The sequence below is a fragment of the Alosa sapidissima genome, chromosome 4, assembly GCF_018492685.1.
Source record: "Alosa sapidissima isolate fAloSap1 chromosome 4, fAloSap1.pri, whole genome shotgun sequence".
NCBI lineage: Eukaryota > Metazoa > Chordata > Actinopteri > Clupeiformes > Clupeidae > Alosa > Alosa sapidissima.
Window position 1 is genome coordinate 22335738 of NC_055960.1, and position 130000 is coordinate 22465737.

The window sequence follows — 130000 nt, forward strand, 5'->3', positions numbered from 1 at the left end:
TCTTGTAATTTTCAGAGAACTAAGTTTGAGTGAAAGATTCACTAGTGTTATGGCCAAGATGGCCTACACGCATCATTAGCCTACTTTGGTATTTCAGGATTCCAAATTCTTCCTATTGTTCTTGTAAATCAACACAACAGTGACAAAGCAAATTATCATATAGAGGAGTTAAGTATAAATATATTTAACAGTTAACACTTCGTGTAGGCCTACCTTGTTTAGGCCTACAGCTACTGACGAGTCTCTAAGTAGCCTAGACCAACATTCACGAAGGTGTTTAGGCCTACTACTGTATACTGATCGTAGATGTGATCTCCTAAAAAAAAAAAAAGTGTTTTCTGCTGTTTCCTACGCCTGCAGTTGGAACACCGTCTCCGCCCTGTTAATTGAGACAAGGTGGATCTCATGTTCCCAAACTTCAATGAAGTGATTGGCGTCAGGTTTGTAGTACAGTAGGCTAGTGCCACCTGGTGGACGGTGAGTGTGATCTAAAGGCCTTGTCAGACTTTACGGATAGGCTAATGAAAAATCACTTAGAGTAGCCTATGGGCCGATGTGCAGTTCATACCAGGATGAATTCTAACATGGTTTACCGAAAGATCAATAGGGCATAATCTCACTTGGGTTGCCAGCTGTCCCGAATTGTTCGGAACATCCCGCCTATTTTGTGTGATTTTCAGCTCCAGTCCCGCATGTCAATCACAGCCTCATCGGCCTTGTCAAGTTGTCAGTGGTCAATAGTCTACTCTACTGTATACTGTAAATCTACTACATAAATAATCCTGTTGCAAAATGTTTACTTGAGTAGACACATTTGGGATACACTTCTCCTCACAAAATTAAGCTGCGGATAGGCTACAGAAACCACCTGAACAGGCAAGAGCCACTCGATGTGACCTTTTGAATCAGATTAAACATACCCCTATGTGATTGTGTTTCGTAACAAATAAAAACTTAAACATACGCACACGTTTTAGCCATTCGTTTTCTCTCCTATTAAAAAGTGTCTGGTGCGCTGTAAAAACGTTACTCTCCTAGTAGGTAGATGGCGATACTATGCTATTTTGTTGAGAAGCCCCTGCAAGCTGCAGAGAGGCGAACGTTTCTACGTCATCAACATTGGACCGTCTATCCATGCTTATGAATGTCACATTGGTCTACTGGGGAATTGTAAATGTTTACTAATTGTATCTGGATTTATCGAGTCTGATTACGAGCAACTAACACAGCTTTGAGTCGCTTTAACACGGGTATTCAAACACATTATTTAATTATCTAGGAAGCTGAATTAATTGAAATTTCATGTAACGTAAGCGCAAACTAAGATGCTAACTTAGATGTTTTGAAATTATGTAACTCTGACTATCACAGGGTTAATTAACTATAATGTAGTACCGTTATATATATCCTATATGAGAGGGCTATCTTCATGTATATGTTCTAGTTATAGTTGTTATGTGTTCATTTGTGGACATTGAGATGGCTAATGTCTACGCAGGTAATTATTGACAGCCCTTGGGAAGTGAAACTTATTTGCTTATGGTTTTTGCTATTGTCTTCTCTAGATCTCTACCTCGCTTCTTGCATGAAGACGTGAGAAGTGATCATGGTTCATCTCAGTAAGTTTTCGTTCGTATGCATGAACATATTAGTTGCTTCTTTAGAAGTTGTACAAAACATGCACGTATCTCTTAATCTGCTTACAAGCCTCAATGACGGTATGAAGTTCCTCACTGAGAGATATCTGAAAATAAACCAGACTATCCAAACCAGACTACTATATTACTAAATACACTTTATGTGATGTTATTTTTCATGTCTAATGATCAAGAGCAACATTAAGATGGGCCCAGTAGCAAAACATTAGAAACACATGGTATCCAACATTAACCATAATGCTCGAGTGTCATATCTAATAGTAAAATAAGAATAATCATCATAGTTTATTTAACCCCTCACCTGCCAAGCATACCACTCCAAAAGTTTAAGGCACTAGTGGAAACATGCCATTTCAAACCCTTTAATCTCAAATGTGCACTTAGGTTCTATGTTTCTGTTGGTGTCATGTGATAAATCACAAGGGCACTCTACAACGTGCGTCAATTATTGATGTGAAACCTTGATGTGGACCTGCAGTAGCACTCCTGAGGCTGGACAGCCTATTCAACCAGAGTATATGGGCCTAAACCTCAAATGTGAAAAAAAATATTTCCTGTACTAATTAGTCTTTGGTATACATACTAAATGTACACATAGTGGATGCAAACATTGATGAACAGTATAGATCTAAATTAATTATGGGGGGGAATTATTCTGGCAAAAATTCTGGTATCTTAGCTTTGGGGCCCTGCCCAAAAAAAATGCATCCAGGACTATCTAAGAGTGTGGAAAGATGTATCATCATCAAATCTACAAACATGACATTAGATGAATAATATGAAGCCTTTTTTATGTGTTTACTACAGTGTAAACAAAGTGCTGCACAGAAAGTAATTGTAGAAATAAGTAATAGTTGAGTAAGACAGAATGGAACAATGACAATTTGAAAAATAAATGATTTTAAGTTAATTCATTTAAAAGTTATAAGCCATATTTACTAATCATCTTATTTTTTTTATCTCTCTGATGACTTGATGTGATGCTCTGCATGTTATGAGAGAATAATCTAAAGCCATATTTGCTTGTGTCACCTCACAGCATCCTTACTGTTGAAGAAGTACCATGGAGGACATGTGGTCATCAGAATGTCTCTGGGTGGTGCAACCAACCGACCGTTTTACCGCATTGTGGCCGCATACAACAAGAGAGCTCGAGACAGTAAATACATAGAGCAGCTTGGATCATACGATCCTCTGCCCAACATTCACAATGAGAAGTTGGTCAGTTTCAATTATGACCGGATTAAGTACTGGATTGGGTGTGGGGCTCATCCAACCAAGCCTGTTGCCAAACTTTTAGGTGAGTACATGATGAATCATAGTGCACATAAGTACTGTATTATGGGCTCATAAAGAGTTATAAGTTATTTTTGTTTGTTTTGGTTTCATGGCATAATTATCATTGAGGTTTTATTGTAGCTTTTTATTTTCCCCTTCTTAAGTGTATTTATGCTATCAAACTCCATCGTTTGTACAGTATTGCCTCACATATTGTCGGGTCATTCCACGTCAGTTCAACCAGGGCCCACGCACTTAGGTCTCAAAAAATTCTGAAAAAATGACCAGGTGTACCTATGTTACCCAGGAGACACACTGTAAAATTACTCTTATGTAAGATCAATACTTTCCATGATACAGCCAGTTTTACAGGGGGAGGGGGTGTCGATTTTGTCCAGCCTCTTTTTTTTGTCAAAGTTCACAAGCCCACAGCGCAAGAACTAAACCATGTAGGAGGCTCACATTTTGCATGGTGGTACATAAATATGTAGCAAAATCGTCACGTTTGGTCTGGATAATCCTGCATGGTCATAGCTGTCCTTCAAAGTTGATACAAATTTTATTGGAGTTTTTGGCTGGGCTCTGTTTAAGCCTTCAGAAGACATATTTGTACTCAACATAGGCTCTTGATTTATTTTCCTTACTGAGATAAGTAGAAACACTCTCACAAAACGCAATGAACAGAAAATAAATCCCTTCAGGGTCTGAACAGCAGACCTCACAAGTCTGAAAAATCATTTTGGTTATCATTTTCAGAGCACCCAAACACCTTGTGGGAATATACAAAGATTTTTTAAATATGTTTTTCCTTATTCTCAATGATCCCTTCTTTTTGAAAACACCAATTTGACTTGTCTTATTCAAATCTTTCTTTTTTATTTTCCACCCTGAACATGGGCAAAATGCCCCAACAGAGCCCAGCCAAAAACTCCAATAAAATTTGTATCAACTTTGAGGGACAGCTATGACCATGCAGGATTATCCAGACCAAACGTGACGATTTTGCTACATACTATTCCTATTTATGTACCAGTATGCAAAATTTGTGAACTTTGACAAAAAAAAGAGCCAAACAAAATCGACACCCCCCTCCCCCTGTAAAACTGGCTGTATCTTGGAAAGTATTGATCTTCCATAAGAGTAATTTTACAGTGTGTCTCCTGGGTAACATAGGTACACCTGGTAATTTTTTCAGAATTTTTTTGAGACCTAAGTGCGTGGGCCCTGGTTGAATTGACGTGGAATGACCCTGTCTGTTTATCTTGTGACACACCCTGACTCCACCACCACAAAGACAAAAGATGTTATATCATGTGTGACTTCACTGTATTTAATGGATAACATATTAATGTTATGTATTCAAAACTGTGGAATTTCTTGTGTCTCAAAAGTTCAATTTACACTGTTGAAGTGCTTCAATGTGAGTACAATTTAGTGTGTTCTACTATGAATTATGGTTATTCACCTATTTTGTCATTCCATAGAATATACCATATCACAACACTACTTTTCTCTGGAAACTTGGCAATGTTTTTGCTAACAAAGATAAGCAATGAATGAAGGATAAATTGTAAGCTCTTAGTTCTTGGAAACATTTCACATGGGCAAACAATGAGAAACAGATCTAGTGTTGACTGTGGAGAGTCACTTTTGTATTGTAATACACCTCTGTCATTCTGCTGTTTGTCCATTCGGTCATTGGGTCGGCCATTTGACCTCCTGTTCCCGCCTAGTTTTCTGTGCTCCCTTATTTCACCCTAGCACAGACCATGCTGGGGGTCACAGCTTCATTTTAGGGGTGAAAATGATATGATTGTAAGTGTTGAGCACATTGCGATTGCTCAAAAATCTAGTGTTTCATTATTCAATATCTTTGAAATCGGACTTGCTGCATTGCTACTATACATTTTGAATGCACACATAATTTTTAAAAACTGTGTCCATGGGTGTGATGCAACTTGCAACTTGTCTCAAGAACATCTTTAGCCAGAATTTTTAAAAATAGTATGTTTATACTTGGCTGCATTCTTTGGATTCACACCCAATTTTGTTGTCCTGATTTTGTCCAAAATTTGTTGAACTGTTGTCCTTACAGGGCTCTGCAACTGACTCATTTCAATAGCTCAAGAACTGCTTAAGCCAAAATTCTGGTGGGATAGCCAACTAAAATTCAGCTGTCTTTGTGAATGGCCAGTTTCAAAGAACGGGTTACCAAAATCAAAGGTTTTGTTTGGAAATACCTTGTATCAGTTAGAAACCTTTTCCTGAAAACATGTGAAACTGTGTGGTACTGAATTGTGGAGTTAGACCATCAAGCTGTACTTTCTCGTGCTCTGTTTCTTGGGCAGTCCAAAAAGGAGTTGATTGAGCAGAGGACAAACCCATCATGAGTGTGGTGGGTGGTAGGGATGTAACGATTTCCGGTGTAATAACAGTAAACCACGATACAAATGTTGGTGATAAAAATTACCGTTTTCATTAAAAAAATATAATAATTATCACGGTTGATTACCACAGTATGGAAACCGTGTGTTTAATCCTTCCCAGCTTCATTCGAGCCTGCTTTTGACATAGGCCTGGTACAATGAAACAAAGACATTTTTATGAAAAAACATTTCAATAGCCTACCTTAGAACACCAGAGGATTACAATATAATTATCTGTATATTATTATTATTATTATTATTATTATTATTATTATTATTAATATCCTGAAATAAAAAGAGAGAATGCTGAATGTCTGATTTTTATGACGGCACACTTTATGCAGATTAGCCTATAGCCTAGGCCTACTATTTCTATTACAACTCTACCTCTTTAATTCCGCTGTCTGGTTGAATTATTATTATTACTATTAAATAATGTTGGCACACTGCTTTCGTCTTATCTACTTGTTGTAGGTTCACAGGGAAACAAAAGTGTTCCCAAACTGGAGACCTAAGGATAAGGATAATTGATCATGATTAGACATAGCTGTCAGTGCAGAGGAAGTGCATAGGAGGGAAGTGCAAGGGAATATACTTTCCCCCACTTACCGGTAATATGTTTGTGTAGGAAGTCATATGTGAAGTATGTTCCTCACACAAAAAAGCCTGCTGTTAATTACTGTTAAAGATTACATTCAGCACATATCTGCACCGTACCTCCTGTACTGAAACTGTCCTGTATTAATATGGGTCCTGTTACACCCGTTAAATGTATATGTGAATAGTTTCACACACAAATTTCCATTTGTCTTATAATTTAAGAATGTCTTTGTTCTGGCTTTGATTGAAAGAAAATTGGCAAAATTGTATTGTATTTTCAATATCTCTCTCCAAAACTAGGTGATGTTTTAATACACAACTGCTGACCATGCTAGGTTGTCAGTTGTATCAGTTATACTATAACAGTATCTGAAATGTAGATAGATAGATAGATAGATAGATAGATAGATACTTTATTGATCCCCAGGGGAAATTCAAGAAATAACTGTTATATGTATGTTATGTTACATATGTTATATGATGTAATAACTCTTCAGCCAATGCTTTGATTTGGCTTGTGTGTGATAGCTCTCAGTGAGCTTCACTTATAGAGTAGTCTTTTTTCATCCAAGTCATAAACCCATCAGTCAGTCTTAGAAAGGTGTCAAGCCTGTAATAATTTCATGAAGAATCTTAAATCACCTCATGGGTCTCTGCTCTTCACGCTGTTGTACAGGAAGAATCTTAAATCACCTCATGGGTCTCTGCTCTTCACTCTGTTGCACAGGAAGAATCTTAAATCACCTCATGGGTCTCTGCTCTTCACTCTGTTGCACAGGAAGAATCTTAAATCACCTCATGGGTCTCTGCTCTTCCCTCTGTTGTACAGGGCTGGCAGGATTTTTCCCTCTCCATCCCATGACGGTGACTGAGGCGGAACGACGGAGGAAAAGAGCCGAGCTGGAGGCGGCCATCGCCGCGGCCACAGCCGTGGAGAACGCTGAGGAGGCCAAGGAGCATGAGCTGGACCAGTAGGCCACCAGCGGCGCTCCACAATGGCTAGGGGTCAGCAGAGAGACTGTGAGTTTCCTAGTGGGACACTCCTTTGAGACGGTGGTTTCTCCTCTTCCCAGTAATTTGTCATCCGGCCACCATGGACCTTTTTTTCATCTTCAGTCCCAATTGAGCCCTTTTGAAGAGATGCTCCAAAAATACTATTAGGAAATAATTAAGAATTGTTAAGAAATGCAAACACTTCTACTAAGAAGTGTTATGCAAAGTCACAGGCTTCTCTAAAAACCCACATTTGACCGATTAGAGTATTTAAGTGCAGCTTTTGAAAGGAGATGAATTGTAACAATCTGTTGATCTCAAAGTTATCTTTGTGTATATATATCACTGTTTAAATATTTTGCTTGAGGTCAGATACGGTTTCCAGGACAAAAGAGGGGTTACCCATCGTACGCTTGCCATGATAAAAGCTCACTAATCAGATCAGAAAATATGTAATGTCGTCAGAAATGGGTGTATGAGGAAATTGAGTTGCTTTGAAGGCAATGGGTGTATGAGGAAATTGAGTTACTTTCCCTTGTTCATTGTCAGTGATTAAAAAGTAAAACACCTTCAGACTGGGTATTTTCTTTATTCTTTTTATATTTAAACATGACGACTTCTATAAAAGTTACAACTGATACTGGATGCATCTGGGCAAAACAGATTAAATAAAATGTTTTCATCCATTTTTGTGATAAGTACTGTGATTTCATTGTCATTTGTCTTTTTAATTTGTTTATATATTTCCATAATTGTCTCTACAAATAGATTCACTGACAAATTCCTGTGCTGGCAAATGAGGAGCTGTCCTAAACCCAAGATCTGAACCTCCTAGGGCAGGAATCAGGATATAACTGAAGTACTTAAACGCCTGTGACTCTAATTCTGTACACTTTTTTGTCAAATTCAGCTGATCATTCCTCGAATGTGGATTCCAACCAATGAACAGCTTGCTTCAGGCACATGGAAAAGAAAGGTGAAAAATGTACTTTAGATACATAATGGGAATAGTTATGACTGCGGCTGCACTGCACAATATTGCACTGCACCAGGCGCGCCTGCAGGTGTACGTCCGTATGCACTGTGCGTACCATCAGGCTACTCAACAACGAGAGAAAATTTCTTGTGTGTGTAATGTGTATTCACACCAAATTGGCCTATGCACAGTATCCCATTAGCTGCATGCCATCAGGCTATTTCCAGTTTTCTATTACGTAACTTAGTGAACACGTTATCAAAATTAACGTGCACACATTTTGTTTGAGCAGGAAACAGAATATGCACGCAGGCACGCAACTAGGCTACTTGTTTTTTTTTACTCGGCTATCTATATATGGTTATTAGCACACAATGTTGCACTAATTCACTAACTCAGTACTCATCATGGATATCACAAGTTTAAACAACGAAAACAGAAAGTATGGAGGTAGCAAAGCTAGAGGAGTTATTCCAGATGGGCAAGAACAAGGTAGGCAATCGGTGTGCTTGTCAGAACGTTAGACTGCATTATAGTGGAGCGGTTAAGCCAAAGTCCTTTTAGGCAAGTCCCTCCACTCGGCGGCCATATACCAACGTTTTATGGGCACTCATCGGGCACAGTCTTTGGGTCGAACTGCGCGTGCGCAAGGCTTCACGACACCAATTTTGCTCCAGCGGCGAGATCACAACACATGATTGGCACGATGTCTTCACAACACACCATATGATTGGCTCAATGTATTCACATGTCGACGTTTTGCCGAGGAAGGGGTGGGATATGTGTAGACAACGGCCATATTGGCGTGACAAACTAGCCCCATGCATTTCTATAGAGTATTTTTTGAGTGCTGTGTCTCCACATTAGAAAGTCTCTGGTTAAGCTCATATAATGAGAAGTATTGTGCATTTTTTGACTAAAGCATGAAATTTTGTTCAGTGTCTCTACACACCTTGAAGTTTATTTTCAGACGTGGAGCCACTTCAGATCTGACCTCTGGGGCTAGATATTTGCTGTATAATGTACACATCTTTTAGGAGTATTTGTACAAGTCATTCCAGAATTCTACTGTGTAGATCTAGAACTTACATTAACTGCCATTCAAACTGGTTGCTTGAGTTCATTATGACAGTTTCAAATGGAACCTTTAACTGGCAACATTCTAATCACATACAAATGTGATTTCTTTTTTCACCTTTAGACTTATAGTTTGGCAAATTAAATGAAGTGATTTTTCTGATCATTAACTATATTAAAAAAAACTATTTGGAAGTTAGAATGGCAAATAATAATAAATATAAAAAAACGCAAGGTTGCCTATAGTAAGACGTAGTAGTAATAGCACATGACGCAGTACTATTGCACATTTTATTAAGCAATGTTCCTTCATTAATATTGGAAATTTGCCTAATTTATAAAGTTATAACAGATATATAGATCTAGGCAAGATGTACAGTATAACCAGACTTAAGGGCTCATGCACAGGTGAGAGAAACACTTCTAACATTCAAGAGGATATCAGAGATGCTCTCATGAAGGCCTGTGACCACGATCATGATTGATGCTATGCATTTGGTGAGAGATTTTTGATTCTATGTTTCACTTTGATGGCTCATTCCATCCCAGAATGTAATCCCAAAATGGTCACCACAACCTGAAAACCATCACCAGCATTGAGCAGCACAGGAAGCATGTTAGGTCCCTCATAACAGTGATTGAGGAGATGGGTAACCCATTTCTTGAAGAGAGCCAAGATCTGCTGGTCCTTGATACCAATGACATCAAACTGCATGGGAGACATGGAAATCTTCCACAGAAGTTACTGAAGCTTTCAATGAGCTCATGCAATTGAAGAATGATCAGAGTGAACTGCTGGAGCGCTTTATAGTGCTAATGTATAGGACAAGTGACATCATGGAGGTGAATGAGGCCAGAAAACCTGTTTGCAAAGAAATGTAGAGCTTTAGAGAACATCCCACCCACAAAGGCTGCACTTGAGCAACATATTAAGCGGACCAAACCATAATGCATAAGAAAGACTTAATAAACTAATGTTAAACAGATATGCCTTTAGACCCCTCTTGAAAGACCCAAAACTATCTCAGGAACAGAGAGCACTGGGCAACTCATTCCACTAACAAGGAACCACTGAGGAAAAGAGTCCTGAATTTGACCTAGCATTTATGTCTGGTCGACACAACATCATCAGAAGTCAGGAACAGATGTATATAAACTTAGTTGTGCAGTGTTGACATCATGAATATAAACTTTCTTTTTACTATCAATCCAGTTGCTACAGCTTTCATATCCATTATATGCATAGTAAACATATAAAGTCCAAGAACCACAACCATATAAGGTGAAGATAAAATCAATCCCAGGAGGAAGTACACAGACACATAATGCAAGTAAGCATTGAGTGCCCAACTTTGTGACACCTCCAAGTGGGCAGGTCAAAACGAATTGAGAAAGTAATCAATTTTGCATTGAACCCGGAAAGGAGATATGTCTACTCTCTAAAATATTCTATATATTTTAATAATGGTCTTCTCCTTAATGGTAATCCTTAGACTGGAAAATCCAGACCCTGATAATCTAGAAACTCCCATGGCTTTTATGAACCGATCCATTGTGGCTGCAAAAAAGGGTGTACTATGCGTTGCAGGTGCAAGAAGGCTGCCTTCAAGTGCACTGATCTTTGCTCTTGCTCAGGAGACTGTAGACAATAGAGACATGACATTAAAAAAGGAAAACATTGTTGAGACAAATACTTGTGTGTTTTTTTGAAAGGGGTCCTTATTAAATTGCTCTTTAAATTGATCATATTATTTACTATCTACCATTCCACTATGTATCTATCTATCTATAGGCATAGCCAGGGGCGGACTGGGACCAAAAATCGGCCCTGGCATATTTGGCCCAAGCGGCCCTCAAATCGGTCAGGCACACCTAATAAAATACAAAATCTTTGCATTATCCTTAAATAAGCATGTATTTTCAACTGTCATGGAGCACTGAAAGTGATAGGCCTCAGTGGCTATCACTCTGTCTGATCAGAGGTAGCCATGGAGTATTTTCTGCTTGAATTCAAAGTATCATTTCAAATTATTCAATAGGCTACATTTAAACTATACAATGCTCAACTGACAGCAGCACCAAACAGTTAGGAATTTGCCTAGATGTGTAAATAGCTAAATTACCTAGATTGTAGTAGACGTTAATCACTGTAGGACAACTGAAACAACAAAAAATAAATAGGGCTGTTGCTGGAAATATTTTATTCCTGTAGGCTATACTACATTGCTGGTACATTTTGGAACATTATAGCTACATTAACTAATTATCTTTAATGTCTTCCAGTAGCCTATCGTATAGGTTACCGTATATTAGTTGGCTTGTGCATGAATATAATTTGTGTTTTGTAGCCTACATTTCCGTCAGTCTACAGTATTTTAGCCCATCTTTACCATGATAATTAACCCTTCCAAGATAGAACCCTTTCGACGCTCTACTTTGAGAGACCAACCACTCATGCCATCGATGTTGAATTTTGGGCGTCTGACGGAAACTGATCAATCTGACCAACAAGTAATATCGATTTGACACTCTTTTGCTGTCCGGGGTTAACCTGGCAATAGCCAGATGAATTTCGCTCCGCCTAGCTCCACTCATCTGCCCACTGTCCCTCTGTATTCTTGCTTATAATCTTGTTCAAACTCAACGAACTTCAACATGTTGCTGACATATAGCCTATCTGCAATATTGTATTTTTGAAGCTTCTACATTGGTGTTACTTTTGCACTACTATTATCGGCATCCGCCGCAATTTCGTGTAGGCAACTTTGATTAACTGATGGCATCCTGGCTCTGGGCCAAAATGCGAGTGGTGGGCCTGACGTGAGCTGTTATTGGATCAGTCGACATATGAAAATGTAACCAGTGGGCCGCTGATTGTCCTTTCTTTGGGCCGATAGTTGGCCAAAATGATTAAATTATATGTATAGCCTATTCTATCGGCCCAAAAGGTGCGTCGGCCCATCGGAAAAATGCCCGGTATGCCAGATGGCCAGTCCGCCCGTGGGCATAGCAGTATAGGTCTAAAGGTGAAAAAAGAAATCACATTTGTATATGATTAGAATGTTGCCAGTTAAAGGTTCCATTTGAAACTGTCATAATGAACTCAAGCAACCAGTTTGAATGGCAGTTAATGTAAGTTCTAGATCTTCACAGTAGAATTCTGGAATGATTTGTAAAAATATTTTAGGCTACTCCTCAAAGATGTGTATATTATACAGCAAATATCTAGCCCCAGAGGTCAGATCTGAAGTGGCTCCACGTCTGAAATTAAACCTTAGGGGGTGAAGATTATATGGTGAAACGTTCATGCTTTAATCATAAAATGCACAATTGTTTTGCTTATCAGCCTAACTATTACAGCTGTTTAAAGCCAGATGTCACGTTACACTAGAACAAAATAAGGTAACCTTAGTTTAGCCTGTATTGGGCTGTATCAAGTTGTCCAAATGAATAGGTCATTGTAGACGTTGTTGTATTATTGCATGTGGATGTTGTTATGCTATGTAGCCTACTTTTTTGCTGACCAAAGCACGGGGCTAAAACCGGGAAACGGACAAATATTGTCCACGCGTTTTTTTTTGTTTTTTTTGCGGCGGGGGCGGGGGGGTTGGGTGTGCGTGCGTACCATAGCATTAATTCCTTGCTGCACTGCACAACACTATGGTTGTGGTCATTGTTACGGCCCTCTCTGTTTCTGCCTGCCAGTCTATGTTTGTCTGTTTCTTGGTCTTGCAGGGCAGAGCTACTGAACAGGAGGTTGTAGTTGCCTGATTGCGGCCTGGAGCTATAAAACAGGCTATCTGGCTGGCTGGCACTCATTGTTCCCTCTTTCCGACACGCATCACATTTGGTTTTCTTTGCATTATGTCACATATCTCAGATTGAGCCTAGCATCAGAAAGTGTTTGTTATTAAGTATTTAAACCTTTTCTAACGTTACGGGTGGGTGCCACCCGAGGCCATTGCATTTGGGTCTGTGTGTGTGTGTGTTGGTGTGTGTCTGTGGAAAAAAACAGCCAAGGTCAATCAGATTACCCCAGACACTCACGACACAACTCTGTCATGCAATATTAGCCAAAGTGAAACAAAATGCATATGAACCTCCTGTCTAGTATATAAATCTAAAGCAAATCAGACAAATATTATAGACATCTGGGAAACTGCAAATAGATTAAACAGAAAAGGACTAAGGCATCATATGTTAAGTGTTCTATGGACAAACACTTGGCATTATTGCTTATTACTAATGTAGATTTTATCTTGTAACTACAATGTATGAAAGTGACTCAGCTAAGAGGTGATAAGCTACCATAAAACTAAGTCTGATGTAAGTCTGATAACTTTTTAAGCCAGCATCAGAGGTATCCCTGACCCAAAGTAACATTTACATGACATTAATCTATAACTATGATCTATGATGTTCATAAGGGCTAAGTGAGGGAAATTACTGGCCTTAAATGTCGGCACCATTGTCTTCTGACTATCTTGTGATGGTGTTTAGTTAAATAGAAACCATGTAATCTCTGTCCATTGGGACAAACATAGTCAGGCTCATTTGTCTCTACAGACCTATCCACACCCATTCTATACAGCATATTTTGATTACAGTCAATTATCTCTCCTTGCCTGTTGTGAGTAACGGTGGGCTTGGATCACTCACTCTTAGTTTTATGATTTATTTGTTTGCTGTGCCTTGTGCCATTGTCATGGTATTCTTTGGTAGTTTGACATGTGACTCTAAAGCAGAAGGCTCAACACACCACATTTTCCAGCCACGCCCATTCTGATCAACACTGAGATTGACTACTGATTCATTGTAAAGGGTGTCAGTGGTAAGTTTCTTTTTTGCTTAGTATAGCCTGTTCTGAAATGTAAAACTATGCTGTTAAAACAAAGGTGTGGAGTCATATGTAAAAGTCCACCACTATGAGCCATAGTTCAAGTGATCATTTGTCAATGCTTTTACAGAAAGAAAGGGTATTTCTAGCAGTACTTTCTGTAAAAGTTTGACGCTGATCTTGCACAACATCAGCAGAGACTGTCCAACTGCTGTATGATTAACAGAACTGCCATCACAAACCACTTGACCAGGGGTGCAGCCAGAGGTTGAGGGCTTCCAAAGACTAGATCATCCCACTCCTTCCCCACTAAAGCCTTCCTTTTTCATATATTATAGCATTCAGAAAATACATCAAAAGGCTCAATTATTATCATTAGTATTGACTTAGTGCATTTAATCCTAGTCATGACTAAACACTTCCATACCCCTGCCACCCTATGTTGGCAGCAGTAGCTAAAGAAAACTCCCATTCGGTAGGAGGTGGCAGTGAAAGAAAATCCAGCTCCATGGAAATCCAGAAAATCCAGCTGTATGTTGTGGGTCATTGTGTGGTTTAATGGTCCAATGCCGCCGATTGGGGCAGGTCTCTCGGCAGACTGCCTGATCTGTTCCTCCAGAATCTTACTGTAGCCCCTTGTTTTAGTGTTACCGTTTACTTTGAGAAAGTCATCTATGCATATCTGAAGCTTGACTAGTGTCCCTGTTCCACACCTCTGATCAATGAGCAAACAGTCTGGCATGGACATAATATAAAGTTTGACCCATTTATTATGTTGGTGAAATATGTTTCAATATGTCACCAATTACTAGAAAGTAAACAGTGAAGGCCTGTTAACAGAACGGAACAATGTCTGAACTATTGTCAATATTCACACAACCCACATGATGTTAACAGCAAAGTAAATGCAAATTAAACCACATAATAGGATCAAAGGGCAACATGTTACAGGAGAGAAACATCATGACGGGCAACATGTTACAGGAGAGAAACATCACGACCCTCACCAAATAATGGGGTGCCCCTCCCCTCTTCCCTAGAAGAAATGGCCAAAGCATTCCTGCCTTCAACACTCACAAACACACACACACACACACACCAGTTTTGAGACCTTCTTGCGGTGGTCTACAAACAATGCCATGATAGGATCCTCATCAGCTAGGGACCACTTGTGTGGCTTGCTATTGCTAACCCTAGAATGTTTCCCTCTAAAGCCACTACATTCTTAAGGTTATTCTTAAATGCCTGTCCAGTGTCCAACAAATTAGTGTTGGCAATGGTGGAAAGCAACAACATTAACTCAAGTACTTAAGTACATTTTTGAGTGCACTATACTGGTGTTTCCACTGATGCTTGCCACATGCACACTAAGTTTTCTTTTTATTATCTTCTCTACTATTTTTTGCCATGTTTACCTGTTCCTAAATATTTTGAAATATCAACACTGTTTTAAATCTGACATGTCTGTTTCAAGGGCCAGTCTCCCCAGAGCAACTCAGGGTGGTCCGTGTAACGCATTGCAGTTCTGTGTTCTATTTGCAGAATTCGAATGAAAAAATATAAAAATAGGCTTTTCTGGCCCGGCTAGATGGTGTTCTTCCCCTGGTGCTCGTTCAGTCCAACCACAAGCGCAAAAAAGGAAAATGAGAAAATTGACGCATCATTTCAATTTTCAAACTTCTGAACAGAAAACCGTAATTGTGCTCAATTGAAAATCAAAATAAGCATCAATAACCCATTTACTGTGCCGTCCTAAAGAATGGATAGTGGCCTATTTTTATATTTTTTCATGTGAATTCTGCAAATAGAACACAGCACTGCAAAGCGTACACTACTAATCCACAGTGGCGCAAAAAGTGAGTAGGCTATGCGCTATATGCGGCGCATAGGGGCGCAGCAAAAGCCATGGTAAAAAAGTACCAAAGGTACAAAAGCGATGGTAAAAAAAGAAAATTATATATATATATATATATATATATATATATATATATATATATATATATTTGGTATTTTCTATATGTAGCTAATGATGTGCGTTTCTACATTTTCTCAATGTTATATAACATTTTAGAGGACTAACAGGCTAGAGTAGGCGCCCTATCTCATAAGATTCCATCATAGAATTTTGACATAGAAGTCGAAGTGGGGGCGCCGTGAGCGCTGAGTGACTTCTCCTAAAAGTCCACTGTCATCTCCACAGTCTTGGGGTTTAACTCCAGGTGGTTCTGACTGCACCATTGGACCAGCTGTTCCACCTCCTGTCTGGAAGCAGACTCGTCATCATCCTGGATCAAACCAATGACGGTGTTGTCATCTGCAAACTTTGAACTTTAACACTTTAACTGTAGGCTGCTACCTCCACCCTCTATCAGGAACGTGCACAGGGCAGGTCTAAAGTTGCTTGGGCAACTGCCCGCCAGATGCCCCTTCCAAAGAAATGAAACTTAGGCCTATCCGTTGCTTAGACAAATATCCGTCAACTTATTTCCGTAGTGGACATGTTATCATTATATATTCCTAAGGGGAAAACACGTTTTGTTGTACAAAAAATGAACTATCACTTTTATTTTGAAACCTGTCTTCGCGGTTTTATTGCCTCATTCTTAGACAGCGAAAGTAGCTTCTGCTATGCCAGAGCGATAGCCGCGGCCGAAATGTCAGCTGGAATAGTGGTGTGAGTCGACGAGCTCAGAGATGTCTAGAGATGTGACAGGTGGGCTAGATGAAACTTTGAAAATTAAAAATTCTGTCAGAGAAAAAAACGCTGACAAGCCTCTATTATTTCAGCTATGTAACCTAGTAGAAGCGTCTTCCAATGTTGTTAACGTGAGCGATATTAGACTAAACAACTTATGTTGCATTTTTACATGTGATTTGCATCAGGAGTATCCCTACAGGGCACAGTTTAAATGTTCCCACAACATTAGCCTGTTGGTTTAGACAAACTAAACAGCAGAATCTGCATAGCCTGTACAGATTAAAACATTTAAAATCAATCTTTGCACATGCAAACCTAGTCTATATTGAATTTAATAATGTTGTCGGAAATATTGTTTGTCTCAAACAAGTTTATTTATGGGTTTGTTCAACAAAGACAATCTTAATATGGGATTTAAAAGGCTCCTGGGCTGGTCTGTGCTAAACGTGTAAATTACTATAGTGCATATGAATAGGCCTATGTAAACCATTATCTGAGTAGGCTATTATGATAGAAGATAGTCTACATTTTTTTGTCAGCTTTTAAGAGTAAGCTATCAATGCACACAAAATTAGTAATGTAACAGGGCTCAGACATGGGTCGGACTGTTTAAGTTCTGAAAATGGGCAGGATTTAAGCCAGCCCAGCCATCATCAAAAATGTCTGATAACCTTATGGTAGGCATAGGCTACAGATCTTATCTTTGTTTTAAGCTCTGAAAAATGTCCAAACCAAAATGTCAAAAAGAAACTTAATAAATAGATAGCAAACACCCAAATTATCTTACTATAATTAAAATAGCCATATGTAATTAGAATACCCCCCCCCCCCCCTACAAACAAACACAAAGGAAATAGCCCCTCAAAATGTCTGTGCACGTCCCTCCCTCTATAGGCTATGTGTCCAATAAAAACATTTAGGATTAGGTGTGTCTGTGTGTGTGAGTAGGTGGGAGGGTTGGAGTGGGGGTGATACCTGTCTGCTAGACATGTGAGTAGGTGTGGCCTGCTTGTGCTTTCACCTCACGCAGCCCTTGTGAAGATGGGCAGGTACATTTGTTCATGTTTATTGCCATCAATGCTATCGTCATTAAGCAGAACATTATGAGTCAATGCTGAAGGGATAGCAAATAGCAAGTCAATGAACTGAGACTTCAGAAGACTGCTCTGTCCCCAGTGCGCTTATTTCGATAGCAACGTTTGCTCAGGGTGTGAGCTACAGTACATCAACTCTCTTATCCTCATGGGACATGCCTAATTTGACTGCACATCACTGTGGATTAAGAGTGTGAAGATGGAGGATATATCAGCATTGAAACAAAACATTTTCAAAACATTTTCAAGTTGATTTCATGACACATTTAGACTTTAAAGTATTGGTGTGTTCAAGCATCTGAAATCATCACTCAATAGTCAAATCCACATTGTTGTGTCTTGGAGTCTTTCAGAGGAAGATAAGATGAAGAATGTCACAGAATTCAGGACTCATTTGATATTATTTATTGTGATGATCATGGTTTCTGCAGCAGATACAGGTAAGAGTGGCATTGTTCAGATATTTCTATGACTCAGAGCCAAGGAAGCGCAGCAATTTTCCATGTTGCGGGCAGATATATATTTCTTGAGGGTTACAGCAACACAAATGTTGGACTGAGATATTAGACCAGTTTGTGGGTGTGAAGGTGCCTGCGGGTTAGTGTAGTGTAATATTTGTTTTTGATCATTTACTGTATATTTTAGTCATTCAGTCTTATTTAATCAAAGCAAATTTCTGTTGTTCATTATTTTTTATTATAATACTATGATTAAACCTGGGTTTGTCGAAGTGGTAGCATGACAGTCCAAGGGTGCTGTGGACTATCTTTGATGAGAGAAATTTACCCGAATCACTTTTGTTATTTCATATCAGTTTCAGTCAATACAAATATGAAACATAAGCATACAATCATTTTCAAACAATTCTAACCAGAGCCATATAAAGATACGGCTCTGGTTAACCAAAGATTCTAGAGCGGAGCTTCAAGAACTCTTTGGCTCTAATGGAAACAGCTTTAGTCTAAAGTTTTCCTTCCAACATGTCTCAGTCAAAGTTGATAGGCCCTACTGTATTTCGACTAAGGATAAACGGCTAACGGCACATGCACTCCTCTGATCTGTTTCAATGAAATAAAAAAATATGAATAATTTGAATGCTATGGTCACCATCATCATATTTTAATACAACATCCACAATAATAATATTGATAAAATAGGGGCCTATCTTACTGTGGTTACTTATTAATTTGGCTGAAGTGACTTACATCAATGATTACAAGGTGGCCAGTCTCCCTGGAGTAAGTCGGGTGCCTTGCTCAAGGGTACAACGGTGGCAGCCAGGAATTGAATCCACAACTTTTCTGGCTGCTGCATTACTAGCGCAACTCCTTATCCACTAGTGCAGTGGTTCTCAAAGTGTGGGGCGGGCGCGTGGAACAGGGGGACGTTTGTTCTTTTGTGCCTATGTTGTATACACGTTTCTGTTTTGTAAAAGTGCCTTCGAATGGGTGCTTAAGACATGTCTTATATTATTTAATTAGTAAGACAAAACTATGCATGCTGTGCCAACAGATCTTAAGGAAATGTATCAGGGTTTTTACTTCTTGAATATAGTGAAATATTGTGCATTTATCAGTTTAGTTTTTCACATTCAAAAAATGAATGCCTCATAAAGTAAGATTCAGATCCACCTAGTGGTCAAAGAGTTGCATTACAGAAGCTGAAGAAGTTTAGGTTGTGCATACCTCTTAGTAATAATGGACACCAGAATATGAGCATAAGTTAATAGATTCCTTTAGAAAAGATCACAAAGAGTCACTACAGTAACACTCCTTACAAGTCTAGAAAGTAAACACTGTTTTTAACCTTTAATAATTGGAATCCATTTTTATAAAAACACAATTGTTGTCGTAGGCCTGCACTGAGACTCATGATACATGCAAACAAAATCCCTATACAAAACACTTACATTGTATATATTATTTCTGGTTTGTTTATGGTTGTTTGTTTTATATATTATTTCTGGTTTGTTTATGGTTGTCTATATATATATATATATATATATATATATATATATATATATATATATATATATATATATATGTATATATATATATATATATATATATATATACACAATATACAATATTCTGTTCAGTATTGCGCTGCCTCACAAAATCCAAATTGATGTTAGTTAACAAATTGGTCATTACCATTATCCACCAAGGCTACTCCACCCGGCAAAAGCTAAAAAAAAATAAAAAAATAAACTGTTATAGCACAAAAAAGCAATTATGTCAACACATCTATGTCTATATTGGTAAATAACAAAACAGTTTGCAGGCATGACATGGATATATTGATTTTTTAGAATTAGAAAACCAATGAATTGAAAGGTTAACTGTGATTTGCTATTCTTCTCAACAGGAGCAGAAAGTACGGAGCGAAATGTTTCAGTATCAAAGACTATTAGACGTAACACTTATACTGATAGTGGAAACCATGTCTACTCATCACTAGAAACATGGACAACCACTGACAAGACAACTGTCACAGAATATTTGACTTCAACTATAACAACTGAACTCTTACCATTTCAATCCACAATGAATTCCACTGAGTTCAAAACAAGCGGACTAGAATTTACATCAACTGAACCAAGCCCGACTTCAGCTGTCACCACGGGGACCACTGGTGTTTCATCTACGCCAGCCACAACCTCAGCCCAAGTCACAGAGACGTCCAAATCAACAACAGTCCAACCGAGCACTTCAGCAAGTTCTGAGGAGCCCAGCTCAACACCGGTTAGCACTCAGACATCTGGCTCGCCCTCCACCCTGGTGACGACAACCACGCAAGAGACCGTTTCTTCGACGCAGATGACAGGCAAGACAATTGCAAGTACAACTTTTGCCTCGACGGGGCCAAATCCACAGGCCAGCATTACTTCGGCTATTACCACGGGGACCAATGGTGTTTCATCTGCGGCAGCCATGACTGCAGCCCAAGTCACAGAGATGTCCAAGCAATCCACAGTCCAACCAAGCACTTCATCAAGCTCTGAGAAGCCCAGCTCAGCACCGATAAGCACTCAGACATCTGGCTCACCCTCCACCCCAGTGACGACGGCCATGCAAGGCACCGACTCTTCCACGCACATGACAGGCAAGACAACTGCAACTACAACTTTCTCCTCCACGGGCTCAAGTACACAGGCCAGCACTGCTTCAGCTGCCACCACAGGGACCACTGGCATTTCATCTGCGGAAGCCACAACCTCGTCCCAAGTCACAGAGACATCCAAGCCATCCACAGTCCAACCGAGCACTTCAGCAAGCTCTGAGAAGCCCAGTTCTGTAACAGTAAGCACTGGCTCTCAAACAACTGGCAAGGAAACAGCAAGTACAGCTTTCGACTCCACGGGGTCAACTGCACAGTCCAGCACTGCTTCAGCTGCCACCACGGGGACCACTGGCGTTTCATCTGCGGCATCCACAACCTCCGCCCAAGTCACAGAGACGACCAAGTCAACAACAGTCCAACCAAGCACTTCAGCAAGTTCAGCTTTTATCTCGACGGGGTCAACTGCACAGTCCAGCACTACTTCAGCTGCCACCACAGGGACCACTGGCGTTTCATCTGCGGCATCCACAACCTCCGCCCAAGTCACAGAGACGTCCAAGCCATACACAGTCCAACCAAGCACTTCAGCAAGCTCTGAGAAACCCAGTTCTGCACCAGTAAGCACTGGCTCTCAAACAACTGGCAGGGAAACAGCAAGTACTGCTTTCGCCTCCACGGGGTCAACTGCACAGTCCAGCACTGCTTTAGCTGCAACCACGGGGACCACTGGATTTTCATCTGCGGCAGCCACAACCTCCGACCAAATCACAGAGACGTCCAAGCCATCCACAGTCCAACCAAGCACTTCAGCAAGCTCTGAGAAGCCCAGTTCTGCACCAGTAAGCACTGGCTCTCAAACAACTGGCAAGGAAACAGCAAGTACTGCTTTCGCCTCCACGGGGTCAACTGCACAGTCCAGCACTGCTTTAGCTGCCACCACGGGGACCACTGGATTTTCATCTGCGGCATCCACAACCTCCGCCCAAGTCACAGAGACGTCCAAGTCAACAACAGTCCAACCAAGCACTTCAGCAAGCTCTGAGAAGCCCAGCTCAGCGCCGATAAGCACTCAGACATCTGGCTCGCCCTCCACCCTGGTGACGATGACCACGCAAGAGGTCGCTTCTTCCACGCAAACGACAGGCAAGACAGCTGCAACTACAGCTTTTGCCTCCACGGGGTCAACTGCACAGTCCAGCACTGCTTCAGCTGCCACCACAGGGACCACTGGCGTTTCATCAAGCTCTGAGAATCCCAGCTCAACACCGATAAGCACTCAGACATCTGGCTCGCCCTCCACCCCAGTGACGACAGCCATGCAAGGCACAGACTCTTCCACTCAGACAACTGGCAAGGAAACTGCAAGTACAGCTTTCGCCTCCACAAGCTCAACTGCACAGGCCAGCACTAGTTCAGTTGCCACCACAGGGACCACTGATATTTCATCTGCAGCAGCCACAACCTCCGCCCAACTCACAGAGACGTCCAAGCCATCCACAGTCCAACCAAGCACTTCAGCAAGCTCTGAGAAGCCCAGTTCTGCACCAGTAAGCACTGGCTCTCAAACAACTGGCAAGGAAACAGCAAGTACTGCTTTCGCCTCCACGGGGTCAACTGCACAGTCCAGCACTGCTTTAGCTGCCACCACGGGGACCACTGGATTTTCATCTGCGGCATCCACAACCTCCGCCCAAGTCACAGAGACGTCCAAGTCAACAACAGTCCAACCAAGCACTTCAGCAAGTTCTGAGGAGCCCAGCTCGGCACCAGTAAGCACTGGCACTCAAACAACTGGCAAGGAAACAGCAAGTACAGCTTTCGTCTCCACGGGCTCAAGTGCACAGTCCAGCACTGCTTCAGCTGCCACCACGGGGACAACTGGCATTTCATCTGCGCCAGCCACAACCTCCGCCCAAGTCACAGAGACGTCCAAGCCATCCACAGTGCAACCAAGCACTACAGCAAGCTCTGAGAAGCCCAGCTCAGCGCCGATAAGCACTCAGACATCTGGCTCGCCCTCCACCCTGGTGACGATGACCACGCAAGAGGTCGCTTCTTCCACGCAAACGACAGGCAAGACAGCTGCAACTACAGCTTTTGCCTCCACGGGGTCAACTGCACAGTCCAGCACTGCTTCAGCTGCCACCACAGGGACCACTGGCGTTTCATCAAGCTCTGAGAATCCCAGCTCAACACCGATAAGCACTCAGACATCTGGCTCGCCCTCCACCCCAGTGACGACAGCCATGCAAGGCACAGACTCTTCCACTCAGACAACTGGCAAGGAAACTGCAAGTACAGCTTTCGCCTCCACAAGCTCAACTGCACAGGCCAGCACTAGTTCAGTTGCCACCACAGGGACCACTGATATTTCATCTGCAGCAGCCACAACCTCCGCCCAACTCACAGAGACGTCCAAGCCATCCACAGTCCAACCAAGCACTTCAGCAAGCTCTGAGAAGCCCAGTTCTGCACCAGTAAGCACTGGCTCTCAAACAACTGGCAAGGAAACAGCAAGTACTGCTTTCGCCTCCACGGGGTCAACTGCACAGTCCAGCACTGCTTTAGCTGCCACCACGGGGACCACTGGATTTTCATCTGCGGCATCCACAACCTCCGCCCAAGTCACAGAGACGTCCAAGTCAACAACAGTCCAACCAAGCACTTCAGCAAGTTCTGAGGAGCCCAGCTCGGCACCAGTAAGCACTGGCACTCAAACAACTGGCAAGGAAACAGCAAGTACAGCTTTCGTCTCCACGGGCTCAAGTGCACAGTCCAGCACTGCTTCAGCTGCCACCATGGGGACAACTGGCATTTCATCTGCGCCAGCCACAACCTCCGCCCAAGTCACAGAGACGTCCAAGCCATCCACAGTGCAACCAAGCACTTCAGCAAGCTCTGAGAAGCCCAGCTCAGCGCCGATAAGCACTCAGACATCTGGCTCGCCCTCCACCCTGGTGACGATGACCACGCAAGAGGTCGCTTCTTCCACGCAAACGACAGGCAAGACAGCTGCAACTACAGCTTTTGCCTCCACGGGGTCAACTGCACAGTCCAGCACTGCTTCAGCTGCCACCACAGGGACCACTGGCGTTTCATCAAGCTCTGAGAATCCCAGCTCAACACCGATAAGCACTCAGACATCTGGCTCGCCCTCCACCCCAGTGACGACAGCCATGCAAGGCACAGACTCTTCCACTCAGACAACTGGCAAGGAAACTGCAAGTACAGCTTTCGCCTCCACAAGCTCAACTGCACAGGCCAGCACTAGTTCAGTTGCCACCACAGGGACCACTGATATTTCATCTGCAGCAGCCACAACCTCCGCCCAACTCACAGAGACGTCCAAGCCATCCACAGTCCAACCAAGCACTTCAGCAAGCTCTGAGAAGCCCAGTTCTGCACCAGTAAGCACTGGCTCTCAAACAACTGGCAAGGAAACAACAAGTACTGCTTTCGCCTCCACGGGATCAACTGCACAGTCCAGCACTGCTTTAGCTGCCACCACGGGGACCACTGGCGTTTCATCTGCGGCATCCACAACCTCCGCCCAAGTCACAGAGACGTCCAAGTCAACAACAGTCCAACCAAGCACTTCAGCAAGTTCTGAGGAGCCCAGCTCGGCGCCAGTAAGCACTGGCACTCAAACAACTGGCAAGGAAACAGCAAGTACAGCTTTCGTCTCCACGGGCTCAAGTGCACAGTCCAGCACTGCTTCAGCTGCCACCACGGGGACAACTGGCATTTCATCTGCGCCAGCCACAACCTCCGCCCAAGTCACAGAGACGTCCAAGCCATCCACAGTGCAACCAAGCACTTCAGCAAGCTCTGAGAAGCCCAGCTCAGCGCCGATAAGCACTCAGACATCTGGCTCGCCCTCCACCCTGGTGACGATGACCACGCAAGAGGTCGCTTCTTCCACGCAAACGACAGGCAAGACAGCTGCAACTACAGCTTTTGCCTCCACGGGGTCAACTGCACAGTCCAGCACTGCTTCAGCTGCCACCACAGGGACCACTGGCGTTTCATCAAGCTCTGAGAATCCCAGCTCAACACCGATAAGCACTCAGACATCTGGCTCGCCCTCCACCCCAGTGACGACAGCCATGCAAGGCACAGACTCTTCCACTCAGACAACTGGCAAGGAAACTGCAAGTACAGCTTTCGCCTCCACAAGCTCAACTGCACAGGCCAGCACTAGTTCAGTTGCCACCATAGGGACCACTGATATTTCATCTGCAGCAGCCACAACCTCCGCCCAACTCACAGAGACGTCCAAGCCATCCACAGTCCAACCAAGCACTTCAGCAAGCTCTGAGAAGCCCAGTTCTGCACCAGTAAGCACTGGCTCTCAAACAACTGGCAAGGAAACAGCAAGTACTGCTTTCGCCTCCACGGGGTCAACTGCACAGTCCAGCACTGCTTTAGCTGCCACCACGGGGACCACTGGATTTTCATCTGCGGCATCCACAACCTCCGCCCAAGTCACAGAGACGTCCAAGTCAACAACAGTCCAACCAAGCACTTCAGCAAGTTCTGAGGAGCCCAGCTCGGCACCAGTAAGCACTGGCACTCAAACAACTGGCAAGGAAACAGCAAGTACAGCTTTCGTCTCCACGGGCTCAAGTGCACAGTCCAGCACTGCTTCAGCTGCCACCACGGGGATAACTGGCATTTCATCTGCGCCAGCCACAACCTCCGCCCAAGTCACAGAGACGTCCAAGCGATCCACAGTGCAACCAAGCACTTCAGCAAGCTCTGAGAAGCCCAGCTCAGCGCCGATAAGCACTCAGACATCTGGCTCGCCCTCCACCCTGGTGACGATGACCACGCAAGAGGTCGCTTCTTCCACGCAAACGACAGGCAAGACAGCTGCAACTACAGCTTTTGCCTCCACGGGGTCAACTGCACAGTCCAGCACTGCTTCAGCTGCCACCACAGGGACCACTGGCGTTTCATCAAGCTCTGAGAATCCCAGCTCAACACCGATAAGCACTCAGACATCTGGCTCGCCCTCCACCCCAGTGACGACAGCCATGCAAGGCACAGACTCTTCCACTCAGACAACTGGCAAGGAAACTGCAAGTACAGCTTTCGCCTCCACAAGCTCAACTGCACAGGCCAGCACTAGTTCAGTTGCCACCACAGGGACCACTGATATTTCATCTGCAGCAGCCACAACCTCCGCCCAACTCACAGAGACGTCCAAGCCATCCACAGTCCAACCAAGCACTTCAGCAAGCTCTGAGAAGCCCAGTTCTGCACCAGTAAGCACTGGCTCTCAAACAACTGGCAAGGAAACAACAAGTACTGCTTTCGCCTCCACGGGATCAACTGCACAGTCCAGCACTGCTTTAGCTGCCACCACGGGGACCACTGGCGTTTCATCTGCGGCATCCACAACCTCCGCCCAAGTCACAGAGACGTCCAAGTCAACAACAGTCCAACCAAGCACTTCAGCAAGTTCTGAGGAGCCCAGCTCGGCGCCAGTAAGCACTGGCACTCAAACAACTGGCAAGGAAACAGCAAGTACAGCTTTCGTCTCCACGGGCTCAAGTGCACAGTCCAGCACTGCTTCAGCTGCCACCACGGGGACAACTGGCATTTCATCTGCGCCAGCCACAACCTCCGCCCAAGTCACAGAGACGTCCAAGCCATCCACAGTGCAACCAAGCACTTCAGCAAGCTCTGAGAAGCCCAGCTCAGCGCCGATAAGCACTCAGACATCTGGCTCGCCCTCCACCCTGGTGACGATGACCACGCAAGAGGTCGCTTCTTCCACGCAAACGACAGGCAAGACAGCTGCAACTACAGCTTTTGCCTCCACGGGGTCAACTGCACAGTCCAGCACTGCTTCAGCTGCCACCACAGGGACCACTGGCGTTTCATCAAGCTCTGAGAATCCCAGCTCAACACCGATAAGCACTCAGACATCTGGCTCGCCCTCCACCCCAGTGACGACAGCCATGCAAGGCACAGACTCTTCCACTCAGACAACTGGCAAGGAAACTGCAAGTACAGCTTTCGCCTCCACAAGCTCAACTGCACAGGCCAGCACTAGTTCAGTTGCCACCACAGGGACCACTGATATTTCATCTGCAGCAGCCACAACCTCCGCCCAACTCACAGAGACGTCCAAGCCATCCACAGTCCAACCAAGCACTTCAGCAAGCTCTGAGAAGCCCAGTTCTGCACCAGTAAGCACTGGCTCTCAAACAACTGGCAAGGAAACAGCAAGTACTGCTTTCGCCTCCACGGGGTCAACTGCACAGTCCAGCACTGCTTTAGCTGCCACCACGGGGACCACTGGATTTTCATCTGCGGCATCCACAACCTCCGCCCAAGTCACAGAGACGTCCAAGTCAACAACAGTCCAACCAAGCACTTCAGCAAGTTCTGAGGAGCCCAGCTCGGCACCAGTAAGCACTGGCACTCAAACAACTGGCAAGGAAACAGCAAGTACAGCTTTCGTCTCCACGGGCTCAAGTGCACAGTCCAGCACTGCTTCAGCTGCCACCACGGGGACAACTGGCATTTCATCTGCGCCAGCCACAACCTCCGCCCAAGTCACAGAGACGTCCAAGCGATCCACAGTGCAACCAAGCACTACAGCAAGCTCTGAGAAGCCCAGCTCAGCGCCGATAAGCACTCAGACATCTGGCTCGCCCTCCACCCTGGTGACGATGACCACGCAAGAGGTCGCTTCTTCCACGCAAACGACAGGCAAGACAGCTGCAACTACAGCTTTTGCCTCCACGGGGTCAACTGCACAGTCCAGCACTGCTTCAGCTGCCACCACAGGGACCACTGGCGTTTCATCAAGCTCTGAGAATCCCAGCTCAACACCGATAAGCACTCAGACATCTGGCTCGCCCTCCACCCCAGTGACGACAGCCATGCAAGGCACAGACTCTTCCACTCAGACAACTGGCAAGGAAACTGCAAGTACAGCTTTCGCCTCCACAAGCTCAACTGCACAGGCCAGCACTAGTTCAGTTGCCACCACAGGGACCACTGATATTTCATCTGCAGCAGCCACAACCTCCGCCCAACTCACAGAGACGTCCAAGCCATCCACAGTCCAACCAAGCACTTCAGCAAGCTCTGAGAAGCCCAGTTCTGCACCAGTAAGCACTGGCTCTCAAACAACTGGCAAGGAAACAACAAGTACTGCTTTCGCCTCCACGGGATCAACTGCACAGTCCAGCACTGCTTTAGCTGCCACCACGGGGACCACTGGCGTTTCATCTGCGGCATCCACAACCTCCGCCCAAGTCACAGAGACGTCCAAGTCAACAACAGTCCAACCAAGCACTTCAGCAAGTTCTGAGGAGCCCAGCTCGGCGCCAGTAAGCACTGGCACTCAAACAACTGGCAAGGAAACAGCAAGTACAGCTTTCGTCTCCACGGGCTCAAGTGCACAGTCCAGCACTGCTTCAGCTGCCACCACGGGGACAACTGGCATTTCATCTGCGCCAGCCACAACCTCCGCCCAAGTCACAGAGACGTCCAAGCCATCCACAGTGCAACCAAGCACTTCAGCAAGCTCTGAGAAGCCCAGCTCAGCGCCGATAAGCACTCAGACATCTGGCTCGCCCTCCACCCTGGTGACGATGACCACGCAAGAGGTCGCTTCTTCCACGCAAACGACAGGCAAGACAGCTGCAACTACAGCTTTTGCCTCCACGGGGTCAACTGCACAGTCCAGCACTGCTTCAGCTGCCACCACAGGGACCACTGGCGTTTCATCAAGCTCTGAGAATCCCAGCTCAACACCGATAAGCACTCAGACATCTGGCTCGCCCTCCACCCCAGTGACGACAGCCATGCAAGGCACAGACTCTTCCACTCAGACAACTGGCAAGGAAACTGCAAGTACAGCTTTCGCCTCCACAAGCTCAACTGCACAGGCCAGCACTAGTTCAGTTGCCACCACAGGGACCACTGATATTTCATCTGCAGCAGCCACAACCTCCGTCCAACTCACAGAGACGTCCAAGCCATCCACAGTCCAACCAAGCACTTCAGCAAGCTCTGAGAAGCCCAGTTCTGCACCAGTAAGCACTGGCTCTCAAACAACTGGAAAGGAAACAGCAAGTACTGCTTTCGCCTCCACGGGGTCAACTGCACAGTCCAGCACTGCTTTAGCTGCCACCACGGGGACCACTGGATTTTCATCTGCGGCATCCACAACCTCCGCCCAAGTCACAGAGACGTCCAAGTCAACAACAGTCCAACCAAGCACTTCAGCAAGTTCTGAGGAGCCCAGCTCGGCACCAGTAAGCACTGGCACTCAAACAACTGGCAAGGAAACAGCAAGTACAGCTTTCGTCTCCACGGGCTCAAGTGCACAGTCCAGCACTGCTTCAGCTGCCACCATGGGGACAACTGGCATTTCATCTGCGCCAGCCACAACCTCCGCCCAAGTCACAGAGACGTACAAGCCATCCACAGTGCAACCAAGCACTTCAGCAAGCTCTGAGAAGCCCAGCTCAGCGCCGATAAGCACTCAGACATCTGGCTCGCCCTCCACCCTGGTGACGATGACCACGCAAGAGGTCGCTTCTTCCACGCAAACGACAGGCAAGACAGCTGCAACTACAGCTTTTGCCTCCACGGGATCAACTGCACAGTCCAGCACTGATTCAGCTGCCACCACAGGGACCACTGGCGTTTCATCAAGCTCTGAGAATCCCAGCTCAACACCGATAAGCACTCAGACATCTGGCTCGCCCTCCACCCCAGTGACAACAGCCATGCAAGGCACAGACTCTTCCACTCAGACAACTGGCAAGGAAACTGCAAGTACAGCTTTCGCCTCCACAAGCTCAACTGCACAGGCCAGCACTAGTTCAGTTGCCACCACAGGGACCACTGATATTTCATCTGCAGCAGCCACAACCTCCGCCCAACTCACAGAGACGTCCAAGCCATCCACAGTCCAACCAAGCACTTCAGCAAGCTCTGAGAAGCCCAGTTCTGCACCAGTAAGCACTGGCTCTCAAACAACTGGCAAGGAAACAGCAAGTACTGCTTTCGCCTCCACGGGGTCAACTGCACAGTCCAGCACTGCTTTAGCTGCCACCACGGGGACCACTGGATTTTCATCTGCGGCATCCACAACCTCCGCCCAAGTCACAGAGACGTCCAAGTCAACAACAGTCCAACCAAGCACTTCAGCAAGTTCTGAGGAGCCCAGCTCGGCACCAGTAAGCACTGGCACTCAAACAACTGGCAAGGAAACAGCAAGTACAGCTTTCGTCTCCACGGGCTCAAGTGCACAGTCCAGCACTGCTTCAGCTGCCACCACGGGGACAACTGGCATTTCATCTGCGCCAGCCACAACCTCCGCCCAAGTCACAGAGACGTCCAAGCCATCCACAGTGCAACCAAGCACTTCAGCAAGCTCTGAGAAGCCCAGCTCAGCGCCGATAAGCACTCAGACATCTGGCTCGCCCTCCACCCTGGTGACGATGACCACGCAAGAGGTCGCTTCTTCCACGCAAACGACAGGCAAGACAGCTGCAACTACAGCTTTTGCCTCCACGGGGTCAACTGCACAGTCCAGCACTGCTTCAGCTGCCACCACAGGGACCACTGGCGTTTCATCAAGCTCTGAGAATCCCAGCTCAACACCGATAAGCACTCAGACATCTGGCTCGCCCTCCACCCCAGTGACGACAGCCATGCAAGGCACAGACTCTTCCACTCAGACAACTGGCAAGGAAACTGCAAGTACAGCTTTCGCCTCCACAAGCTCAACTGCACAGGCCAGCACTAGTTCAGTTGCCACCACAGGGACCACTGATATTTCATCTGCAGCAGCCACAACCTCCGCCCAACTCACAGAGACGTCCAAGCCATCCACAGTCCAACCAAGCACTTCAGCAAGCTCTGAGAAGCCCAGTTCTGCACCAGTAAGCACTGGCTCTCAAACAACTGGCAAGGAAACAGCAAGTACTGCTTTCGCCTCCACGGGGTCAACTGCACAGTCCAGCACTGCTTTAGCTGCCACCACGGGGACCACTGGATTTTCATCTGCGGCATCCACAACCTCCGCCCAAGTCACAGAGACGTCCAAGTCAACAACAGTCCAACCAAGCACTTCAGCAAGTTCTGAGGAGCCCAGCTCGGCACCAGTAAGCACTGGCACTCAAACAACTGGCAAGGAAACAGCAAGTACAGCTTTCGTCTCCACGGGCTCAAGTGCACAGTCCAGCACTGCTTCAGCTGCCACCACGGGGACAACTGGCATTTCATCTGCGCCAGCCACAACCTCCGCCCAAGTCACAGAGACGTCCAAGCCATCCACAGTGCAACCAAGCACTTCAGCAAGCTCTGAGAAGCCCAGCTCAGCGCCGATAAGCACTCAGACATCTGGCTCGCCCTCCACCCTGGTGACGATGACCACGCAAGAGGTCGCTTCTTCCACGCAAACGACAGGCAAGACAGCTGCAACTACAGCTTTTGCCTCCACGGGGTCAACTGCACAGTCCAGCACTGCTTCAGCTGCCACCACAGGGACCACTGGCGTTTCATCAAGCTCTGAGAATCCCAGCTCAACACCGATAAGCACTCAGACATCTGGCTCGCCCTCCACCCCAGTGACGACAGCCATGCAAGGCACAGACTCTTCCACTCAGACAACTGGCAAGGAAACTGCAAGTACAGCTTTCGCCTCCACAAGCTCAACTGCACAGGCCAGCACTAGTTCAGTTGCCACCACAGGGACCACTGATATTTCATCTGCAGCAGCCACAACCTCCGCCCAACTCACAGAGACGTCCAAGCCATCCACAGTCCAACCAAGCACTTCAGCAAGCTCTGAGAAGCCCAGTTCTGCACCAGTAAGCACTGGCTCTCAAACAACTGGCAAGGAAACAGCAAGTACTGCTTTCGCCTCCACGGGGTCAACTGCACAGTCCAGCACTGCTTTAGCTGCCACCACGGGGACCACTGGATTTTCATCTGCGGCATCCACAACCTCCGCCCAAGTCACAGAGACGTCCAAGTCAACAACAGTCCAACCAAGCACTTCAGCAAGTTCTGAGGAGCCCAGCTCGGCACCAGTAAGCACTGGCACTCAAACAACTGGCAAGGAAACAGCAAGTACAGCTTTCGTCTCCACGGGCTCAAGTGCACAGTCCAGCACTGCTTCAGCTGCCACCACGGGGACAACTGGCATTTCATCTGCGCCAGCCACAACCTCCGCCCAAGTCACAGAGACGTCCAAGCCATCCACAGTGCAACCAAGCACTTCAGCAAGCTCTGAGAAGCCCAGCTCAGCGCCGATAAGCACTCAGACATCTGGCTCGCCCTCCACCCTGGTGACGATGACCACGCAAGAGGTCGCTTCTTCCACGCAAACGACAGGCAAGACAGCTGCAACTACAGCTTTTACCTCCACGGGGTCAACTGCACAGTCCAGCACTGCTTCAGCTGCCACCACAGGGACCACTGGCGTTTCATCAAGCTCTGAGAATCCCAGCTCAACACCGATAAGCACTCAGACATCTGGCTCGCCCTCCACCCCAGTGACGACAGCCATGCAAGGCACAGACTCTTCCACTCAGACAACTGGCAAGGAAACTGCAAGTACAGCTTTCGCCTCCACAAGCTCAACTGCACAGGCCAGCACTAGTTCAGTTGCCACCACAGGGACCACTGATATTTCATCTGCAGCAGCCACAACCTCCGCCCAACTCACAGAGACGTCCAAGCCATCCACAGTCCAACCAAGCACTTCAGCAAGCTCTGAGAAGCCCAGTTCTGCACCAGTAAGCACTGGCTCTCAAACAACTGGCAAGGAAACAGCAAGTACTGCTTTCGCCTCCACGGGGTCAACTGCACAGTCCAGCACTGCTTTAGCTGCCACCACGGGGACCACTGGATTTTCATCTGCGGCATCCACAACCTCCGCCCAAGTCACAGAGACGTCCAAGTCAACAACAGTCCAACCAAGCACTTCAGCAAGTTCTGAGGAGCCCAGCTCGGCACCAATAAGCACTGGCACTCAAACAACTGGCAAGGAAACAGCAAGTACAGCTTTCGTCTCCACGGGCTCAAGTGCACAGTCCAGCACTGCTTCAGCTGCCACCACGGGGACAACTGGCATTTCATCTGCGCCAGCCACAACCTCCGCCCAAGTCACAGAGACGTCCAAGCCATCCACAGTGCAACCAAGCACTTCAGCAAGTTCTGAGGAGCCCAGCTCGGCGCCAGTAAGCACTGGCACTCAAACAACTGGCAAGGAAACAGCAAGTACAGCTTTCGTCTCCACGGGCTCAAGTGCACAGTCCAGCACTGCTTCAGCTGCCACCACGGGGACAACTGGATTTTCATCTGCGGCATCCACAACCTCCGCCCAAGTCACAGAGACGTCCAAGTCAACAACAGTCCAACCAAGCACTTCAGCAAGTTCTGAGGAGCCCAGCTCGGCACCAGTAAGCACTGGCACTCAAACAACTGGCAAGGAAACAGCAAGTACAGCTTTCGTCTCCACGGGCTCAAGTGCACAGTCCAGCACTGCTTTAGCTGCCACCACGGGGACAACTGGCATTTCATCTGCGCCAGCCACAACCTCCGCCCAAGTCACAGAGACGTCCAAGCCATCCACAGTGCAACCAAGCACTTCAGCAAGCTCTGAGAAGCCCAGCTCAGCGCCGATAAGCACTCAGACATCTGGCTCGCCCTCCACCCTGGTGACGATGACCACGCAAGAGGTCGCTTCTTCCACGCAAACGACAGGCAAGACAGCTGCAACTACAGCTTTTGCCTCCACGGGGTCAACTGCACAGTCCAGCACTGCTTCAGCTGCCACCACAGGGACCACTGGCGTTTCATCAAGCTCTGAGAATCCCAGCTCAACACCGATAAGCACTCAGACATCTGGCTCGCCCTCCACCCCAGTGACGACAGCCATGCAAGGCACAGACTCTTCCACTCAGACAACTGGCAAGGAAACTGCAAGTACAGCTTTCGCCTCCACAAGCTCAACTGCACAGGCCAGCACTAGTTCAGTTGCCACCACAGGGACCACTGATATTTCATCTGCAGCAGCCACAACCTCCGCCCAACTCACAGAGACGTCCAAGCCATCCACAGTCCAACCAAGCACTTCAGCAAGCTCTGAGAAGCCCAGTTCTGCACCAGTAAGCACTGGCTCTCAAACAACTGGCAAGGAAACAGCAAGTACTGCTTTCGCCTCCACGGGGTCAACTGCACAGTCCAGCACTGCTTTAGCTGCCACCACGGGGACCACTGGATTTTCATCTGCGGCATCCACAACCTCCGCCCAAGTCACAGAGACGTCCAAGTCAACAACAGTCCAACCAAGCACTTCAGCAAGTTCTGAGGAGCCCAGCTCGGCACCAGTAAGCACTGGCACTCAAACAACTGGCAAGGAAACAGCAAGTACAGCTTTCGTCTCCACGGGCTCAAGTGCACAGTCCAGCACTGCTTCAGCTGCCACCATGGGGACAACTGGCATTTCATCTGCGCCAGCCACAACCTCCGCCCAAGTCACAGAGACGTCCAAGCCATCCACAGTGCAACCAAGCACTTCAGCAAGCTCTGAGAAGCCCAGCTCAGCGCCGATAAGCACTCAGACATCTGGCTCGCCCTCCACCCTGGTGACGATGACCACGCAAGAGGTCGCTTCTTCCACGCAAACGACAGGCAAGACAGCTGCAACTACAGCTTTTGCCTCCACGGGGTCAACTGCACAGTCCAGCACTGCTTCAGCTGCCACCACAGGGACCACTGGCGTTTCATCAAGCTCTGAGAATCCCAGCTCAACACCGATAAGCACTCAGACATCTGGCTCGCCCTCCACCCCAGTGACGACAGCCATGCAAGGCACAGACTCTTCCACTCAGACAACTGGCAAGGAAACTGCAAGTACAGCTTTCGCCTCCACAAGCTCAACTGCACAGGCCAGCACTAGTTCAGTTGCCACCACAGGGACCACTGATATTTCATCTGCAGCAGCCACAACCTCCGCCCAACTCACAGAGACGTCCAAGCCATCCACAGTCCAACCAAGCACTTCAGCAAGCTCTGAGAAGCCCAGTTCTGCACCAGTAAGCACTGGCTCTCAAACAACTGGCAAGGAAACAGCAAGTACTGCTTTCGCCTCCACGGGGTCAACTGCACAGTCCAGCACTGCTTTAGCTGCCACCACGGGGACCACTGGATTTTCATCTGCGGCATCCACAACCTCCGCCCAAGTCACAGAGACGTCCAAGTCAACAACAGTCCAACCAAGCACTTCAGCAAGTTCTGAGGAGCCCAGCTCGGCACCAGTAAGCACTGGCACTCAAACAACTGGCAAGGAAACAGCAAGTACAGCTTTCGTCTCCACGGGCTCAAGTGCACAGTCCAGCACTGCTTCAGCTGCCACCACGGGGACAACTGGCATTTCATCTGCGCCAGCCACAACCTCCGCCCAAGTCACAGAGACGTCCAAGCCATCCACAGTGCAACCAAGCACTTCAGCAAGCTCTGAGAAGCCCAGCTCAGCGCCGATAAGCACTCAGACATCTGGCTCGCCCTCCACCCTGGTGACGATGACCACGCAAGAGGTCGCTTCTTCCACGCAAACGACAGGCAAGACAGCTGCAACTACAGCTTTTGCCTCCACGGGGTCAACTGCACAGTCCAGCACTGCTTCAGCTGCCACCACAGGGACCACTGGCGTTTCATCAAGCTCTGAGAATCCCAGCTCAACACCGATAAGCACTCAGACATCTGGCTCGCCCTCCACCCCAGTGACGACAGCCATGCAAGGCACAGACTCTTCCACTCAGACAACTGGCAAGGAAACTGCAAGTACAGCTTTCGCCTCCACAAGCTCAACTGCACAGGCCAGCACTAGTTCAGTTGCCACCACAGGGACCACTGATATTTCATCTGCAGCAGCCACAACCTCCGCCCAACTCACAGAGACGTCCAAGCCATCCACAGTCCAACCAAGCACTTCAGCAAGCTCTGAGAAGCCCAGTTCTGCACCAGTAAGCACTGGCTCTCAAACAACTGGCAAGGAAACAGCAAGTACTGCTTTCGCCTCCACGGGGTCAACTGCACATTCCAGCACTGCTTTAGCTGCCACCACGGGGACCACTGGCGTTTCATCTGCGGCATCCACAACCTCCGCCCAAGTCACAGAGACGTCCAAGTCAACAACAGTCCAACCAAGCACTTCAGCAAGTTCTGAGGAGCCCAGCTCGGCGCCAGTAAGCACTGGCACTCAAACAACTGGCAAGGAAACAGCAAGTACAGCTTTCGTCTCCACGGGCTCAAGTGCACAGTCCAGCACTGCTTCAGCTGCCACCACGGGGACAACTGGCATTTCATCTGCGCCAGCCACAACCTCCGCCCAAGTCACAGAGACGTCCAAGCCATCCACAGTGCAACCAAGCACTTCAGCAAGCTCTGAGAAGCCCAGCTCAGCGCCGATAAGCACTCAGACATCTGGCTCGCCCTCCACCCTGGTGACGATGACCACGCAAGAGGTCGCTTCTTCCACGCAAACGACAGGCAAGACAGCTGCAACTACAGCTTTTGCCACCACGGGGTCAACTGCACAGTCCAGCACTGCTTCAGCTGCCACCACAGGGACCACTGGCGTTTCATCAAGCTCTGAGAATCCCAGCTCAACACCGATAAGCACTCAGACATCTGGCTCGCCCTCCACCCCAGTGACAACAGCCATGCAAGGCACAGACTCTTCCACTCAGACAACTGGCAAGGAAACTGCAAGTACAGCTTTCGCCTCCACAAGCTCAACTGCACAGGCCAGCACTAGTTCAGTTGCCACCACAGGGACCACTGATATTTCATCTGCAGCAGCCACAACCTCCGCCCAACTCACAGAGACGTCCAAGTCAACAACAGTCCAACCAAGCACTTCAGCAAGTTCAGCTTTTACCTCGACGGGGTCAACTGCACAGTCCAGCACTACTTCAGCTGCCACCACGGGGACCACTGGCGTTTCATCTGCGGCATCCACAACCTCCGCCCAAGTCACAGAGACGTCCAAGCCATCCACAGTCCAACCAAGCACTTCAGCAAGCTCTGAGAAGCCCAGTTCTGCACCAGTAAGCACTGGCTCTCAAACAACTGGCAAGGAAACAACAAGTACTGCTTTCGCCTCCACGGGATCAACTGCACAGTCCAGCACTGCTTTAGCTGCCACCACGGGGACCACTGGCGTTTCATCTGCGGCATCCACAACCTCCGCCCAAGTCACAGAGACGTCCAAGCCATCCACAGTCCAACCAAGCACTACAGCTTTTGCCTCCACGGGGTCAACTGCACAGTCCAGCACTGCTTCAGCTGCCACCACAGGGACCACTGGCGTTTCATCAAGCTCTGAGAATCCCAGCTCAACACCGATAAGCACTCAGACATCTGGCTCGCCCTCCACCCCAGTGACGACAGCCATGCAAGGCACAGACTCTTCCACTCAGACAACTGGCAAGGAAACTGCAAGTACAGCTTTCGCCTCCACAAGCTCAACTGCACAGGCCAGCACTAGTTCAGTTGCCACCACAGGGACCACTGATATTTCATCTGCAGCAGCCACAACCTCCGCCCAACTCACAGAGACGTCCAAGCCATCCACAGTCCAACCAAGCACTTCAGCAAGCTCTGAGAAGCCCAGTTCTGCACCAGTAAGCACTGGCTCTCAAACAACTGGCAAGGAAACAGCAAGTACTGCTTTCGCCTCCACGGGGTCAACTGCACAGTCCAGCACTGCTTTAGCTGCCACCACGGGGACCACTGGATTTTCATCTGCGGCATCCACAACCTCCGCCCAAGTCACAGAGACGTCCAAGTCAACAACAGTCCAACCAAGCACTTCAGCAAGTTCTGAGGAGCCCAGCTCGGCACCAGTAAGCACTGGCACTCAAACAACTGGCAAGGAAACAGCAAGTACAGCTTTCGTCTCCACGGGCTCAAGTGCACAGTCCAGCACTGCTTCAGCTGCCACCATGGGGACAACTGGCATTTCATCTGCGCCAGCCACAACCTCCGCCCAAGTCACAGAGACGTCCAAGCCATCCACAGTGCAACCAAGCACTTCAGCAAGCTCTGAGAAGCCCAGCTCAGCGCCGATAAGCACTCAGACATCTGGCTCGCCCTCCACCCTGGTGACGATGACCACGCAAGAGGTCGCTTCTTCCACGCAAACGACAGGCAAGACAGCTGCAACTACAGCTTTTGCCTCCACGGGGTCAACTGCACAGTCCAGCACTGCTTCAGCTGCCACCACAGGGACCACTGGCGTTTCATCAAGCTCTGAGAATCCCAGCTCAACACCGATAAGCACTCAGACATCTGGCTCGCCCTCCACCCCAGTGACGACAGCCATGCAAGGCACAGACTCTTCCACTCAGACAACTGGCAAGGAAACTGCAAGTACAGCTTTCGCCTCCACAAGCTCAACTGCACAGGCCAGCACTAGTTCAGTTGCCACCACAGGGACCACTGATATTTCATCTGCAGCAGCCACAACCTCCGCCCAACTCACAGAGACGTCCAAGCCATCCACAGTCCAACCAAGCACTTCAGCAAGCTCTGAGAAGCCCAGTTCTGCACCAGTAAGCACTGGCTCTCAAACAACTGGCAAGGAAACAGCAAGTACTGCTTTCGCCTCCACGGGGTCAACTGCACAGTCCAGCACTGCTTTAGCTGCCACCACGGGGACCACTGGATTTTCATCTGCGGCATCCACAACCTCCGCCCAAGTCACAGAGACGTCCAAGTCAACAACAGTCCAACCAAGCACTTCAGCAAGTTCTGAGGAGCCCAGCTCGGCACCAGTAAGCACTGGCACTCAAACAACTGGCAAGGAAACAGCAAGTACAGCTTTCGTCTCCACGGGCTCAAGTGCACAGTCCAGCACTGCTTCAGCTGCCACCACGGGGACAACTGGCATTTCATCTGCGCCAGCCACAACCTCCGCCCAAGTCACAGAGACGTCCAAGACATCCACAGTGCAACCAAGCACTTCAGCAAGCTCTGAGAAGCCCAGCTCAGCGCCGATAAGCACTCAGACATCTGGCTCGCCCTCCACCCTGGTGACGATGACCACGCAAGAGGTCGCTTCTTCCACGCAAACGACAGGCAAGACAGCTGCAACTACAGCTTTTGCCTCCACGGGGTCAACTGCACAGTCCAGCACTGCTTCAGCTGCCACCACAGGGACCACTGGCGTTTCATCAAGCTCTGAGAATCCCAGCTCAACACCGATAAGCACTCAGACATCTGGCTCGCCCTCCACCCCAGTGACGACAGCCATGCAAGGCACAGACTCTTCCACTCAGACAACTGGCAAGGAAACTGCAAGTACAGCTTTCGCCTCCACAAGCTCAACTGCACAGGCCAGCACTAGTTCAGTTGCCACCACAGGGACCACTGATATTTCATCTGCAGCAGCCACAACCTCCGCCCAACTCACAGAGACGTCCAAGTCAACAACAGTCCAACCAAGCACTTCAGCAAGTTCAGCTTTTACCTCGACGGGGTCAACTGCACAGTCCAGCACTACTTCAGCTGCCACCACGGGGACCACTGGCGTTTCATCTGCGGCATCCACAACCTCCGCCCAAGTCACAGAGACGTCCAAGCCATCCACAGTCCAACCAAGCACTTCAGCAAGCTCTGAGAAGCCCAGTTCTGCACCAGTAAGCACTGGCTCTCAAACAACTGGCAAGGAAACAACAAGTACTGCTTTCGCCTCCACGGGATCAACTGCACAGTCCAGCACTGCTTTAGCTGCCACCACGGGGACCACTGGCGTTTCATCTGCGGCATCCACAACCTCCGCCCAAGTCACAGAGACGTCCAAGTCAACAACAGTCCAACCAAGCACTTCAGCAAGTTCTGAGGAGCCCAGCTCGGCGCCAGTAAGCACTGGCACTCAAACAACTGGCAAGGAAACAGCAAGTACAGCTTTCGTCTCCACGGGCTCAAGTGCACAGTCCAGCACTGCTTCAGCTGCCACCACGGGGACAACTGGCATTTCATCTGCGCCAGCCACAACCTCCGCCCAAGTCACAGAGACGTCCAAGCCATCCACAGTGCAACCAAGCACTTCAGCAAGCTCTGAGAAGCCCAGCTCAGCGCCGATAAGCACTCAGACATCTGGCTCGCCCTCCACCCTGGTGACGATGACCACGCAAGAGGTCGCTTCTTCCACGCAAACGACAGGCAAGACAGCTGCAACTACAGCTTTTGCCTCCACGGGGTCAACTGCACAGTCCAGCACTGCTTCAGCTGCCACCACAGGGACCACTGGCGTTTCATCAAGCTCTGAGAATCCCAGCTCAACACCGATAAGCACTCAGACATCTGGCTCGCCCTCCACCCCAGTGACGACAGCCATGCAAGGCACAGACTCTTCCACTCAGACAACTGGCAAGGAAACTGCAAGTACAGCTTTCGCCTCCACAAGCTCAACTGCACAGGCCAGCACTAGTTCAGTTGCCACCACAGGGACCACTGATATTTCATCTGCAGCAGCCACAACCTCCGCCCAACTCACAGAGACGTCCAAGCCATCCACAGTGCAACCAAGCACTTCAGCAAGCTCTGAGAAGCCCAGCTCAGCGCCGATAAGCACTCAGACATCTGGCTCGCCCTCCACCCTGGTGACGATGACCACGCAAGAGGTCGCTTCTTCCACGCAAACGACAGGCAAGACAGCTGCAACTACAGCTTTTGCCTCCACGGGGTCAACTGCACAGTCCAGCACTGCTTCAGCTGCCACCACAGGGACCACTGGCGTTTCATCAAGCTCTGAGAATCCCAGCTCAACACCGATAAGCACTCAGACATCTGGCTCGCCCTCCACCCCAGTGACGACAGCCATGCAAGGCACAGACTCTTCCACTCAGACAACTGGCAAGGAAACTGCAAGTACAGCTTTCGCCTCCACAAGCTCAACTGCACAGGCCAGCACTAGTTCAGTTGCCACCACAGGGACCACTGATATTTCATCTGCAGCAGCCACAACCTCCGCCCAACTCACAGAGACGTCCAAGCCATCCACAGTCCAACCAAGCACTTCAGCAAGCTCTGAGAAGCCCAGTTCTGCACCAGTAAGCACTGGCTCTCAAACAACTGGCAAGGAAACAGCAAGTACTGCTTTCGCCTCCACGGGGTCAACTGCACAGTCCAGCACTGCTTTAGCTGCCACCACGGGGACCACTGGATTTTCATCTGCGGCATCCACAACCTCCGCCCAAGTCACAGAGACGTCCAAGTCAACAACAGTCCAACCAAGCACTTCAGCAAGTTCTGAGGAGCCCAGCTCGGCACCAGTAAGCACTGGCACTCAAACAACTGGCAAGGAAACAGCAAGTACAGCTTTCGTCTCCACGGGCTCAAGTGCACAGTCCAGCACTGCTTCAGCTGCCACCACGGGGACAACTGGCATTTCATCTGCGCCAGCCACAACCTCCGCCCAAGTCACAGAGACGTCCAAGCCATCCACAGTGCAACCAAGCACTTCAGCAAGCTCTGAGAAGCCCAGCTCAGCGCCGATAAGCACTCAGACATCTGGCTCGCCCTCCACCCTGGTGACGATGACCACGCAAGAGGTCGCTTCTTCCACGCAAACGACAGGCAAGACAGCTGCAACTACAGCTTTTGCCTCCACGGGGTCAACTGCACAGTCCAGCACTGCTTCAGCTGCCACCACAGGGACCACTGGCGTTTCATCAAGCTCTGAGAATCCCAGCTCAACACCGATAAGCACTCAGACATCTGGCTCGCCCTCCACCCCAGTGACGACAGCCATGCAAGGCACAGACTCTTCCACTCAGACAACTGGCAAGGAAACTGCAAGTACAGCTTTCGCCTCCACAAGCTCAACTGCACAGGCCAGCACTAGTTCAGTTGCCACCACAGGGACCACTGATATTTCATCTGCAGCAGCCACAACCTCCGCCCAACTCACAGAGACGTCCAAGTCAACAACAGTCCAACCAAGCACTTCAGCAAGTTCAGCTTTTACCTCGACGGGGTCAACTGCACAGTCCAGCACTACTTCAGCTGCCACCACGGGGACCACTGGCGTTTCATCTGCGGCATCCACAACCTCCGCCCAAGTCACAGAGACGTCCAAGCCATCCACAGTCCAACCAAGCACTTCAGCAAGCTCTGAGAAGCCCAGTTCTGCACCAGTAAGCACTGGCTCTCAAACAACTGGCAAGGAAACAACAAGTACTGCTTTCGCCTCCACGGGATCAACTGCACAGTCCAGCACTGCTTTAGCTGCCACCACGGGGACCACTGGCGTTTCATCTGCGGCATCCACAACCTCCGCCCAAGTCACAGAGACGTCCAAGTCAACAACAGTCCAACCAAGCACTTCAGCAAGTTCTGAGGAGCCCAGCTCGGCGCCAGTAAGCACTGGCACTCAAACAACTGGCAAGGAAACAGCAAGTACAGCTTTCGTCTCCACGGGCTCAAGTGCACAGTCCAGCACTGCTTCAGCTGCCACCACGGGGACAACTGGCATTTCATCTGCGCCAGCCACAACCTCCGCCCAAGTCACAGAGACGTCCAAGCCATCCACAGTGCAACCAAGCACTTCAGCAAGCTCTGAGAAGCCCAGCTCAGCGCCGATAAGCACTCAGACATCTGGCTCGCCCTCCACCCTGGTGACGATGACCACGCAAGAGGTCGCTTCTTCCACGCAAACGACAGGCAAGACAGCTGCAACTACAGCTTTTGCCTCCACGGGGTCAACTGCACAGTCCAGCACTGCTTCAGCTGCCACCACAGGGACCACTGGCGTTTCATCAAGCTCTGAGAATCCCAGCTCAACACCGATAAGCACTCAGACATCTGGCTCGCCCTCCACCCCAGTGACGACAGCCATGCAAGGCACAGACTCTTCCACTCAGACAACTGGCAAGGAAACTGCAAGTACAGCTTTCGCCTCCACAAGCTCAACTGCACAGGCCAGCACTAGTTCAGTTGCCACCACAGGGACCACTGATATTTCATCTGCAGCAGCCACAACCTCCGCCCAACTCACAGAGACGTCCAAGCCATCCACAGTCCAACCAAGCACTTCAGCAAGCTCTGAGAAGCCCAGTTCTGCACCAGTAAGCACTGGCTCTCAAACAACTGGCAAGGAAACAGCAAGTACTGCTTTCGCCTCCACGGGGTCAACTGCACAGTCCAGCACTGCTTTAGCTGCCACCACGGGGACCACTGGATTTTCATCTGCGGCATCCACAACCTCCGCCCAAGTCACAGAGACGTCCAAGTCAACAACAGTCCAACCAAGCACTTCAGCAAGTTCTGAGGAGCCCAGCTCGGCACCAGTAAGCACTGGCACTCAAACAACTGGCAAGGAAACAGCAAGTACAGCTTTCGTCTCCACGGGCTCAAGTGCACAGTCCAGCACTGCTTCAGCTGCCACCACGGGGACAACTGGCATTTCATCTGCGCCAGCCACAACCTCCGCCCAAGTCACAGAGACGTCCAAGCCATCCACAGTGCAACCAAGCACTTCAGCAAGCTCTGAGAAGCCCAGCTCAGCGCCGATAAGCACTCAGACATCTGGCTCGCCCTCCACCCTGGTGACGATGACCACGCAAGAGGTCGCTTCTTCCACGCAAACGACAGGCAAGACAGCTGCAACTACAGCTTTTGCCTCCACGGGGTCAACTGCACAGTCCAGCACTGCTTCAGCTGCCACCACAGGGACCACTGGCGTTTCATCAAGCTCTGAGAATCCCAGCTCAACACCGATAAGCACTCAGACATCTGGCTCGCCCTCCACCCCAGTGACGACAGCCATGCAAGGCACAGACTCTTCCACTCAGACAACTGGCAAGGAAACTGCAAGTACAGCTTTCGCCTCCACAAGCTCAACTGCACAGGCCAGCACTAGTTCAGTTGCCACCACAGGGACCACTGATATTTCATCTGCAGCAGCCACAACCTCCGCCCAACTCACAGAGACGTCCAAGCCATCCACAGTCCAACCAAGCACTTCAGCAAGCTCTGAGAAGCCCAGTTCTGCACCAGTAAGCACTGGCTCTCAAACAACTGGCAAGGAAACAGCAAGTACTGCTTTCGCCTCCACGGGGTCAACTGCACAGTCCAGCACTGCTTTAGCTGCCACCACGGGGACCACTGGATTTTCATCTGCGGCATCCACAACCTCCGCCCAAGTCACAGAGACGTCCAAGTCAACAACAGTCCAACCAAGCACTTCAGCAAGTTCTGAGGAGCCCAGCTCGGCACCAGTAAGCACTGGCACTCAAACAACTGGCAAGGAAACAGCAAGTACAGCTTTCGTCTCCACGGGCTCAAGTGCACAGTCCAGCACTGCTTCAGCTGCCACCACGGGGACAACTGGCATTTCATCTGCGCCAGCCACAACCTCCGCCCAAGTCACAGAGACGTCCAAGCCATCCACAGTGCAACCAAGCACTTCAGCAAGCTCTGAGAAGCCCAGCTCAGCGCCGATAAGCACTCAGACATCTGGCTCGCCCTCCACCCTGGTGACGATGACCACGCAAGAGGTCGCTTCTTCCACGCAAACGACAGGCAAGACAGCTGCAACTACAGCTTTTGCCTCCACGGGGTCAACTGCACAGTCCAGCACTGCTTCAGCTGCCACCACAGGGACCACTGGCGTTTCATCAAGCTCTGAGAATCCCAGCTCAACACCGATAAGCACTCAGACATCTGGCTCGCCCTCCACCCCAGTGACGACAGCCATGCAAGGCACAGACTCTTCCACTCAGACAACTGGCAAGGAAACTGCAAGTACAGCTTTCGCCTCCACAAGCTCAACTGCACAGGCCAGCACTAGTTCAGTTGCCACCACAGGGACCACTGATATTTCATCTGCAGCAGCCACAACCTCCGCCCAACTCACAGAGACGTCCAAGTCAACAACAGTCCAACCAAGCACTTCAGCAAGTTCAGCTTTTACCTCGACGGGGTCAACTGCACAGTCCAGCACTACTTCAGCTGCCACCACGGGGACCACTGGCGTTTCATCTGCGGCATCCACAACCTCCGCCCAAGTCACAGAGACGTCCAAGCCATCCACAGTCCAACCAAGCACTTCAGCAAGCTCTGAGAAGCCCAGTTCTGCACCAGTAAGCACTGGCTCTCAAACAACTGGCAAGGAAACAACAAGTACTGCTTTCGCCTCCACGGGATCAACTGCACATTCCAGCACTGCTTTAGCTGCCACCACGGGGACCACTGGCGTTTCATCTGCGGCATCCACAACCTCCGCCCAAGTCACAGAGACGTCCAAGTCAACAACAGTCCAACCAAGCACTTCAGCAAGTTCTGAGGAGCCCAGCTCGGCGCCAGTAAGCACTGGCACTCAAACAACTGGCAAGGAAACAGCAAGTACAGCTTTCGTCTCCACGGGCTCAAGTGCACAGTCCAGCACTGCTTCAGCTGCCACCACGGGGACAACTGGCATTTCATCTGCGCCAGCCACAACCTCCGCCCAAGTCACAGAGACGTCCAAGCCATCCACAGTGCAACCAAGCACTTCAGCAAGCTCTGAGAAGCCCAGCTCAGCGCCGATAAGCACTCAGACATCTGGCTCGCCCTCCACCCTGGTGACGATGACCACGCAAGAGGTCGCTTCTTCCACGCAAACGACAGGCAAGACAGCTGCAACTACAGCTTTTGCCTCCACGGGGTCAACTGCACAGTCCAGCACTGCTTCAGCTGCCACCACAGGGACCACTGGCGTTTCATCAAGCTCTGAGAATCCCAGCTCAACACCGATAAGCACTCAGACATCTGGCTCGCCCTCCACCCCAGTGACAACAGCCATGCAAGGCACAGACTCTTCCACTCAGACAACTGGCAAGGAAACTGCAAGTACAGCTTTCGCCTCCACAAGCTCAACTGCACAGGCCAGCACTAGTTCAGTTGCCACCACAGGGACCACTGATATTTCATCTGCAGCAGCCACAACCTCCGCCCAACTCACAGAGACGTCCAAGTCAACAACAGTCCAACCAAGCACTTCAGCAAGTTCAGCTTTTACCTCGACGGGGTCAACTGCACAGTCCAGCACTACTTCAGCTGCCACCACGGGGACCACTGGCGTTTCATCTGCGGCATCCACAACCTCCGCCCAAGTCACAGAGACGTCCAAGCCATCCACAGTCCAACCAAGCACTTCAGCAAGCTCTGAGAAGCCCAGTTCTGCACCAGTAAGCACTGGCTCTCAAACAACTGGCAAGGAAACAACAAGTACTGCTTTCGCCTCCACGGGATCAACTGCACAGTCCAGCACTGCTTTAGCTGCCACCACGGGGACCACTGGCGTTTCATCTGCGGCATCCACAACCTCCGCCCAAGTCACAGAGACGTCCAAGTCAACAACAGTCCAACCAAGCACTTCAGCAAGTTCTGAGGAGCCCAGCTCGGCGCCAGTAAGCACTGGCACTCAAACAACTGGCAAGGAAACAGCAAGTACAGCTTTCGTCTCCACGGGCTCAAGTGCACAGTCCAGCACTGCTTCAGCTGCCACCACGGGGACAACTGGCATTTCATCTGCGCCAGCCACAACCTCCGCCCAAGTCACAGAGACGTCCAAGCCATCCACAGTGCAACCAAGCACTTCAGCAAGCTCTGAGAAGCCCAGCTCAGCGCCGATAAGCACTCAGACATCTGGCTCGCCCTCCACCCTGGTGACGATGACCACGCAAGAGGTCGCTTCTTCCACGCAAACGACAGGCAAGACAGCTGCAACTACAGCTTTTGCCTCCACGGGGTCAACTGCACAGTCCAGCACTGCTTCAGCTGCCACCACAGGGACCACTGGCGTTTCATCAAGCTCTGAGAATCCCAGCTCAACACCGATAAGCACTCAGACATCTGGCTCGCCCTCCACCCCAGTGACAACAGCCATGCAAGGCACAGACTCTTCCACTCAGACAACTGGCAAGGAAACTGCAAGTACAGCTTTCGCCTCCACAAGCTCAACTGCACAGGCCAGCACTAGTTCAGTTGCCACCACAGGGACCACTGATATTTCATCTGCAGCAGCCACAACCTCCGCCCAACTCACAGAGACGTCCAAGTCAACAACAGTCCAACCAAGCACTTCAGCAAGTTCAGCTTTTACCTCGACGGGGTCAACTGCACAGTCCAGCACTACTTCAGCTGCCACCACGGGGACCACTGGCGTTTCATCTGCGGCATCCACAACCTCCGCCCAAGTCACAGAGACGTCCAAGCCATCCACAGTCCAACCAAGCACTTCAGCAAGCTCTGAGAAGCCCAGTTCTGCACCAGTAAGCACTGGCTCTCAAACAACTGGCAAGGAAACAACAAGTACTGCTTTCGCCTCCACGGGATCAACTGCACAGTCCAGCACTGCTTTAGCTGCCACCACGGGGACCACTGGCGTTTCATCTGCAGCAGCCACAACCTCCGCCGAAGTCACAGAGATGTCCAAGTCAACAACAGTCCAACTAAGCACTTCAGCAAGTTCTGAGGAGCCCAGCTCGGCGCCCGTAAGCACTCAGACCTCTGGCTCACCCTCCACCCCGTTGACGACTGTCACTCAAGAGACCACGGGAACCACCGATGTTTCATCTGTAGCAGCAACAACCTCAGCCCAAGTCACAGAGACGTCTAAGCCAACAACAGTCCAACAAAGTACTTCAGCAAGCTCTGAGGAGCCCAGTTCGGCACCGGTCAGCGCTCCACAGGCCGGCACTGCTTCGGCTGGCACCACAGGGACTACTGGTGTTTCATCTGCCGCAGCGATGACTACAGCCCAAGTCACAGAGACGTCTAAGCCAACAACAGTCCAACCAAGCACTTCAGCAAGCTCTGAGAAGCCCAGCTCAGCGCCAGTTAGCACTCAGACTTCTGTCTCACCCTCGACCCTTGTGACGACGACCACGCAAGAGACCACTTCTTCGACGCAGACGACAGGCAAGACAACTGCAAGTACAGCTTTCGCCTCGACAGGGCCAATTCCACAGGTCAGCACTACTTCAGCTGAAACCACGGGGACCACAGGCATTTCATCTGCAGCAGCCACGACCTCAGCCCAAGTCACAGAGATGTCCAAGTCAACAACAGTCCAACCAAGCACTTCAGCAGGCTCTGAGGAGCCCAGCTCGGCGCCAGTAAGCACTCAGACATCTGGCTCGCCCTCCACCGTGATGACTACTGCCACGCATGAGACCATGGGGACCACTGGCATTACATCTGCAGCAGTCACGACGTCAGCCCAAGTCTCAGAGACGTCCAAGCTAACAACAGTCCAACGAAGCACTTCAGCAAGCTCTGAGGAGCCCAGTTCGGCGCCGGTAAGCACTCAAACCTCTGGCTCGCCCTCCACCCCAGTGACAATGTCCACGCAAGGCACTGCCTCTTCCACGCAGACGACTGGCAAACTAACTGCAAGTACAGCTTTCGCCTCCACGGGGCCAACTCCACAGGCAAGCACTGCTTCAGCTGCCACCATGGTGACCACCGGCGTTTCATTAGCGCCAGCCACGACTGAAGTCACAGAGACAGGACGCACGTCACCTCACTCAGCGAGCACAACTAAGGGGCCTATTTCCACACCAATTGTTTCTCAGTCTACATCTTCAACATCTCTCACTTCTACAACCTTTCCTCTTCCTGTCAGTAGCTCGACTACTAAAACTTTGATTACATCAACCCAATACTTTACATCGCCACAATCTCATCACTCAAGTCCCTCATCTGATGTTCCCACATCCACAAGTTTCACATCACAGACACATCCAACCACACAATTCTCAGAACCCACTAGTTCAAGTCAGTCACAGACTTCATCCACCAGAGTCACAAGTGCCATACCGACCGTCTCAGAAACGTCACCTGGAATCATTAGCACTTCCAAAGTCCCTCTTCACACATCCACTTCAGTGCAGTTCTCCACATCATCTTTTCATCCAACATCTTCTGATGCTACAACTACTTTGGTAACCTCTGGACAGTCCCACACCCAGTTCCCAACAGTCACCACTCAAAGTACTCCACCACCACAAAATTCATCTGTCACCTCAACCTCACACTTAACAACAACACCTGTGTGTCCAGAGGAGGAATGTCAGTGTAATGGCGCACCGTGTTCTTTCAATGCTACGTTAGGAAAATGTCAGTGTGACTGCAATGAAGATCTCACCTTTGGGAGCTCTTGTCAGTATGGTTTCAATGAAACCAATGTGATATTAGGTGAGTACTGCTGCTAAATTCTTAAGTATCCCAAATCTGGTTGATAAAATTGCATTTGTTTTGTGAATTATTTAATATTTTTATTTTTTTTTTACAGATAATAATGGAATTCCACCAAGGAAAGCAAATTTTTCACTGAGAATTATAAGGGATTTCAATTTGACAACCTCAGATAAAGCAGCTCTTATTGAGATTCTGGAAGAAGAGGTGTGCATGCTTACACTGTTATCACATTACAGTTTGTCTCAGTCGCTTTGGTGCTTTTCTCACATCACTATTAACATTTTCACAGCAGTTAGTGCATTTCTCAAAACAATTAGTGCAAACTGCAAAACCTAGTGGATGACCTGCAAAAGCACGTCACTTGCTCAAAATGGATAGTCCATTCCTCAAAAGCACGTATTCATGTCAATGAAACGTCAGTGTCATCAAAATTAGAAGTCTTGACACCATCGTTTATGAACAAGATAGTCAAATGGCTTTGTCATGTTTTCATTATGACAGTTCTCTCAGTGTTTTCCAATGCAAAAAAAGGTCAGAACTCGGTGACACTACCTGAACATGCTCAAGACAGCACTATACAGCACTTGCACAGCCATTTAAAAACTACAGTAAAGTTACACATTGCTGTAGTTAGGTGAGTAAGTGAGTACAAGACACTGAATACGTACATTTTTACTGTATGCTCTTTGCAATTCTACAGCATTGTGACAGTTCAACAATTTTGTATGTAATGACTCAAGCAATGAAATGAAGACTATTAGTTTTATTGGGAACGACTATTCAGCATTCATAAGTATAGTTCATTTTGACTGACATGACATAAGCAAATGATAATGTTAAAAAACAGCAGAGAATTGTATAAAAGCAACTGATACATGTCCAAAAGTATTTGCAATTTGTTCAGAGGAAGGAGAAATTGCTACTATGATGTGCACAAATGACTAAATGTTGTGGAGGTTGAACTAATAGTTATGAGAATTTTCATTCTGATCTGAAAAAAGCACCAAAGCGACTGAGAAAAACTGTAAACATCGCGCCAGGTGTTTGTGACCATTATATCCCCCAGAGACAAATAAATACTATTTTGTGATTGGCTGCCAAGGAGGTAGTAACCAAGCTAACTACCCACCATTATCGCTATCAATTACCAAAGAAAGTCGTGCAACAAACTGAACAAATCAACTGAACCTTTGTGTGCTATAATCCATGACTATTGCATACATACATGAATGGCATAAAGGGGATAAGTGGGATAACAGCCTGCACATGGTACCATATGGCCATTATCCCAAATGCCATTATTCATAATAATGATGTTTCTGATGTCTTGTGATTTTATGTGATTAATATGCACCTTTTCTTGTTGAAGCTCACACCTCTTTTCCGACAAGCTGATCCTCTGAGTTTCCAGGACTTCAGAATATTCAGATTAAGGTTGAATGTTTTTCTAATGTCACATTTCAGCTTTGAGAATTCCTCATATACCGTATGAATCCATTGTAATGTTGCTTTTTGTCACTGATTTGCCCATTTAATTTTTTATCCAGGCAAGGAAGTATTATTGCAGATGGTGTTGCACGATACAGGTATCACAACAATGAATCACAAATAAACTTCCTTAATGAACAGTTGGGATCAAAATTAGAAAGTGTTGTAACTCAACAAGGTGCTTTCAAAAACCTGAGTGAAGCTCTTGGAAATGTTGCCATTGAAGATCCAACACTCACAATGGCAGATACTGATATAAAGAGTAAGTGAACCAAGTAACAATTCCACTTCATTTGTGCATTCATCCATGTATAAGCTATACTGCATATTTAACAGTTAAATGTATTTTTTGTAGACCTTATGGATCTGAGGCCATACATTTCCTGCCACATAGAATTTAGTAACTACTCAATTGAGATTTCCGAAGGAGGCTGGAAATGTGTAGGATCTTGTTTTGCAAATCCCGGCTACTGTAATCAACATGGAGAGTGCTTCAATAAAAAGAGTGGGCCAGTTTGCCAGTAAGTAAATTGGTGGTGGTGGGGGAATGAGGTTCAGGGTTGGTGGTTGGTTAGAAAGGAAAACAAAACATGCATGAGGTGCCAGATAGTATGAATATGGGTGAACTAGTATACAGTAGTAGAAATTAGTAGAAGTAGAAATCTTTTTTTTATTATGTGTATCATTACTCTGTAATCTTACTGTATCATGTGTATCTCACTAATCAATACTGTCACGATACTGTTTTTGCCCACAATAACAATCATGATTCAGGAATTATGTAATCCCTCACACATTACAAAACATTAACCTATGATATATCAATATAAATGAAGAAAAAGACAAAACAAAAATAACTATGAATGTATTCACTGCATTTCACAACAGATTAAGTACTAAGTGCAGTTTAACTTAGTACCTCTTAAAAATCTACAAATACTACAAATGCATATTTTAATGTTTTCTGGACACATTTCAGTGTTTATGCTATGATGTTTATGCATGAATTTTATTTTTAGCAAAAAATATCAGTATTTGGTGGCAGCGTTGTGATAATGTATTACAAAAAGAAGTCATATGACATATTGCTGTGTTGACATTTTGTCCCATCCCTATTTCATACCCTGAATAATTTATTTTTAAACATTTTAAATTTGGCTGAAATTTTAAGAGATCCCAGGAACCTGAAAAAGTCTCACTAGGCATTCTCTTCCTATGTGCTCTCTGCCAGGTGTTTTGAGTCCTTCCTTGAGTCATACTATGGGCCGCAGTGTGATCTATTTCGCCGGGGAGTAGGATTCTATGCCATACTCTTTGGATGTCTGTCAGCAGGCCTACTCTTGCTCATAGTCATTGTAATTGTCATTGTGGTTCTACGTAGAGGCCATGGCAGATCATGGTACGTTTTGGGTTACGATTCAATGCCCATATTCTTCTTTGTTTTCCATAATGGTCACCACCTCCAATGTCTTGAACTGTATGTCCACTAGTCACTTTACATTTGTCTTCTGCCTCACTGTTTGCGTGCTGTATTAGCACATATGCACAACCCCTCCCTCCATGCCACATACATTCTTGCACTGTTGCACTGTTTGACTTACTCATTTGCACCATCACCATGACACTCATTTACACAGAGCACCTTACCTTACCTTACCTTATGCACTGAGAACCACAGGCTCAGTCCCTGCTTCAGTCATTGCAAGCGCACCTGATTGATTATTCACCCACTATGTGGATACTGTTTTTTAGAATTGATTTTGATTAAGTTTTATTTAGTATAATTTGTATTTTGTATATTTACTATATTCTTTATCTTCAACAGTCCTTATTGCTTAGTTGTGTTTTTTTATATTATATACTTTTAATTTCCCCTAGGGATCAATAAAGTATATCTATCTATCTATCTATCTATCTATCTATAATGATAAATAGAAATATCTGTAGGACTCCTATATTACTGATATCTATCTTACTGATCTAAATATGATGTACTGTCCAACAGTAAGCCAAAAATAATAATTGTAGTATTCCTACAATGTATTATCATTCATACATGATCATTCAAATATTTTTCACATTACAATACATTATATTATATATTAATAAACATACAGAATTACAAACAGACAGCACCATAAAATGAAAAGAAATGAAACATTTGGAATACTATGTTTAACTGTAAAACTGTTTCTGCACTAAAGGTTTGCAGACAAGAGGCTCACAAGTTTTGAAACCTTTGACGATGACGTGTTCAACTATTCAAATAGAGGTCTGTAATTTTATTTCTATATTTGCATTTGGTACATCTAAAATGATTTGTTAATTATTCATGTGTGATGATAAATTATGCATGTGTGTGTGTGTTTGTTTTTACAGGACATTATAGAAATTTTCTGGTTCGACTTCCAGGTAGACAAGATGGAGTGTACAGTATTGAAAACGACGTGTCTGTGTCAGATGAAATAAGCCGTGGAGTATTTCGGCCGCGCTTAGATCTGGTTGACACAACACTCGATGTAAGTCCTCAGCTATCTGTACAATTTCCTCTGCCTAGTGGTGAAGGCTAATATATTACTTCTATTTCAGTAACAGTTGGAGTAAAAACTCTACTGTCCTGTTGTTGGTGGCGTTCACCACTTGCCTACATACCAGAGCCACTGTTCTGCGCCACTCACCTACTGTCTCATGCCACTTGCCTACTTACCTGCACCACTTTCCAGGTCTATTGCGTTCCACACCTCTGTTCCATGCCACTTGCCTAATGTCCCATAGTGGGTCCCGTGCTATTCTCCTACTGTCTTACACCACTTGCCTACTGACCCACGCCTCTATCCCGTGCCACTTGCCAACTGTCCCACACCTCTGTCCCGTGCCAACTGCCAACTGCCTCTCTTCCATTTTCACCATCATCATAACAACAAAGTCCTTTTAGGCAAGTCCCTCCACTCGGCGGCCATATAACAACTTTTTGGGCACTCATCGGGCATTCTATTCAGCAGAAATGCGCGTGCGCAAGGCTTCACGACACTAATCTTGCTCCAGCGGCGAGTTCACAACACATGATTGGCAAAATGTCTTCACAACACACCATATGATTGGCTCAATGTATTCACCTCACACCATATGATTGGCTCAATGTATTCACATGTCGACGTTTTGCCGAGGAAGGGGTAGGATATGTGTAGACAAACTAACCCCATGCATTTCTATGGAGGAATTTTTGAGTGCTGTGTCTCCTCATTAGAAAGTCTCTGATAACAATCACACAGATACAGTACTTATTGACAGGTGTATAAAATACTGGTGTGTGCATGCATGTACACTGTGCGCGTAAGAATGTGCATGTTAGTGGATGGCTGGATGTATGAGTTTATGGAAATACTGACAAGTAAACACATACAACTAGAACGCCTAAAACTAATTTGGTCTCATATTACTTACAGATGAGGATAAACCGTCCAGACATGAGGGACATGAAGAACTTCAACCTAAAGCATTGATGCCAAAGACACCTCTATGTAACCTCAACATTATATATATATTTATTACCAACATTATATATATATTTATTATAGCCATAATTATTCTGGTCTAAGGTAACTACTAATACACAGCACATATTTATATTTACTCTAAACAACCTTCTGTAAACCAACTGTACTGTCTACGCTGCACTATATTTCTTGTCCTGTTTATGCACCTGTCTACTTTTTTGCACTACTGGTTAGATTAAAACTGCATTTCTTTGTTATTGTACTTGTACTCTGCACAATGACAATAAAGTTGAGTCTAATCTAATCTAATTATTATTACTGCAATTGTCTAAACTTTAAACAACTTCTCTCTCAGTATTTCTCTCCTTGACACACTTGAAAAACTGTTTTGGTAATGCACTATAAAAGTCTTTATTACTGTTACAACTAGGGATGTAACGGTATGAAAATGTAACCTCACACCCTGTTACCAGTACATAGTGACCAAAATTATCACGGTTTTCGGTATTATCACGGTATTTCTAAAAGTGTGTTCAATAGGTTCAGAAAGCACTGATAGGCCTATACAAGCTAAAATAGTTTCAAAAAGTTTCTTCATGTTTAATTGGCTATATGCTTATAGCTTAACTTACCCTACCATAACTTGGAGTTTGCTTTTTCTGTTATTTGGATCCAATGAGTGAGACCAAAGTAAGCGTTTGAAAAAAAACTTTAGGCTACTGTATTGTCCTCCTGATAACGTGAGTGGAATGGATTTAATGTGGACGCGAACATAAAAAGACGCAGAGTGGCTACATGATACAGTGCACATTTTGCGGTGAACATGTTCCGCCTTTTAAAATCAGGTGTAGCCTAATCCGAATTGTAGTTAAAACCATCAATTAGACAACAGAATCAGTAGGGTACCAGTTTTGTTTCATTGTACCAGGCCTACTGTATGTCAAAAGCAGGCTCGGATGAAGCTGGGAAGGATTAAACACACGGTTTCTACACCGCGGTAATCAACCGTGATAATTATGATATTTGAAAAGAAAACGGTAATTGTTATCGTCAACATTTTTATCGCGGTTTACCATTATACCGGTAATCGTTACATCCCTAGTTACAACCTTCTGTACCCTGAATGTCCCTAAAATTATATTTTAATTTTGCATATGTTTTGCACTTTTTGTGAAATATGAGAATATACACCTAGAAAAAACAGTTGTAAAACACTGGAAGGTTATTTTTTCATTTTAATATATTTTATATTATATATACTGTATATTTTAAAGTATGTTTAGCAAAATTCATTCTTCCAAATCACTGAAAACACACTTACAAAACCACTTTGCACACAGATAAAGTCACAAATAAACATTGCTCAGTGCACATTAGTATAGCAAGTAAACATTTTATTTACAATTAAAGTTATAATAAATATATTTACTTTTAGCAGCACACCCTGTTACCAGTACATTGACCTCTCAGGGTTAGGAAATGTGTCATTTATCTTTACATATATTTATATTAATTTATTTGGTAGACGCTTTCATCCAAAGTGGCTTACATGTTATCAGGGTGCGATTTGTGTAAAAACCAGAGGGGGGGTTGATTTTGAATAAGTTTGTAACCCCCCCCCCCCCCCCAAAAAAAAAGAATAAATAAATAAATAAATAAATAAATAAAAAATGAACGAACGATTCATAGCCTAGTAATGTCATGGCTAATAATACCCTATATTATTTTTGCCACCTTTGTAACATTTTAGTTTTAGTTTACCGTGGTGTATGACTTTAAACAGCGAGTGTGCTTGGTATGATGATCAGCTCCTCTAATGCAGGGTAGGACTACGTTTTGACAAGCATACAAATTCACCTTGTTCTTGCCCCATCTGAAATGACTTCTCTACTTTTGCTGCTTCCATCCTTTCTGTATTTGTTGTGTAAAAAAACATTGTATATGATAGCACTGAAGTCTTAAGTTAGTGAATTGGCTAACATTGTTAGTTGGTAACCAAATAGCCTACACATTGCGCTACACGCAGGCGTAGGCTACGTGCATTCTCTCTCCTGCTGATTTGCGTTCAGTAGCCAAGTGCGTAATATTGCAAAAGTTAAAAAAATAAATGTGTTTATTGTAGCCTACAGAAAATAAATAGCCTATCATACTGTCAGTTAATTGCCTACAGTGCAGTGAAGAGTTTGGAGAGTAAAGTTATAGGGCAACTTGAAGTTTTATGAAAATAATTTACGAACCAGAACATAAAGACCATGAAGCTTCTATTTCTTGCAGCTGTTAAAACACCCGCTAGATAAATACCCACCAACATTCGTTTTTGCAGTACAGATTATTTCTAAAAGTTATTTGTCTACTACTGGCTGATTTATCAGACGAGTGCTTTCTCGTTCGTCCTCCGCAAACTACAGATTATTTCTAAAAGTTATTTGTCTACTACTGGCTGATTTATCAAACGAGTGCTTTCTCTACATTTCGGTAGAGAGCCATTGAATAAGCGATGCCAAGCAATTTCTGTAACACTTTTTGAGACATTCAGCAAATATCTCCTCATTTAATGTAAGTTCCTTCGGACAAGCCTACGTTCTACTCTACGTGCAGTTGTCCTCCATCTCAGTTGCATCAGTTTTCTAATTTTGAAGGTTCTAAAACATTATTATGCTTCACTGAATCCTTCTCGTTTTCTTTCATTTGTCCAGCTAACTTTTCCATTGAACCTAGCCATTTATGATGGATTACACCAGTGGTCCCCAAACTTTTTCTTCCGAGGGCCAGCTTACTATGCCTGGCTGTAAGAGAGGGCCAGAGACTCGGAGTATATCAGTAACCATAAATAGCTTAGTGCTGTGAACAACAACAGTCTGCCTTAGTTGAATATTCCATATTTATTCTATAGGCTTTTGCAATTTAATACCATTGTTAGCTGTGTTTATATTGCCATCATGCCATATCAGTGTAAAATGTAACTCAAATTAAATAATACTAATAAAAAGACTTTTGCATTCCCAAAAGTATTAGCAGGTAGTCCCAAAAGTATATTTCATTAAAAATGTGTGAACTCTGAAAATGTAAAGTTCTCAAACTATGAGAATTTTATGAAGTGCAGAAGTGGTCTGAAATGAACACCATTCAACATTTGAACAAATAAAAATAATTATCCCAGAAAGTCCCAGAAAAATGACTTGAATATAAGTTAGTTAGTTATTAACAATTCATTGATAAACTTTTAGAATACTTTGAGCACTGATGCAGTCAGCATAGCCTCATTGCATTTTTTGCAGATAGGCCTACATTTCATTCCGTTTTTGATGGCAAACGCGAAACAGCGCCAAAACAACCACCAGTGGACAAAAAGAGTATTACATGTGTACTGTTAAGACTCGCCATAGAGAATGAATGGGGGAAATTGCGGAGGTTATAGTTTGACGATGTCGTACTACCGTGCGGGCCGGTTGCTATATACCACGGACATGTTTTGGCGGGCCACCCAAAATGAGGTGGCGGGCCGTAGTTTGGGGACCACTGGATTACACACTCGACATTCTGAAATGTCCTGCACAATCAAGGCCAAATTAAGTTATCACACAGCCACTGTGTCAGCAGCATCAGTGCTGACGGTGACGGTGCGTTTCATGTCAGATTATTATGTAGGCTAGCCTAGACTGTTCTCACGTTGCAGCGCTTTACTTATATGAAGTAGCATTACTCAATATGAGGGGCAGAGTGGGATAAATGTTGTCCCCCCCCCCCGGACGATAAAAATTATTTAGCAGAGGTATGGATAGGAGAACCAGAGGGGGGGGGAATCCTCACCATCCCCCCCTACAAATCGCATCCTGCATGTTATAGAATAACATATACTGTAAGATACAGTGCAGAGGATACCTTAGCTAGGAATTACCACTGCATCTTCTATTACTGTAGTACTAGAGGATGGAGTGTCTATATTATACTGTAAGTAGCCTACTCGTCAAAGTGTGGTAAGGGGACAAAGTGGTAGAAGGAGGAGGCCGAAGGAGGAGGCCAAAGGGGGGTGGCCAAAGGGGGGTGAGGGAGGCGGAGAGGAGGGAGGTAGAGGAGGGAAGAGCATGGTAAGTGTGCATCAGGTTGTCAGAAGTGCTAGGAGAGGAGGTAGCCTATCCTTGGAAGACAAGCATCTTCAACAGTTTTTTGGAAATGATCTTCCTAAAATACAGCAGCCTAGTAAATCACATCTGAGGCCTACCCTGAGGTGGACATGATGCCAGAACTGTCTGTAGGCTGCATGCTATAGGCAGCCGTGGCCTACTGGTTAGCGCTTCGGACTTGTTACCGGAGGGTTGCCGGTTCGAACCCCGACCAGTATTCACGGCTGAAGTGCCCTTGAGCAAGGCACCTAACCCCTCACTGCTCCCAGAGCGCCGCTGTTGTTGCAGGCAGCTCACTGCGCCGGGATTAGTGTGTGCTTCACCTCACTTGTGTGTTCACTGTGTGCTGAGAGTGTTTCACTAATTCACGGATTGGGATAAATGCAGAGACCAAATTTCGCTCACGGGATCAAAAGAGTATATATACTTATGCCTGTACTGTCACTACTCCACTCCCAGCTCCTGGTCAAATGTAATATCATGCAGGATAGACCAGCTACAAAACCCCCTTATCTAAAAGTATACTGTAGCCTAAGCCATGTTGCTCACACAGTTCTCAGGGGGTCTGTCAACAGCAGAGCCTCTCGATGTCCGTGGTCATCTCCCTACACTTACAGGTATAGAGATCCCCTTCTGGGACATTGGACATTGGACATTTGGTATTTTCCTCTGCACTGGGACTGGTCAGAGGAAGACATTCTCGTTATTGAACACGGTGGATGATATTGTTATAAGCCTATAGCCTATTAGGCCTATATGCGAACACCGAAGCATTGTCCAGAATATTCTGCACCTGTGTGCAGTATAGGCTAGCCTAGCGGAGTGGCAATCGGGAGAGTCGGGAGGATTTCCGGTGGGGCCGTCCTGATTAAGTGTGATCTCAAAAAGCGCATGCTATTGCTGTTTAATATTTTCTTTGCTGTGCTCTCCAGCAGCCTGCACTGACTGCAGCGCTTCACTCACTCTCCGCGTCCCTTCCCCACAGCCTTAATGACAGCGCTGACCTGACATGCAGGCTACCGAGCCAGAGCGCTCTATACAGTACATTCACCCACATTGCGTGAAGATTCGCATATTTATCAAAGCCCTTTCTCCCTCTTGCGCCAATTAGCGAAAGTTTTATTTATTGTGTTGATAATAACATAAAGCAGAACTATCAGGCTGTGTGAGCAGGCTATCCTGCACAGAACCTCTCTATCGGCCTCCTTTTCAGCGGCTCTCTGCCGATACACACACATCCCTCTTCGCTGCTCCTCAGTCAACTGGGAATTGACCACACACGTAGCCTACACACAGGCACAAAAACAAACACTCATCAAGCAGCACTGTGTAATAGCAATCAGGGTGCAAATTCATAGACACAACTAGTTATCATTTATGCCAGCCATGAGCTCTCGTGGCCTCATTTAGTTTAGTTTCGTTATTTTGAAATAACATAATTTCATGTAAAAACGTGATAAATATCTTGTAAAAACGTGAAAAAATTATATCTTGAAATAACATGATATTTTCACGTTATAACGTGAAAATATCATTATCATGAAATAACGTGATAATTTCATGTAATAACGTGATACATATCTTGTTAAAACGTGAAAAAGATTTTGTTATAACAAGAAACTTTTCACGTAATTACATAATACTGAGCCTTTTTATTTATTTTAGTGTGGCAGCAATACGCTTCCGTAATTGTGTTTGTGCGGGTTGCAAAATTTCAAATCAGACAGGACACAGATCCCACTTTTTTCCTAACAAAAGCAACTTTTCCGTGCCTGGGTAAAAATTGTCCAAATGAAGCGCGCTGATTTCAGTGATGCTTCAGTGACCAAGGACAGCGCTCACTTCACATAGGATTATGCCGGAGATTTGATCAGATTTCAGATGGGATTCAAGAGACGAGTCAGACTCAGACTTGTCAATGCATCAGTAACTTACATGTTCCCGAAGCAGCTTTGGAAGGCGGAAGACGATTCAGTCCATCTAGTGCCCGCCATAAGCGACGGTTAGTCTCCATCTGTTAATAGGCCTAAAAAACTAGATGTACCGCAGAGCGGTACAAAATATGACCGCCGCCCAGTCCAGCACATTTTTTCCACAAAAATAAATTACGCTGAAAGGCCTATATAATTCTAACTGTCTCACTAAATTGCATTAGCCACACTCAATTCTCACTGGTATCTGCTAGACAACAAGTATCAAAACATAATTAGTTCATAGATTCCACATGTAAAATTCATTTTATACAACCCCACCCCCATCTTGCCTGTTCATAATTCAGAGAAATTCTTGAATTGTGTGCATGTGTGCGTGTACACGTTTATGTTTATGTGTATGGGTGTGTGTGTGTGTGTGCGTGCTTGTGTGTTTGCCTGCGTATGTGTGTTTGTGCATGTGCATGCATGCATACATATGTCTACTGTGTGAGTATGTGTCATACGTATGATTACTGTGAATGTATGTGTGTGCGTGTGTATCTGTTTATGCACATGTGTGCACATGGAATGGGTTAACATGACCCCTAGAGGCAAACATACGAAAAAACTTGGTCATCCTAGGCCCTACGGTTCTCAAGATATTCACAGAAAACTGTGTCTGCCCTACCCTCCTTTCGGGGGGTCCAGTACAGCGAGGGGGGCTACAGATCAAAACGAAAAACGATGGTTCCATGCTATCCATGTGGGGTTACATGCCCACCAAGTTTCGTGTACCCCGGTCTTTCAGTGTCCCGGGAATCCTTGTTGGTGCACGGTCACTGTGTACACATAAATTATTTTATTGTAAGGCCCCCCATGAACGAAAGTTCACAAAACTTGGCATGCATTCGGAGGGTGTCATAATGATCCTACACTTTCAATTTTGTGCAGTTTTGACCATGTCAGCCAGAGTTATTGTGATGAAAACACCTAATGTTTTGCTTTTTAATTTTTAACTAGGTGGCGCTATACATGAAATAAGTGGTAATTGGATGGGTTGACATGCCCCCTTAAGACCAACATACAAAAAAAGGTGGACCTCCTAGGCCCTACGGTTCTCGAGATATTCACAGAAAACTGTCTCCGGCCACCTACAGGCCAGTTGGTGTATAGTAACATAAGTTAATTTATTGTGTGGCCCCCCATGAACGGAATTCCACGAAACTTGGCGTGCATTCAGAAGGTGTCATAATGATCCTACACTTCCAATTTCGAGCAGTTTTGACTATGTTAGGTCACAGATACCTGCGATTACAACACCTCATTTTTACTTTTTTGTGTTTAACTAGGTGGCGCTATACATGAAATGAGTGGTTATGGAATGGGTTGACATGGCCCCTTGAGATCAACATACAAAAAAAATGGTCCTCCTAAACCTTACGGTTCTCGAGATATTCACAGAAAACTATGTCTGCCCTACCCTCCTTTCGGGGGGTGCAGTCCAGCGGGGGGGGGGGGGGGGGGGGGGGGGGTCTTTCAGTGTCCCGGGAATCATTGACGGACATTTGGACATGCGAAAAAAAAAAAAAAAAAAAAAAAAAGTCTGACTAAACCTATACAACCGCCGCTTCGCTGCGCGGCGGTCATAATAATCAGTATCAGGATGACAAACTCCAATGCATTTTATGGCTGATTTTAAACAATGTAACTTATTGTAACGATGTCAACCGTGCATCAGACGTATTCAACAAATGCTTGAGGCTCTACAGACCACATAGACAGTAAAAGAAACAGACCACGCTGTTCTCAAAACACAAAGAATTCACGCGACAACTAAATGTAGGTGACCCGGGACAACCTGGCGTCCCCGCTCCCTGGCAGTGCATGAAAAACACAACACTCCATGCTGCAGCCACTTACTTACTGAGCCACTGGAAGAGAGAGCAAGGCACACAGGTTATCATGGTCGTTAGTACACTATATTTGTCAAAAATCAATGGGCTAGACAAAAACCTACAGAGAACGACAGTGAGCGCCTAGGCCTATACTCCATTTCCGGAAGAAAACTGAAATCCCCATTCATTGTCTCCATTGAGTATTATTGTAATTAAATTCAGAACAGGAAAATGTTTAAAAGGTGTGCTTGGAGTAGCTGTAACAGCGACACACGATATCCTGAACGCAATCCTGGAGGGGTTTTTATCCCCTTCCCCAAACCTAAAACAAATATTGAGAAATGTCGCCTCTGGATTCGGCTGTCTGGACGACCACACTGGGACCTAAACACAAACACTGTCAGTAAACATACCTACGTATGTTTGAAGGTAAGATAAAGCAATATAGTTATCAAAATAAAGATATGTTCCAGTAATGATTGCTAGTGATGGCAGTCTGACACTGAAGCTTCGATAAGTGCTTCAAACCATTAACTAGGCTCAGTAGGCTCATAGACTAGGCCAGAGCAGGGCCAGAGCCTTATAATTAAACAAATTAATAAAATCCCATAGACAGTAAAGGGAAATCCTCGGAAATCCTATGCCACACGAACGTTTTATGGAAAAGGAACGATTTTTTGCAAAATGATGTGCGAGTTTGCTTTACCAATGATGTAAGTAATATTGAGAACTAGTAATATTGTTGAGAACGAGTAATATTGACAATCAAAAAATCCAGTGGAAACTAGATGGCAGAAGTGTGTAGGCCAATCTGCCCACCAGCTTTTTCTACTTTGTCACCTACAAAGTTTGACAGGTACGATCTATCAAAACGCCATGTTATTTCCCATAGACATTTGACGACCGAAGGTTGGATGGATACGGAAGTTAGGAGGCGGGACTTATAATATAAGGATCTTGACACAGTCTAGTTAAGGGACCTATACTGAGAAAAGTTTTCGAAATCATAGCTTGTAAACAGACATTTTGACTCAATGCAACTTCCAGAAAATGTATCTTAAAAAGTATTTTCCTTTTAGGAGGAAAGACAGGGAACCAAGCAAGCATTCCAGAGTGTGCAGCTGTCATTTTCGGGATGGAGAATAATCTTCTGGCCCTGAAATTTATCCAAGAAATGCTGACAAGTTGTTTCCATCTAGTGGTGAAAGTCGAAGGAAAAGAAAAAAGAAGGCAAGTGTTGAAGAAATATTTAAGAGATATAGGGAAAATGAAGAAGCAGTTGAAAGGGAAGAGTTTCCAGAAATTGATCTAGAACAACCTACAACAAATGAGGTAGTTTTACAAGCTGAACTTTTCCATGCACAAAGTGATTTGAAGCAAAAGAATGAGGAAATAGGCTATATGAAAAGTCCTTACACAGTATCAAAGTTAAATGAAGAAGTTGTACGAATGAAAACTGGGCTGCCAACAAAAGAAGTTTTCAATATTGTAGTAAGGCATGCAGCTAGATTTAGGGATGACATTAATTATTATGCTGGCTGGAAAGTGGTCAACATCACATTTGAAGACCAAATTTGTATTACATTGATGAAGTTGCGCCAGAATTATTACATTACATTACATTACATTACATTTGGCTGACGCATTTTTAGCCAAAGCGACTAACAACATGGTTAACAGTTTAAGTTTTAAAGCAATTCTCAACAATTTTAGGACAATTTAAAAAACGGTAGAGTACAGTAAGAATAAGTGCATCAGTGAGTGCTGTTTTTAACAGTTACGTGTCAGTTCAAGACGGCTGGTAAGTGCTAGGATCAGCAAGACTTGTTGTAAGTGGTGCTATGGGAGGAGATGTTCTCTAAAGAGCTGGGTCTTTAGGAGTTTTTTGAAAATGGAGAGGGATGTCCCTGCCCTTGTAGGAACTGGCAGTGTGTTCCACCAACGAGGAACAACAGATGATAAAAGTTTGGATTGGCCTGAGCATACCGGTGGTAGAGCTAGACGTCGTTCGTCTGAGGAGCGCAGTGGTCTAGAGGTAGCGTATGTCTGTATGAGGGCATTCAAGTAGGCGGGAGCAGAACCGGAGACTACTTTGTAGGCAAGCGTTAGAGCCTTGAATTTGATGCAGGCCGCCATAGGTAGCCAGTGTAGCTGGATGAGCAGCGGGAAAACATGTGTCCTTTTGGGTTGGTTGTAGACCAGGCGCGCCGCCGCATTCTGTATCATCTGAAGGGGTTTCACTGCGCAGGCTGGGAGACCTGTCAGGAGGGCGTTGCAGTAGTCGAGTCGTGAGATGACTATTGCCTGAACCAGAAGTTGGGTAGCATCTTGAGTCAAGTAAGTCCTGATTTTCTGTATGTTGTAGAGTGCGAAACGGCACGACCGGGCAACTGAGGCAACATGATCTGAGAAGGTTAGTTGGTTGTCGAGAACAACTCCTAGATTTCTTGCAGTCCTGGTAGGTGAAACAGACAGGGAGTCAAATTTGATGTTGATGTCGTGGTGTATGGTAGGTTTAGCTGGGAGGACCAGCAGTTCAATCTTTGAGAGGTTCAGCTGGAGGTGGTGTGCCTTCATCCATGTAGCCATGTCTGAGAGGCAATCCGAGATCCGTGCTGAAACCAAGGGGTCATCAGGTGGAAAGGACAGATAGAGCTGTGTGTCGTCTGCATAGCAGTGGTATGAGAAGCCATGCGAATGGATAATCTGTCCCAAGGACGTGGTGTAGATAGCAAAGAGAAGGGGGCCAAGCACTGAGCCCTGGGGGACCCCTGTGGTGAGGTGCAGATAGCTGACCAAGCCATGATACATTAAACAAGCGTCCTGTGAGGTAGGATTCAAACCAGGAGAGAGCAGAACCGGAGATTCCCATGTTAGCGAGTATAGAGAGAAGAATGCGGTGATTAACCGTGTCAAAGGTAGCGGATAAGTCAAGCAGAATGAGTACTGATGACCGAGCGGTTGCCCTGGCTTCTTTTAAGGCTTCTGTTACAGACAGCAGAGCTGTTTCGGTAGAGTGGCCGCTTTTGAACCCAGACTGATTTGGATCCAGAAGGTTGTTCTGTGAAAGGAAGTCAGAGACCTGTTTGGAGACTGCTCGTTCAATGCCTTTGGATAGGAAAGGCAGGAGTGAGACAGGGCGGTAGTTCTCGACTTGAGCAGGGTTGAGAGAAGCTTTCTTAAGTAACGGTGTTACCCGGGCCATTTTGAACGCTGTTGGAAATGTACCGGAGGTTAGCGAGGCATTGATCACATGTGTGATAGTTGGTGGTCGGGCTGATGGACTGAAGTAGGCTCGTAGGTATAAGGTCCAGCGAGCATGTGGTAGGACGGCTACATGTCAGGAGTCTAGATACTTCACTCTCGGAGAGAGGCGCGAATGCTGAAAAAGATGTTCCAGCAGCCCCTAGAGGTTGTAGGAGTGCGGTATCTGAGTCAGATGCGTTGTGTGGGCATGTAGAGAATTGACTGCTGATTGCCGCCGCTTTGTTTGTAAAAAATAAGGCAAGGGTATCCGCAGTAAGGTTGGATGGAGGAGGCAGCTGAGGGTTGAGTAGTGATTTGAAGGTTGAGAAAAGTTTTCGAGTGTCTGTAGCGCTGTTGATTTTGTCATTGTAGAAAGCTGTCTTAGCAGCAGTGATGCTGGCTGAGAAGGAGGTCAGGAGTGTTTTTGAGGTCATCGGTTAGTTTGGATTTGTGCATTTTTTCTCCGCGGCTCTGAGTTTGGTGCGCTGCGATCGGAGGGTATCATTTAGCCATGGATGAGAGTGTTTGGATCGAGCTGGCCTTGTGGTAAGAGGGCACAGCTTGTCTAGACACGAGCTCAGTGTGGAGCAGAGCGAGTCTGTGGCCTCATTAACCTCCAGAGAGGAGAAGGTGTTGAGTGGAGGTAGACCGGAGGCAACCACAGAGGAAAAGTGCGTTGGAAACAGGTTCTGGATGTTGCGGTGGAACGTAACCATCGGCTGAGGAGCCAGAGGCTGTTATGTCAGGCTGACGTTGAACTGGATGAAGAAGTGGTCAGAAAGATGGAGAGGCGTCACCATGACAAACACCATAAAGGTATACCAACCTTCATCTAGTTGTTCTCGTGTAGTGCTGCAACAATTTCAAACATCACCACCACATTTATACATGTTTTACATAATTTACTTTTTAACCACACAATGTTTTCTGTTCTATCAAGACAATTGGCATTTTGTGCCGGTTCGTGGCTTGCTTATATTATTTAGTGAGGCGCGGGGGGTTATGGGATGAGTAGTTCCTTCGCTCGGAAATGAAAATATGTACACAGTCTTTTACCTAGACTTTTTTTGGATTTTCTCTTCGTTTCTTCACTCGAAATGATATGTTGTATGCTTATGAGTCACGCCGTAGCTGGTTAGCCTAAGACATGCTCTACAACTCGAAACAAGCTCTCAAAACGAGTCAGAAAAGTCGAGACAGGACCAATCATCAAAATTTCGGTGTCCACCACTCTAGTTCATCCAAAACAAACCAGAAAAGGGACTCAAAGTGCTAAATACCGGAATTTTCCTTTTATTGAATGCCTTCCATATGCTATGCATTGGGGTCACCTCAATGGCTTCTAATGGTCATACTTTATTTTTAGTACAGTTGAATTGTTTTGAGGGTTTTTTGTAACATAGTGATAACAAACTACATTCACATGTGACTTCATCTCTAACTGATCAAAACGGCAATTTTTGGAGGCTAGTTTACGGGCTAGCCACACATGAAGAAAAAAAAAATGTTTGCCATGATTTAAACTCGAAATTTCGAGAATAAAGTTGAAATGTCATGTCGACTTTAATCTCGACATGTCGACATTAAACTCGACATTTTGAGAATAAATTTGACTGGGTGGAAAAAGCACCACATTTCACATGAGGCTTCTTTAGGACCTACTGAATGATTTTAGCCTAGGAGCTCAACAGAGATTTTGAAAATGTTTATACATAGCACAAAACTGAAGGTGAGACACTACAGGTGAATAGGGTAAAATATTTAACTAATAGATCACCATCACCATGATTCTTACCCAGTTGTTTACTCACTAGACAAATATTTTTCTGTATTACAAGTTTTATGAAATCTTATGTTTGAATATGCAAATTAGACATTATCTGCATAAAAGTGCAGTGATTTGCATACTAGTCTAGAAACTGATGTATGGACATTGGATAAAGTCACGTTTTTTTTGTTGATTTGACAACGTTTTATGGAAAATTCCATTCCAAATATTTTAAGGATGCAGGGGTCTGTTGTTTGTAATGCGGTATGTACAACTAAACATGTTACTACAAAGATGATCCCCGTCACATTAATAAAACTGTTAAATAAAATAGCACAAATTACTCAACTGATTTCTGGGTCATTGTGCCGTACAAAGCAGCTAAATTAGCAAATATCAGCATTTTAAGCTGTTTCTTACTGTGTGAGAACTGGAACATAATAGCTGTGCACACTGCATTATGGGAACAAATTACTGGCCACAAACAGACACCTTGTTAAAGTACAGTATAATCTAAAAATAGTATGATCTTTTTGGAACAATTATCGAAAGACTGAGTCATACTGTGAAGAAAATGCAATATCCTTAGGCTGGAGAAAATTACACATTACTACAAATCTTCAAATCTAAAGCTGATGATACATTTTTGAGCAATGTTGCTGGGAAATGTTCCTCATTATTGTGGAGAATTTTAATCATCAGTAGGAAAATCGTAATGATCATGCAATCAGAATAAATGGAACTGGTTGCCCAGCAACATTGCTCAAAAAGTTGCCTCGTGTATCATCACCTTTTAGAGAGAATTTTTGGTAGCACTTTTTATGAACCCAAGGTCCATAAAGTATTATAAACACATTAATAAAGTAAAGTGTTTTCATATCAGTGTCAAGCTTTGTGGAATATAATTATATAGTATAATAGTCCTGATTTTCTGTATGTTGTAGAGTGCGAAACGGCACGACCGGGCAACTGAGGCAACATGATCTGAGAAGGTTAGTTGGTTGTCCATAAAGTATTATAAACACATTAATAAAGTAAAGTGTTTTCATATCAGTGTCAAGCTTTGTGGAATATAATTATAACTGGTTAAGAGCTGCCTGCCATCTATTGCTCCGATGATTACGTCAATATTTCACACCTCTCTTCTCTCTGGCACTGTACCACCATCCTTTAAAACTGCTATCGTCAGACCAACGCTGAAAAAACATATCTTTTCATGATGGCTTATGGACTGACTGATTTTACTTTTACTTTTATTTTTTATTTTATTTTTTGAGTAGGTAGGGCTGTCAATCGATTAAAAAAATAATCTAATTAATTACATACTCTGTGATTAATTAATCTAAATTAATCGCATATATAATTTTTGCTGTGAAAGTATTTTAAATATTTAAATTCAAATGAATCATTGAATAATCAGCATTAGTGACATTAAAGTTCAAAGACTCTTTTATTATTTTCATTGTTCAAATAATTTCCATAATAATCTATGATATGACCTAATATGCTGAGGAAATAAATTCAAAAGTGCTTTGGGAAGAAGTTTTTTTTCACATACAAGGCATTTCAGGCCACAGATATAACCCATACAAAAATGTGATATATGGCAATATATGAACATATATGTCAAATAACAGGGACTTGTAATTTTACTTATATGGGCATATATGTGATTCAAATATTTATGTCAAACATACATTCAAAGCTATATGTCCATACATGCGTACAAAATATTTTAATTTCCCATAAGATGCTATATCTTCATATACTAGATCCAATTATTTGTTTTCCAAATATATGGAGAAGTTTATGTGTGAATATGTGACAGACTTATATGTAGTCTCTATAAATGGTGGCATACATATCCATACACTAGATTCCACTACTTATTTTCTAAATATATGGAGAACTTTATGTGTGAATATGTGGCAGACATATTTGTAGTCTTCATATATGGTGGCATACATCCACTAGATTCCATTACTTATTTTCCAAATGGAGAACAGTGTGAACTTGTTTATGTCTTGGCGTCACAGGTATGATGTCGACTATGCTGCTCAGCATCTTTTGCCTTATGTGTCAATGTTTTGTGAGGAGCGCTTTGGGTTGCACTATATGCATACAAAAAATGTGTGAGGCCAGAGAATGTCTAATAAGGGGAGAACCTTCACTCTCGGAACTCTTCCGGTGTGGTACTGCATCTAGGGGCGCTCGCGGGCGAGTCCAGAATGAATGGAGGTCTATGGAGCTGTACCCCTCAAAATCCACTTTTCTCGGGATATAATTTTTTTTTCAAGTCATTTGAATATTGTATTCGAAAGGGGAGACAAAGACAATACACTTGGTTGAGTATTATATTTTTTAAAGTCACTGAATTGTTCTAAAAAGCCTTTCAAACGTGTCAATGACGTCATTCATTAGCATTCATAGCATAGCATAGCATCAATGCTAGCGTGTTATGGGCAACAACGACCCAACCTGTAAGAAAACGAAAGCACATGACTCCTTTCTTACATCGGACCGGTTGAGTGGCGCATGTAGATGCAGCGACTCCTTGCTTCTCCTGAACGTGCAGTGTTTTTTTTGTTGTTAAAATGTGTTTTTCGGAATGTTTATCGCATGAAACTACGTCGGAACGCATGTACAGCCGACAGCAACTGTTGCAGATACGGGAGGAAAACAACAGTATCGATGTTTTGGACATAAAAACAGAGACGCTGGCTGAACTGGGAATACTTTGCCTGCCTACCACAACAACGGACCCGTCTGCTTCACCTGGCCGGCGTCACCGCAAGCGGTGTGCCAGGACAAGGAAGAGAGGCAAGCGAGCTGGCGTCGGAACAAGGCTAGCAGCCAACCCAACTCGCCCAGCAATACCATCCATACTCCTGGCAAACGTAAGATCACTGGACAATAAGATGGACGACATTCGGTTGCTAAGATCAGCAAACAAGACAGTAAGTAACTGCTGCGTGACTGTTATCACTGAATCATGGCTCAACGATAACATCCCCGACTCTGCTATACACCTGGAGCAGCTAACGTGCTATCGAGCAGACCGAGCCCTAGCAGACAAAAGACGTGGTGGAGGAGTTTGTGTTTACACACATGATGCTTGGTGCCGAGACGCTACGGTAGTACACAGACACTGCTCTCCACTGGCGGAGTTTATGATTATTAAGTGCCGACCCTTCTACCTCCCCAGGGAATTCACCGCGATTCTGCTGGTCGCGGTGTACATCCCCCCCAGCAACAAAAACAGTGACAGGAGCATGGCACTGAATGAGCTGTATCGGGCCGTCAGTGAACAACAAAGTGAACACCCGGATGCCTTCACAATCATCGCTGGAGACTTCAACCACGCCAATCTCAAAACTGTACTACCAAAATTTCACCAACATGTAAACTTCCCAACAAGAGGACAAAACACCCTGGACCTTGTTTACACCCCACAGAAAGAAGCCTACAAAGCCAAACCCCTCCCCCATATCGGGCAATCAGACCACATTAGCATCCTACTAATGCCCCGATACAGACAAAGAGCAAAAGTCACCAAACCGGTTCTGAAGGAGGTGAGAATGTGGCCGGAGGGGGCCGTCTCACAACTTCAGGACTGCTTTGAAACAACAGACTGGGATATCTTCAAAACAGCTGCCACCCACAACAACCACATTGACATTGAGGAATACACAGACACTGTGACCTCCTACATCACCAAATGCATCGATGATGTTACAGAAATAAAACACATCACCACTCGGGCCAACCAGAAGCCATGGCTGACAGGAGACGTCCACAGACTGCTGAGGGCCAGAGACAAAGCCTTCAGAGCTGGAGATGTAGCTGGCCTAAGAACAGCGAGGGCTAACCTGTCCCAGGGCATCAGGAAGGCAAAAAAGGATTACACAGACAAAATAACAACACACTTCAAAGACAGCAGAGATGCACAGAGCCTATGGCAGGGCATACAGGCCATCACTGACTACAAGCCTGCGCCACGGAGCTGTGAGAACAACACCTCTCTGCTAAATGACCTGAACAGTTTTTTCGCCCGTTTTGAAGCACAAAATGACACTCACCCACAGAAAACCCCACCTCCCCCCCACGACCAACCCCTGTACCTGTCCTCTGCCAGCGTGAAGAGGACACTAGCCACCATTAACCCACGCAAAGCAGCAGGCCCAGACAACATACCAGGACGAGTGTTGAAGGACTGTGCAGAAGAGCTGAAGGATGTTTTTACAGACATTTTCAACACCTCTCTGGAGCAAGCAGTCATCCCATCACTTTTCAAAACTGCCACCATCATACCCGTGCCAAAGAAATCATCACCATCATGCTTCAATGACTACCGTCCTGTAGCACTCACGCCCATAATCATGAAGTGCTTCGAACGGCTAGTCATGTCACACATCAAAGCCACCCTACCCCCCACCCTGGACCCCTTCCAGTTTGCATACCGAGCCAAACGATCCACGGAGGATGCAATCTGCTCTGCCCTCCATCCAGCCCTCACCCACTTAGACAATAAAGACTCATATGTGAGAATGCTGTTCATAGACTTCAGTTCAGCATTCAATACCATAATACCACAACAACTGATCAGCAAACTGGACAAGCTAGGATTCAGTACCTCCCTCTGCAACTGGCTGCTGGATTTCCTGTTGCAGAGACCACAAGCAGTACGTGTCGGGGACAACACCTCAAGCACTCTGACCCTGAGCACGGGGGCCCCTCAAGGGTGTGTGCTCAGCCCCCTGCTCTTCACACTGCTAACACATGACTGTACAACCACTCACAGCTCCAACCATCTGGTGAAGTTTGCGGACGACACAACACTGGTGGGCCTCATCACTAAGGGCGATGAGGCTCACTACAGAGAAGAAGTAGACCTGCTGGCTAAATGGTGCAAAGACAACAACCTCCTGCTAAATGTCAGCAAGACCAAGGAGATTGTTGTCAACTTTCAGAGAGGCCACAAACAACTGCCACCACTGTCCATCGACGGAGATGCTGTGGAGAGAGTGAGCAGCACAAAATTTCTGGGGGTGCACATCAGCGACGACCTCTCCTGGACCACCAACACAGCATCACTGGCGAAGAAAGCCCAGCAGTGCCTCTACTTCTTGCGCAAATTGAAGAAGGCAAGTGCCACGCCTCCTGTCATGACTACATTCTACAGAGGGACCATCGAGAGCATTGTCTCCAGCAGCATCACAGTGTGGGGCGGAAGCTGCACAGATCAGAACAGGAAGACCCTCCAGCGCACTGTTAACACAGCTAAGAGGATCATTGGAGCACCACTCCCCTCCCTGCAGGACATTTACACCACCCGCCTCACCCGCAAAGCACTAATGATTGTCAAGGATACAACCCACCCTGCACACGAACTGTTCAGCCTCCTGCCCTCTGGAAAGCGGTACAGGAGCCTCCGCTCCCGCACCACCAGACTGGCAAGTAGCTTCATCCACCAAGCAATCAGGATGCTGAACACTCTACCCACTCTCCCATCACTGACAGCCCCCCCCCCCCACCCACCAGCCAACCAGGAACCTAGGAAACTAGGATCCTGTCTACCAAACCCCCCCCCCCCCCCCCCCCAACACCGCCATGTGGAACTGCACTGTGACTGCGCAGCCAAACGTGTTGCTGCTTCACATCAAGCCTGATATACTTGAATTACTGCATACTGCATATCAATGTAAATATACAGGTCACACAAGCACAAGTTTAAACTTCATGTAACTGTTAAGACTACAGAAATATACAACACAACTACCTCTATTTTTTTTTATATATATGTCCTATATTTCTATTTTGATACATACATGTTCTATATTTCAGTCTTGCACTTTAATTTAATGTTTATTGTCTATGGCTATGTCCATAGTATGTCTATGTCTGTATTTAAAGCATGTCTATGTCTGCATGGGAAAGTAAGAAACGAAATTTCAATTCTTTGTATGACCAGTGCATGTAAAGAAATTGACAATAAAAGCCGACTTGACTTGACTTGACTTTTGGATTATTTCACTTTTGATTGATAATCCATATCCATTTTGCGAAAAAATAAAATAAAATCTGAGGGTTTCAGTTGTTAAATAGGTGAAAACAATAAATGTAGCCATGTAGCTCCATAGGACCCCATGTATTTTGGACTCGCCCGCGATCGCCATCTAGGTGAACTCTGGTGAACTGCAGCCAAATTCAGTTTGTATGGGATTAATAGAGAGTGGGGAGGCTCTCCGTAGACGGGCTCTGGTGAGGCCACAGCTACTTTAAATCTAACGGATGCTTATCGCATCTTGATATGCGCATGCGCACACAGCAATACCCATCCCCCACCCTTGACTGACTTTTGAAATCCAACCCACAGTGACTTCAACAGTTACTTTTCTGTCTTGTCATGCATCTGACTGTGTAAGCTGTACAAACTCTGCTGTCATCATATCCAAGGTAAGAAGGCCTTTAGTAAACAGGAATTAGTTAGAAAAATATTGTTTTTATAATGTAATGTTAACCAAATCCGTTTGTTAACAGTCTAATCATGTTAGAATTAGCTAACGTTAATGTTATCAATTAGCTATTGATAACGTTTGTGATGTATGGTCCTTACCTGTAGGTGGCATCCTCCATAGTGTGGGCCTGGGAATATTACCTGTATTCACCCCTTGCAGACACGTGACTTAAGTCACGTGACGGCTCCATGCTGGACGGCAAATGACATTATGTCATAAAGATTATGATGAACTGAACACCATTACTATAACATCTTTGTAGTTCAATGTATTGCCGTTTGGGGTCTGATAGTCAAAGAAGATGCCAGTGGTGTTGTTAGATGAAATGGGTCATGATCGCAAATGTAAAGTTATTAAAACTGGTGGTAACAGCATGGGGAGATAACGTTACGTTAGGCTACTGTAATTAACATTATGGTAAATGAACACCCATAAGTATTTCTGGACTAAAATATTGCAAAGCGATTTGGTTACTTTATTTGTCTTGCTTTTATCAGTTGTAACATAGTCAAAACGTTAAGAATGTCATATCAGAACATGAAATAATAACTAGCTGCCACACTTAGAAGCTAGCTATTCTAGCTAACGTTTATCGTAGCTCATAGTGCTAGGGCTAATGTAACTCGTCAGTTTGTACGTTGCCCAGCGAATAAACTTACTTATCGTAACACCCCCAATTATCACCACTTTTGTTCAGAAATTCTAAAACAACGATGTTTTTTAACACTTCAAAATAACATTTACTAAATGAACCTTACATTTTTCAGTAGCCATAGTTGTGTAGATTTGAACAAAATCTGGTTTGGTTCTTAACGGGAGCATTTACTGCCTGAAATATCCGATTTTGTTTACCACGCTCGGAGTTATAGTGCTGGCCTGATGGGTCGCCTATTTACACCGTTTCAACGGCACATGGACGGTTAGACCGAGAATTCTCGTCGTGAAATTAAAATTCCACTGGAGCTCCAAGCGGTTGTGTACACGCAGCCTTACAACACTGTTTACAGCTCCTCGAGTCACGGTAAAATGTCATTTTTGGTACATAGCTAATTTAGATACACCTATGTTGTGGGTGGTTGCGTTTCTATAGGAGTCCGCTGTCTTGGTTTGTATAGAAATGGATATTAAGTGACACATACACGCAGTTACGATACATGTCTTAAGTTAAATAATTGAAAGAAATAGGAAATTAAAAAAAAAACTTGAACGGTATTATCTGTTTACATTCAGATCTTGCCAAAGACTTTGTCTAAGTGCTATCTGCCGTCCTGTTCAGAGTCTATGGTTGCTATAGCAACCGCTGTTGTGCTTCATACACTGAGGAGATAAGCATGCAATTGTGGTTGAAATACTCCCGAAACACAAAGAAAACAAACCAAAATATATCTATGCAAGAACATGGGATGTTGTTGTATTCCAAACAATAAGCCAACAGTCGTGGAAGGGCATTACTACGGTTAAATCTCACTATAATCTCCTAGCTGTGCGATATGTCCCATTACAACCCATTGATTTGATTCGTGTTCTTGCCGTCCACTAGGCTATTTTGCTGTGGCGCGAACAAAACGTGACGTCACTTGCAAGGGGTGAATAACAAGAGATACGGGGTTCAGTATCAGACAGTTGGATAAATTGATGGTCATGCCTAACACAGTCTCCGTGATTTATTATGAACAACTCAGTTAGACAATTAACAAACTTCACATAGTGTCAGAAGTGAAAAAAATGGAGCAACTGGAGCCTCCTAACAGTTTGAGCTTCGAAGGAAATCTAGCAGAAAACTGGCGAACATGGGTTAAAAAGTTCGACCTGTATCTCATCTCATCTGGTTTGGCGGAGAAGAACGAGAAAGTGCAATGTGCAACATTTCTACACGTGGCTGGAGATGAAGCTATAAAGGTATTTAATACCATGGACTTTGAGGGTGAAATAGACTTGGATGACCTCAAAGAAAAGTTTAAACGATACTGCGAGCCCCGAAAAAACATCACGTATCTGAGACATGTATTTTTCACGAGACCACAGGGACCAAACGAAACCATTGACGCATATGTGGCCGAATTGAAAAGCAAGGCTAATTTGGAACTTTGACTGACGAATTGATTAAAGACAGCATTGTGTGTGGCATTAACAACGACACTGAGAGCTAGACTTCTAAGAGAAACGGATTTGGATCTAGAAAAGGGTATGAACATATGTCGAGCTAACGAAGTTACACAAAGCCACATGAAAGCTCTGCACGAGGAGTCAGAAGTAGTTGTGAATAAAATAACAAAAATGAAGCCCAAAGTCAGACAAGAGAGTGCTAGTGCTAAATGGACAGGGAGAGACAACGAAGAATGCACGAGATGTGGATATACACACGAGCCAATGAAATGTCCTGCCCATGGTAAAACGTGCAATGAGTGTTCACGAAAGAACCATTTCAGCCGCATGTGCAAAACTCAGAAACAAAAAGGCAACTTCAGAAAATCAGAGAGAAAAGTTCATGAAATTGAACAAGAAGAACATGTTGAAATGTTTATGGGTTGTATTGAAGTCAATCAAAACGTGCTAGCAGCTAACACATGTCTGAAACAAGTGGACACAGTCCTTACACATGAAAATGACACAAGCACTGAAAATAAACAACTGCTTACTTACATTGAAACTAGACACAGGAGCAGAGTGCAACGTGTTGCCATATAAAGACGAAAAAATATCGAACAAGAAAGCAGCACTGCTGAAGTCTAACGGCAAGCTCGTTACATATTCTGGCCACAAGATGGAGCCAAAAGGTAAGACAACGCTAAGATGCTACCACAAAGAAAAGGAGTTTCAGTTAGAATTTCAGATCGTAGATAGAAACTCACCAGCAATTTTAGGTAGAGATGCATGCTCAAAACTGGGACTCATCAAAAGAGTGTTCAAAGTTGAAAAAGAAGATGACATACTGAGTGAATACAATGTTCACTGGCCTAGGATGTGTGCCGGGACTACATTGTATCCAGCTCAACCAAGATGTGTCTCCAGTCATTCACCCACCACGGAAAGTACCTGTAGCACTGAAGGACAGAGTTAAAGATGAACTAAATAGAATGGAAGCTCTTGAAGTCATTGTGAAGCTAACTGAGCCTACAGATTGGGTGAACAGCATGGTAACAGTGGTTAAATCCAACAAACTCAGAATTTGTATTGATTCACAAGACCTGAACAAAGCTATACGCAAAGAACATTACCCACTGCGCACAGTTAAAGAAATTGTTGCTGAAATGCCAAATGCCAAAATATTTTCTGTCCTAGATGCCAATCATGGGTTCTGGCAGATACAGCTGGACGAAGAGAGCTCCAAGCTGTGCACCTTTAACACCCCTTTCGGAAGATACCGCTTCTTGAGACTACCATTTGGCATATCTTCCGCTACAGAAGTTTTTCAGAAATGCATTGCACAACGTCTGGAAGATTTGGTGGGAGTGGTGAATATAGTGGATGACATTCTAGTGTGGGGTGAAAACATGGAACAACATGACGAAAGACTAAGACGACTGCTGGACAGAATCAGGAGCATCAATCTGAAATTGAACAGAGATAAGTGCAAACTAAGGATGACTGAAGTTCGCTACGTAGGACACATTTTGACAGCAGATGGCTTGAAACCAGACCATGAAAAAGTCAGAGCGATTCAGAGTATGCCAGAACCGGAGGACAAAGCCGCTCTAATGAGGTTCTTGGGTATGCTTCAGTATCTGGCGAAATTCATCCCCGAATTTGTCAGACGTGGGAGCCAGAGCAACAAAAGAGCTTCACAAGACTCAAGTCACTAGTAAGCAACGCTCCGGTGTTAAAGTACTTCGACGTCAACAAAGAGTTGACAATGTCAGTAGATGCAAGCTCTGAAGGCTTAGGAGCAGTGTTACTGCAAGATGGACACCCTGTGGCTTTTGGTTCAAGGTCTATTACTGAGTGTCAGAAAAGATATGCTCAAATTGAAAAAGAGCTTTTAGCGATTGTCTATGGCTGTGAGAAATTTAACCAGTACATCTATGGTAAGACGGTACATGTGGAATCAGACTATAAGCCTCTTGAGATGGTGTTCAAAAAGCACTGGGCGAAATAAGCAGGAATCAGGGGATATGTTGACCGGATATTTTTTACGCAGCATATCAGGACCATATTTGATGATATCCTGAGTTTTTAAGAATCAGTTAAAATATTGATTTATTTGCCTCCTGATTTGGTGATCAGATATCAGGGGTGCATATACCCAAAGCACAGGTCGCACACAGTTAATGGATTTTGCGGTAGGCCTAGGCATCACAAGGCTAACAGAGGAAAACTGTACAATTGTAACTTTTCTATTTTCTCAGTTCAAACTCGATTTATACAAAGACGATACTTGAAACCTGTTGACTAGAGGAGTCATACATGTTTACCATGAAAGTTCAAACAGAATTAAAAATATGTTACAGGCCTAGTTTAGCATTTGTAATTGGTCCAACCGTGATAATTGAAGATGCTGTGTTAAATTTTATTTAATATCGTGGCACACGAATCATAAGCCATAGTTCGCATCAGAAGTGTTAATGCATGCACGATAAAAAAATCAGTTCATTTGCGTGTATTAGCCTACATCTAACCCGTACAGGTCATTTAATTTTCATTATTTAATCCTGTGATTATTAATGACACTCATGTTAACTTGAAACAGGGACTGAAGATGGCGTGATTGAAGTTAATATAACCACATATTTCATGAAGATAATTTAAACAAACAGTTAGTTTTCCAAATAGCCTGTTTTTCGCACTTTTTTGCTTAATATCTCTGGTCCTAGGCTATTTATTGTGGACCCTTCATAGTTGGATGGCTGTAGCCTAATAAAGCCTAGTATGATGTGTCTACCTATTTACGTTTCCACACCAATGGCCAATCTTGACAAAATGCTGACTAGGCCAGAGCGGTATAAAGGATTTCCCGCCTTCCCCGTCTGTCAAAAACTCATTAGGTTCAGCTGTTGCAGCCATGTCGAGGTCTAGTCTGGACGTTTTGGGCCTAGGTCTATAGCCTATTTAACTCCAATAGTATATTCTAAAATTTATTCTGCTGTTTTTACGGTTTGATGAAGCCAGATTTTTTCGTGGGGCTTTGAAGACGAAGCATCAGAGACAGGACGTTGGAATCACTTCACCAGTTTGATGGAGTGTTCAATCCCTGAGGTAAGTGTTGGGCTATTCTATTTAAACATGTTAGCTACTGATAGTGGATAGATTAATGATTGATTAGGCCAGGGTTCGGCAACCTTTTTTGCCTGGAGAGACACTTTTACCAAATGTATTTATTTTTTTAGTCTCAGAAGAGTCACATAAAGACGGTTACAAAAAAACGTTTGTATAATTAACGTACAGTTAGGCCTATTTTCATCCAACAGAGGGTTTTTTAATCCATTTTCTACTAGTTGTCTACACATAAAAGTAATGTGCAAGTAACTTGAAATGTAAAGTGGAATGACAGAAGTAGGCCTTAGGCTGCTAAACATCATCCCCTATTTTCCCAGTGTCCTTTGGTAGGCTATGCAAAGTAGGCTAACATAGTTCACAACACAACACTCAATTTTCATTGACATGTCATTGGCGAAATTGAACATTAGAGAGATTAGATTTGGTGATGGCCTTGGAGTCTGGCTGGCTCATATTCAGTGAGGTGAAGGTTCATGCAAGAATTGAGAATGTCATTATTTAAGGGCAACTCCACGCAAAACTGTCATAGGCTATATCCATAACGCCAACTAAATAGCCTTGGCATTGTGTTGGCGTTATGGATGTGACAGTTTTGTGTGGAATTGCCCTTAAACGTGAGCGCAGGTTTGTCTTTATATTTTTCAGATGTGAGAGATTTCTCACATCCAAGTGGAATAGGGTTAACACAGCAATACTAACTCGTTGCAGTGTGCTACATATAACGGGCAGTTCATTTCCCGTTTTCAGAATCAGTCTTCGGACTTTCCCATTTCAGCCCGCTTGTGCGCTCCCCATTTCAGCACTCGCAAGCTGTGGTCGCTGATGCTTCCTTTTTGACATTTTCCTTAACTAGCCTACAGCAAGCGCTTACAATAACAATTAAAGACGAGTGTTCTCGTTGACTGAAATGGGGGGAAATCGGTGATTTTGTTTGATATTGACATGGCAACGAACCGCGAATGTAGGCCTAACAATATTGTGCAGGCTACGGTTACGGAGTCAAGTGAGGTGGGAAGTTATAAATTACTCAGATACATTAATACATTTTAATTAAATAGGCCTACTCATTATTATTTTCAAAAGCTGAGCCGGATCAGAGGGATCGGGTTGCCGAGGCCTAGTTCGGTGTGTCGCAAATTTCAAACGGAAATTCGATCGGAAAAACACATTGCAATCTGTCAGCTCTCTCATCAAGACGGGATCTAAGTCACGTCTTTGTTACAGATCGATTGGTCAGTCCACTCGTTAAAGCAACACCAAAGAGTTTTTTATACCTTAAAATAATGTTTCCAAAATCGTTTCAGTGGTTCATCAACTCGTAACAGGGTGAACGGCACTTCTGCATTTGCTTCGCAGCCCTCTATCGGCTATAACCGCACTATGTAAGTTTGCCAGATCGGGTAGCGGATCTGTAGTTCGATGGAATGAGACATAAGAAACTACAAATTTGACTTGCATCTGATGTCGCAATACATCGTACTTTTATAAGTCATGCAAAATATTCTACCTTGTCTGTGGACATCGTTATTTGCAAAGCTGGTGCTGGATAAACAAATAGCGTGCGTGCGACAGAGGGAAAGTTCTTTGGTGTTGCTTTAAGGGTCTTCCTTAATAAAATCACATTGTTGGTTATGAAAAGACACAGTTTATTGTTGTTGTTGCATATGTGCTGTGATTTTGTTAATGTCTTGCAATGTCTGACAAAGCAAGTAAGGGCAAGCAAACATTTCATTGATGAACCAAGTAGAAATGATATACATTTAAACATTAAAATGATCTAGAATTACACTCAAATTACAACATTATTTACACTTCAGGATGGGTAAAGACCAAAATAACAAACCAAACAAGACTACATATTTGGAGTGGAACTAATTTACTTGAAAACAAAAGACGAAATCAACAACAGAAACTAACCTCACTCCTTACTGATAAAAAACGGGAAAATGGTTAAAGACTAACAAAATGTATACGAAGAATACAAAGTTCTATTCAAAGCATCACAGTTGAACACATCTTGCAGATGGAATTGTTGTTACTACATTAACTCTTTCCTCTCTGATTGCAGAAAAAGCCACTTTGCAGCAGCATGAAGCACACTGGCCAAGAATTCTTTTGAAGGGAATGTAAGAAGCATGTGACCATGGGACATACTGTGTTCCCCAAACAGTGCAGGTACTGTTGTTACCATAGTGCCACTTGTCACCATGTTCTTCAAACCAGTTAACTTCGGCAACATGTTCAGCTACTTTAACAGAATCCTCCCTCAAGGCGTGTCGTTGCAGCCAGATCAATGATTGGATCACCTGTTAGTGCATCACATCTCAACCACTTAGCACAGATAAGTGCAGAGGACCCAATACGATAATTGGATGCCGAAAAGACATCCCCAGCTAAACTGAATCGGTGACAATATGTATAGTGTAAAGACACTCTCAAAATTGTTTCACTTGGGTACAGGATTTAAACATGGACATTAGTGCAGAATTTTGGACAAATGACATTGTGCTCTGTCTGACGGGAGGAAGCATTATTTCCAGAGTTTTGTCATACTCATACCAATTAGTGAGCATCAGGTCATGAGCAAGGCCATATAAGACCTCAAAGTGCTCAGATGTCACAACGGGATTGGTGCTGAAAACGCATTGAACCTCAAAATCAAAAGTCTCAGAGGAAAAGGGGGATGTCAGCTGGCTACCAGCAACCTGCCATTCAGTGAGCCACTTTCTCATTATATTAAGCTCGGTATCACGGTTATTGGTGTGGTACTGACCTAGTGTGCCATTAGCTCTTTCAAAGGAAAAACACCAAAAACCATGAACTGGCCCATAATCCTCAATGCAAGCTTTTAGGTGTAAATGAAGATGCATGTTCATGGTACACCATGACTTTCCGTATCGTTCCTGAAATGAGGTGCAGAACATCTTAAGGCATCTGTGTGCATCCTCAAGGTTCCTCTGACAGATTACACGGGAACACAACAATTGGGCTGCTGAAATGAACATTCTCCAAATTATGTAATCATTCTCAGGTATGATTCCCTTCAGTGCATAGGTGGAATAAACACAAACCCACAATTTCCACTGGGCTGCCATGAAACCTTCAAAACCAGCATCAATTTTAGAGGGTAAACCAGAGTCAGTGCTGCTTGGCAGTTTCAGAGAATTTACTCTCTCCTGAAGGACTGCAAAGTTGTCTTTAGACAGGACCCCCTGCTCTTTCCATGCTTGCATGACCCTTTTTGCTGTGCCCTCTAATAGGTTGTGCATAGGGTCAATAACATGCATGCGGACTACATCAAAGTAGGGTAGGTCATGAAGACAACTGTACCTAGCCCCATATGTGCCTTCAATTCTGTCTCTTTCGGCTTTGTTTTTGGCCATCTTGGCTCTCTTGGCATACATGCAGTGTTCTGTGTTTGTTCGGGAGGGCCAATCTTCCTCAAAACCAGAGAAGTCTACCTTATTTTCTGCTGTCCTAAGAAACAACTTTGTACATTTACTGCAAGCTCTTGTGGCAAAGTGGCTGAGAAATCCCGCCACCTTCCTCGCTGCAGGAATGTCGCTGGCAATGCACATTAGAGCAGCATGGATTAGGAGCTGCCCGCCATTTCCGTTTTTGCAGGTCGGCAACGAGAGGCTCTAAAAAACCGTTAATGTGGTGTGTTGGCTCCTTTGGTCCAGGGATGATGCCGACAACAATGATATTTTTGTACGGTTGAAACCAATCCACATTAAGCATAAGGCCAAGATTGCCAGATGCACTAAAAAAATGGCTGGCCTGCAACTACACCGAAATCTTTCCATACCTGGCCATCAAAAACGTCTGCATAGGTCCCTTCCGGGACAGTGCGAGATCTCCACTTTTCACAGGCGTCACTAAATTTGGGTCTATTCACTAAATCCTTAATGGATTGTATTATACTCCTGTAGCAGTACATCTTCTTAAGGTAAAGGTGCTCCTTTCCCCCCTTTCCCAAAACAGACCTCATCAAGATGGTGCCACATTTCTGCCTGAACTTTTTTTGAGGGTGACTTGGAAAGGCTACATGGTAACAAGTGTTAGCAGTCCTCCTAATAATGTTGCCACGTTCATCTAACACAGTCTTGACTGCCTCATCCAAAGTGTAGACAGTTACACATAGGGCAGACTATATACTTTTGAAAGTCATCTTTATTAAAAACCTGTGTGCTTTCTGACGAGGTACATCGATTTTGGGAAGAGATTGCCGAGGTGTCTGAGAGGTTCACTTTGGAACAGCATGCCTATTGCCTGAAGAAAGGCTTTTAGTACCCCTAAAAGTGAGACATGCCCTGTCTGAAACTGTAAAGAAACATTTCCATTTGGAAAGCATCATTAGAAGGAACACAATTACATTGTGTGTGCTTGAAGGCTCCATGGGGTCGCTAGCTTCTTCAAGCTCCTCGCTGTCATAGTCACTGAGAATCTCTGGATCCTCATTTATAGACTGTGTAGAAGTAATAGAGTGCAGATTGTATGAAATGAATGTAGTTTAAATGTAATTGAATGTTTAACTGGATTTAAATGTTCTAAATAAAAGAGTTTACAATACTTTTGGAGAACATATTTTTATTCATCATGATTACAGATACAAATTAAATATGAAATCTAAATGTGTTTACCTGCTCATCCAAGGAGTCAGAGTCTGAGGGTAGGGATCTGCTCATCTGAATAACACAGAACCGTAAATTAAAAAAAGAAATGACGATGCAACTGCATCTCAGCTGATATTCGGTCTATAATGGAGTGGAATGGAAATTTCTAAGTGACCCCAAACTTTTGAACGGCAGTGCATGTTTTGATTACCATCATTAAAGTCTGAACGCTTGTAATGTTGTTCACCTCTTCGTCTTCTATGATGTCTTCACTGTCACAACTCTGGTCTCCATGCATACTTGTGTCCACCTAAAGCAGGAGTTTTGTACAGTAGCATTAAGTTATAACGCAGTGTTTCCCACAGAATTGAATTGTATTTGTGGTGGTAGGTGTATGGGGGGGGGGGATTTAATGATTTTCTCTTGACCAATAAGTTTGTTCTGACTGAAAATGAACAGAGAAGAATACCAACATTTTAGAGTGGCAGAGCCAGAGTCCAGACCTCAATCCGTCAAAAAAGTGAGCACAAGGCCAGAGTGATTGCAAATAATTATTCCTGACTCAAAACCCGGATTGCTGTTAAAAAGTTGTGGTCTTGAATCATTGTGGAGACACGAAGAGGCTTGGTAGATATCACAAGAACCATTTTGAGATCTGTGAATGCAAATAAAGATGTTTCTATTGATTTAAAAAGGGTATGAATAATTTTGACATGCCGTTTTTCATAAAAATGTTAAAGATGAACACACTACTTTTTGATTCCATGTTTCTCCCACATTGTCTATCAACCTTTTGGCATGTGACGGTGTCATTTTCAGAACAAACATATTGGTCAAGAGAAAATCAACATTAAATCAATATTTGCCAGGGGGTATTAATCATTTTGTTCTTAACTGTAGCTGTAACATTATGGCTAACCTCAACAACACAAGTGTTCTAACACTATTCTATTCTAATTTAGTCCTATTTCAATAGTAGGCTACAGCATAGAAAATCAGTTTTGTGGTGGTCAATTCTGATACTGTGGTGGGCTGCAACAAATTAGTCAATGTATGGGAAACGCTGTAAAGCGTGAAATTCCAATTATTGTTGAATTGTAATAGCAATTGTTAATTGACAGCTGTGATATGAGTAATGTGAAGCCAATATTTTCACTTTATTGGGTGTTTAAGAAGGTATTCAGTAAATATTCTTGTAACATTTCATCTAGAATGCAAATTTGCTCTTGCTCATCTTGCTCTCTCTGCAGGTCTGTATTGGCCTATTAGTGAGAAACAGTTCATTTTTAATCGGTTTGTGCCATTGTCAAAACTCACCTGAGGAACAGTGCCACTGGTCCGAGCGGTTTGCCTTGTGGTTAACTGTTTACGTGGAAGAAAGTCATTGATAAGGTCAGGTAGTTGTGACCTCATCAAGTGATTTGCAGGGTATGAGAACATTTCATGCAGTTTCCACATAAAATAGGCAAGGATACTTATTGACATTTGGGGGTGATCACACAGTGTATGTATGACTCACTACCAGTGGTGTAGTCTAGTCATATTTTCACCATTATCACATCCTATTAGTTTTGGACATCAAGGTAAATACATTTATTAAAACAACAAAAAAGGAAATGTTGATAGGTAGAACCAACTCACCCCTTCTGAAACATCCCTTCGATGCCTGTGGAAGGTGGATTTTGACACCAGGTCATCACAATGTTCACAGTAGTGAAGGTAGCCCCGTTTGGACATTGGATTATGTAATTTGGCGAAAGGTAAGGGACCGGGTTAATTTAAAGGTAAACTATGCAGTATTGGCAATTTCTTTACTGTTTTCTTGGTTTTTGCTTCTTTTTTGGTGGCTCTGTCATAACGAAAGTCTGAGAAATTCCATCGCTACCTTTTTCTAGCCGGTGCCTGGCGTGTATGTGTATTTGAATGCAGTAAAGCAATTCATTACACTTGTTATACTTCCTGACACTGAGGCCGTCGGCCTGCCGGCCCACAGTTGCAAGGGTCGTTTTTCTGCTCACAGGCGCTAGGGGGAAGCGAGACTGCCACCATTCAACCCGAAAAAAGTCATATAACCATTTAGGCCGTGGGCCGAGGGGCGATTTCATGTTTCTGAACTTTTTTTCACAGTGGAGGCGCCAAGATTTTATGGATACATTCTACGTGTATATTCACGTTAGATAAAAATTGTTGCCACTTACAGCTAATGAACATATTTTTTTTATCGATAACTTTATTCCACATTATTTTCCAGGCAAATAGACAAGACCGCTATATTTTGGGTCCTAAATGCATGACGTTTGTTCCTTGTCATCCAATCGCGTTCTTGGAATTACGCCGGTGTGGCTTGACCCGCCCAAAACTGTAAACAAACCCCTGTGTGAAACGTGAAATATTTGGCCTTTTTATTTGGATCATTTTTAGGCTTTTGAACTCTTTACTCAACTTGATATAAAATGAAACGAGTATGCAACTTAAACGAGTATGGGTGTAGAAGTAACGTTTACAGCATGTTCTGTTTCTTTGCAAACACTAATAAAAGTTTTTCATACATCTTGGAATTTGTATTTCATGCGAGTTGTATACATCTATCACGTCATGAAAAAGCCAGGAAATAGCCTCTTCGGGCACATGGTACCTGCATCACCTGCAGCCATGAACTGCTGCATGCATGTAGTGGACGTTGATGGACCAATAAGCCCATTTACAGCTATAAGTTGGGACAAATTCATTCAGTCAGTGTTTCTTTGGAAAGACCTTGCCTGTAGAGAGAGTGTTGTTGCAGAAGAGGCAGTGCAGAGGTTTAATTTGAACAGCCAGGAATCAACTGCTATACCAGACAACGGTGGCTACCACAGAGATTGCTACTGCCATTTCACAAATAAAACTAAGATACAAAGAGCACAAAAGAGGAGAGAGAAGGAAGCTTTAAATGCAACAAAAGGTTGGTATCAAAAGATGAAACATTAAAATGAATGTAGTGTTAACTTCAATGTTGAATTCAACTTGCCCTGTAAATGAGAAAATAAATGACAATTAGTGGCAAGTCTATTAGGGGACATTTTAAGGAACCAGTTTGTGTTCAATTTGAATGATAGGGAGGACTACAAATACAGTACCTACATTCACACCTGCCTGCAGCCTTTGTGTTAATATGACAGGGACGCACATTTATTCTGCAGTGGATTATGTTAAAATGAAGAGGAACACTATTTTAGTTTCCCATAAGCACTGCCCACACAATTTGATCCAACAGCTAGTATCTGTCAATTAATGCACTATTGTTGAGAGTAGGCTACACAACCTAAATCTGTTGTCTTCTGTTTAATGTGTAGGGATAGAGGTAGAGGCAGAGCTAGAGGATGGTGAGGAAGGTCCATCAAAAACTCGGGCTCTAAGGTCACACACCAGTGGTATTTCTACATCACAACGAGCACCACACCTACTACCTGTGCAGTGCATTATCTGCAGAAGTAACAAATACAAGCAGGAAAAACACAGCAAGAAAAGGTTAAAGGAGAAACTTTCGTTGTGTGAAACACTGCATGCTGGGAAACTGGTTCTTGCCGCTGAAGGCAGAAAAGATGAGGCTCTCCTCCTTCATATTAGAGACAGGGACTTGGTTGCCAGCGAAGCACGTTACCACTTCACTTGTTTCAGGGATTACACTAGGTACCTGTACTTAAAAACAAAGAATACAGAGAGCAGGCTCTATGAAATTGGCTACAAAACATTTTGTGAGACAGTCATTGAGGAGAGGCTTATAAAAAGGCGAGAGGTGTTTCGCTTGGCAAGGCTCAATACCCTTTTCAAAGACACTGTGAAAGAAACAGAGGGAGAAGACATAGGAGCGTATAAGGATCACCTGTTGAAACAGAGGCTTCATAAGTCCCATCCTTTTCTAAAATTCCACAAAGCCTCCAAAACATACCTTGTTTATGTAGACAATATATCTCCTGAGGAGATTCTCCAGGATGTCGCCATGTCCTCTTCATCCTCATCTGAGGATAGTGATGGAGATATGAACCTGGAGATGGAGAGAGAGGAGCCTGACAATGCCACCACAGAGATCACAGATGATTATCGCCTTTTATATCATGCTGCACTTACCCTCAAAGAGATCCTCCAAAACGCTGCCAAATCGTCTGAAAAACTTCCATGGCCTCCCACTGCAAGTGACCTCACCCTGGAGAGGGCCTTTGAGGTAGTGCCTCACCAGCTGTTCAATTTCATTGCATGGGCATCTGGAATTACATCAGAACCAGCAAACGAGCATGTTAGGTTCAGTTTTGAGGATAGCAGGAAAATATTGTCTTCCTGTCAGGACATCATTACCTTGGCAACAAAAGCACGATGGCTCATGCCGAAGCAATGTGCACTTGCCATGGCAGTTAGACATATGTCTGGCTCAGCACAACTCATTGGAATGTTGAATGGTCTTGGCCACTGTTCATCCAATTCCCTGGTCCTTGAGCATGATACTGCCCTGGCTAATCTGCAAATGGAGAAAGGAGAAACTTACATCTCAGAATCCATCTGTGCTGAAGTGCCTGTGACTTTGGTCTGGGACAACAATGATTTTGGAGAAGAGACCCTGTCTGGTAAAGGGACAACGCACAACACCAATGGTATCGCAATTCAGCGAGCCACGGGTAATGATGCAGCACCTGTTCCAAACACATCCAGACAAAGAACAAGAGAGCGGTCAGTCAATCCTCCACCACTTAACCTACTATATTACAGAAGAGGAAAGCGGTCTGGTCCTCATAGTTCAGGGTTGGAGATTGATTTTCAGCAGGACCAAAACAGGGGTGCCCAAACAATTGGTCGGAGAACTGATGCAGCATACTTCTTAATGAAAGTCCCTGAGGCCCAGGGTAAAGTTCTTCCTGGGTGGACAGGTTTTAATATTATGTTGAAGGAAGATGCAGTCTTACCTCTTACAAATGTGACCTACTTACCTGTGATTGATGCCAGCCCAACTGACCTGAACACAGTTCACACGATCCTGAGCCGCTCCATTGCAATTGCTGACAGCCTAAAACAAACAGAAATTGTATTGGTTATGGACCAAGCCATCTATGCCAAGGCACAGGAAATCCGTTGGCAGACAAGCTTATATTCAGAAAGACTTGTTTTAAGGATGGGAGAATTCCATACGGCCATGGCATTTCTTTCCTGCATTGGGAAGCTCTATGCAGACGCAGGCCTTCAGGACATCTTAATTGAGTCCGAACTGGTGGCTGTAGGCTCTATTGATGGGGTGATTACAGGCCACCATTACAACAGGAGCATGCGGGCCCACAAGCTCTTCACAGAGGCATTGCAAAGACTGCGCTGGCAGGCCTACTTAGACACATTGCCATACACAGGCAATTCTGCAGCGATGGAAATTGCAACAGACCTGCAAGACCGGTTCCCCATTGAGTTCAATGAGGCACTTAACTCTGAAACATTCCTGGATTTACTGAAAGGCTATGATGAATTTGTGGAAAGAAATCACTCAAATCTGACCTTTGCATTTTGGAGCCAGTACATTGAAATGATGGAGACCCTGCTTCTTTTCATCCGGGCTACTCGGGAGGGAAACTGGGCTCTCCATTTGTCTACTGTTCAATGCATGCTGCCCTGGTTCTTTGCTTGTGATAAAGTCAACTATTCCCGTTATCTGACAGCATATTGGGCCGAGATGAACAATCTGGAAAACACACATCCAGCAGCACACCAGCAGTTAACTTCAGGTGACTTTGTAGCACAAAGGCACCAAACACATGGCTTTGCTGGCACAGCATGCGATCAGGTAATTGAACAGACAGCCAATCGAGATTCTAAGACAAAGGGAGGCATTAGTGGGTTCTCACTGAATAAGGGTGCAGTTCACCGATGGACCTTGACCCAGCATGAAAGGGCAGCAATCACTGTGGAGTGCAAAAACATGGCAGGGCAGGGACCAGTGGCACATCTGAATTCAGAGCTAGAACAAAGCAGAATGCAGAGAGATCAGACTGATGTTGTAAACATTCTGAGCACTATTGAAAACATGGTGAATCCTTTTGACCTATCCCTGGATGGAGACACTCTCTATCAAGTCTCCTCTGGCCAGCTGGCATCAGAAAACATTGCCACAGACTTAATACAGGCTAAACAGAGAGGTGAAGTGGCACTCACAGAATTCTTTGACAGACGGATCAGCACAGGAGAAAGGTCTTACCATGACCCAATTAAAAAAATAAAACTTAAAACATTTAAAGACTCATGCCAAAGCACTACAACAAAAGTCAAAGGAAGAGAAATCACCCTGACAACTCACCGCAACTTGTTTGCAAGATTAATTATTGTGGGCAGTGTTAGGCAAATTAATATTGAAGAAATGCTCACTTACTGTTTGGGTCCTTTTCCACAGGCTCTCGCAAACACCGACGGCTCCCTGGCAAAAACCAATAAAGCCAAGCTGATGCATGTCTTGCAGGAGGAGATCGGCCCGCCTACTACTGTGAAAGACAGCCCCGATGGCTCAGTCTACATTTGGGATGCTATGGCTCTTGTGCAACAGCTAAAGCCTTTGCCAACATTTGGGCAATATGCTGACCACGTACTGAGGACACTAGTTCACTCAGCAAAAGAGATGAAGTCAACAGAGCTCCATTTTGTATGTGACACATATAACAACCAAAGTATCAAAAATGCTGAGCGAAGTAGACGGGCTGAGCAGGGCTACCAAAAAATAAAAATCTATGGTGACGAGCAGAGAACACCCAAGCAATGGAAAAAAATCCTGCAATGTGGGGAGAACAAAAACAACTTGCTTGAGTACTTCTTCCAACGCTGGACCACATCTGCAAAAAATATAATTGAAAATGTTACCATCATTACGACACATGGCCACAAGTGTCATGCAATCAAGCTAAATGACACTGTCCTTGATGTAACTGAAATCAAAGACCTTGAGACTACTCAAGAAGAGGCAGATACACGAATTCTGCTGCACGCCGCTTATGCATCCAAGTCCTGCAGTGACCTGGTGATTAGGAGTCCAGACACAGATGTTTTTGTGCTGGCTCTAGCATTTTGCCCACAAATAGACGGTCATCTTTACTTCCACACAGCCAAGGGAAGAGAAACACACATTACAGATATAAGCAAACTACACAGCCATCTTGGTGAGGACAAATGTCATGCCCTTGTAGGTCTGCATGCCTTTTCTGGATGTGATATTGTGAGTGCTCTGTATAAAGTTGGGAAAGCAAAAGCCTACAAAAAATTATGCTCAAAACCAGAGTACTTGCGTCTGTTCCAAGACCTACTGTAGGAGCTAGATTCACCCCATCTTCAGACCTTTGTGAAGCACTGGAGGTCTTCACATGTCACCTGTATGAACAAGAAAACTGTAAAGAAGTGAACGTTGCAAGGGCCAAACTTTTTAAGGCAGGAAAATGCTCAGAGAGGGACTTACCTCCAAATAAAGACTGCTTGCACAAACATATTCAGCGTGCAAGTTATCAGGCTGCAGTACACCGCCGAAGCCTTGAGTGTATGCCGGATATTCCACCTCCAGTGAACCATGGGTGGAAAATGGCTGGAGATGGCTACGAAGTGGAGTGGATGTCACTGCCACCAGCTCCAGAGGCTGTACTGGCACTTGTACACTGTGGATGCCAAAAAACACAGTGTACTAAGGGCAGATGTACATGCAAACAGCATGATCTACCATGTACAGACCTATGCCAGTGCTTAATGTGTGAGAACAGGCCAAGCACTGACTAGAGTGGTATTCTCTGGATGACGTTCACCTCTTGAGCTATTAGCTCTGTTTGTTTGAATAATGTTCCCCTCTTGAGCTATTAGCTCTGTTTAGTTAGTTATCAAACATATGTTAATTAAATGTTTTAATTCAATATTTTTTGCAATGTCTTTTTTCATGCATGCAACACTGACATAAGATTTACTTAACGACTGTCACTTACGTCAACAGTTCTACCACACATACCGCACATGTGCCAATTAAATAGCTATCTTGTCAATACAGCCTGCCAATTTTAAGTAAGTTAACAGGTACTGTAGAAAAAATGATTCATTCCGTGTTAACAACAACTGCATTTTAACTTTATCACAGCCGTTTTGTACAAGGAGTTGTTCAAATAAAATGTAGTGCTACCTAAAGACAGTTTTAGCTCGACAAAAGCTAGCGACAAGCATTAGCCTATAGCGTCTACCAAGAATATAACGGCAATTGACAATTAACTAAGATTGCTGTTACATTGACAAAACACATTTGACCATCGCTGACTACGAAATCAACATGCTATATAGCAAGATACATATATACTATATTAAAGATACTTACCTCCACAAAATCAATCCTCTTCGGCGATGTCCATACTCTGGTAGCCATGTCGGTGGCTAAAAATGTTCGTGTGTTGTTGTCCAACAGCTGATTCGTATAGCCAAATCTGATTGGCTTGTAATATTCGTATGTCAGTATTGTACTATGCTATTGGTAGATTGACATTGGCGACCACAGCGCTCGCCTGTACCACCAAGAGTTATTAAAACTAATATTTCACGTGTCTGCGCCACGAACGTCAGTGGCAACAAGTGGCATATTGCAAATAACAAATGTATCCTACTGAATAGTAAAAAAACAAGTAATCCATCTCTCATTTTTCAAAATTGAACAGATACGCGGCTTCGGCCCACCGCCTAATTCCAATGACTCTGAAGCTGTTAAATGAAGGTAAATTAAGCTAAAAAAATTGCATATTAAGCTAAAAAACCTGCATAGTGTGCCTTTAAATTGCGCTACTGATGCGTCTTCGTTTTTTACCCACTGATCTGAGATCTGAGCTTTAACCTTGCTTGCTGCTGTTGGAGAATCCCCGCCAGAACCTGCAGTGTCCAATCACATTAAATCGAATGTTGCGATTCTCATGAATGATTGGACCTCATCTGGCTCACTTATTTAAAATCGGGGATATAGATGAGTTAACGTTCTTTAACGTTCATTACAGTCAGCAGATCAGACACGGACAGTAGGTTCCAAGCATAGACTGTATTTCCCACTATTTTCTATTTCAAGTTGTAGTAGCAGTTAAGTATAACCATGAACACTCCAAGGTGATCGCCAAATGAGGTTGCAAATGCTTGGCGAAGGAGTTCGCGACCACTTTCAGATGAGGAGGAACATGCTAGTATCAATACGAGCCTTCGTGACGTTTTGAGGTAAGTTGAAATAAGATAATAATTTGTATCCATCCAGATGTAGCTATACATAAGTATGTTTTTTTCTAGAAAGGTAAAGTGTGTTTGAATAAAACGCTTAGGTAAAAAAAAGAAGCTATCTAACTGATGCTAACGTGATGGTCTAAACTAGCGTTAACGTTAGCGCCTATCAATAACTTAGCTGTTAGCTAAATAGTTGCTATGTTAGCTACCGGCAGAGACGGTTGAGAAATTTTGGGCGCGCGTTAATGTTAGTTAGCTGCTACATAGCTAGTAGCTAGTGTGACACTAGTGTAACGTTTATGTAGGGTGATTGGCATATGATGTGATTGAGTAACGTTAGCACTAGAGCTAGTTGCATTGGGACTGGTGTGTGTTGGGTTGTCAATGTCTAAGGTTGCTCCAAAGTACGGTGGAGATAGATTATTAGATTATTGTTCTGCCCCTCTTTCGCAAAAAAATTGTAACGTTAATGTTAGGCCTAACATTTTGTGCCGTTATTCCCAGGCGCGGGGCGTTTTTTCCCGGTGCTCTGTCGAGTTGTGCTAACGTTACCTTGTCCAAATGAGCTAGAAGCTAGAACCGTAGCGCAAATTAATAGTATTTTGAATCACACAACCACTAGTAGCTAGTCTGCACAGGATGGATTTAAAAAAGTCTTAAATTGTCTGGGATGTCTCGAATTTTTGAAAGGAGGTATTAAATTTGCGTATGGGACAGTCAGTGAGCGAGCGAGTGAAATGTCTCCATTCGGTTTTTCGTGTATTAAAATTGTATAATTGTATAAGTGACTTATAAGGCTACTGGAGGAAGTGTAATGGTTGCAGAGTGAAAATGTTTTTCATGGGTGTGGTTAAAGCTGTGAAAACGGTAATAATATGTACAAATATGCCTGACGTTTGGTAAGCCAGTTAGCGATAGGGTGGCCATACGTTTGAATTTAGGCAGGACATAGCCTATGGATTTTAAAAGCCCTGTCCGACGCAGCCTCAAGCCGGACGCTCATTTGTCCTTTTTGGAGTTGCGCTGGGCATCATGGTTTCACAAACTATAGACGCGAAGACTGCTGGTCAAATTATGCGCAGTGCTTCTGTCACTCATCTGATAATTTGCCCCGAAGGAAGGAACCACGGACTGATATCTTTCCTATTTTACTATTTAGATGTCTTGAAAAGGTCTTAAAAAGTCTTTAAATTTGCATTTGGAAAATGTACAGATACCCTGTAGAGTAGTAGAAGAGCCGATTGGCATGTTTAGTTAAGATAATTAAGCCCTTGAAATGTAAGGTTTATTTTAAAATATTTACTGACTGCCATTGTCAGGTGCTGTGGCATTCTGTTTCAGTGGGGAAAATATGCACTAAAATGCTCATGTGTCTCTTTTTCTTGATGCAGGGCAATGGGTGACATCAGGAGTTCGATTGATGATTTGAGAGGTGACCTAAAACAACTCCAGGACACTGTGACTGGAATGGGACAGCAGCCCTCCTCCAGCACCAACAACAAAGTGCCACATGAACATGAAGTATTTCATTGTATGTTTTAAAAGACCACGCCACCATTTTTTTAAAATGGACTTATTCACTGTTTCTCCAATAGCTTTACTAAGTGGGTAAAAGCTTTTCTGCCATTGCATGTATTACCGCAGACCGATACAAACTCACTAACCTAGCTCAGCATAGTTTATTGATTTAAGTATCCTGATGCCCTCAATCTGTCAGGTCAATTTTGAGCTTTCTTGTAATTTTACTTGTGAGCTGTGTAGTCACAATATGTGCAAGTGGTAATGCTTACTTGGAACTATATTCTTCTGATTGCTGTCTGGGTGCAGTAATATCACAAAGCACCCAGGAACCACTTTGAAACTTCAAAAACCTTCAGAAAGACTGCTCTACTTTGTCACTGCACTCAAAAGAGTATAGTTTCAAGGAAGTATATGCCTAGAAAGCACCAGGTGTCAATTTTCATTGACTTTTGTCCCGACGTCCCGGGGATCATAAAAAATGCTTCCGGGACACAATAGAATGATGTCTGGGACAACTCTGGGACAGTAAAAAAAATGGCAAAGCAAATTTCAAAATAGGTACTTTTTTCCTAAACTGTTCACATGGGAATCTAAACGTATTTTTCTCGTCTGAATATAATGATACAACATTTGACCTGGCGTAACAGGGCAGCTGGCAAAAGCAGCATCAGCCAGCTGATCTGTAAAGAAGTGGTTTTGTACACGCAGCCTTACAGCACTGTTTAGGCTACTGCTTTTCAAATCACGGTAGGCTACAATGTTATTTTTGGTACAAATATAGTAAGATGCCCAAATGGGCTGGGTGCTTGCGTAGGAATCCGCCATTTAATTGGTTAAATGAATATTCAGTGACTCATAGGCCGACACAAAAATAGGGCACGGGCGGTAGGCCTAATGGGTCACTTTCCGATATAGAGGTTAACTTACCTAACTAGCAGGCAGGTAAATGGCATTTGTTTTCATGACCGACGAGATGACCGTCCTCTCTGACTAAAACGCTGCGTGTTTTCTGTCAGTGACAGACAAACGTCACCAATATCATGCTGAGCTAAATAGCCTACTGCAACTGTGATTTGACAAAACGATAGTGTTGCAAAGTAGCCTATAACAATGATAACAGTTATTTAAGTTAGCATTTGACATTTCGCTGTGGCAGTTCTAAGGCTAGGGGTGTCCAAACTGCGGCCCGCCACGTACTTTAATCCGGCCCGCTGAGCATTTATTAGTTTATCATAGATCCGGCCCGCCATGCACTTTAATCTGGCCTGCCGAGCATTTAATTAGGTTATCATAGGCCGCTCGCTATTTTATCCAGCAATAGACAACGTTGTGGTTAACTTTAGGCTACTGCAAACTGCTTTACACTCTTCTTACAGAACGTTTACAATGTCAAAACAGCTTGTTACATCGGGATAGTTGCAGCAGATCTAACTACGTTTTGCTACTTCATTTAATTGGGAACGCATTTGAGTGTGCACAAGATTGTGAGAGCACGGCAGGAGAGTAGCCTATCTGACAGCTCAAAACGATGGACAATGAGAACGTCTAGTGCAACCTCAAAAAAGAGCCAAAAGCGCAATCTCTGAAAATGAGTGTTGTGTGAAACAGCAGATGATTAATGTTAATAAAATGGTGTTTAATAAATGGTTCAGAACTGACATGGTGGACCAGAACGAGTTAATTCTGACTTAAATTCTTAACTTGTCAGTTAATTCTGACGAGCTAATTAACTTAACTTAAGGGAAGAGGAGAGATGGACTTCTCTGCATAGTCTGTCTGCCTCTTCACCCCCTCCATGTTTGGATACTGTCTGTCCACTAGCCACTTTTACCACTGTCTTTTTGACTCACTGTTTGCGTGCTATATTAGCACATTAGCGCACATTCATAACCCCTCCCTCCATGCCACAGCCGAACTGTGGCCACCTTTTCTTAAAATAGTTAGATATAGGCTATAGATATATAGACTTTACTTTTATTTCTGCATTGTTGCACTGTTGGACTTACTCATTTGCACACCATTAGTGTTCTTCAAATGTCTAATTGCCCCAGAATTTCAAAAAGTTTTTAGGAAAGCCCTTAATTTTATTGTCAAATGTATGCTTGGAGTTTTTCTTGTGTGTTTGCCAGCACACATTTTCACCATTATTTAGGATTGGCAGTGGCTCAGTGGGCTAATGCCTTGTACTGATGTTTCTTAGGTTGAGTGTTCGAATCCCCGTTAGAGCTTTAGGATTTGTCATTTAAGATTCACACCATTGAACAGCACCTGAATGACATCAGCCAATCAACATTCACTCTCATCAGTTGCCAAGAATCAGAATGCCGGGACTCACTATTACATTTAGGGGAACTTCTTTGTTTACTATTTTTCCTTCATCATTACGTCTATCATATTTATATTTCATCCATTAGTGTTCATCTTTACAAATGTCTAATTGCCCCAGAATTTCAAAAAGTTTTCAGGTGTACTCTTTTAGGAAAGCCCTTCATTTTATTGTCAAATGTATGCTTGGAGTTTTTCTTGTTGTGTGTTTACCCATACACATTTTCACCATGTGAATGTGACTGGCCAACATTAGCATACTAGAATAGAATGCTGTTGGGTTGTGGAGGTTAGCACACTATAACATTACAGCTACTTGTCAATATGGACTTGTAGTGCAAGGCAAGTATAACTGTATAATTATAGGCTGTTTATCTTATTGACACTGCTGTAGCCTATAATTATTTGTTATTCTTATAATATTTGTCATTTTTTATACATATTTAGTCGGCTCTTCCACTTGACAGAACAACTCTATATCGGTTAAGGATGTCACGCATGAAACAATGCTGCAGAAACACGAAAATACGACTTTGAGTTTAGTAGGCTATACTTTTCAGTTCCTGTTTATCTATTGCACGATGGGTAATTTAAAGGAATCGTGTTGCAGTCTTGTAAATAGTGACCCTGCAAGGTCCCTAGTCATTGCAAAATCATAGTCTGTGACTTAAAACTCTACTATTTGTCTTTAGATGTGAGAGGGTCTGAGACTGAAGTCTTTCAAAAATCTTTTCCAAATCTTTGCAAATCTTTCCAATGTCTGTCAGTGTAAGGAGGGCTTGAGGTGAAAGTGCTGTGGAGAAATTGCAGGATTGTTTGGCTCTGCCACCTAACCACACCCAGTTTACCTGCTGGGAAACCCTGTAGCTCCGGAGCAGGGGCTCAGACCAGGATAAATTGTTTGCTCGCCCTCAGTTCACTCTTTTGTTCATCTCAACCCAGCACTCCAGTGTGTCCTGCTCTGTGTGCGTCTTTGAGTTAACGTAAGTCATCACTTTAATGACCCTCACTATGACTTTTGTGATGTTTATCAGTTTGTAGAGTAGCTCTGCCATCATGTGTAAAGTTAAGGTCTTTGTTTCTTGGTTTGGTGTGTTGGAGTCCCATGTGAGAGATGATTAGGTGATGTTGGTTGACTTGGGATGTCAAGTATTGTTTAGTTGTACCTTATATAGCCATAACCCCCTAACTCCACTTGAACACTTTGAGAAAAAGGACATTTATCAGGCCTTTGTATTTAAGTAGAGAAACTTAGATTTATTTAAAATCACAAGGATATTAGTTAGGGAAAACACTGCACTGTGTAAAGTTCACAAATGTTACTTCAGCCAAATTACTGTTTTTAACAAATATTTTCTTTCTTTGGTGTCAAAACCAGCTAAATCCATTAGTGCTTTGTGTGCAAAACCCTCTAAATCCATTTTTTTCCATACAGACATGGGTAAGTGTTACAAAACCACCAAAGATACAACTGGAAACATTGAAAATTATTATGCCACGCATATGGGGTGGTTATAATAGTGCTGGTGTTGTGGTTGGCACATTCATATCTAATGTAATGGACCCATGATCATCAGATTATCGCACCATATTGTAGCCAATACCCAAAGAAAAACCAACACTCATCTTCATAAATGAAGGCAGAGTCATGTCAACATTTAAGAAATTAGAAATCCACACTGTTTAAACAACGCCAATAGGTTTATTTTCTTCACATCTGCAGACTTTATGCTTTCCAAGCAAATGATACGAAGTACTAAATCAAATAAGATTTTCATGTTTACATCAAGTTTTTTTAATTGCACTTAAGTATTATTTCAATGAATTTTAACACAAATACATGCAACAAGCAATGTTCTGCCAAGAAGTATAAATAAATAAATAAATAATGTAGCAGGGCAAGAATGAACCGAAGGCAGGAATGAAGTGAAAACCCGACAACGCGGACCGTGTGTTTATTTTCTGTTCAACACTGTGGTAGCTTGGTGGGTGAAAGTGAAGACCCCTCGTCGTGGTCCGGTGCGGGGGGAGAAGGTTCTTGGGGAAATCAGCCAGGCAGGCAAGGTGCAGATGAGGGGCTCACCACTGTGGAGAGGAAGGGAGGCTGGAGGTCACCACTGTACGCCAGCTTCGGCCAGTCGGGGCTCCAGTCGTCCGTGGGTCGTCTTTTGTTTAGGCGTCTTCTGTGGAAAACGGATATGGGAGTGAGGGTTAGAAAATCCAGAACTCACATCTCCTCGACGGCGCTGCTCCTTTTGTGCTTGGACAAACGAGGTCTGATGCGATGCAGGTGTGGGTGGCGATGATTGGCTGCCAGCCGTGCCTCGTTGAAGCCGTTTGCGTTGGCCATGTGCTTCTGTTGACAAACCCCGTGTTTTTAGCCGTGCATGCCCACCAGAGGGTGCTGAAGCGACTCTTGGTGGTGTGTGGCCGGCATGACACCGACTTGAGGGCCGTCTGGTCACATTAAATATATAAATAAATTAATTTAATTTACATTATGAACAAAAGATTGTTTGAGACGACAAACCTGTTTTAGGTGTGTGTGTGTGTGTGTGTGTGTGTGTGCCATTATGAGTTTGTGCCTGTACTTGTGTGTCTGTGTGTAAACAGACATGCATACATTTTTGTCATTATCGTGACTTATGTGTGTATGTGTTTGTGTCTGCCTAAGAGTGCATTGACTTAAGTGTGTGTGTGTGTGAGTGAGAGAGAGCAAGAGAGCATGCATGTATTTGTGTGTGGGTGAGAGAGAGAGAGAGATTACTCATCCTCCAGATCTTGTTCAATGTCCCTGTCACCTGCACTTGACAACACCTCTTCATAAAATGCCTGCACAGCTGCAGGCACTCCCAAGTCATGCAGTAACTTCATCACATCCCTCTTCTTCGCCAACTTCACACAGTTGACATCTGGTAGAGGAGCCGGCGTAAAGTCAAGCCACCTCTTCCCTCTTCTCAGCATGGAATGACGAGTAAAATCCCCAGAAAATGAAGGCTTACAATCCAGCCTATCCCCACAGATCTGAATGACTCTGGCCTCGTTAATTTTGAAGGATCGTTGCTGGGTGGAGAAGGCAGCGGCTTCTTTCTTGAAGTCATAGCACTGCCAATCTCTCCCATACTGATGGACAGTGCCATGCCTGTGAAGGATGGATGCATACTCGTCTGGCAGCAGAATGGTGGCCTGCTTTCTTATGTGCTGTTCGATCCTGCCAAACACCCTGTCGGCTGGCAGGAAGCTGTGTCCTCGGACCGGAAAGAAATAGTTTATGATGAGGTGGGGAAACAACTGTGAATGGAGGGCAAACAGCATAGACAGCACATTGATGTTTTTGTTTTGGCCATAGCAGGAGTCGGAGAAGAGGCGGAGGCACTGACACAGGGAGAGGTTGTCTGCAGCTACAGCTGTGAAGTAGTGTTGCAGGGCTGAGGCAATCATGTTGCTGTCCTTAGAGTTTTCATACTCCAGCCAGGTGTAGAGGTGGATGTCGTGTCTGCTTTGCGATTCTCCTCTGCCATGGTGACGCACCACTCCAAAGACATAGAAGTAGAGTTGTCTGGAGTAGTATGTCTGACCTATGGCAGACTTCAGCAGGACAAGGTTCTCCATGACATCAAAACACACAGTGAAAGAATCACCCACATCATTTAAAAGGTTGTAAAACTGACGGGCGCGTTGGCGATGGAGGGAGTACAGGAGGATTTTTTCATCATTCATCTCCATCCGGGACCTCACGCATGTGGAGCACAGATCCTTGGCCGGGTGTCCGAAGGCCAAGTTGAAATCATACATGAAAATGCTCCAATACAGTGAGTATGTAACTTGGAGATGATTCTGTTCCAAAAAAAGGCGAGGCATTTTTGCAACACTTAGGTCACTAGGCAGATACTTTCTGCCTGGAGCGCCAGGCCGGGCGTAATGGCTTGCTCTGCAGTCAAAGGACTTGATGTGTCCTCTGATGACCTCCTTCTTGGCTGTTACGTCATCATTTGGTCTTGAGCCTCCTCTTTTTTCTGGGCGCGTCATGCCAGTTTGTCTTTCTTGACACCTATAATGACAATAAATGGGAGAGAGAGTTGAGAATTAAAAAAAGAAGCTGACTGGCTGTTCATTCTTACTGTGAAAAATCAGGAGGAATTGGAAGAAAAGTTTTTCTTCATTCATTCATTCATGCAAATGATGTCAAAATATTTCAAATCACATGCTTTGTCTTTTTTCCCCATTTTTATAAGTATACAATGAATGCACAAGATAAATAACATGCCTTGATTATTGACAGTTTTAAATGTACTGTTTTCTTTTATTTCATAATGGTGATGTGTATACAAGGTTATGGTGGGATGGGTGAGTGTTAGTCACTGAATAATGATACTGTCTCCCATCTTATTATTAGCCTACTCTTTTGCTAAGGTGTGCTTATCTGCAGTGTTTCCCATACATTGACTCATTTGTGGCGGCCCACCACAATATCAACATTGACCACCACACAATGATTTTCCAGGCTAAATCGTGCTTAAATCTGGTTAGCATCATAACCACGCTGTGCTAATTTGCGAAAAACTGTTGCATTCAAGTTAATTCTGCAAACCTAACACCACAAATAGAATTCAATTCTGTGGGAAACACTGTATCTGTCATCAAAAACGACTGAGTTAAACTCATATCATTACTGTAGGCTGTAGCCTAAATACAGGCTAGTAGCCATAGGGAATAGCAGAATAGCAAAGCCTCGACTCACATCAGAAAGATACATCAGTTTGAGTTGGACTAACAACATGATCAGGGCTCTCTCTCTGTGTGTGTGTGCGTGCGTGCAACAGACAGCACAAACTCGTGAAGGAAGACACTGTGTTGACTTACAGAAAATGCTGAGGAAAGACGCCTGGCAGACAGGAACCCTTGTTTTGTCCTCCTTTAAAACGGAGTATTTGATGGTCACGTCCCTCTGTCGTTGTCTCGTCCCCTCGTCAACCTCCCTCCTCCGTTTAACAGGCATGATGTCCATGTGGGACAGAAGTATGGCATCCTGTGCCACCTTGTCTTTGGCTGTGTACAGCTGTTTTTTGAAGTAAGCAAGGTCGATCGCTGTTAAGTTTGCCGCGGTGCAGTCGGTTATGGTTGCAGGCTATTGCATTTTTGCCACTATATTGCTGTATTTTCGCTAAATACCGACCATTATTTTCTACAACACAGCGTTTCCTCCGCCCATTCACTGTCTGGAGGACAGGCTCACTCATTCCATCGTAATCAATGTCAGTATTAGGCCTCCAAGTAGCTGCCATTTCACAGAAACTCACTGGATAAAGTTAGCTTTCCTGAGAAGACTTTGGCTGCGGCTGCGTCTTTGTTTACAAGCGTTATCGCACGTGAAGCGAGTCCAGGTCACGTTCTGATTGGTTGTTGAAAGTAGGGGCTTTTGCTGTTAAAGTGAAGTGGCGTTTAGCGGGTTTTGATTTTAAACAGATATTTTTAGACATGGCGGGGAGCGGTTTTTATTTAAAAAAAATTACAAAAACATTTCATTTACATATTCTAGATTTAGACAGGATTCCCACAATATCATTAACTCAGTTTTCAAAAAAATGGCATTTAGGGGGTTTTGCATCTGAACTCTTCATATGATCAGTTTATTGTTCAAATGTCAATTGGTTTGTTTGTGAGTTGGGATCTGTACTGATTTACCCCATTTCACTGATTACTTCATTTTCTGTTTGTTTCCTCTTTGATGCAGCACACATACAAGTAAAGAACAAAAGAACAGATGAATTGAAACTCAAATAAAGTTCACTTGTGTTGCACCGGAACCTGCCATCTCCGTGTCATCACTCTATACTATTCTGACCGAGGCTCTGCCTGCTCGCCACACACTCACTCTACCTCGACCCACATCGCCCCCTGCAGTTCCTTCAGTTGGGTTGTGGAGGTTAGCACACTATTACGTTACAGCTACTTGTCAGGACTTGTCGTGCAAGGCAAGTATAACTGCATAATTATAGGCTGTTCATCTTATTGACTCCAACACAGAACCCACCCCCACCCCCCTTCACCTACCACCACAAATACAATTCCATTCTGTGGGAAACACTGCCTTCCATTATCAGACCCTTCATCTTATCCATGACAAATGCATAGTCCTGTAGAATAGAGTATTGTTAGAATACTATTGAGTTGTGGAGATTAGCGCACTAGAATACTACTGTTAGAATACTGTTGGGTTGTGGAGGTTAGCACACTAGAATAGGGTATTGTTAGAATACTATTGGGTTGTGGAGATTAGCACACTATAACGTTACAGCACAGGGTAATCCTAATTTTATGGATCAAATTTATTCCAATCCAAATCAAATGTTTTGAACAACACAAAGTGAAGGTTTATTCAGATCAAAACCAAGAATAGATTATGTGATCTAATCCAACTTCAGGATCCTTGTTTCCCTTTGAACAACCCATTTTCAAGATTTGATCCAATCCGATAGCCGAAATCTGGTAACTGAAATCCGATAACCAAAATCCGATCACGTTTCTTTTGAACAATTGGGCCCAAACAATCAAAGCATATGTAAACTAAAAAGCTATGCTACCTCATGTTCATTTTGACCGGACCCCATTAATCACCGCTTGCGGTTATATTTGTTCTTAAGTTTTATTTTTCCCGTCTCCCTAATTTTTTGTCAGCTCTAGCGCCTAAGCCCTTTGAGACAGAGACACTGTTCCAACTTTAAAACGTCCGGTCAGTACCGGTGTAAGTTGCTCACGAAGATGACGTCAGGTGGGCGTGTCGTTCGTCCGCCATATTGGATTGAACAGAAAGCGAAACTAAATTTTCACAGGTCACAAATTTGGTCCGAATGCCACGAAACTTGACGTACATTATCCTTGGACCAAGCCTCACAAAAGCTACCAGAAGGATTTTTGATTTTCGAAAGCGTTTGCCCGTCACAGCCAAACGAAAGGCGGCGAGGCTCCGAAACAGGAAGTCGTCCATATCTCAGGAACACCATCACATATCGATACCAAATTTTGTATGTGAACTCGGGACTCCAATGTGAGGGTGCATAAGCTAAAAAAGAAAACATTCCAAAAGTTTCCAGCATTTGGCAAACCACCCACCCGTATTTGGTAACTATCACCTTTCACATTTGCAGTTGTACTGGTACATCTATCACAATGCCTTCTAAGTATGCACAATGTCTCCGGGCAACCTTGCCCAATCATGAAAAACTTGCTCTGCCATGGGATAGTATGGACTTACGAACTGAAATGGTAAGGAGAACATTAGCTATTTATTGCTGACGTAGTACAGTTATAATTATACTATACAGGTATTCAAATTAAATTTTTCATTATTGTTAAATATCATGATGGGAGAGTATTATTATGACCGCCGCGCCGCTTTTTTTTTTTTTTTTTTTTCCGCATGCCCAAATTTCTGTTAAGGATTCCCGGGACACTGAAAGACCGGGGTACACGAAACTTGGTGGGCATGTAACCCCACATGGGCCAAAATATGACCGCCACCCAGTCCAGCACATTTTTTCCACAAAAATAAATCACGCTGAAAGGCCTATATGATTCTAACTGTCTCACTAAATTGCATTATCCACACTCAATTCTCACTGGTATCTGCTAGACAACAAGTACCAAAACATGATTAGTTCATAGAGTTCACATGTAAAATTGATTTTATACAACCCCACCCCCATCTTGCCTGTTCATAATTCTGAGAAATTCTTGACTTGTGTGCGTGTACATGTTTATGTTTAGGTGTGTGTCTGTGCGTGCTTGTGTGTTTGCCTGCGTATGTGTGTTTGTGCATGTGCATGCATGCGTACATATGTCTACTGTGTGAGTATGTGTCATACGTATGATTACTGTGAATGTATGTGTGTGCGTGTGTATCTGTTTATGCACATGTGTGCACATGGAATGGGTTGACATGGCCCCTTGAGCTCAACATACAAAAAAAAATGGTCCTCCTAAACCCTACGGTTTTCGAGATATTCACAGAAAACTGTGTCTGCCCTACCCTCCTTTCTGGGGGTCCAGTACAGCGGGGGGGCTACAGATCAAAACGATCTGTTCCATGCTATCCATGTGGGGTTACATGCCCACCAAGTTTCGTGTACCCCGGTCTTTCAGTGTCCCGGGAATCCTTGTTGGTGTACGGTCACTAAATGTACACATAAATTATTTTTTTGTAAGGCCCCCCATGGACGAAAGTTCACAAAACTTGGCATGCATTCGGAGGGTGTCATAATGATCCTACACTTTCAATTTCGTGCAGTTTTGACCATGTCAGCCAGAGATATTGTGATGAAAACACCTAATTGTTTGCTTTTTAATTTTTAACTAGGTGGCACTATACATGAAATAAGTGGTAATGGGATGGGTTGACATGCCCCCTTAAGACCAACATACAAAAAAAAGGTGGACCTCCTAGGCCCTACGGTTCTCGAGATATTCACAGAAAACTGTCTCCGGCCACCTACAGGCCAGTTGGTGTATAGTAACATAAATTAATTTATTGTGTGGCCCCCCATGAACGGAATTCCACGAAACTTGGCGTGCATTCAGAGGGTGTCATAATGATCCTACACTTCCAATTTCGTGCAGTTTTGACTATGTTAGGTCACAGATACCTGCGATTACAACACCTAATTTTTACTTTTTTGTGTTTAATTAGGTGGCGCTATACATGAAATGAGTGGTTATGAAATGGGTTGACATGGCCAATTTTTGGCTGCACAGATGGACAACAACAGACGGCACCAGCCAATCAAATTACGGTTAGTCATTTGCATAGCTACCGTCAGAACACCCACTGGTATGCGTTGACGGAACGCAACTGTGTGTGGAAGCCGACACACACACACACACACACAAGCCCAGACACAAAAAGGCATGCACACACATACATTCACAGTAGACGTGTAGGCATATGTACGCACATGCACACAAACAGGCACACATGCACAGACTTACACGCAAACACACACACATAAACACAATCACGTACATGCACGCATGCGCAAACACACCCACACGTACACACACACACAAACACACACACACACACACACATACAAACACACACATGCAGGCAAGCAGGTACACACACACATAAACACACACACACACATCCCATTACCCCACACACCCACTTACAAGCGAACACACATACACACGCACAGACAGATAAAACACACACACAAACACACACACACATGCAAACACACACACATAAACACACACACACACATCCCATTACCCCACACACCCACTTACAAGCGAACACACATACACACGCACAGACAGATAAAACACACACACACACATACACTCCATTACCCCTACACACTCACAAGGGAAAACACACACACAGAGAAGCATACAAAGCACACAAAAGCAAACGCACACATGCACACACTCATTTACATACACAAAAGTTGCAAGAGTGCAAGGCTGAGCGGCGGTCATATTGTAACATATTTTGCAGCTAGTTTTGGCTTGTTTTGAGCATTTTTGAATATGGGGGGGGGGGGGGAATTGTTAAGGGATTTGGGGGTCAGGGGAAATGTCTGTAGACTGTATTTTACTCTCTAATATAGATCTATGGATTGTCTTTGTTTTGCAAATGTGAATTATGTCATGTATTTGCTGGTAACCAATATGGGAAAAAATGCTTGTTCAAAAAACTTAAGGTTACTCACGTAACCCCGGTTCTCTGATAGCATGAGTGAGGTATCTCACTATGGGAGAACCTGGAACATTATTACTATAGCCGAGCCTCACATTTGGCCAGTAGGGGGTGCTAACAGACTATTCTTTTTGCATGTAAGCAAAGCCTTAGCAAAGGGCACTCTCAAGCTGCACTTTCAGTTACCTACTGTACATTCACAGGAAAATAGGTTATTTTAGAAATCAAGGCCTGATTTTCATGGACTTTTTAAGATCATGCCATATTTCACTTTAACTCTTTGGGTCAAAGGAAACCATTCATTTCCAATGTATTTAGGGATGACCAAATTAGCACATTGCCATTCCAGAACGACAGTACTGTTGTCAGAGATGACAAGGCCATAGTGAGTGATAAATGTTTGACAATGCTGCCCTTCCTTTGGACTCATGGTGGAATGGCAATGACTTTCCTGTAGAGGAGAGAGGATGCACGCACACCAGCTGGTTAAGCTACTCAGTATGTGTGTGTGGGGGGGGGGGGGGGGGGGGGGGGGCTGGGTCTTATGCTTTATGGCCTTACCACATGGAAACAACAGTCAGGGCTTTGGGGTAAATCATATGTCTTATGTATGGGTGCTGCATGTTCTGCTCATAAGAGGATCCAAGAATATATGACTATATATATACAATATATGACTATAGCCTACTTGTACCTACAACCATGATGCTTTTTCTCCTTTCATGGAGAATATAAAATAGGTTAAATGCAAAGAATTCAAAATAGGGTGATGCCATTTAGCTACAAACAAAATGGTTTATTCAGTTCATTCAGACATATTCTAATTTAATCTGTAGGTGTGTAAGCATTCTAAGTAATATGTAGGACACTTCAAGCATTTAATCACTATCTCTAAAATACCTTTATCGCTAAAATATCTTATTGGAAATAAGGTTGTTTTTGTTGTTACTCACCTTGGAAATGGTGATTGTCTTGAGTCTCTTTAACCCATTCGCGCTGGATGCTGCATGACGCAACATTGACCCTCCCGCTGGATGCTGCGTAGCGCAACATTGACCCTCCCGCTGGATGCTGCGTAGCGCAGCATGCTTTTTATTTCATGTTTCTAGGTGCTACAGAGGCTTAGATATTACATTTTGGTAGATGTTGACAATTTTTAGTATGTTTTCAGAAAACCCTCAGGAAATAAGGTTATTTAGTCTAGAATGCCATAGGATTCTATAGGCATTTTTAGCAGGCATTTTAGGAGTAAATGGGTTAATGCCTTTCTTTCTCTTTACTTGCAGCTGGGATCAACAGGTTTAAAAACATTATACATTTTATATTTCTCATAGGACCACTGATGCACCGACACTTATTATTCCAAGATCACATACAAAACATTTCCATTGCATGTGTCTCTCTGTATGTGTGTGTGTATCTTTCTCTCTCTCGCTCTGTGTGTGTGTGTGTGTGTGTGTGTGTGTGTGTGTGTGTGTAGCTTGAGTCAGTCACGTCCCTGCCTGCATAAGACCCTTCTCTGTGTCAGATTTGTACACACACATACACACAACCTATCTGTTCAGTCAAGCTTTCCGCCATGATACTTTAAATCTGGGTGTTTATCTCATAATCCACTGTCTGACTGATAAACCTGTCTTTGATCAAGTTCTGCAACAAAACAATGGTAAGGAGCAAAAGGGAGATCAAGTGCAAGATTGTATCCCTAGTAATGACCAGCTAGGCTACCAGTGCTGGTTCCCAGCACCTTTTCAGGTCTGTCGGTAACTCCACATTATCTTCATACTAACCATACATTCAACACCAGAAGCCACTCTCTTTGCTTTCTACATAATCAGCTCTGTTTCAGCAGTACTCCAGGGGTCAGGAAGGAAAGTTGAGGCAGATGTGTATTATGCATCCAAATAGCCACAGGCTCTTTGCTGTCAAGAAAATAAATGCTACCGTAATGGTATATACATGCAAGAAATATGTAAAACTTGCCCATTTATGTGCTCCAGTGGTTCTGGAACCACTGACAGAACAAGATGCTAACATCAAGGGCATGATGTTGACTCTAAGGGAGCACACACACTGAAGAACTACTTATCTTACTGGGTCAGAAGAGGTTTAAATGGACCAACGCATACAGTGTGTGTGGCACATGATGCCTAGAACCCAGTCAGCCCCATCCTGACTTCATTAAATGTAGTATGCTTCACATACCTCCTCCTAGTAGATAAATACTGATTGTCAAGTTATTAGATTACTTTGTGATTCTTCTAAAATAATAATAGTCAGTGGCTTTCTGCATGTGTACAGTTCTGCATTGTGGTAGTCATTCACTCTTCCTCACGCCATCAGAACAGAAAGGCTCTCGTCACAGTTCCCATGGTTACAGGCCCCATTGTCAGGCAGCAGGTCACCTGAGCAGGTTAATGTGTTGGGTTAGGGTGATCCAGATGGCCTGACACAGCACTTCCTCCAAATCAGGGTGATTAAACTTTAAATGCTAATGGAAGTCCAGCAAATAGTCCCCCATTACACCCTAACAATCTCAAGCTGTGCCTTGATTTTGTAGACAAGACTGTCAATTACTCGGAAAACAGTAAGAACAAGCATTTTTTCCATATTTTTAATGTAAGTTGGTGAAAATGGAAATAGGTGAGTTTTAGTTTCAGAGAGTAAAGATTCGGAGTAAAAAAATATGAGCGTAACTAAAAGACAACCTATATAAAAAGCAACTCTATAAAAGTTGTGCATACAGTGCTCATTCCCCAAAAAAACTCAGAGCCAGAGAAAAAGAAAAACCGGTACCAGAAACCTGTCTCCTTTCCAGGGCAGATGAGGCCCTGATTGTAAACAGTTCTGGCCCAGGTTTGGGCCAATTCTCTGCGGAGTCTGTTCCAGAACCAGGGATGGTGAGTGGCGTGGGTGAGGCAGCATACTTTAGTAAACAGGAAACAGAGGTGGTAATGTATACTTGTTGGTTGGTGCAGCATACTCACCTGTCCCCTGGACCCAGGCCAGTAGCAGTGAGGCAGAGCATGGGCGTGGGTGGTGACAGAACAGGCAAAACGGCAATATTTCTGCTTTTTTTACAATATGGGGCATCTCACTCACTCAGAAAGCATGAAACAACAGGAGACCAAATCTGATCATCATGAATGATGCATAAATAAGCATTTTTATTGTTTTCCTCATTTAAAGACTACACTGTAGACAGTACTAAATTCATCATGGATAGTAGAATTATGTTAAATACTTTACACACACACACACACGCATACACATTCTCATTCAGACATACGTGTACACCAACAAACAAACATTAACATACTGTACTCTCAGTGCATTTTTAGTATTACCACAGTAAAGAATGTCTATAATTCTTGAACTTGCCTTCATTTCATTCAGGTAAGACGTGGAAAAAGGCAAAGATTAAATAACACAATGAGTAATGTAAACATTGTTTAACATGAAAATAAAAAACAGCATCAGTAAAGTTTGAGTTTCTCCTCTTTGCAAGGTGGACAACCTTAATAACTTTTTGACCTGCTCTGACCATGTTGCTTTTTTTGTCCAGGGTTTCACCCTTTGATGCACTTGCTACATTTACCACATCATAATGATGTCTTTTTCAACAACATACTGTATAACAATGAAATACATCTTCTTTCACTCGCTGCCAGCAGCTTACGAGTCTAAGCCCACACCCACAGCAGTCATGTCAGACAGGAATGCATGTGCAGAACAGGAAAGACTGTGTGTGTGTGTGTGTGTGTAAGTCTGTGTGACAGTACATGTCTGTATGAGTGTGTGTGTGTGTGTGTGTGTGTGTCAGGTGAGCCCAACACATCTAACTCACACAAAACCACTGTTCAGATCTTAACATTAGACTGTGTTGTTACATTCAGGAAATTAGCCATAGTGAGAGAAATTATGACAATGACAGTCACCTGTTAAAGGATTTACAGAATGCCATCAAGACAAATGCACCCAACTTTTGAATAGTCTGAGCTTAAACCATGAGAACATATTTCTGAACAGCCATTTCATTTTTCAATTTAGCATGACCTACTTGATGTTTTATCTGTAACCATAATTCGTTGACATGCTACAATGTGGATGTGTTGTTGAAAGCAAAAAAGAAAAAGACTATGGGAGGTAGTATGACAGGCAAGATCATTCCCTCATTCACAGCTTGACTGAAAACAGGGGCCTTTTCAAAACAGCTATTACACAAATGCAAGCCACATTCACAAGCTTGAAACAAATCATCTTTTGTGCAACACCAACTAATCTGAATGTACAGAATGCAAGAGTTTGGACACATTACACCTGGTATACAGCAGATTATCTGTACAAGTCTATTAAGAATGTAAATGGGCACAATGAAGCATAATGTATATAGAACATACTATATACTACATTTATATATTTATGCCAACAGATTGGCCTTTCATGCACCAGAAACAAGAAAACACAAAGGTCATACACAAGTCTGACAAGACATTCCCACATGGAGCATGCACATAGATATTTAGTGATACTACTGGCTCAAGTTGTACATTTCACATGGGACACACACACACACACAGTTTTGACAAGTTCTGAAGAAAACAGAAACTAATAACCAACACACAAAGGCAATCTGCTTTTCCTTGCCTGCAGAGAATTGCAGGAATTAGTGTGGGGTTCAAGCTGGAAGATCCTTCATAAATGCATTGAGATCACAGGTCCTTTCCTTTAGACTTCATTCAAATGATTACTGATTGTTGTACTGATCCTTTTTACCCTTGATTCTCAAAGATACAAAGAAATTACTTATTCTCCAAGACAAGAGAAGCAACATTCTTACAGACACACAACATGTGACATAAGTCATTCTAGTTACCAAAGCCAAAACACTGACACTAAGGTGCGAGACCAGCTCGCACCAAACAACTGCACCACAGGATTGGCAAGAAGCACAAACATGAAATAATGATTAATATCAAAAATAATCCATCTGATACATACATAATGGAAGAGACTAATCTCATCCACAGTCCAGAATGCCAGAGATCCAGAACGGCACACATCCATACCACATTTGCTTTCCTATAGAGGGTTTTTCCAGGAAAGAAAAACATCAGCAACAGCAACAAATAGTCCCAGTAACTGCAATTGGTAGGTAACTTACCCTAATGTTATACATACTAGGGTAAAACTAACCATACAACTGCATCAGAGCAGCAGTGAAATGTTTTTAAGGTCCTCAGGCAATACATGGCAAAGCTATGCATTTGCCCACACCGGTCAGTACATCGTGTGTGTCCCTGACGTTACACCAGGTCGATGGGTGTCCTCCGTTTGCTTTGACCGTCCCCGTCTGACCTCGAGGCCGGCTCACCTCCTCGTCCGGCCGGCAGATCGGTCAGAAACTTTTCCAGTTTGTCCAGGTAGGCGGGTCTCTTGGGGAGCAGGAAGTAGTGGGTGTTGCTCGCCTTGTGGCCGTTCTCCATGACGGGCAGGATGCAGGGCGAGCCCTCGCTGTTCTGCCGCTGCAGCCCTCGGCTTACGTACTTGGGGTCAGGCGCAAAGCTCTGCGTGGGCGGCATGATGCCGTTGAAGTACGTGGGCAGGGATTTGGGGCTGGGTGTTCGGGTGCTTGTGCCACCGCCGCTACCTGTGCTGGACAGAGGCTCCCGTGGCGGGACCTTCGGCGGCCGATCCTCGTCGCTGTAGGCCCCTGAGGAGACCTCGGCGGACCAGCGGCGGTAATCAGTGGTCTTGACGGGCCGCGGCGGGATTGGTGCTCGGGGAGGGATCTCTGGTTTATCCAGGTCCGGGCCATTGCGGTGGTGACAGGACAGGCGCAGCGACGTGGGCTTGTTGAAGGATCCGGCAGGCCCCGAGTGAGAGCGGCGCAGCTTGCGGATGGTACGGTCCTGCGGCTGTTGGTGCTGATTCTGATGCTGATGCTGGTGTTGAGTCTGATGCTGCTGCTGTTCAGGTAGATCCTTGTCCTGCCACCTGTGCTGTTGTGGATGCTGATGTTGCTGCTGCTGTTGCTGCACTGTCTGTGGATGAGGTTGCCTCTGCTGGACCGACGGTCCTTCGTGGTACGCATAGTTAATCATCCCGCGGCCCCGGAAACTCCTCCGACTGGGTGCCCCGTAGCGGAAGGGTGATGGCTTGTTGGCACATGGCTCGGGCACCAGGCTGCAGCTGTCGTCCGCGGCGAAGAAGCCCCCCTCGCTGTCCATGGCCTGGTCTGACGAGGACAAGTCCGCTGTGCCGGGCAGAGGGGGTAGGGGCTTGGTGGCACGGCTAGGTGTCTGTGGTGGGCTGACACGGTCGCAGACAGACAGGCGCTGGAAGGAGGGCACCACCTGGTCATCTTCCACGGGGCTGGGCGTGAGGGGCTCGTTGCTGGAAGACAAGGTAAGCTGAGAGGGCCGGAACTTCTTTAGGGGCAGCCTCTGAACTGATGGACTGTTCCGGAGCAGTGGTCGCGATTCTGCGTGAGACAAAACAAAAATTAAGCAAAAGCAGTATTGTACATTATAATATAAACACCACACAACATGTTAGTGTGGTTATGTTTTAATAGCAGAACATGCATTAAAAGGATCCATTAAACAGATTTAAATATAAATCATTTCAACCGAGAATCAAAAAGTCACAGCTAATAAGAGAGAAAAGTCACTTCGCTCAGGGTCAGTGTGCTAAAGACTAACCTCCCACTGTTTTGCAAAACATTCCCTAAGCTAAAATTAGCGCTGCTCGGAAGCCAAGTCTCTGCCTGACAGATCACATAGAACCCTATGAAAACTTCCCTTGAGGATGATCAAGTAGCCGGTGTGTGTGTGTGTGTGTGTGTGTGTGTGTGGGGGGGGGGGGGGGGTAATCGCATAACACCTATATATCCCATCCCACTGTATACCCCCATGCCTACAAGTATAATAATGCAATTTGAAATACAGTACTCCTCATGTAATAGTCAAAATGTAAAGACAGCCAGAATGATAGGCATTGGCTACTCACTTTCTACAGATGAGAGGCAGGGGACCTGCTGCTGTGACTGTAGACTGTAATCCACTTTGGTGTCCGGGCTGAAATACAGGCTGAAAAGGGACAGAAAGATTAAATAGTGTCCAACGTCTTCTCTATCTGCTAACATGGGTTAGACTGAGGCAACAGTAATACAATCATGATCAACAACAAGAAAATGTTGCTCAAGGATTTCACCAAAAAATACATAATTGTACACACTTTAAAACATTTTCAGTGATGCTTCAGTATAGTGTGCAACACATCTCTAAAACCACAGCGACCTGACAAACAAACACACAAACACGAATGTGCATGCTACTCACTTGTTATAGTCATGTGAGGGATTCCAGGAAGGCTTAGTTCCGGCCATGCTGTGACAATGGCTGCCCCGCATGAAGAGCGCTTGCGAGGGTAAACAGACTTCCTGGGCAGTCAAGCCTGCAGTGGACATACTCCAGCTGCAATCGGGTCGCATCAAAGCCAAGAAACGCTTGGGATCGCCAAGCTGGCAGCCACAAAATGTACCTGCAAAGACAGCAGTAGGACAGAGGAGGCATGAAAGGCCTGGCGATGAAACGGCAAATGATTGCTAGTCTCAGTGCACATTAGTGGTCTCGCCTAACCATGCATTTCTCCATGCTTCCAGTCTACTGGAGTTAAATGGCTACGGATATGGAGATACCCACTGGTATCATAGTTACCTTTCTCAGTCAATTAAAGGCTCAAAGGTGCACTAAGCGATGTCACCATCCACTAGCTGCCTGTGCATTTAATACACTGTAAAAAAATGTGGTCTCTGTGGACAGCCCAAAAACGGCAACAAAAACAACTTGGTCCATAAAAACATAAACTGTTCCAGCCAATTACCGACGAGATGCACGTTTAGGAGAATTTCGATTGCACAGGAGGGAGTAGCGAGCTAGCTCTCTGTTTTGTTTGAACGTCAACAGAAGTGACTTAACCCAACATCGCTTAGAGCACCTTTAAGGGAAACCATAAATAGTCTACAGAATCACTTGTTTCAAAACTAGCACCAACAAAGGACAGAGTGGATGTGTGCAGACTGCACACCAAGCAATGTGCCAGGGCTGTAAGATCTTGCACCAAGTAGTGCCTCCATTTCTCTTTCCTTCTTGTTTCATGACAAAACAATGCTGACCAGTTTGAAAGTCAGGTTATTACAGGTTGAATTTGACATATTTAGGTATTGGGGGGGGAAGCATTAGGCAATATTTTGCCCTGCTCCACAGGCTGAGGAATGACAGGCTGACTCGACATAATGACACTTGTGCCCCACAACCCCTGGGGACGAATAGCACTGAGCAAAATCAATAGGCACTGAAGGCTGCCATGGTTATCAAACATGCAAAAAAAGGTGCAGCTATGGAAAGACAATTCAGACACACATTTCTATACAATTGTTCTTAAAGCAAAACACGAAAACAACTAGAGGGGCACCACACACAAACCTCTACCAAGGCAAATATGCCCCATCTCACAATGTTTAAGGAAGTCAAAACAATCCACTAGAAAACTGAATGGGTTCTTCCTTGGCCCAAGCTACTGTACACCCCTTCACTAATTGTCATGTAAATCAGCCTATTCATTCTTTGTTTTTTTGCATAATCCTGCTGACATACAGACAAACAAATGGCAGTGACATAACCTCCTTGGAGTTGGTAGAGAAGGCTTGCTTTGATCTTAACCCCTTGTATGTGCTGTAACAACATGTACAAGTATAGAAAGGACATTGTGTGTATCGATTAAGTGTTAAGTACACTACTCTTAATGCCACTTGAATACCACAACATACTAAAGAGTAAAAGGTCAATACTACTACTTAGAGAAGAATGCTTATTATTAGCCTCTCTCTGACCATTCAGCGATTCTACAATATTTTGACTACCAGAGAAGTTTTCACCCTTAGTACTCACTACCGTTTCACTGACTACTTTTAAACAACTTCTTCTCACGTACTCACATAGCCTACATTTATTAGCAGGTAATCAGCATTATGGCTTTTAGGCTACTCATTTTTTTTGCATATCTGTCATTGCAGAACCTAACAGGTCTCATAGCTAAGAATACTCTATACTGTTTATCTGCACATAAGATTCCGATCCGTGTCTAACTTTTCACTGAAAATTGCTCTGTGATTCTCCGTTTCTCTGAGCAGCATCTGCATAAGTTTTGGAAATTCAATCCCAATGCAATAACAATGTAAAATACATAGGAGGGACATTAGATAACTTCTCGTGGCTTAGCAAGAAGGGCCACTTTGGTAATAGGAGACCTGAATGATGAGTGCAAGCACCTCCATCACACACACGCGCACACACACACACACACCCACACACCACCCCCGCTGTGGTCCTCAGTCAACCAGAACGATCCCATCATGACACACACTTGGCCGCCTCTTTCATACAAGCCTCCGATATGAAAGATGCAGTCAGAGTCTGCGAATGCGGTGTTTCATTTTCATGTAGGCTAAGGTACTTTGTGTTGACTGAATTTGCAAAGAAAAAAAAGCTATTTGGGAATAAACTTTTGACCATTGGCATGAACGTTTTCAATCTGTTTGTGGGCACATTATCTCGAAAGGCTGGGGTAATGTTCTTACTTGCTGTGGGATAAGATTAACACCACAAAATGCATTATTACTGCCTGAGAGAATTACTCTATCCTGAACTAAACATGAGAAATAAAGCAGACTTTGTTTTGTTGTTCAAGCAACACAGTAAATGTGAACTGAGTTCACAGGCTGTCTTAGATTACAATAATATTTTGTTCTGAATTAAACAAATTTAAAGAACTTCAAACAGTGTATCAAATGATCATGTCTGAGACACATTTTCTATCATGTCAACTTACACACTACTGGTGTTTCCCAGCTTGCCTGATAGTAGTTCTGGCGGAAACTATAGACCCTTTCAACAATAAAAACAAAAACAATACTTGAACGTTCTATTTGGGCCCCAATCTACTTCCTCTGCATTAAGATAACATATGGAATGTTAAAACGGAAGTCTTGTGGGGCCAACTATGATGCTGATAATGGAACTCTCTTGAAAGGGTCCATAAACAAATACTAGTCTACAGTATTGATCATCTTACACATCTTCAGTCATTTCATTTAAAATGCACTGCTCTGACAACGTATTAACTGTAGGCTAATGTTGACAGGTAAGCAAATTAGCATGTCAGCTACCTTAGTGGGCTATTTAATATCTGCAACTTCACTGGACAATCAGTCGAAGCTAAACATACTGTGAGGAGTATCTCAATCAGCAGCCTAAGAAACCTAGCCTACAGATGGGCATTCAAACACTCTGTCTGCCCAGTCCTGTATCGCACGTCATGGACACACGGACACATGCAGTTTAAACACAAAAGTGTGAAATCAATCATTGTAATCGTAGAACCACGGAGAACTGACAAATTTGTTAAACACAGTATGTCCACTTGGGTGTTCCCCCGCGCTCTCAGCCTTTGAGAAAGAATTACGCACAGAAACCCTAAAAAAGGTGACAGAGTGGAAAGGACAGAGGCAACCAACCCGTGTGTAGTTCTAACTTTCTATGATCTCGCTTCCCATGAGCTGCTTCTGTCCTAGCACTCCAAACTCGGGACAGTCTGGCAGAGCTGGGGGCAGGGGGAGAGGGCAGCGGAAGGTTGCAAGGGGGGGTGCAACGTGATCTGCGATAATGAACCCCACGGGACTGGCGCTTCCTCTTGCAACAGGTGCAAAAAGGAACTGTATTGGCGACGGTCTAGCGCTTTCTCCGTGCGTTCGAGGAGACCCCACAGAACCACGCAAATTTCAATTGCATGATGTCCACACGTACAGATGAGCCATATTTGAGTTGCTTTAGCCTTGAGCCATGTGGATCAAAAGGCTTCTTAGTTGAAATCTGGGGACAGTGTCGGTCACATTTCCACTGATGTAAAAAAGCAATCTCACATGCATTGCCACTGTTCAATCTAATCTGTAGTCTTCGCTATGCCTTGAACAGAGTTTGTGTATCAGGGTACTGAAGACATTGGCAATGGTATCTGAAAATGAATCCACATTATCTGCAACGCATAAGTTTTACCACACGGCGTTCACACCCCGGTCTTGACACATCCAAAGCGGTTTCCGAGCAACCATACCCGCTCTACCTGTGCGGCAAGCACACGCACACACACACACACACACACACACACACACCCATAATCAGGTGTTTCTGCAAAGTGGCTATGAGTCATTTTAAGGAAACACATGTAGTTTTACAACCTATTAGATTATTAGTCTGATGAAACATGTACACCTAATGTCTTCCGATGATGTAGATTGCTTCATCAGAGTTTCATTAGGGTATTCTGCGACTACTTTCTGACAGCAGGCATAGTCTACATAATCTAACTGACAGTCCTTGAGTAGTAATCAGGGCAACTTTTTACGGCTAAAATATATATTGGTAATTGCACAACAACACAAAAACAAGAACATCAAATAATATTTCCAACCTCAGATGCAGGACAAAACTCACGTCTGCTTTTTATTCGCCTCCTTGCGAAAAGGACTGTACATATATTTCGATGTAGTACAGTCCCATCTCTTATCAGATGTCCAAACCCGTCGCAGACCCTGATAACATCGTACTCGCTGCTGTCGTCATCAATACACACAGAGCCCACACACTGCTCACTCACTCGCACGCACGCACCAATTCGCGGGCGCTCGAGCGCACCAACATACAAAAGACTTAAATTCAACAGTAACATTACAAATAACCGATTGATGCTCACCTTACAAATATTGCAGTTTTCAACAGGCGCACACTATTCCCAAGTTATGTGCAGACGCGCATGTCGTGGATTCGCCTTTAACTGGTGAAATACTGTATCTAGAATCTTTAGTTCAGTCTCTGAATACAACACTGAGATAAGCTAATGCATTCATTACTAAGCAGCGCTACTTAGAGAGGCTCGTTAACAACGCTGTCTCTGTGTGCAATGTTCTTTTTAAGCCTCTGACTCCGCCCAAAACTCTTCTTAAAGACACCGTACGCTTTTTTCAAAGAGGTCCTCTGTCTTATGAGTTTGAATCATCCGGTGCAATGCATTGTGTTTTCCCAAATATGTTGTTACTAGCACATTTATTTACAAATCGTATTTTTATCTTAACGTCTTCTACCACTGCCATTGCTTTTTGAAACTCATCTCTATCGCATTTTAGGTTTCCACATGCGCAACAATAGTCACTAGAACATCCAAGAATATCCAATATGTTTACAAAATCAGTTGTTTTTATTTGCATACCAAATGAAGATTTCATTGAGGCAGTAAACACCCAACATAGATAGATAGATAGATAGATAGATAGACAGATAGATACTTTTATTCATCCTCGCAGGGGAAATTCAGATGTCCAGCAGCAGTGTATTGTCTACCAACAAGCATTCTTACTGCCATACACTCATAAAAACCATAACATCACTATGAGCATCACTGCCAAGTCAGGACTGTGTTTACAGACCCTGTGTGTGGGTGAACCTGCATGTCTAAACAGAGAGAAGGGCTCTGGAGGGTCCGTTGATGTGTCCATGTGAAGGAGGTAGACATGTTTTTTGACGTGGCTCCAGGGTAGATAAAGAAGGTCTGGACAGTTAACACTGAGTCCAATTATTGCCCCTGGTATATTTCCCTGGTTGGCTCAATAGATTCTATATTATCGCCCGTGTCTTTATCAGATCTGTGTGTGTGCAATGTAGCTGTTTACCTGAGCTCACTCCTTGGTTGATGTGACCCCCGCCCCCACCACACGCGCACACACACACGCACAGAGAAAGAGAGAGACAACATATCAGGCACACTGCAGTATGTGCTCTTTTGTGCGTGCCATGCGTTGCCTCCAGAAGCACAGGGCAGTGAAAACATTGGCAAGACGTCAGAAGAAATCATCCATTGTGTCTGAGTCTGAAAAGTGAGGTAGAGTTGTTTGGTTGTTTGATCAAGGGATTTATGTATACATTTGTCTCAATGTTCAAAAACATTTGAGTGGTTAGTGAAGTTTTTCAAGTAGTAATATATAGGTGAGGCAGATGTTCATGATGTGTAAAGATGTGGAGAGTGTGCTAGAAAGAAACTTCTGTGTGAGAACTTAGTGTCTCTACTACAAACAACAACTGTTGTATTTAGCAGACTGCTGACTACCCTCTTTACAAAGGGTGTTCTTGCACTTCATTTTCAAGCAGGTTGTTTTGAAGATTAATCTTTTTTCTGTCTTGCACAAAGATAGAGACACAATGCCAGCAAGAAAACACTGGCTTGCTGAACAAACAGAGGTTGAATCAGGAAGCACGGCGAGAACAAAATGTACTTGTGTTACAGTTACAGTTAGCAAATCCTCCATTGCTGGCCTTGGCCCCCGAACCTAACAGGCTTATCATTAGATATCTGGCCATGGAGGGTCCAGGCTCGCACTAATCCCCTTCCATAATTTCAAGCGCATTTCTCACATTCCACCGGGCCAGTTGTTGCCAGCCCTGGAATGGTGGGCTCTGTGGGAACGTACATACCAGATGGTGGGTGAAATGTGTGTGTGTGTGTGTGTGTGTATGTGTGTGTGTGTGTGTGTGTGTGTATGCATGCACTTGAATATGCATTTGCAGAGCTCTGCTGTTCTTGTTCTGACAGATATTACACTAAATAAAAATAAATTGCTGACATGAATACTCGCCATATGGGTGACTTGTTTAGGACTGCAGAGTTTATGAAAATCCAGTGCATAGCTGACCTGGTCGACATTAGTAACGGTAGTGTGGAAACGTGTGTCTAATCACACCTTAACGCTTACTAAATGGCCTGGTGCATTTACAACATGCTGGAGCAGAGAGCGTAGATGGTCGGTCCGAGCAGAGATTGCCAAGCACCGATAGTAAACCCGGCCATGAACTTTCCTCCGCTGCACACGCTCCTTCCCTCCGTCCCTCCTCCCCCCTTCTTTTCCTTGTCTCCCGCCTACAGCCCGCACCGCACAGCTGACGTGATGTCACCACAAGCAGGAAGTGCCTTATAAAGGCAGGCAGACGCCAGGCACTCTGAATGGGAGGGCCAGTCCAGGGCAGGCAGCCCGGTCTGGGACAACACCTGCCCGAAATAGTGAAGCGACCGCAGCACGCAGTGCTGACAAAGAGACTGTCTGACATTCCTTCCCTGGAACAGATCAATCGAGGGAGTGAGTGACACAGAGTAGTGAAGAAAGGGTGGCGTGGAGACATCTGATTCTAATAGTTGTTCTTCTTTGTCATAGATATGTCATTTACTCTCTTTCTCAACTGGCATGCAAACACTCTGTACACATACACACACCACACCCCCCCACACACACAAACACAGTCCATATTCTCCTGAGACCCAAACCATATCTTGTGTCCTCTGGAGTGGACATAGGTTGTAGATGCATACCCTTTTGAGCTATTCTATCAATTCCTGTGTCTTTTAAAGAGGACAAAAGAGGACATCCTTTAATGAAAATCATATTATTAATTTTGAAATAAGTTAAATTATTATTATTTTGAAATAATAGTGCCCTTATGAACATCCATTATAATGGACACCAGGACCAAAATCCTAGGATATTTTATGGAAATTAAAGAGAGAATTCTGTATAGGATGGATGGGGGGCGGGGGGGGCAGATTTGGAGCTCTCAGGTGATGAGTGAGTGAAACAGAGATGAGGACCATAAACCTGTGCCTCAAGAAGATGGGGAAGAAGCATAGGACTAAAAAAAGAATTATCGCAGAGGAAAGAAAAACATGAAAATGAAACAAACAATCCAGAAAAAATAAATAAAACTGTCCAAAAAGACAAATAAAATAATCTAAAAGAATAAATAGCCTTTTCTCCAAGATTTGGTAAAGATTACCCTTAATTTAATACCACTACAAGCATGATTTGTTCATTTGTGTCTATTTTTGTGGTTACCTTTTCATACTAAAACTGTCCTTTTGTCCACTACAAATTAAAAATAAATTTAAAAAAAAATGAAATTGTAAGATGTTTTTTTAATCCAAAATAGAGAGGAAATCACAACAAAAAAGAAATTGGAGGACACCTTTTTTCTTGGTTCTAAGGAGGATAATACTGACAGGTGTACATTTCCAGCAGGTGTAAATTTCCAGCTCCTCGTAATTCCTGGTGTGCTGGGGAACCCACACCTCTCTTTTTCACTGGGAAGTGAAGGGATTTCCCCCTTCCTTCTTAACAAGATCATGTAACTTCACGACAGTTTTTCATCATCATGGGTGTGGCCCTATGAAATGAAAGAAGAAATGTTACCTAGAATTAAGCCATGATTCATCTGCCACGGAGAGGTCATTGGTTTGATTACCTCGGTCTGTTGATGTCATCTCAACAACTGCAGGCATTTTTCAAAGCCATTGGATCAAAGTTCATGCGTTTGAGATAAGACCAAAGCTACAAGTTGAAAAGGTGTTTCCCTCAGTGTGGATGGACAAAGACGAAGGAAGGTGCTCCTCATTGGCACACACAGGTTCACAAATCAGGTCATGGACGCGCCTCTGACGTCCTGCTTCTCACCTCGTCCACTGTGGAGCTGTCCATTACAGGTGACTCAAGAGACTGGACATACAAGTGATTTAGTGAAAAGTGTGAACATCATGGGAACACATCTGACATTAATTGTCTATTCTGAATTCAGAGAGCAACAGAAGTAGGTGTAAAGTTGTGAGGAATGGGCTGTTGATTTAGGTTAAGGTATGAAAAGAATCACTCTCTAAGCTAGAAGTATTATTCAGTATTAATAGTTGCATGATTTGTGCAACATCAAATACATGAATGTTATCAACTTCTTCTTTTAATGAAGGCATACAGTGTTTGGACAAATGCGATTCATTAAAAATATTATAATTATGTCAAATTTTGAAACATGTAATGAACATGAAAGTGCAATAGAATATACTTTATCACCATATAGGGTCAACAAATTAAACACAGTAAATAGACCAAGTCTGAGCAGGATGCATCATTAAAATTGTATGTGTTTGGGATGAGTAAGACAGAAATCAAACAAAATTCTCTGGGTGGAAGCATGTAATATTAAAGCAATGACACACTCACATTGACCAAGAGCGGTAACTACCGATGACGAACCAGACCAATGCAGGCCAATCTGGTTCATATTTGTGTGCCTCATCACTGCTGGTCAAATCATTTACAGATGGCACGAGCCATGACTCTCTCAAACAAATCCTCAAATACTAATTTTGTCCTGGAAACATAATATACAGATACAGCAACTACAGATCCAGGCCTTTCGCAACAAATGCAAATATAACCATATTACCACACATCATGCTATTACACAAACCTCTCTGAGTTTACCCACACACTTGAAACGTCATATCCTCAGCCTTTATTGATGAAACTGTTTCTTGGAAACCAGGCGATTTCAAATAAAGCCCTTCAAGCTTGATATAAACACAAAGAAACCGAGCCTGCTACCCGTTTTTGTACAAGCCTGTGTCACTGCCTGAAGCTGGGTAGTAAAGGGGCGGTTCACTCATGCCTGTGTGCAGGGTGCGTTCACTCTTTGAACAAAGTCTTACTCCTGTCGGACAGACTGACTCGAAGTTACTGGTAAGAGCGTCACATGATTCTCACATTATATAAGGATGGAGGAGATAACCTAGATGCGAGATGGAAATTACAGGATGACTACTGGTGCTGTAAAATGAACAGTGGGTAATAAAGAGGTGTGTGTTTGCATGTGAGTAAGTGTGTGTGTGAGTGTGTACGTTTGTGGCGTGTGTGTGTGAGTGTGTTTGTGAGTGTGTTGTGTGTGTGTGTGTGTGTTTCTGTCAGTATGCTCAAAGCTGAAAGTCAGAATTACTTCAGACTATGATTTGAGGTTCATATCATTAAACAACACATTCGTCTACCCACATCTAACAAAGTCAGCCCACTAACAGTAATTAACCCCTCATCCCAGAACAGCAGGGGAGCAGGCAAGCACCTCCAGGTTTTCTTTTTACGTGTGCCTCCGTGTCTGCCAGATGTACTGTACACTCAGCTCCTCATCTGCCCTCAGTCTGCCTGAGACGCCCTATAAAACCTGACCGCTGTGGTCTAATCAGGAATGTCTCCCGGGATCCTCTCTCTCCCTGTCTCTCAAGCACATGGACCAGGGCCAAGTCCAGCTTCAACGTAGTAGAGTATTAAGACAAAATTCTGTGTGCCAAAAAGGACCTATAAAACACAGATGGCGGTGTATGGTGTAGACAAGGAGACCCTTGTTCCAAAGACTAACAGGTGTGTGTGCTGCTGAGAGGAGGAATTCAAAATATGAACTTCGAACTTTTACACAATTATGGTGTACAAGTCATATCAAGAATTATACTTTCCATTTCTTATCCATTGTGTCCCGAACGGATATTTGTTTACACAAATATCTTTATATATGCACGGTTGAGGTTGTAAAACGGCCCCGAAGCGCAGCGTCGTAAGTGCATTAATTTCGGAATTGAGCGCCATGGAGTCCATTATCCCATATATTCCACTGTTGCCACTTGCGTTGTGTTCATTTCCTGTTACAATTTAAAAAATGTAATCACTAAAACTGTGTTGTTTGTAGAACTACTTCTACACATATCAACTAATTTCTGTTAGGCCAGTCGTTAGTTCTAAATGGATGGTTGCTACGGCCAAAGACCAGTCGTTAGTTCCATCTCTCCCATTGTCAAGTGAGCATATCCCAGGATTCTGATGAACCTTATCTTTGAAACATTACTATTTTACTTAGCCTACTGCCATCCAACTAGCTAGAAGCCACCTCCGTCATATGCTAAATTGCTATGTTCTGAACGTCTGTATTTTACAGCTTGGATGCAACGTAACAGTTCATTTAAACTTTACAACGAGTTCTGCGAATTAATATACAAGTGTGATACGGCCAAAAAAATCTATCTACTTCATAGGTGTTCAAATAACATATGTTAATGCACATTCTAAGGAATGCAGAACAATGGGAAATTCAACCAAGCAGTGGAATAAATACATATAATATATAATAAATATATATATATCATATTCATCCTTAGGTCTTTAAAAGTATATATTTTTGACTGTTGCTGTTATAGGCCTACCCTCTCTAATTATTGTAAACCCAGAAGCATTTTTGTTTCCCACTCAATGCAGCATGTGGTTGACCTTTAACCTTTCAGTGCCAGTTGTGCTATAGCTTATTCGCTTGTTAGTTAGCTGGTTAGTTTGTTCTTTGTTTGCTGCCTCTCTAATTTACCTCTAACCTTTAAGCCTCCTGGCAATGAAATAGTTAATGTCCAGCTCTGGCACTCAGCCTATGAGTTAACCAGGTTTGTCCTTATTTCCTATGGCCTGTCCTTGGAGGACAAGGTCAAGTCATCATTAACGTAGCGATCTTTAAGAGAGGTGATAGCTGGGGGAGTAGCTATGCTTGTGGCTTCCTGGACCAGCCTCCTCTGGGGACCAAAGGCTAAGCCTCGGAACAACTCATCACCCCAGAACTCCCCTGCACCCCATTACACTCTCTTAATAAGGATTTCAGATGTCCTGGGTCAAAGGGACGACACCAGAGGTTTTTGTAAAATAGCGCTAAGGTAAACTTTGTCTTAATGTGAGTCTGAAAACCTATCCCCATGCTGTCAAACCATATAGACTAAGAGTTTCCAGTGAATGCAATATCATATCTACCTCTTCTCATCTCTGTGGTTTTTGGGTTGTCGATATATATTCTACACTTATTTATTTCTCCACAATGTCCTTTTTTGGTGGGGTGATGTTTGAATGAACAGAGTAACAATGCCCAAAATGAAACAATACCATAACAGTAGTATTCCAGTTGCTCTATACTAAGATACCACTATAAAAGTATACAGATGGAAAGAAAAGCACACAGTGCTAAAAAGCACTAGGACTTAATACAGGTTGCACATGTGTAAGGGGCAGGAGTAAAGCTGATGTTGGCAGAATTTGTTAAGTATCAAAAGATGGCTGAAGAAAAGTTGAGAATGTTCTTGTGCTCCATTTGACCTCTGTGGCACCAAAGTTCCCACCCTTTTCCTTTATTACTTCTTTATTACGGCACATGGAAATTACATTAATTCTTGACAACAACACTAAACTGGCACAGCAGGCAGAGAAGTGCTTAATGTGTCCGACAGAAAGGCCGGGAGCATGGTGTGGTGACCCAAACTCACTTTTTCCATCTCCTAAAAATGGCAGATCATGCGGCCGCATTAAACGAGGGGCTAAAAGTGCCTGTGTCCGTGCTTGTGTCTCCTGTGTCCGTGCTTGTGTCTGACCAAGTGGGTGTGAACGCATTGGTCTTGACCTGAACGTTATCAAGGGGACAGGTCACACACAGAGCTGCAGCTGAATGAACTGCAAAAAACAAGAGCTCACAATAGGCTTTGTGTTTCAGTGCTGTGAAAAAAAGCTGTCCCACCCGGGTCACGTGGTTCTCGGCTACATGGGTTAGGCTTCATATTTTAAGACAACACAGATTCAGTGGAACTGTCTGAGTCTGAGTTCCTGTAAGACAATTTTTCACAAACCTTTCAAGGGCATAGTGTTTGATCATTAGGATGCCTGTAGTGAGTTTCCTTCTTCAAACGCACCTTAGTTTGCTTCCTCCTTCAAATGCAGCTTAATTATATTGTGTATGTGTTTTATTTCCCAAAGAAACACAAATGTTGCTATAACAGCTGCAATGAAGCTTTGAAGACTTTTAGAATGGGGGCTTACCAAAACATACATGAAATGAAAGGTTTTACTTTGGTATGTTGTGCAAGGTGCAAGATGCTGAGGTGGCTTGAGACTCTAAATCACACAGAGACAGTTTATTTTAACTTCCTTTCTAGCCTCCCACTTACCTGGGAGACTTTAACAACCCAAAGGGTTTGGAGTCTCCAGCAGGATGTAAATCAACGATGGGACGCACCCTGGCTCTAAGACCATGCCCTGGATATTTAAAGGTATATGTGTGGGAGGACTGAAGTGCTTACTTGGTAAAGTGCACCCAAACCAACAGGAGACACGATAAACAATTAGATGCAACACACAGATGCATGCACGCACGCACGTGCACACACACACACACACACACACACACACACACACACACACACACACACACACACACACACACACACACACACACACACACAAATAAGCTACACAAATATGCATCAGTGCAGAAAATACCCAAACCAACAGGAGACACAATAAACAATTAGATGCAACACACCCACACACACCTACACACGTACCATGATTACCCACATTTAGTTACTATCTCTTCTGTTTCTTCAGGTTGAACCGCACATGAATCTTGCATGTAATACATGTAGAAATGGAATACCTACTGTACATACTTATTGGTATACGTTTGCTACAGTTTATTGATCCCTTGGAAAGACATATGTAAGATCTTTCAAATAAAAAGTACATAAACTTTTACAGAGGTCCTCTCTCTGACTTACTTGAAAGACAAAACCCAAGGTTACACCGAACTGAGAGTATAATAGCATTCTCAGTAGACACTGGCCTGCCCTTCACATTGTTAAAAGTGAAGTTGTGCATGACCATCTTTCAAAAGTGTCTCCTTCTTGCCTGTTGCTCCTGAGTCTGTGTTTCAGATGTCCACATAGGTCATTTCACCAAATGGCATTAGCCGATGGTTTTGCAGCAGTGCTTTGCATGCATCAGTGCACTGACCTCAGCTTGACAAACCAACTATGCAAACCTGACAGAACATCTTCTGGGAGTCTTAAAAGCCAAGCTCAGGAGCAGACTGTCTATGCCCAATAGACTGCAGGCTTCTTAATGACTAAACCACCCCTCGGCTTACCTCTGAGGTCTAGCCAAAGTGGGTCTTCTTCTCTTTTCAAAGAGACTTTTGCCTCTACTCCATGGCGCTCTCTGACAAGACTTTTCTCTCTGATGTTAGTTGTTTCTCTGTGTCTTCTCTTCACCAGCAGTGTTTTAGATGGTATTTTTCTTCTCTGCTCTTTCTTGTGAGATCAAACACTGCAGACTACAGTTTAATATAGCCAGGAGCGGTTCTTTGTCTTAAATAGCTGCTCACTTCTGAATCCTGCATGCTAATTATCTCCTCTGTCTAATTATGTAAAAAAGCCTGTGTCTCAAAAAGGGGTTTCTTCTTGTCTTGTCTTGTGAAAGGACACATCTTTCAATAGGACTTTATTTGTGTATGTGTGTGAAAGAGAGAGAGACAGAGGAGAGAGGAAGAGAGAGAGAGAGAGAGAGAGAGAGAATGGTACACATTTTGTTGGAGGTTATGCTGTCACATGCCCTTATGAGATGACTGAAGGGATCCATGTGCCATTGTTAGTCTAAAGTTCACACACGCAAGCACTCACACGACCCACACCCTCGTCAATTTCAGCAACAGGACAGGAGCGGGACCTGGGTCAGCATGTGTCAGTGTGGGTCACTCTGGTACAAGCACCTTCTCTTACAAGCACTCATTCCTGTGAGCTTCCCACAGCGAACCCTCACCCATCTGTTCAACGCCACAAGGTGCTAGGTCACCATTAACCCCCAGGCTCCAAGAACCACTCTGTATTTTTAGAATTAAAGTAAAAGTAAAAATAGTATGATTTTTTTTTTAAAAAAGACACTTTCACTACACCCAAAGACTAAAAATTACCCGGGAGTCACGATAATTGCTAAGCCATAGTTGACACAGGAATTAAATAATAAAAAGCAGGGAAGACAATGAAGACAAACCAGGGCCTTTCTGTTTATCCTGCGGTTGCAGACATGTGGGAGGAGAGGTTCGCTTTCAGAGAAATGGAAAAAAAACTAAATGACACTTCTCAGTAAATAGTACACACAAGCCGGCGCCATAATTAATGAAGCTGCTGCCACCCACCAGTACAGGCCCCTAAAAGGCGCTACTCAGTGTGTGTGCGTGTAAACTGGATGAACTCATTCTGCCAGATAGAAGTGCCCTCGTTACCTCACCCGATTCTTGCTATCACTCGCAGGCAGAAGGCGGACTGGGGAAATGAGAGGATGTGGAAAGCCTTGTTTACCTTTAGTGTGCTCGAGAGATAGAGAGAGACTTTCCCACGGATGGGCAAAGCCAGCCTAAGTCTTCTTCACAATGCTAAGGAGAGAGGGAGAGGGTAAGAGAATGAGGAAAACAAGACAGATAGAGGAAGAGAGAGAGCGAAAGAGAGAGCGATAAAGAGAGAGAGAGAGAGAGAGAGAGAGAGAGAAGGACTGGGTGTTCCAGATGTGCTTTGTATCTTATCCCATTGTTTCCTCTGACGAGCAAACAGCCATGATAACACGGCTGGGAAAAGATTACAAATGGATCATTACATGTAAATGCTCAAGACGGAAAACAAAATCCCTCACAAGGAAGATGGGTGGTATGGGAAGAAATCCCATGACGGCACACAAACCCACACGCATCTACAGACTTCTAGATATTAATGTCACAGTGTGATTCTCAAATTTCTCCTTTAATTCGTACTATAGCCAGGTCGACAATTCCCTCTTGTACAACATCTCTCACTGAAACCCAGCGCTTTAACCTTCATCACTCCCCTGACGGTGACAAACTGCTATCGTTTGGCCATCTGTGAAGAGTTAAACAGGTCCAGGAAACACTCAGGCCTGACCCAGGAAGCAACATGTGTCTGCAGAGGAGCTCCTATATGGAACTTCTGGGGGTTCCGCCAGCGGAACCGAGTGGAATACGCTACGCATTCCCACTTGTCGCTGAAGGGTGGCAGGAAGGCCAGAGTTGCACTAATCCCTGTTCACACATCGGGCTGTTGTACCCACGGATGCATACCAGCTTCAGGCCTGATAAGATTGGCGATAGGTGGGAGTGTTAGGGGGGGTGAGGAGTGGGAGGGTGGTTGGCAATCGAACTCAGCCCAAGCATAGAGCAATGCCACTGTGTTTCCGACTGTGTCCTTACAAGGCTATCGCCCACTCTTGTGCCTATCGGGGCAGGAAGCACCCGGCCGGGGAGAGGCACAACAGCTTGGTGGCCTCCCGGCGGCTTATCCCATTCCCTGGATTACATGGACACTCTGGGAACTACGGGAAAGAGGGAGAGACAAAGTTGTCTCCAGCCACTGGTTATTGTTAAGTGTGGTTGGACGTGTGTGAGAAATCAAGTGGGAGAGAGCTGGAGAGAGAGAGAGAGATAGAGAGAGAAAGAGGGAGGGATAGTGCAAGAAAGAGAGAAAAGGGAGAGGCAGGGGGGGAACTGGAGTGGAGTGATTTTGAGTGTATGTGTATGCATGTGTGTGTGTTAGTGTGTGTGTGTTAGTGTGTGTGTGTGTGTGTGTGTGTGTGTGTGTGTGTGTGTGTGTGTGTGTGTGTGTGTGTGTGTGTGAGAGAGAGAGGGGGGGGGGGCAGGAGACAGAGTAAAACTAATCCTTTGACCAATCTCAGGACTGGGTGGGCCTGTGAACATGTAGCTGGGCATGAGAACAGAACAGCCCATCGTGCGTAGGCACTGCTGTTGCCACCCCATCAGAGAAGGAGCAGACACACCATGGGACTGGGACTCTCTCTGCCAGTGTTTTCCCAACCACAGCAAGGGGACCCGTTGCCCTGGTGACAGACCAACACTGAATAGTGGGCAGGCACTGGAGTTTGTGGTGGCATAGGCATCCCTGTAATAGATTGTAACTAAATTTCGGTTTTAATGGCAACACACACACACACACACACACACACACACACACACACACACTATCTCTCTCTCTCTCTCTCTCTCTCTCTCTCTCTCTCTCTCTCTCTCACACACACACACACAGACAGACACACACACACACACACACACACACACACACACACACACACACAGACACACACACACACACACACACACACACACACACACACAACATTTGTTTAGTAAAACATTTTGTCAGTCATCTGACCAACGTTCTAAATC

At 44.5% G+C, this 130000-nt stretch overlaps 4 protein-coding genes and 1 long non-coding RNA gene across 12 annotated transcripts; 3 read left to right on the forward strand and 2 right to left on the reverse strand.

Annotated features, from left to right (window-relative positions):
- Positions 1 to 1095: 1095 nt before the first annotated feature.
- On the forward strand, positions 1096 to 7653 carry mrps16 (mitochondrial ribosomal protein S16). Of its 2 annotated transcripts, none has more exons than XM_042090431.1 (4): positions 1096 to 1250; positions 1566 to 1619; positions 2698 to 2958; positions 6792 to 7653. In XM_042090431.1, exons 2-4 carry the CDS (start codon positions 1607 to 1609, stop codon positions 6935 to 6937), a joined length of 420 nt encoding a protein of 139 aa, XP_041946365.1. In that variant the 5' UTR covers positions 1096 to 1250; positions 1566 to 1606; the 3' UTR covers positions 6938 to 7653. The 2 variants fall into 2 exon arrangements, with proteins under 2 accessions (XP_041946365.1, XP_041946366.1); XM_042090432.1 differs by having other exon boundaries at positions 1103 to 1304.
- Positions 7654 to 17913: 10260 nt separating this feature from the next.
- Positions 17914 to 27329, forward strand: LOC121707015 (mucin-19-like; the record flags this gene model as incomplete). The annotated part of the gene is made up of 2 exons (XM_042089215.1): positions 17914 to 18077; positions 20005 to 27329. Coding segments are annotated over exons 1-2 (7401 nt in total), but the record flags the coding sequence as incomplete, so codon positions are not given.
- On the forward strand, positions 27316 to 54228 carry LOC121706905 (mucin-19). The gene is made up of 11 exons (XM_042089034.1): positions 27316 to 28443; positions 29803 to 36964; positions 38693 to 48936; positions 49034 to 49143; positions 50309 to 50373; positions 50487 to 50689; positions 50783 to 50948; positions 51659 to 51826; positions 52632 to 52699; positions 52807 to 52946; positions 53874 to 54228. The coding sequence occupies exons 1-11, from the start codon at positions 27384 to 27386 to the stop codon at positions 53928 to 53930; spliced, it is 19443 nt and encodes a 6480-aa protein (XP_041944968.1). The 5' UTR covers positions 27316 to 27383; the 3' UTR covers positions 53931 to 54228.
- Positions 54229 to 86155: 31927 nt separating this feature from the next.
- Positions 86156 to 90316, reverse strand: LOC121707780. Of its 6 annotated transcripts, none has more exons than XR_006031393.1 (3): positions 90159 to 90316; positions 89077 to 90051; positions 86156 to 88913 (listed from the first exon to the last, which is right to left on the reverse strand). It is a non-coding gene; the product is annotated as an uncharacterized LOC121707780 (long non-coding RNA). The 6 variants fall into 6 exon arrangements; XR_006031395.1 differs by having other exon boundaries at positions 86156 to 88619; positions 88730 to 90051; XR_006031397.1 differs by having other exon boundaries at positions 86156 to 87459; positions 87738 to 90051.
- Positions 90317 to 109115: 18799 nt separating this feature from the next.
- On the reverse strand, positions 109116 to 117988 carry errfi1a (ERBB receptor feedback inhibitor 1a). Of its 2 annotated transcripts, none has more exons than XM_042089230.1 (4): positions 117798 to 117988; positions 113327 to 113528; positions 112995 to 113074; positions 109116 to 112467 (listed from the first exon to the last, which is right to left on the reverse strand). In XM_042089230.1, the coding sequence occupies exons 2-4, from the start codon at positions 113476 to 113478 to the stop codon at positions 111290 to 111292; spliced, it is 1410 nt and encodes a 469-aa protein (XP_041945164.1). In that variant the 5' UTR covers positions 113479 to 113528; positions 117798 to 117988; the 3' UTR covers positions 109116 to 111289. The 2 variants fall into 2 exon arrangements, with proteins under 2 accessions (XP_041945164.1, XP_041945163.1); XM_042089229.1 differs by lacking the exon at positions 117798 to 117988 and adding an exon at positions 117539 to 117761.
- Between the last annotated feature and the right edge of the window lie 12012 nt (positions 117989 to 130000).

Bases quoted from the DNA above. Each gene is read 5' to 3' on its own strand.
- mrps16 (XM_042090431.1), top strand. The intron at 2,959-6,791 runs GTGAGTACATGA...TCTGTTGTACAG, and splicing joins GCCTGTTGCCAAACTTTTAG to GGCTGGCAGGATTTTTCCCT.
- LOC121706905 (XM_042089034.1), top strand. From the start codon at position 27,384: ATGACCACGCAAGAGGTCGCTTCTTCCACGCAAACGACAGGCAAGACA. The intron at 48,937-49,033 runs GTGAGTACTGCT...TTTTTTTTACAG, and splicing joins TGAAACCAATGTGATATTAG to ATAATAATGGAATTCCACCA. The intron at 52,947-53,873 runs GTAAGTCCTCAG...TATTACTTACAG, and splicing joins TGGTTGACACAACACTCGAT to ATGAGGATAAACCGTCCAGA.
- errfi1a (XM_042089230.1), bottom strand. From the start codon at position 113,478: ATGCGACCCGATTGCAGCTGGAGTATGTCCACTGCAGGCTTGACTGCC. The intron at 113,075-113,326 runs GTGAGTAGCATG...GTCCCTTTTCAG, and splicing joins CCCTCACATGACTATAACAA to CCTGTATTTCAGCCCGGACA. The intron at 112,468-112,994 runs GTGAGTAGCCAA...TGTCTCACGCAG, and splicing joins CTGCCTCTCATCTGTAGAAA to AATCGCGACCACTGCTCCGG.